The 109,826-nt window shown below is 40.6% G+C and overlaps 2 protein-coding genes across 5 annotated transcripts; one reads left to right on the forward strand and one right to left on the reverse strand.

Annotated features, from left to right (window-relative positions):
• Positions 1-29,915: 29,915 nt before the first annotated feature.
• LOC140274783 (solute carrier family 66 member 2) lies at positions 29,916-62,713 on the forward strand. 4 transcript variants are annotated; one of them, XM_072370146.1, is made up of 6 exons: positions 29,916-30,172; positions 30,358-30,647; positions 30,893-31,026; positions 35,534-35,584; positions 47,048-47,264; positions 59,465-62,713. In XM_072370146.1, the coding sequence occupies exons 2-6, from the start codon at positions 30,445-30,447 to the stop codon at positions 59,673-59,675; spliced, it is 816 nt and encodes a 271-aa protein (XP_072226247.1). In that variant the 5' UTR covers positions 29,916-30,172; positions 30,358-30,444; the 3' UTR covers positions 59,676-62,713. The 4 variants fall into 4 exon arrangements, with proteins under 4 accessions (XP_072226247.1, XP_072226248.1, XP_072226244.1 ...); XM_072370147.1 differs by having other exon boundaries at positions 29,916-30,114; XM_072370143.1 differs by having other exon boundaries at positions 29,916-30,647.
• A 4,019-nt stretch (positions 62,714-66,732) lies between these two features.
• Positions 66,733-101,850, reverse strand: kcng2 (potassium voltage-gated channel, subfamily G, member 2). The gene is made up of 3 exons (XM_072370980.1): positions 101,440-101,850; positions 92,203-93,094; positions 66,733-70,836 (listed from the first exon to the last, which is right to left on the reverse strand). Exons 2-3 carry the CDS (start codon positions 92,983-92,985, stop codon positions 70,006-70,008), a joined length of 1,614 nt encoding a protein of 537 aa, XP_072227081.1. The 5' UTR covers positions 92,986-93,094; positions 101,440-101,850; the 3' UTR covers positions 66,733-70,005.
• Positions 101,851-109,826: the final 7,976 nt, after the last annotated feature.

Genomic DNA, 109,826 nt, shown 5'->3' on the forward strand with positions numbered 1-109,826 from the left:
GATACGGGCTGGTGCCACTTCGTATGAATGCTGTATGTGGGACAAGATTATGGCTAATGAGAAGCCAGTGGAGGCTTTGAACTTTCCAAAGAAAGCTACTGTTTTATGCATTGAGAAGTTGCTGCTGATGACTGATAGGCTGGTGATGGGAAATAAGAAGCCGTCCGTTCATGTGTCAAACCCAACAATCCATTGGGACGGCTCATGGTAATTAAGGAACATTAGCAATCCAAGGTTGGAATCTGGGTACATCATATATGACCTGAAATACGGGGTAGCAACTTAACTGATCATAGCTTAGGTCCATATCTTGGTTCATATTAGAGTTTAAGAGTTATCATAATGGACAATAAGTGCACAACAATGGCCCATACAGGGGTCAGTTGGTCTTTACAGTGGGCTAGTATTCATTTCAGAAGTAGAAGGGCTTTTGTCCAAAAGATCCTGGTTCTAAAACATGCCATATATAGGCAGCTTCAGGTTTCTAAGCAGCTGTAAGAGGCTGCTGTAAGATGCTGCACTTCCAACCATCCATATATAAATTACATAAAATCATGACAACCCTGTCACCTCACACGAACACTAATATCGGACAACAATCTCGAGGTTTCACTGTCATGACAATGGTCAAAGAACAATTCTCACTTTCTACAATAAGTGTGAATGGCACGGCAATCTGTGGAATTGGGATTTGTCAAATAAAGTTTGAATGTTAGGCTAGATCATGGTTAATATTAATAATTATCAGTCGACATGTCAGTTCTGGTTCTTAATCCTGGCATTGAAACAAAACAAATATGTATGTGCGGCCATGAGGACTGGGTTCGTGTTTATTATTACTATCATTATTGTTTGATTAACTACCACAAAGCTTTTGTCTCCCAGTAAAGTGAGTTTCCCTACAATTTTGTCATCAAGCCTGTTTGTACTGTGGACTGTGTACTGTTGTTCCTGTGGCAGTAAAGGATAGTGTCTTGTTTGTTGTAATTAATTAAACCCCCTCTGAGGCTAATTTATCATTTCTTATATTGATCTTTATACATAACATCACACATGATTTCACTGACTGAATCCTCAGCTTTGAGGCCTGTAAACAGCCATGAACTTTGTCCAACTGGCTAATCCAGTCTTACTAAGAGGGACAGAGGGACCTTTTGTGATTAATGCTATTGTTCTGATTCTGCACTACCATGTCAGAAGTTATCATAACATAATAAAGAATTAATTAAATAAAGACAAGTACCAATTTCATTCACCCCCCCCCCTTTTTTTCCTGATAATTGTAACATTTCATTAAAGCACAATTGTATGTGCTGATTTGTATAATTTCAAACTGGTTTTATGCACTGCTGGCACTAGATTGTACATGATTTTGGGAGCTAATTTTACTAGAATTTAAATGAGCAAGTAAGCTTTTTCAACATAAGCATGACTTTTTCATGTACTGAGTATGTCTGCTGGAAAACTGACTTTAAAGAGAATGAGGGGGAAATGTATCCCATTCTAGTCATAGCCTAGGTTCACGGAGTTCTATTATTGGGAATTGAAATGACCTTCAGAACAAGGGTAACGTCCATCACATTTGAGGACCACCGTTACACTCCCCTAATAACTATATTCTGTGGTGTGTGTGTCCTTCAATCCAAGGTAGGCTTAATTCCCTCTGGTTAAGATAACCAGATAAAACAACCTGCATCCGTCTGAATGTATAGGCTTTCAGTAATATGAAAGATAAAAGGCAATGAATAGGAAAAAAAGAAAATATTAAAGGAATAGTTTGCGGAACTTGCTGAGAGTTACATTGAGAAGATAGGAGACTGTTCTCCAACCAAAAATCAACACCATAGGTCATTTGTGCCAGCTGCTGTCATGACCTGTAGTTCCATTTAAAAGTATGAGTAACCTCTTGAGGTTATGTAAAAATGTACTTAGTATTTTCTGGTGGATATGTCACCCTAAGCAACCAAGAAAACGAAGTATTCTAAGATGGCGCAAACATTGACTATGTCCAAAATCAGTCACTACTTACTTTATACTGGATGACGTGGAGTGTTCTCCATTATGTTGTGCTGTCCAAAAGTATTGTGAGATATTATGGACCCAATATAGATGTATTTCACAAGGCACCATGAAAAGTAGTGTAGAATCAATGGTCACCAATCGAGCAAATATGCACCATAATGTGTTGTACAAAAGGAAAGATGGTTTACAATCCAGTAGACCATCGAAATCCATCATACAAGTGCTAATGATATTCTAAGATATATTTAGGTTTGTTTTAGTAGTTTCATGGTGATATAAAATTATGTTAGTTTTTTTCCACGATTATAGCTTATGAGTAAGACGCATCTCTTATATATACATATATATATGTGTTTTTTGCATTTATTTATTGAGGAAAAGGTTCAAATTCACTCAGATCATGACTAAAATGTACACCAAATTGACCTGGAGCGTTGAATTGAGTTACAGTGGCGATGTTACTCTTGAAGCAGAAAAAAATTACCTGAATTCTGTCTGAAAGAAGATCTACTCTATTGTCCTCTACATACAACTTCCTAAGGAGTCAGTAGAGATGAATTAATACATTAAGGGATGTTGGACACAGCCGTTAAATGTAAAGTATGCATCTTAGCCCAAACCATGATCTTTTCTTAACCCAAAGAAGGTAGTTTTAGGTAAACCTTACAAAACTAGTTCAAATTCAATTACAGTCTAAAAATTCATGCACTAGAATTTTAATAGAATATAATTTTACATTTGAAAAAGCAATTCTTTGTAATCATTTTCTGTCCTGGTCAACTCACTTATCCATATCCGGTTATGTTTTAAAAAGAACAAAAAAAAGCCTTTTCTGGGTTTGTTCCTTGTCAGCGTTAACCCACAAATTGGCATCCCTGTTTATCTTTTCTTAAGTATGTGACAATTATCTAAATGTCTCTCATTTTCTCAAAGAAATTTTTAAAAACTGACCTCTTATCCTGGAATGACTAGCTTTGTAAAACACATACCAGTGAGATCATGACAGATGCTACAGATACACTGGTCCAGGCTCCAAAAACTTGCAGTTTTACAAAAAGAAAGATAGAGGCTCCATCACTGAATGATGACGTTTTCCAGACGTTTCAATATGTTTTCCACACACAACGTATATGTCCTACCCACAGTCAGCTACCTGCTGATGCTAAGCTACAACGTCTTGCTTCATGTCAATGTACACACCTTACACACTGATGATTTTCTTTCTTATAAGGAGAAGGAAGATTGCTGACTCTCGTGCATGAGATGGTTAGCTGGAGACACTAGTCCTTAACATTTTCTACTGACCTTGCCATTCCCTACTTTTCTATTTTACTTTCACCTGCAAATTAGCAGAGTTAGCACTGATGTACAAGGTTTAGATGTTTAAAAATGAAAGGTTAGGGTTAGAAAAATAGACACTTTTTTTTACAAATTACACATTTTAATACTCATAGGTTTCAGTTTCCATCATGTGACATTCACCTTGTCTTACACACACAAAAAAAACCAGCCGAGCAATACATCGCCAGTGCACCATTTTTAGCCATTGCTTGAAGCTACTTTATAGTGATTCCGACAAACTTACCTGTTACATGTTTTGTGATGAGACTGGGTTGTACCTTTTGCTTGTTGAAGATCTGGGAACACTTCTATAAATAACTCTTACCCGGACCCAGACTAATTATGTCTCTTTGTTTCCAGTTTGTATGCTATGCTAAGCTAACTGACTTCTAGCTGCAACTGAATATCAAAGTGATATCCATATTTTACATGGATATGTCCAAATTTACCCAAACATTTTTGCATTCAAGTCTCAAGTCAAACCAAACCTTATCCAGTCAGACAAGAAACTATTATCCAATTAGTATTATGACAAAATCCTCTCTCCTTCCTCCACTTTGTCTTTCTGTCACCTTTCCCTTATTCTCTCTTTAATTCAAATATCTATTATTGAAATTGCATTAATTGATTTAAAATTAATCTCTCTCCTTCTAATTGAAATATTCTTTATTGAAAATTGCATGAATAGAGTATGAACCTCTCTCCCTTTCCTTCTATGAATATTCATGAATATTGGGTAAGTGTGTGCGTCCATCAGCAACGGATGGTTACCATGGGAGACAACCCACCAAGCGTGTCCTCTTCCTCTCATCCCTCGATTCTCTCTTTCATCTCTGCTGTCCTGTGTCACCATCCCACCATTGATCTCCTCACTTTGGAACAGTTCAGCGTTGGTTTAAGTCTTCCTTTCCCTACTTATCGAATTGACACAACAGAAAAAAATTAAATTAGATTTTTTTGCATTAACAGTGAAGAATCTAATATTGCAATCTTTCACGATGTACTGTTATAATATAATCTAGAAGATGCATAAAGTATGAATATCAACATGTGCCTGTGAAGCAGACCTATTCCCTCAGCAAGAGCTGATAGCATCTTATTCATGCTAATTGATGGGCAACTTGGCAGCCGGATAATGAAATTCAAACCTCCATTCATGTCTCAGTGTGCATCTGAGGTTGTGTGCGCGTAATTCTATTCTATGGCGGCCTGTAAACTGTCTAATTGACCTTTCCACACTCCACAAAGGACGGCTATTCTACTCTCCTCCTTCCGCCCGCTATTGCCTCCTTTCTCCTCTTTCCTCCATCGTCCTTCTCCATTCTCCCCTCACACTTCCATGCTTATTCTCCCCTACTTCGCCTCACTATTTTTCCCCTCTCTTTATCATTCATATATTCCTTATTCTGTCAAAGTATCAGTCAGCTTTAGTCAGATCCATGTAATTTCTGACTTCAGCTAAAAGGTGTCTTGCTGTGACCAAAAGCTATACTAGACCAACCCTTCAGGTAGCTCAACAAGAAAGTGGAGGCAAGAGGAAAAAAATAAATGAATTATGCGTGAGAATCTTTTACGTTAAATCCAACAAGTCCTCCAGCTTAAACAATCATATTGCTCAGTTGTTCATACCCTTCAATACAGCTCATAATGGCATCCTGTAAAGTTGGGCCCCTACAGGCAGCAGAAAGGTAGTATGACTCATATAAGCGTTTTCACATCAGAACACATGTAATTATTTTGTCTTTAGTTTAAAAAGTAGTGGGGTGGATGGAGGAGTTAAGGGCTGCGCTTTCAACCATAGACCTTGAAGTGATTTGAGATCAACACCAATGTGCATTCAGTTAATAACACAACACTTTATATGTCACTTCTTGGTTGAGTTTAGGCAATAACATTACTTGGTTAGGGTTATCAAACAATCATGGTTATGTCTAACAGACATTCTCTTCACTAGCAGATCATTCACTAATGGTGAATATATATATATATATATAATAAATGCCAGACATTGATGGAAGTTTTTGCCTACATGCAACCATTAATAGCAGATGTGTCTATGAATTTACTTCATACAGTACGGATTATTTGAAAAAAATACATATGGATATGACAACCTTCAACACAAAGACGTGTTTCTCTTTGAACAATGATTAGCTTCCTTTTTCCAAAACAACTTTTTATCATTTAACTCGAGATGTCACAGTAAAGAAGCCATGTAGGGACTAATTCCAACAATGGACATGCACACTCGGTGTACATATTTACACTTTTATGACAACACTTTTTCACACAGTATACAAAATATTTCTAGTCCCGTTTTCTTACAAATTTGGTCAATTTGGTTTTTACTGATCCTCTCAGATCTGCTTCTCCCTTTTTATTTGCTACTTCTTACTCTTTTCATTACCTTTCTTATTTGCTGTCAGGAGTGACAAAGAGGGTGTGAGTAAGAGAGATGAGTGAGTGTCTAGGAAACAGGAATCTAACCTGGCAGCTAATTAGCAGCTCTGAACATCAAATCACAACTTGTGTGCTTCAGTGTGGTGGAATGATCAGTCAGTATATTTTACACAATGCATTTCAACTTTGATTCAAATTCAAACTTCCTGCTGCCTCTCATCTTTCCAATGTAATGATCTTCTTTTCTCTCCTTCTGTCTCCTCTCTCCCATTCAGTGCTGAGATAAGGTAAAATGTCTCAAGATGACCTCTCCATTGCAGATCAGCATCTGCCATTTCCTTTGATGCCGTCAATAGAAATAACAAAAAGAGTCAGGCTGCCTTAAAGCAATCCAACTGATGCAGGATCAGAATATCAGAGGCTTAACTACAGATCATATATACAGGAACGCTCAAAGGTAAAAGAATGTTAGAGCTGAGTGGATAATATTTGATTATTCAGATCTCATTATTCTCATTGAGTTTAACTTCCTTGTTCCAGAAGTACAGGAGTGGTGAAGGAGCCATTTTAAATTAGCTTATAGGACAAAAAAGCATGAATTGATCTTTTTTTCAGTATATTTTACTAGTGCAAGTCGCCCACCTTTTGCAAGGACGCCACATAGTGTTGCCAGTTGTTAAGCACCATATCCTGATCTCAAAAACATATAAAGGGTCTTATCCTGGTTATGAGAAACCTCAATATGCTACGGTGACAACTCTGATAGAAATCGGGACTTTGCCAACCTGGGTTTTCATGTAGACTACGCAACTTTCAAACTGAAACAGTAACAGATTTTGAAAAGTAAATACACCAAGACATAGCCACATTGTATAAAAGCCGTGTACGCACCTGATCCAGTGCATAAACGTGCATGTGCCACATACCCTGTCTCCGTTGCTCTCAGAAATGACTGCAGAGTAGAATAACACAACCCTTCTGTCACCTATTCTTCAGTCAACAATGGTAACTCCTGCTCAGATTTCTTAACATTTTCTACTGGTAAAGATCTTTGTTGGTGAAATTAGATTTAAATGCATAGAAATGATCACAAATCTGGATTAAAAAATGCCAACATGGTTTCTCATTTTCCATGTTAAAACCATCCAGTAGAAAGATAAAAATCTGGATATGACTTGACTTCTGTATAGTACTGTACACATGAACTTATTGTTTTATAGACTCTTTGATGTGGAAGTCTTCAGCTTCTACGAAAAAAATCAAGTCAACCTTTGCTCAATAAGCAGCTAGTCATTTGCTTTGCAACCGACAAGCGTGTTAAGCCAAAACGACCTCTGAAGGTGCCCTGTGGTATCTGGCGCCAAGATTTTGGCATCAGGTCATTAAGGTCTTGTATGTGGTGTCTTGGAGTCACATCAGACGTTTTCCTGTATATCCTCCAACTTCCCATGGTTGGATTTCTGTCGCCTTGTATCAGAGTCGGTGGATCCTGCTGTCACACCTGTTCCTCATCTGCCCTCGTCAAGACGCCATCTTAAGGATCTGCAGGAGCGACCAGTCTTTGCTAGATTGTCTCACTACTACAGGTGGTTCGGCCAACTTCTGTGTTTCATGTTTAAAATCTTCCTTTGTGTATTTACTCTGCTCTCCTGTGTTCCCAGTGCGCTTCCTTCGTTGCTCGCCTCCCTCTGGATATGCTAGCTAAGGCTCTAGCACTCTCCTGTGGACCCCTACCTGCTCACCAACCTACCTGGTCGCCCCACCCAGTACCACTACACCACAGCCAGCAGCCTCCCCTCCACTCTGGAACACAACCTGGATTCAGTAAGGAGAAATCCTGGATAAATCTCTCTCTGATCATCATTAACCATCTTCCTCTCCTCTCAGAGTTATCCATCCCTCTGGATCCTCCCTCTGATTCACCACATCTCCTGCCTTTTACCCAGTTCTCCCAGTGTCAGTGTCTGCTCTTGGGTCCTTTTTTGTGAGTCAGTTTGGCATTAGTCTTGACAGCAAGTCTCCTGCAAAGTGTCCTCTTAAATCAAATAATTTCTTCTGTGCTTTCCCATCTTTTTCAGGTATGTTTTAATCAGAATGGAGATTGACCCAGGCTCCAGTGGTGCCCTTGGTACAATTATTTTATTTATATAGAGGGCAGGAATTCAGCTATAATCTGTTTATGGGCAGTGCATAACCCCACCCTCCCAATATACAAAATAATGGTAAAAATATATATTTATAATTAGCTGTGCTTTAAAAAGCTAAATTACTGATTGGTCTTCAAGATCCCTAATAAAGTCAGTTTACACAATAACAAATTTTGCAAGCAATTAATTACAATGTCAAGAAGGGTAACACTCTTCAACATTTTGCACGCCATGCTCTTTAAATACTTAAAAATAGAGCTGTTCTCAATCATGTCCATCAATCTTGACGAAATAATATACAAACGGTAATAGACCAATAAGTGCCTAACATAACAGATCCATAATTCAGTTAATTTGAGGAGTGCTTTGCTTTTCCCAAGTCTTGTCTGTCTCCTAGCCTGGATGGGGCAGGATTTATAACCTATACTGAAACCAACAAGAAAGGGGAGTGCAAGATACTGCTGTGTAACTTCACTTCCTTCCAATGGTCTGGCCTTTACTGTAAGAAAGGAATAACTGAGCTTAGGCAACAGAACATAGAGATCCTCCTGAGAAAAAAAGATAACACGTTTGCAGTTTCTTTGCACCTGTTGACATACAGTAGGTATAGGTATAGGTATAATAGGTATAATTTTTTTTCTCCAGGAAAATCAAATTTATACAGAAAACCTGTATCAAGTTCTTGCTAAAGAATGTAAAGTTAGAAAAGAGACAAGCATCGAAACTTAAAAATCTCAAATTACCTTCTTTTGCTGTTTTTCTTTTTTTTTTTTCTCCAGCTAATGACCTTCACCTCTCTAAATGGAACCTGCTGGTGTTAATCACCCTGTCTGTAAGCAGACCAATGGCTCTACCACCTCAGGCACTCAACCGCTTTATCACAAGAGGACCAATAAGAGGCAGAATGAGAGAGATGAATTGAGGGGAGGCAGGCAACCATGACGATCACCTCAAATTGGACAATGATTCTACCCCAGTGACTTCTCATGTAAAGAGAAGATGAGCAAAGGGATAAAGAGAAAATGAGGGAGAGGACAAGAAGGTAGTCTGACAGATCTGTAATTAGTTGTGATAATGAGCAGGAGAGGAGGGTGGGAAGGATGGAGAAAGTAAGGTATCTACAACCCAGTTTAGACAATGTCGAAACTGTCTAGACTTTTTTTAAAAATATGTACCTGTTAGTTATATTTTTCTACAAAATGTCCATGTTTACAGCCGTGTTGCATCACCGCCGTAGGTTTTTGGGAATTTACTGCTACAGTACTTAAATTGTTGTATTTTTAGTTTCACAATGGGTTTTCTGTGGCTGACAGGTCTGGACCACGGGTAAGGCTGTGTTTTACATTCAGAGTGCGGTTTGGTATTGTCTTGGTAAAATTAGCATGTCTTCCCCCGAACTTCATGTCATCTGGATCCCAGCATTACTTTTCCTTAAACACATTTGCTCACAAATGTGCTGGTTACCCTGCAATGACGTACCCCCCCTCCCCTCACAGAAGCTGATTTTTGATGACTTCAGGTCACACTGATGACCTCTTGGGCTTGGAGATGCAGCAGCTATGCTTTTCAAGATTTATTTATGATATTGATTTGTTAGGCCACAAGATAGTTTTCCACATTTCTTCGATTTATCTTACTGGAGTGTCGACCTGGAGGAGGTGACATTTTTCATCCATGATTATTTTTCGGGGATTGTTTCCAAAAATGAGAAATATTCTTCTTGAACTGTTGAACAGCTTTATTTTAATGGAGTTGTTTCCATAATGCTTCATGTCTCCTGTTGTTTTATCATGAAAAACATTTTGCAGGAAAGAGTTGGGATGTCGATCTGAAATTCAAGAGTTCAAGTATTAACAACGTATAAGAAAGCACTTCGTAAAGCTAGAACTGCTTATTATTCATTATTGATAGAAGAGAATAAGAATAATCCCAAGTTTCTTTTCAGCACTGTTGTCAGGCTGACAAAGAGTCCGAGCTCTGTTGAGCCATGTATTCCTTTAACTCTCAGCAGTGATGATTTCATGAGATTCTTCATCAATAAAATTGTTTCTATCAGAGTGAAGATTAATGGAATCCTTCCCATTATTATCACTGATGTATCATCAAGTAGAGCAGCTTTAGAAGTATCTTTCGAACCTGAATTGTATTTAGACAGCTTCTGTCCTGTTGATCTTTCTGAGCTAACAACAGCAATAGTCTCTTCTAAACCATCAACTTGTATGTTAGACCCAATCCCAACCAGACTGTTCAAGGAGGTTTTCCCCTTAATTGACACTTCCATATTGGATTTGATCAATCGATCTTTGTTGATAGGATATGTACCTCAGACTTTTAAGGTTGCTGTAATTAAACCTTTACTTAAAAAACCTACTCTTGATTCAGAAGTGTTGGCTAATTATCGACCTATATCCAATCTCCCTTTTTTGTCTAAAGTTCTTGAAAAAATAGTTGCAGTTCAACTTTGTGATCATTTACATAGAAATAATCTGTTTGAAGAGTTTCAGTCAGGATTCAGAGTGCATCATAGCACAGAAACAGTACTGGTGAAAGTTACCAATGATCTCCTGTTAGCTTCTGATAGCGGACTTGTTTCTGTGCTTGTCCTGTTGGATCTCAGTGCTGCATTTGATACGATCACAGCATTCTGTTACAGAGACTTGAACATGTTATTGGGATTAAAGGAACTGCATTAGGCTGGTTTAAGTCATATTTATCTGATAGATTCCAGTTTGTTCTTGTAAATGAAGAATCTTCCTCACACGTTGGAGTAAGTCATGGAGTTCCTCAGGGTTCTGTGCTTGGACCGATTCTTTTTACTTTATACATGCTTCCATTAGGTAACATTATCAGACAGCATGGCATAAATTTCCATTGTTATGCTGATGATACTCAGCTGTACTTATCTATGAAACCAGATGAAACCAATAGGTTGGTCAGACTACAAGCCTGTCTTAAAGACATAAAGACCTGGATGACTCAGAACTGTCTGCTTTTAAATTCAGACAAAACTGAAGTTGTTCTCTTTGGACCTGAGCGCTTCAGGGAGAAATTGTCTAGTTATGTAGTTACTCTAGATGGTATTTCCTTGGCTTCTAGTTCTACAGTGAGGAATCTTGGAGTTATTTTTGACCAGAATTTATCATTTGACGCACATATAAAACTGGTTTCTAGGACTGCCTTCTTTCACCTTCGTAATATTGCTAAAATCAGGAACATCCTGTCTCAGGGTGATGCAGAGAAACTAGTTCATGCATTTGTTACTTCAAGATTGGACTACTGTAATTCCTTATTATTGGGCTGTCCCACATATTCTCTGAAAAGCCTCCAGCTGATCCAAAATGCTGCAGCCAGAGTTCTGATGAGAACTAACAGGAGAGATCATGTTTCTCCAGTTTTAGCTTCTCTTCATTGGCTCCCTGTTAAATTCAGAATAGAATTTAAGATTCTTCTTCTCACACATAAAGCTCTTTATGACCGAGCTCCATCATATCTTAAAGATCTCATTGTAAGATATTTTCCTAACAGAGCACTTCGCTCCCAAACTGCAGGTTTACTTGTTGTTCCCAGAGTTTCTAAAAGTAGAATGGGAGGTAGAGCCTTCAGTTATCAGGCCCCTCTCTTGTGGAATAAGCTGCCAGTAAATATCCGGGAAGCAGACACCCTTTCCACTTTTAAGATTAGGCTTAAAACTTTCCTTTTTGATAAAGCTTATAGTTAGGGATGGCCCAGGTAATCCTGAAACATCCCATAGTTAAGCTGCTATAGGCTTAGACTGCTGGGGGACCTCATCTGTCACACCTTTCCTCACTTTGCTCTCTTTTTCCCCCTGCTTAATTTCACAATTGATTTTATGTACATGTGACATTATTGTGGTTATTAACGTATGTTTCCCTGTTCCAACAGATATCCTTTGAATGGCGTTATGGTGTTTTTCCCCCCTCTTTTCCCTCTTTTCTGTCTTCTCAAACCCCAGCTGGTCGAGGCGGATGGCCACCCTTCCTGAGTCTGGTTCTGCCAGAAGTTTCTTCCTGTTAAAAGGGAGTCGTTCCTTTCCACAGGCACGCTCAGGATGGGAGATTAGACTGAAGACAAGTTTCGGTGCAATCTGTTGGTTTCCTTAGCTAGGATATTAATTTTTTGAATTGGCTCTATATGAATTAATTGAATTATGATTACAATGAATTGAATTCTAATTGGCTTGAATCGGACTATATTACTTAAGTGCCTTGAGATGACAATTGTTGTAATCTGGCGCTATATAAATAAAACTGAATTTAATTGAATTGAAAAGGCGCAGTGAACAATGTACTCAAAAACAAAGCTAGACTTTGAAAACAAACAGCTGAAAAACCTCCCCTCAGAGCTTCTTCCAGACACACTCAAATGTGTGTACACGCATGATCCCAGGCAGCTGGTAGAACAGCAAGTTAGCTTTGGGCTAACACCACAAACTGCGGTAAACAAAGTCATTGGCGACCACACTATTAACTCCACAGCTGCGCAAGCACTATAGTAATAAAAACATAAAATTATCCCCAAAGCAAAAGTACTACCCACCCAACAGAAAAACAGCAACCACGGTGTCAGTTCTTTGACTCTAGGATTCCCTGAGTTATAGTCATCGTGGAAAAGCAATCCAGTTTTTTTTATACAAATGTGTTTTCAGTTGGGCGGCTGTAGCTCAGGAGGAAGAGCAGTCGCCCACCAATTGGAAGGTCAGTGGTTCAACTCTGGCTTCCCCAGGATACATGTCAAAGCATCCTTGGGCAAGACACTGAACCCCACGTTGCTCCCCCAGTGTATCATTGGGGGTATGAATGTGTGTGAATTCTTAGAAAGCACGTAGTTATGAATCTTAAGACGTGCTGTATGAATGTGTGTGAGTGGGGTGAAGCGCTTTGAGTGGTCAGCTAGACTAGAAAAGCGCTATACAAGTCCATTTACCATTTAGTCCTTTCTGATACAGTCTTCCTTCTCTTACCATGCTTGGTGTGAAAGCTTAAGTTGATGTCTGATGGCTGTTAGCTGCTCTTCCTCTCTGTTCCTGTAGACTTTGGTGACTACTCAGATAGAGTGTGCCTTGTACTGTTAGCTGTCAGGATATGGAGAGAATGTCAACACATCTGACAAATAAAGGGCACTCAGAGGAACGCCTGACACTCTGATATCTGAAGACAGTGTCACTGAGTTTTAACTCACATAATAAAGATTTTGCCAAGACTTGAGACCTTGCAGTGTCACTATTTGCAAGACCGCAACTATATTCTCTGAGATTATTTCTGGCACCTGATGGAAACCCTTAACAACAGTGAAGTCAACCGACCAGCAGCTTATAGTCACAGCTGCAAGTGCAGTGTTCTGTGCTGAAAATACAGCAATAAAGGAAAAAAACGGCACAGTTGAATGCGAACACTGTCACGGCTGGGTACCCAGCCTTCTGAAAATATGGACTCAAGAGCAGATAGTGAGTCGGGGTAAAATAATTTATTAGGATATGAAGTGAGTGGAGAGTCGAAGACTGAATCCAGGTTTGGCAGGAACTCTGCAGGTGGAGGGAGAAGGTGAGGAGATATTTCCAGGATGCAGGCTGTGTTGCTTGGTTCCAAATCATTGGCGGGGCGAGCAGGCTGGTAGGTGACAAAAGGTGGAAGAGGGAGTCAAAGCATGAATGTCGAAACAGGCACAGGGAAAACAGAACACAGAGCGTGGATGAGGGAGACGAGCACTAGGAGAGACAGGTAATGTAAGACTTTAGCATGAAATAACTCTCAATGGAACTACTGGAGTTGGCCGAACTACCACAATGAATGTGAGACAATCTGGCGAAGACTGGTTGCTCTTGCAGCTCCTATAAGGCTGTCTTGATGAAGGCAGATGAGGAACAGGTGTGATGGCAGGAGCAATCCAGACTCTGTCCAAGGCTCCCAGGAAACCTGCTCAGAAACCTAAGACTCAGAAACCAAAAACAACAGCCAAGCAGATCATGGCTATGTCAAGTGCTGCAGGAATTTCTTCCCACCGTTTTCTCCATCTTCATTCTGTTTTAGTCCACATGAGATGATATGTCATAGAGTCATTTGTGCTTTTGTTGTAATGCAATTTGTTGCTCCTCCTTTTGTATGGTCCGATTGAACCATACGTTTTTTTTCGCCTCATTGCCTCATTTTGGGGTTAAGATTTTGTCTTAACCCCAAAATGTGTGAAAGACTGCCTTAAAACAGTCTGGATTGAGTTTTGTGACCACTTTACAGGAGCGCACCACAAATATCATGAGAGTCTTCCTGATTTTATTCTGACACTGGAAAACTGTGTACAACTTTGAAAATGGCTGGAAAAATCATTAGGTGTATGACCGGCTTAAGGTGCATTTCACTTCACCTCCAAAGGCTCTTAGTAGCTGCACTGGTTCATATTAAATTGAGTACTGTCTTGGGTTATGACTTGAATGAGGAAATTGTTTGTACAGGCATGGATTATTCAAACAAAACACACTTTTTTTCACATTGAATTTCCAAAATAACATGCATCAATTAGCATTATTCGATAAAAAGGTAATATGTTCACGCACTAATTTCTACATGAACAAATCCAAGCACATATACACACACGTGTGCCCACACCTGCTCACACACTTGTTTTTCATCTCCCTGGCGGGTTTATTTCCAGAATGCCTCCAACCTGCACACACATGTCAGTGAATTTCACTCAGGCACACCTATTTCAGATTCAGACTCGTAAACACACCTACAAACAGACACACACACTGGAGAGCGCACACATTTCACTGTCGTGAAGCTGACCCAGTTTCCATGGTGACAGGGACAGGGTTTGTTGCTGTCTGCCAATCCTGAGGATACACCCATGTCTCACTGAACAGAGGGATGGAGAAACTGGAAGTGAGGTGGAAAAATGGAGGTAAAGAGTTCAAGAAGGGCACATGAAGAGAGTGATGGGAGCGTGAGGGGAAGACACATCACAAGCTCATTTAGCTGTGAAATATATGATCAATCATTCAGCTGAATAATTAAATAATAGTTAAGCAACATATATATTTTAAAAATGAGAAGATAAGTTCAACTGATTCTTATTAAAGCTATGAACTGTGTACAGTCTGCAACCCTAATAGAATGAAAAATTCACTGCCCTTCAAAAAAAAAAAAAGTCACACTAATATTTCATTGGACCACCTTTAGCTGTGATTACGTCATGCGTTCGCTGTGGCATCGTTTCGATAAGCTTCAGCAATGCCACGACATCTATTTCCGTCCAGAGTCGCATTCCCTTCTCCAGCACATTCCAAAGATACTCAGTGAGGTTAAGGTCTGGACTCTGTGGGGGCCAATCCATGTGTGAAAACGATGTCTCATTCTTCCTGAATCACTTTTCACAATTTGAGCCTGATGAATCCGGGCATTGTCGTCTTGGAATATGTCTGTGCCATCAGTGAAGAAGAAAATCCACACTTTTCTCTGCTGTCTTTTTTCTTTTTTTGTGTGCCAATGTTAGATTTTGATTGACCCTTTTTGTTTGGATCTTTTTTTCACCAGCCTGCCATTATTTGTGTTGCTTTTTGTTTGATAACCACTGTTCCTCCTCCCATTATGTCCTGTATTTGTGCTCTTTCCAGAACTCCCACATGATTTTCATGTGTGGGGTATGTTTTCCTGCAGAGGATGCAGTCTCCTGGTGTTTTTCTAGTCTCTCGAAAAGAATTAAAAAAAAGAATAGATGGGAATAGCACTCAATAAATTACGCTTTCCATCCAAAAAGCGAGAAAAATTTAATTCCTTATTTTCTTTCTGTACAGCTCTTTATCCAACTGCCTTCTGTTCTTTCTTCCAGACATGAAAAGACTTTTGTGGCCAACCAAAGTTAGACATTCATTTCTATTTCTGTGGACATAAATGTATTACAGCAGACAGGGTGATATATGTTTCACAGACCCTAATATAACTGCTGGGATAAATTTAGGCACAGTTTGCCACTGGCAGAATAAAGTGTGTGAATGAGAGTTTGGCTCCTAGATGAGCTATGAGCCTGCGTTTACTACCACAAAGATTGCAGGTGGTCATTTGTCTTTTGTGTGTGTTTTGTAGAGAGTGAATGAGTGAGCTCGAGAGACGAAGGTGACAGTGATTTTCACTTCAAAGGCTGGCAAAGGCACAGCGCAGATTAAAGCACAGCAGGAATCAAAGAGCTCCAGGCAGCAGGCAGCACACAGGTGTCCCCCGTATGCACACGTGTGTTTCTGTGAGAGCGAGTGCTCGTGTTTGCTGTGTTGTAGAAGAGGGGCTTACATCTATTTTTACTCGCCATCTCTCATGAGTTCTTGCTCTCTTTGGTTTTCCTGGACTTGCAGCACGGGAGCACTGTTGTCACAGATGCAGAGGGGAACTCATCCGTGTGCAGTACTCAAACATCTTTACTCTGCAAAGCTGTTCTTTGTTCCACCAAAAGCATTGCTACTTCTGATACTCAGGAGAAGAAAGAAGCAATGAAACAATATACGAACACTTCTGAACCTAATGTACTGTATTTATTGAATGTCTCAGCAAAACATACAGTCATGTGAAAAACAAAGTACACCATCTTTCCATTTTAAAGGGGAACTCCGATATTTTTAAACCTAGACCTTATTTCTGACATGAAATACGTTCATCTACTCACTGACAGCAGCTTGGTGAAAGTCGGCGTCCTTCGGAAGATATTTAGATTCCTCGAGAGTGAACGTGGCTTAGAGGATGCAGCCTCTAAATAAGGCATTATCTGTCTTTATTTCACCGATACTTTAAGACGTATGAATGAATGAACGCGTACTATTGCACTGTTAGTTCATAGCTGCAATGTTGTTGTTATTGGCATCTATGGGGGACTTATAGAGGGCTTTCTACACACTTGTCTACTGCAGCACAGCTCATTCCCTCCGGTAAGAAAGTCCATCATACTCAAAGTTGTCGTCCACGTCATCAAAATCTGTTAATATATCCTGCCATGTTGCACAACACTATCAGTAGCAAACTACATGTGAAGTTAGCCAACAGTCACAGAGCACGGAGTAAATAAGCTGTGCTGCAGCAGCGCTCCTTCTCAAATTTTAAAGAAGGAGCCATTTATCTGGGGACACGTTTGTTGCGGGACACAACAAATGATTTTTTAAATGTAGGCAAACAGTTTTGTTAATTGTTGAAGGCACAGGTGAATTCTGGGTGGATTTGTGCATGCCCTAGACTCGTGGTGTGAGCGGTATCGGAGCGGCACTGGAATAGCAATCTGGCCATTTGATAAAAACTCGCTCCACGTTCCGACTATATTTTGCTCACTCCACTCCTCACTCACTTCCCACTCCGTTCACATTCTGATTTGAACTGACTTTGGCTTACCTTGCATTGTCTGTAAAGCTGTGGTTGATGCTCATGGAGATGGGCCAGTAGATTTGTGGTGTTACTGCCTTTCGCAGCAACTTTTTATAATTGTCCTCCACCAGTTGTCCTTCTGCATTCTTAAAAAAACCCAAAATATGCCCAGACCTCGGATTTCCTCCTTTTAGTGGGGTGGAAAAATGTCCTGCGTGCTGTCATTGCTTTCCGCCATGCTTTTATTGTCCATGCCTACGTTATAAGCTACGTATTCAAGTGAGACAAAGTTGTGAGTTGCTCGTGAGACTTGGATGAAGCTGTTATTACATATCCTGATAATCCACCAAGATAATGAGATTAATTCAAACATAAACAGTAATCTTTATCGTGTAAAATTTCACAGCGATTTACCGTAATACCGGTAACTGGTACATCCTTAGTCTAGGGACATTCTTTCTTCACAGATTTGTAATCCTTTTCTTTGTCAACCATTATGCTGTAGATTTGCCTTACATTTGACTCCAGAATACTTTGGTATACAGAGGAGTTAATGGTGGACTCAATGACTGCAAGGTGTTTAGGTCTTGTGGCTGCAGAACAAGCCCAAATCATCAGCCCTCCACCACTGTGCTTGACAGTTGGTATGAGGTGTTTCTGGTGATATGTTTGTTGTGCATAATGACCAAACATATCCACTTTGGTCTCATCTGTCCAAAGGACATTGTTCCAGGAGTCTTGTGGTTTGTTCAGATGTGACTTTGCAAACCAAAGTTGTGCTGCTGTTCTTTTTACAGAAAATATGCTTTCTGTCTGAGATGTAGCTCTTACTTCTTTTTTCTTTCTTTTTGCAGTTTCTCTGAGCATTGTAAATCTGACCTTGGGGTAAACTTGCCGCGACAGCCACTCCTGGGAAGACTGGCAACTGTGTTGAATATTTTCCACTTGTGAATAATCTTGCTCAGTGGGGAATGATGATAGTATGCATATGGATTTAAAGCCCATCCCAGCATGAAGTGTAGCAACAATTGCTTCTCTAAGATCTTTGCTGATCACCTGGCTGTTAATTCTTACATTTAAATAGCTTTTCACACACAGGTTCTGCCTTTTGGCTTCATTCTTGTGAAATAAATAATGACACGGTGTAAAATTTAATGTGCTGTTGTTCATCTGAGGTGGTATGAACCTAATTCTAATACCTAATAAGGACCAGATGATTGATTTTGCTATGATTTAATTAGAACAGATGATTTTACTTTTTTTTCTCAGAAGTGTACCATAGCAAATGGTCTACGTGTGATTTACATGAATAGTAAAATAGGTGAATGGATATGATTTATTCCCTGACATACATTGTGCTATGTAGCTGTGATGTTAGGTAAGGCTCCTTTTGCTCCAAGCCCCCAGAGTCTCATTCACTGGATGTGAGGTGTTGACACTGACGTCAGCTTGACGAATATCCTTCTCTCTGACCCATCCTCTTGATGGAATCCAGAGGACAGGAGAGGATAAAGCTTTTAGCCATGTTTCATCATTGATGGCTGTATGAGAGGTTTACACTGTTAAATCTTTAACTTGTTGCGCACATAGTGGCACCTACATAATCCAAGTTAGTCAGTACAGGAAACATTTCTCACGGTCACTCGTGGTACGTGCAACATTATCATTTCTAACATGGCAATAAATCCAACACAGTGTTCTTTAAAAGGCCTTTTAACAACTAACATTTTCCTGTATAACGTCAAGAATGTAGGTCCATGTGAAAGAAATGTCTTGGCTACTTTATAAAGTCCATAAATCTTTGAAAACGATTAAGAGAGACAACAATATTATGCACCTCATACACATGATCACAGAGAGCCAACCAAAGAGGAAGAGTGGGAACTTGAAGATAATGAAGGAGGGGTGCAGATTGTAGTGTCCTTCAACGGCACACATCTCAAATCTGGATCTTTTTTCCTCTAACCCCAAACAGAGCTGATACATTCTTCTCTGAAAGTACCTTTTTTTTTTAGGACTGAAGAAGGCAAACCTCTATCAGCCAGTGTCTCTCTCTCTCTCTCTCTCTCTCTCTCTCACACACACACACACACATATGTATAGGTGTTTATAACAGATAAACCTTGAGAGAACAGAGGAAGGCACTTTAGATTGTTGACATTTTACTTGTGCTTCACCTTGTAAGTGAAGTGTGTAAAAGTAGCATTATGGAGAGAGGGGGAAATGGGGCGGACAATTGTGACACACACTCTTTGAAGTGCTTCCACCTATACTGTGCGGAATTCTACCCCTGCAGACAGCCATTAGAGGCCCACCGTCCCCTGCCAGCGTGGGCCACAGGGCCAAACCTCTCAGCCTCCCCGCCAGCTCTCCACGCACCCACTCACCACTCCACTGGTGAGGAGAAGAGAGTGTGTGAACTCCATTTACCACCCCGACTGCTGAAGTAGTATCATGTAATGATGAAAGAGTCTCACTATGTTCACACTCACTGAGCAAAGAGTAGAATCCATCAGTTTAACACCCACCCTTCTCTCTCCGCTCTCTTGGCTGTCTTCCAAGTGCACATAGCCTCACACATTTGGTAAACGCACACATGCACCAACAAGTGTGTACTCAAACGCTGGTTGCCATAGCAACTTGGTCAGCAGTGTTCTTGCACTTTGGCTTTGCCGAGCATCACCGTGAGGCCAGTTGGTATTTAAAGTGCACTCATGCACACAACACTACACTCACACAGTGCACGTTCGCATCCACAAAAAAAACACCAAGTGTACATGAACTGCTCTCTTGCACATTTTGTTCCTGTAATTCCTGTAATTATAATCTCTTGTTGGTAACGTAGTGACTGTCAACAGGACAATATTGTGATACGAGAGCAGCAGAACAACAAATAAATTTTGTTATGAATAGGGCCATCTACAGCACAAACAGTGTAAGTGCAACAACCACAATCACCTCTTAAAAGCAGCAACATGTGGACACCTCAGCTAGCACCCATACGTGATTGTTATGCATCCATCCATCCATCCATTTTCTATACCCACTTAATACAACTGTCGGGTCGTGGGGGGGCTGTAGCCTATCCCAGCGGTCATTGGGCGAGAGGCGGGGTACATCCTGGACAGGTCACCAGTCCATCACAGGGCCACACAGAGACAAACGAGACAAACAATCACACACACACTCACATTCACTCTTAGTGACAATTTAGAGACACCACTTAACCTAACATGCCTGATTTTGGACAGTAGGAGGAAGCCGGAGTACCCGGAGAGAACCCACACATGCACGGGGAGAACATGCAAACTCCACACTGAAAGGCCCCAGCCAGGAATTGAGCTTGTTATGCATTTTGTTTAGAAAAAAACTCATGGTTGGCACTAATTTGCACCCTTTCAGTGGAATAATTTTTTTCACAAGATGCTTGAAAGGTTTAGTGAGGTCGAACATAGATGATCAGTGATATATATTGGCTCACCATCCAGCTCCAGTTTATCCAAAAGATTGTTCTTCAGCAGATTGAACTGTTTCCTCATGGACTTGGCTTTGTGTACAAGTTCAATGGCATGATGACACAGTGAAGAATCAAATGCAAAATTAGAAGTGCACCAACGTCTTTAAAGTTGTGACAAGAATTTTTTAGACTAGTTGCTGCTAAGTAGCTAAAAACAGGCAAATAGAGTACTGTGAAAAATTATAATCCGACCCTCATTTCTTTATGCATATTGTAAGAGAAACAGGAAATAGGTGCAGTAATTTATTGAAAGGTGCAAAGAACAGGCAAAATTTGTTTGTGCAGTTCTAACAAGCTTAAAAGACGATATTTGGTAAGACCATCAGTGATCCAGGTCTTACCAAATATATGTGTCTTTAAGACATGCATGGAGACTAGCCAACTGATTAGTTTAATGTGGTTTCATAGATAAGTATAGCTGAGTATCATCAACCTAACAGAAATAGAAGCATGTATAAAGTGTAAATAATCGGTCCAAGCGGAACTCTATAACCCACACTGCTGTGCGAGGGAGATTCTTTGTTTACATGAACAAATTAGAATCCAAAACCAGCCTAATGTAGTTCCTTTAATCCCAATAGCATGTTGACGTCTCTGTAACAGAATGCTGTGATTTGATAGAAACAATTTTATTGGTGAAGAAGCTCATTAAATCATTACTTCTGAGAGTTAAAGGATGATTCAACAGAGTTCAGACTCTTCGTCAACTTCACCTGGGATTGTTCTCATTCTCCTCTGTCAATAATGATCCACTTGTCCACTTTCTTTGAATTCTTTAAAGACACACTGCACATTATGTTGGGATAGTTTTCAGCTCATACTTCTTTGATAATTGATGCAAAAATCATTGGTGTAAAAATATAATATTATATCTGTCAAACTGTGTTTTCTTTGCTATTTTTGGTAAATGGAGCTAAAGAATTATGGACAAATTATGCGTTAAGCTGCTTATAACAAAGTGTCTAAAGATACTACTTAAAATTGGTTCTTTACTAAGTTATGTGTTGACACAACACTGGTTCATCCCTTGAGTTGGGTGACTTTCGATGCTCTGAAAATTAGTGTTAAAGCAGCCAATCTCCAGAGAAAAACCTTGAAAGACCTTTAGAAAGCCTGGAGAAATATAGCTCAAGACAACTTTATGTCAGGATCTGTGGGTTTTGTCGTCTTGATGATGAGTGGCTGCTGAATCCTAATTACCCCCTGAGTTCTTAAGTTCCAGTTTCTCCTGGATTCGATGTCAGATTGTTGCTCATTCCTAGTAGGGACTTCACTGGCCATTTCACATGTTTAATCAATATCGTCTTGTGGGAAATATGTTTTTTAAAGACTTCTTGTCTTTCATTTCACAGAGGAGCCCAGAGAAAGTTACTCCAGCTCACTGTTAGTCACAGCCTCAGCGTTCGGGAGCTTCGCTTCACTGTCACAGGTTTCACAGTCACGCTGCACCGCCTACAGTTTCACTAGGAGCCAGCCATGGAGAAAGTCAGTCCATGTTTTCATGTTTATCAACTACCGGTCAGTACATAAGAGCACAATCAAAGAAAATATTCTAACATCCCAAAGCCATCATATTAACCACCCTGTCCCCTCACAGAGGGGCTGCATAGTTCATGCCAGAGATCACAGGAAAACCTCACTGGACTGCTTCACGTTGAATATTCACTTATTGGAAATAAATCACTTACCTTTTTTTGTTGTCTCAGCTCCTCTTTGGATCCTGCCTGTCTATAAACCAGACACTTTAAAGGATTACAGGAAAGGGTGGCTGCTTGGAAGGACAGTACAAATAAATAATGTCATGTCTTAAGTGTTATGCACACTTCTATAGTTATGGACAAATTCTGCATCACATATATAAAATCCCTTGTTTCATTCTAGTCTAAGAAATCCACACAAATAAACATGCACACACAAGCTGAGGAAGGTATATTTCAGCACCATGGTCAGCAACAGGTTAACTCTGTAATGAGCGTATTTAGCCACTAGAGGGGGAGACTGCTCCATTTCAGAAGCATATGGCTAATTGAGACCTTTCTTTTTTGCTGACCTTGACCTCTGACCTCAGGCCACCCATGTAAGAGATTATACATGAATATGGAAATTCAGTTTGAGTCTCTAATTTATTAAACTGATGTGTCTGAGGGTACAATTATCAAAGGAAAGATTATGGTCCAGAGATTATGTCTCTAAATGAAAGACAGGAAAATTGTATTTGTGTAACTCGATGGTTCAATTTTGAACCCTCTTCATGCTTAACTCCTGGTACAACTTAGAATTCTGATGCAGTTTTTAAAGCTGTACGACAGATTGAGAAAATATAGCGTTTAGTATAAAAACAATATAAATTTTATATTATCATTATTGACTGACAAGGGAAATTTTTGAAAAAATAATTATATCAAATTAAGGTTCAAGGTTTCCTTGTTTGTCTCCATTGGAAAAAATTGTCTTGGATAAATTAGCAGTGCTGCAGTGCAATAGAAAAAAAAGAAAACACTAAAAACATGTATATACACACACTCAGAAAAACAAAACTCATAATAAATACACTTAAAACAATCTGACACAATGTGCAAAATAACATTCAGAAAAAATACACCCATTACCTCGGCCTCTTTGCCTCTTCCTTTCCTTTTCTTCCTCCCTAGCTGCTCATTTTTGAGCTTAATGGATGTGAGGATGTTAAATGAGGCGATTATGTTTACAGACTGGAACCCTGTACCTTCTTCCTGAGTTCAATAATGTGTATTCTGAACTGAGCACATGTCATGTGTCAGTGAGGATGTTTTTGGCCTGCTTGATAGCAGTCTGCTCAAAAACGTCTTGTGGAGAGGAAAGGGCAGGTGGGCCCATAATCTTAGAAGCTGTCTTCACCAGGGAGCTGATCTGAGATCTGTATTTAACTGTGAGGTTACCACAACAGCAGGTGATGCCATACCTGATTATGGCCTCTGTTGTTGCTCTGTAGAAAATAGCCGGAGTCGTCTCAGTAAATGGAGGCGCTGATGAACCCTTACCTGTACAGACCTTTTCCACCTGTGTGTGCCAGCTGAAGTCACTATCAGTGTGCACACCAAGATATTTCAATGACGTGCCCTGGTTGATGGAGTTGCCATGTACACTCACAGGACTCCGATCACCAACTGATTTGGGATCCAGCAACATCTCAACTGTTTTTGTTGTGCTATTAGGAAGTTTGTGGGCATCACACCAGTCAACAAAGGTTCCCACAGCAGCTTTGGGACTGCCTGGATTGTCTGTGAGCAAGCTGAGGATAACAGTGTCATCTGAAAACTGGACTAGATATTAGTTTGCTGGAGCGCTGACAGTCAGTAGTGTAGAGTGTGAAGAGAAATGGGGAACTGACGCAGTTCTGCTTACAGCTGTGTTGGAGATTACTGTATTGAATTTCACCTTTTGTGATCGGTTTGTGAGAAAAGAGTGATACCATCGGATTAAAAAGGAATTCACATCCAGCTCCACCAGCTTAAAGACACAAAGAAAACAGGAGACTACAAAAAGTTTGAAAAATCTTTATTTGGCTTTTTTAGTGTCACCTTTGGTAACAGAGGCAATAAAAAAAATGACATCTCAACAACATATGAGGAATAACAGTGGAGATGATATTCACAGAACCATGCTTACCTACGGTAACCAAGCAAAGGCATCTCTCTGATGACTTTAACTAACTGCGCCAGTGCTACGCTGCCTCTGTTTGGTCAGCATCAACAACACAAGAACAACAGCAGAGACTTTTTTTATGGCATTATAACAACTGCTGTGTGACAGAGACCACAAAGTGTGTGTACTACTCTGTGGCAACGTAATTAAAAAACATCCGATTTGCATCCGAAGTCATGAGTATTTCTCACCAACCGAACAGCCTTCTTCATCCTAAAGACAACTGACTGCTCACAGCGTGCACTTTCTTTGGTGAACACATTTCAATGAATCAATGAATTTCCAGTATGTGATAAGTGGAGGATCACCAGAGGTTGGCGTGTTGCTGTTTTCCACGTTTGGAGCGCACTTGTCCTCTTCTTTAGAAGAGTGAATATTGCTCCCTCGATGTATCCGTGTGTAACTTTTAAGTGTGATCACCTTGAGTGCTGCTCACATCTCTACAGGTGTGCACACATCCCATGCACACAAGAAATAGCAGTTTAGCAGGAAACCATAATGTATAAACAGATCTTAGGACATCAGCACACTCCGAGGTGAGTTAATCACCTGTAAGACCCATGAAAAGCATCTCAGCTGTGAATTCTACCCAAAGTAATAAGATTCATTCATGACTGGGGTTTTAAATGAGCTCTGCGTTAACCACACCACACGGATGAGACTGAGAAAGAGCAACAGTTGACTAAACACATCTTGGAAAGTTTGATGAAATATCGGTCATTACAAGCTGTTAGACTTTAGAACACGAGGCATAGATTTTGTAGTAGACTGCAGCATGTTGTACAGGTGGCCAGAAAATGAGGTAGGAGGGGCCAACAATGAGTTTGTTTTACCTTGAGGTGCAGACAAGATTTTACAGAAAGTAAAACAGTAAAACAGAAGAACTGTTTACAATTAATCCCCACAGGAGCCCTTTGGGTTTCAGGTCAGCCGTAACCAGACTGGATATGCTTTGGAAACAAAAGATAACAGTGTGGTAGCACCTGGGATTACATGGACACCTGGCTGAGCTTTAAAGAACCCAGATGTCCCGGTTCAGGATTTGCTCTTGACAGAAGTGAGAGCAACAGAGAGCTCTCCCCGTGTTTGGTCTCCATCACTTTGAACTGGGCTCCTCCTCCATTCCAGCTTGTGTCATGAGCTCAGACACATTCTTCTCAAGGTCATTGATGCGAGTTCCCATCTGATCAAGTGTGGAAGTTAAAGAAATCTGCACATCACAACACAATACAGGAAGCAAACTTCACTTCACATCAACATTCTGTTCACGTTACGTTGACGTGATCGAAGCCCAGATCAATCCAAAATAAAGACGAGGATCTGCTCTTCTTAAACCTTTTTTACAAGCCCTTTTCACTCTGATGTGGCTTTGTTGCTCATCGGTGTTCTTTTCATTAGGTATGGAACCTGATTTGGCGGCTGACTCCTTTCAATGAGGAGCAGCAGCGGTTCCAGTCTGAGCTCCCTACGAATGGTTGAGCTCCTCACCCGATCCCCAAGGCTGCGTCCAGCCGCCTTCCAAAAGAAACCCATGTCAGCTGCTTGCATCTGTGACTCATTCTTTTGGCCTCGACTCAGATATCCTGGCCTGGGCTGGAACAAAGACGGAGCAGTAAATTGAAAGCTTCACCCTCTGGCTCAGCCCCCTCTTTAGCACAACAGACCCTTATAAATGCAGACGAAGCCCCAGTCCGTCTGTCCATCTCTCGCTCCAACTTTCAATCATTCGTGAACAGGATAATCTATCTGAGGCAAAAAAGCAGCCTAAAAAAAGTCTCCTGTGCTGCAGATTCCATTGATGCATGTGATTACACAAAAGCCAGCACCCACTTTAAGTCCATGCAGGCCAGGGGGGGGGTTTAGGTTCAGGCAAGGTTAAGTAAGTTTTACTTTATTTCCCAGAAACTGTCTGTTTATGTTTCAATTGTAACTGTGCAATTATGTAAAACTTCACTATTCATATTTGCCTGGTTAGGCATAGACCGTATGGTCTCTGAACCCCCAATGTCTATTTATACAGGTTATAAATGATTAGGAATATAAAATAAAAATAAAATAAAATATTTTAAAGGCTCAATAGAAAATAGCTCTAAAACTAATAATAAAAATGTATCAATGTGTATACCTGCAGTACAATACAAACATGTTAAGCTGTTCTGACAGTTTAATCATTAAATGTGAAATTAATTTTTTAAAAATAAGTATAACTTTAAACGCCCCCTGGTGGTCATATCCTGTGGCTCTAAGAACACGTCTTTTGATTATTATTAGCAGCTCTCAGCTTTTAGCTGTAAGAAAGTTCGCTTTACACAACAAACAGCTTTCTGAGCAACACCAGAGACGCCTACAAGCAGGGAAATCTACAAAAAAAAGGATATTCTTTGACTCCAGTTGTTCAGAGATAGCCTGGAATCGTCCTTGAAGCCGCTGCATCCTTTTCTCCATCTAAAATGACAGTGAAAAACGCCTTTACGCAAATGTTTCGCCGGCCAGGTTACTTCAGCCCGCAGAGGACGCTGAGCCCACATCAGACAAACTCACCGCTTCGGTCATGTCGCGTGCAGCTGTGCAGTCTGTTTTTGACATCGTTTCCTTTTCCTTTTTCTTTTTTTTTTTCACAAACGCAAACAGGTTTCAGCTAAACTTACACGTATGCCACAAACTGACCGTGAATAGTTGTTTTTTTGTAAAACTGGGCTGGGACAATGACGTCAAAAATCACAACCGGATTGTCTTTAAATGACGTCCACTGTGACTCTCTTAACTTTGCGGAACAGTCAATGGATACAGTGAAAACAATCACTTCCGCTTGCAGTACTAGTTTCTTCAAAATAAAAGTCGTTGCCAAAATCATTGCAACGTTACCCTCGTTGAAGAAAGGGAATAAGAAACAGGTCAAACTAATAGTTGGTATGAATGATATACATTTAATATATGACAGCATTTCCTTCGGTGATTTTGAAATTAGTTGAACACATTATATCTCACATTTAATTTTTTATGATACTGTATGATATTGTTACTGTTACAGCAATCGCACCAACATATCAAGATGAAGAAAAGAAATCTAGAAAAAAACAGAAGCAAAAGTAAAACATAAATTAATAAATTAAAACCTTAATGAAATAGAATAAAACGTGTACCCTTTTATTGTGAAAGCAACTGTTGCCTCATTTCCGATGTCACGTTGGTTGGCCTTCATTGGTTTGACTTTGGCATCCGCAATGATTTGTATGCATGATTACGTGTGGGAAAAAGCATTTTATGAACTCTGTTTAAGCTGTTTATCCCCTCAGAAAGGTCAGGTGACAATGGGCTGTGAGCGCTGTAGGTGAATAGGAATGTCAGTGACTTTGGTTTTTATATAACAAGACAGTATCCCAGCTGGCTACATGGTTACATCATTTTCATTAAGCCTTTATAAATCTTTATAATCCGGATTTTATCTGTCAGTCTTCTTTCCCGTTGAATGTGATGAATTCATGATTTGTAAGATAAATAGAAAGCCCTGTTAAAATGCACTGCAGGGCTAAATCTAAGGCTGTGCTATGTTGTAAGAAGAAAATTAACCAAAATAACCAGGATACATGAAATATTATCATGTAGCAAGTATCCGGCTGAGAACTAGGATCTTTATTTAACAAATGTTCGTTGAATGCTCCCATTCTTAGATGTTATTAATAGAACTGGAAATGGCTCCAGCACAAGTCCAATGAGTTTTTTTTTCAATGAAATAAAGTTGAATCAAAACCTTGATCCGTATACCAGGACAACACACAGTTTCACAGTGACAGCTAACTACATGCACAATATACAAGTGGTGCCTCGTTCTCTCAATATTTTCAAAACCACCTCCAAACGCATCCATCTGATGTGTCAGATCCACTCAACTGCTAAGCAGAGCAATGTTCAAGCAGCTTTTCTGATAGCACTGACAGGTGATATCATCGCAGTGGTCTTTCACTCAGTGTGGGGGCATGAAGCAGCTCTATCACATGGAACAGAAAAGAAAAGATCTCTCCATTCTGCAAAGTCGTATTAGGTCTTATCCAAAACCAGCATTGCCTTCTCGGCCTCTCTCGTTGCTTTGTAAACAAGGAGAAGTGAAGAATTCTTAAATATCTTCACCCTGTTTTCAAAAGAGTTTTTTTTGTTGGTTTGTTTTTGTGGCAAAAAATGTGTTTGTATGTGGACCGTCAGCCAGTTCACTGTTACTGAAAACAGCTGTGTTCGTGTGGACTCCTCTACAGCTCTGCTGGTTGGTAACTCAAGGTATCCTGACCCAAAAAAGAAAAAAGGCCCGTGCCACCCAAAAATCAGACTTTCTTTTGGCCACCATTATAAGAGAGGTGTCTGGAGCTGTGAACTTGACACGTCTACCTCAAGTTCCTTTTCAACAACAACAAAGATCTGTGGGTGACCGAAGTACAGCCAGGGGGATGAGATCTTCATACACGGACCAGGGAGCTGCTGCATTTAGAGTTTCCATGAAATTAAATTCAGATGAAGTTTTACATTTTCTTTTTGTTTTAACTGAAATTGTTTAGCAACATCCGGTGGTTTTCAAAAGTTGTATGATGAACCTTTATTGGCCCTTCAGAGTTTCTAATCTGATGCAGATTTGTGGATTTTGTTGAGGCTAGCTGGACTGACCTATCAGAGCAGACTTTGCACTCAAGGAAGAGGCGCACCCCTCCTCAGATTTAGTTTTTACAGTAAACATGGAAATATGTGAAACTAAATAAGATGTCCGTAGCTGTTTCTTGGGAACTTTAACGTGAAATCATATCAATACTGTGTAAAATAGGGCTGTGATGTAACTCGCATACCGAGTTGGGTGGACCTGAAATTACCTCTACTTTCAATTTCATCCAATGCCTAACTTCGCATTTTATATTTAGTTTAAGTGAAGCCGTTCCAAAAGTCCCTTAAAGTGCAGTACCATCCGCGGCCACTAGGTCGCTAGCTACAAAATACAATTTACTACCATTGAAAGAGCGTTAACTTCTCTCACGAAATAAGACTATACTTTTTCATATATGACTCATCTTGTTTACTGATATAACTTCTCTCTGATCTGTGTACTAGATTTAAAATTCGATAAAAGCATTTATTTGTATGGGAAGTTAATATAAGTCCCAAGTTACAGAATTGGTCATCAATATTTTTGATGACCAACTCTGTAATTTAGTAAATGACCAATTTTGTAAATGAAAGAAGTAATGGTACTTCACTTTCAGTAATATCTACAAAACTACTTTTTTTTAATAGTCGGTCCAAATACCAGAGTACATGTGTCATATAGTGTAAAAAGTGTCATACAAAGAAGTCAAACATCATCAGATTTAACTTCGTGGAGAATTGAAGGGTGAACCATCTTGATAATGTCTAATATCTTTGTTTGGGCTCGTGACGTTTGAGGAAGTGTAGAAAAGACCACAAAACAAAAACGGACTGACCAGTTTAGCTGGTCTGTAAAGAAGCGGATGCAAGGGGGGACCGGTTCAAAAATGCCTTTTTATTTAATGGTTCTTGGGCTTTTTACATGGTTTTAGGAGCTTTTTTGAAATTTTGTGGAGAGTTGTGCGCTGCAGCTTAAACAACACTCGCTAGCATCAACTCAAGTGTTGAATCGAGGAAATAGGACGTGGTGAGCGGCTCAGCTGACTTGTCCCCTTCAAAGAGAGCACAACCTTCGTTTACGTACAGTAATTAACATATTCACGTGCTCTTTGTTTACCGTACTCGGCTGACACTGTAACTTTACCTTCCGGCTTGTCGTGTCGCGGCTCTGCTTGTGATGTCGTGGTTTTAGCTCCCGTTTTGAGCGGTCCGCGGAAGAACCAACAGTTATGCGTAGAAAATACGGATGTTACTCCTCTCACTCTCTCAGAGTCATCACAAGGAACACGAGGAGGATACACACCGAATAATAATCTCTGAAAAGGCCAGTGAACACCCGCTGACATCCCTTCTGAACATGGAAGATGAGGTGTTCGACCAGATCGTGTCCGTGTTTAACTCCCTGGTGGCGTGGGTCGCTGCTGGTGCCATTATGTTCGGTGGGGTGGTGCCCTACATCCCCCAGTACAGAGACATCCGCCGGACCCAGAATGCAGAGGGCTTCTCCACCTATGTGTGCCTGGTCCTGCTGGTGGCAAACATCCTGCGGATCCTCTTTAGGTAACACATCAATCCAGCTTCTCATATGTGTTGACAAAATTCCATTAAAAAGCCTTCCAATTTAATGCCTTCTCTTTTGCTGATCAACTAAAGTGTATATTGTACAGACTGAGGCTCAGGTTGGTCAAAGTGTGAACAGAATATTGGCCGAAGTTGTAACCTAGGATTTAGTCCCCTTATTGTCCACATTGTTTACTCAGATTTCAAGCCTAAGGTTTAGGCGTTCTTTCTCCTTTCTTGTTCAGATTTGGCCGCTACTTCGAGACGCCGCTGCTGTGGCAGAGCATCATCATGATTGGCACGATGCTCACCATGCTGAACCTGTGCACCAACGTCCGCATGGCCACGGAACTCAACACCAAGAGGCGCTCCTTCATAGGTAAGAAACGCTCAGATACTCCCAACACTGTGTGAGAGGCTGATCGCTGTTGCTTGTGGCCCGGTGCAAATTAGATCAGCCTTCTGAGCCTCAGGAAAAGAAAAGAGAGATTTCATGTCTCAACTTTGCTGTTCAGAAGTCTTGAGCCACCTCTTGTCGAGGAAAATAAGCACTGCCCAACAGTTTGTGTGTGTTTGATAAAGATGACTTCTTACTTCAGCACCCGCCTGTTGGCCACTGTACCAGAAGCTTCAGCTCTAAACAGTCTTTTTTACATACTGTCTGAAACCACTGATGTAGAGAAGAAGGGACAGATCCACAAAATAACTATTTACAGCAGATGAACAGTATCTGAAAGTAATGTCCTTATGTAAGATGAAAGGACCTGAGAGATGTTGATCCATCTGCTGTTCACTGAAGCCTCATCAGAAATGGTCTCCATGGGGTGGCTGTCAAGAAGCCATTCTTAAGGAAGGAAATGGGTAGAAAACGCTAAGGTATGCCAAATGACACAAGAAGTGGACTGAAAATCAGTGGCAACAGGTCTTATGGAGGGATGAATCCTCCCCAGAACCTCAACATTACTGAAGCAATAGTCATGTTTCCATCCAAAAGTGATTTGAATCATTGGGAAATTCGCATTAAAAGAAATTCTAATCATGTGTGTTTCCATCAAAAGTACGGACTTTGGTGAAAACTACTAACTCGTGGGAGTTTCCCGCAGATTAGCATAACAACCAGCCTGTAAATGTTTTACCGGTTTCTCGACTCGGAGTGTATCACCATGGAGAGAGGACTTAAACCTTTATTAAGAATCGGACACGTGGTATTGGAGCTGTCAGCCCAGTTAGTCCTGGTTAGTTAGAGGGGCTGTCATGAGGAGAAGGCAGCGAGAGGTGTTATTTAATGCCCTTAATTGCCCAAGCGGAGATCGGGTGAAAGTGTGCTACGTCAGACTTGATGCAAACACAGCTGTTTCCATCCCATTCGAATCAACCAAAACCGACGCCAGCGAGCGTATTTTCGATACTTTGATACAATGCGATACTTATCGATGCGCATCTAAACAGGCTAATGGAAACGCAACTAGTGTGGGATCATGTTGACAGAGAACAGAACAAAAGGCAGACAACATCCAAAGAAGAGCTTTGGGATGTCCTTCAATGAGCCTGGAGAACTATTCCTGAAGACGAAATAAAGAAATGACAGAAAGCTGGTCTCAGAGGGTTCAGGCTGTGTTGGAGATTAAAGGAGCTCAGACCAAATATTGACTTTCAAACCTGTTAGAATTGTTCTCTGTTCTTTGTTTCTGCCTCCTGTGCTCCTATTTCCATTTATAGTTTCACACATTTCTATAAACTGCTGCACCTGTTTGCTGTTTTCCTGGCAAAGTAGAAAGAAATAAAGGTTGGCTCAAGACTTTTGCACAGCACTGTCTGTTTAACCTTGATGCAAAGCACAAGTCATATCTGCTTCATTGTTGCTTTATGATAGATTTTACAAGGAAACGAACCAGTGAAGCTGTTTAACAAGATCATGTCAGTGTCAAGTTAAAGCTTGAGAGAACTTCAAAAGCCACTTTCTTTTTTTTATTGCTGTATCCTTTCATCATGTAGGCCTAATCTAATAATTTGACAGATGTCTGATTCACTGCTCCAGCCTTATTATGGATAATACCCCTTAATGCCAGATATTGTAATGTGATTAAGCCAAATCTAGATTTAGTGTTTTAGAAAGGTGCTTAACTGCTTTTCTGTTTAAACCAAGTTGGATAACAAAAATCAATGGGGCATCCATGAGCTTGCAGATTGTTTTGTGCCCTAAGAAATAACATGTTTAATAAAGCAAATCTGTCTTTATCAATGTAAACACACGGAAAGCCGTATTTCCTAACTGACTTGGGTTATGTTACTGAGTAACTCAAAGAGTTACTCAATAAACTTGAGTTGAAACATTACATTCTATATTTTACTCATGCGTTCTTCTGCACACTACAGTAAAACAAGAGGCAGCCCTTTGTTCTTTGATAAGTGTCTGCACCTCATGTACTTTTTATTCCTGCTTCGAGACTGGCTGTTCAGATTCGTTTCCTGTCCCTGTGGCGGTCTGAGGGGGGGAGAGAAAATAAATACTGAATGCTAATGTGCAGAAGCTGGATGTCAGATGACCGCACACGCTGTGTGCCTGAACGGAGACTCTGAAATAATGGGGATACTGTTAACTAAAGTCAGTGGAACGGAGCAAAATTCTCTCTGTCCAGAGAATAAAGCATTCATGCTGACAGCTGGTGTGAGTCAGTAAACAAACAAAAAGGTGTCCTTGACTCCTGTTCAGCTTTCTGTCGACTTAAAGTTCTGTCCTTTTCTGTACCGCGGGGGTCTGGAGCCCATCCCATCCCATCCCATTGGGCGAGTGGCGGGGGACACTCAGGGGGAAGATAACAATAACAAATAATCGAAAAATGATATAAAATAACAAAATACGAGCGGTTAGTGTCGATCATACAGCCATCTCGTGATATGAAAAGATGCTTTTCAGGGATTAGGTAGACTCTTATCTAGACCTATCCACTTACATAAAAAAATAATAATAAAATAAAACTAAGATAGGTCCTTTATTAGTCCCTCAGTGGGGCAATTAATAATGTTACAGCAGCAGTGACACTGTGATGGAAAAAATTTGGGATATGCATAATTTTATGTTTGTGAATGTGCAGAGATTGTGTTGTATTGGTTATATATATATTTTTTAAAAACTTCAATATGGAACGAATCACTTTAGCAGGCAGAATATAGACAAACGGCATAAGGAAGGATTGAAATTTACAATGTATTTACAGGCAATGCGTACATTTTTTTGCAGTCGTTATAATAACAACCTTAACAGATTCATCATTAAAAAGTGGAACATTGAAATATTTGTTTTCAAAGTTAACGCAACAAGATAAAGTCTGCGGAAAAAGATGATGCTACAATCCTGGTGTGCAAGGCTACTTAGCTTTTAGTAGGACCATTTTATTTGATTTACTTCTGCATATTTAGTTTCCTTCAAAATGGAAGCTAAGGAGGCTGTCAACTTTTTGGGGGCAGATACTGATGTATTGTCAAAAGACACAAGAAATGCCCTTTAAAAACTGTGAAAAATTAAATGTAACTTCATAGGTACATTAGATTTCAAGAAACAGGCAAAAGTGGCTATATTAGCTTTAGCTAAAGCTAACGACTACTAAGGCTAACACTAAATAACTGAGTGTAACCTAATCCTTCCTATTTCATATGATTATAATGTCCCACCTTCATTTTCTGAAGAAAACTAATTCTCTCTCAGCACTTTTAACATTTCGACAAACTATATCTTGCCAAAAGTTAGATAACTGGAAATGTAGCACAGCAACTTGTGGCTTGTTAGCTTAGGTTTTCTTAATGGGCAATACTGGTGGGGGTGAAAAAAATCATTCCGTAAGCATGTTTAAATTAACTATTAAACTGCTTTTATGTTGTGGATTTGAAAGATTAAACTAAAAAAAATTCTTCTGATCATAAATGTTAGTTTTCTAATTGAAAGTTTTATTTATTAGATATATGATAGACACAACTTTATAAGCAACAATTATCAAAGTTTTGTGGATTGGGGAAAAACAAAAGAAGCCTTTTGGGAAGTGTTACTTCATCACATGTGCACCAAAGATAAGATTAATTCCACTAAGGAGATTTCTGAAATCATCAGAAAGGCTGAAATCTTGTAGAAAATCATTGTTTATACTATAACTAATAAATAACGAAAACCTAACTTTATATGTTTATAGAGTAAGAATGTTGACTTAAGTTTCTTGGTTGTAAATGCAGGAAAACAACAACTTTCAGTGCTTACTTTAACCTTTGAATTAATGAAATCTTAACTTGTCAAAATAAGTTACTTAGAAACTTTCTTATCACATTTATATGTTGTTTACTGGCAATATAATAACCTTGAGGTTAAAGTTTTACAGAAATCCCATAATGTCACACAAGATTGAAAGCTTAAGAGTCAAAGCGGTCATTATGAGGAACGGAACTGTTATTATCTTATTGTGATTAACAGCAGTGCAGCATAAGCTATCATTAAGATTAAAGTTTAACCAGTCAAATAAAGTCAGTTAAAGGAGTCAAAAAAATGAATTGAACAAGTAGACATCAGCCTTTTCCCCCCTTAAATGGTAAGACCCTTTAAGACCTTAAATTGCATTGATGCCAAATATATATATATATATAAAAATAATTCTGCTGATGGAAAAGCTGCTCCCCTTCTAATTTTTTTTTTTTTTTGGACCAAATAACCATGTAACAAGTACTGCTCAGTAATAGAGCAGCACTGGGCGAGTAGTTACAGTCAGTTGCTATGACCTAAAATGTCAAGTTCCATAACCGAACACATCGCAGGTCATCTTTTAGTTTCAGTAAAAGAAATGAAGAGAACCAAGCTGTTTTTTGTTTCTTCCTCCCTTCCTTTATTTTTGTTTTGTCTTTAGCGACAGACAGTAAGGACGAGGAGGTGAGAATCCCTAAGAGGCTCTTTCTGGGTATGTACAGAACTTACTGTGTCTGTCATGAAACATCAGTCATAGTTTCATCTCCCTCTCCCTCCCGTGTGTCTCATGCATGGCGATGACCCGGCTTGGCTCTCTCTGCAGCCCAGCTAACACTAACCCATCACGACTAACACCGCCTCCAACATGCTTAAATCAAGCATGAGCCTCTTTCACTCGCATGTGTTTCTGTTGTTACATATTCACTGTTTTTTTTCTGGTGTAGCCACTACTTTCAGTGCATGTCAGTTAACACCCTCAGTGCAAGTCGAGGATAAGCTTTCCTCGAATAGCTGAGGATTTTTGCATGCTTTGTTTGTGTTTGAAATGAATCTGTTGACAGTGCAGTTCTAAGTCACAGTTCCAGTTGCGACTTCTATAATTTATGCTTACGTGCTGTGTCATGCTCTATGTGAATGTACAAAATCACCTTTTTTTTCAGTGACTGATTCTTGCTAAGTCAGTTGCTAATAACTTTGAAATAACATTGTCTTCTAACTGGCTTTTAAATTGGTTTTAAACTACACCTAGTGTTGGTGTAAGTTTATGAAACCCCTATTTTTAACTAGAGAAAATCATCCATTACCTGGAATCCAATCATTTTCCTCATAATGACTTAACTTTTTTTTTTTCTTTTATCGCTGATACGAGTGTAAAACAGATAATTCCACTCTCTGTGTGATGCTGCCAGCTTGAATTTGAGCAACTTTGCGGTTGTTAGCACTGTCAAATTAGCAGAGTGATGCTGTTTTAACAGTTGGGCTAAGTTTGTTTTGCTAAATGTGTCAGTGCTTGTTCCTCCACAGCTTATTTTCAACTTACAGACGTCACAAATGGCGAACGTCGGGTCCTCTTGACTTTCAGTGGAGAAACTTCCTGAATGAATAAAAGGCTTGAGTGTGTGATAGTTTTAGTACGTTTGTATTGTGTTATCAAAAAATGCCGTAATTATATTGTTAAAACACATTAGTCTAACTGAAACTATACAAAGCATATTTTTGAAAGAAACGTGGACTAACATGAAAAAGTTGAATTTCTCCTGCATATACATGTTCAATTGGACTCGAAATATTGTGAAAAGAGCTGAAGTTAATTTTGAGAAAACTCACCAACACACCAGGGTTAAAGCTGTTCTATTCAGACAACATTGTCTAAAATCCCTCCAAGCCAATCCGTGTTGCTCAACCATAAGTGTGGTTCTTTCTCATACAAGGTTATAAGTTTATGCTTGAAACCATAGCACTGATCAAAAGTTACCTGAAATGTTAGGCTGCCCTGGAGCACCCGGGGGCTGAGAAACCAGTTCACGACTTTTGTTTCCACCCCTGCACCTAACCGGTTTGCTTTATGCTCTCTTGACATTTTTGTGGACTTTTCATAGTGTCTTTGTGGCCTCTTTAATAGGACAACAACTTCTCGTATATAGATGTACATGTGCAGGATTCACAGGGAGATTAGTTTTTATGATAGTGGTATTACAAGACGGAACTGTAGGAAGAGCTAAAGAGAAAAAAAATAGCCAAATGATCTAGTGTTACTTTAAGTAACGTGCCACTTGTTCCATAATTACTATAAACGCATGCATTACAGTTACATGCACCATTATACCAAGTGTTGTTACAGCAGGACTCGCCTTTTTAATTCGACCACCATTCTCAGTATACATAGTATACACAGTATAAATGCGTAGGCACGAAATTAAGTTATTGATGAAATATGTCAGATTCCACAGCTCTGTGGACTCTGTGGAGTAAATATTGAAGGCATTCTGCAACTCCTAACTGACTCAGTGGGGAATCACAACAGTCATGGTCTCTAAGTCATGCTTAAAGACAATGACTGCACCACACCTGGGCGCTGAATTGGGAAATATGTAGATGCCTCTGGCATAAAATCACCAGTCAGGTAGCTGATTTTTATCAGATGAAGCTGCGGTTTTAAAATCCGGATGTTATTAGAGCAGAGCGACCGGGAGTTGGCATATAATCACAAATTCTGACAAATTTACTTGACTGACAGAAGAAAACAGAAAAACATCACTTTGTTTCATACAGATTTGTTTGGACTAACATGTTTCAGTGTATTTTAAAAGTACGGTTTTTTTTTGGTAGAAACTAACACAATAAGTTGTTTTTTTGTTGTTGTTTTGCTCAGTTCTAATGCTGGAAACATTTGCAAGAACACCATCTGTACTCATCCGCAGCTTGAAATAGTCCCCCCCCAAAAAAAAAAAAAATCAATTCTTATTCCTGTTTCAGTAACATTTTGTTAAAATGTTTGAGGATAAATGAATCCATTAGATTTAAAAACAAGGGACTTTATTTCTGCCTTCAGTCTTCACATTTCGTTCCCCAGTCACATGGGCAATTAGCACGAGTGTGCAGTCTGATGAGCTTCACTTCATAGCACTCAGGATGCGTGTGCACGGAAACTGAAATAGCCGAATCAAATGCACCTAAATGTTAACATGTACAGTCTACGTGTTTTTCAACTTTGGCACACAGAAATGTTTTCGGCCTCACTGAGCTGAGCCTTGAAGTGCAGCTCATTGTAAAGTTTGGCCATTTTAAAACACTTCTGCTCAGATCAAAAGTCTTTGTAATGACGGTAAAGCCCTGTCATAAAGTCTAAATGAAAACCCTGAGAAGACTACTCTCTGGTTCTTATGCATGTTACTGTCCCACAATGTAGAGCTCAAGAGGGCATATTGACACTAAAACTGCTGCAAACGCAAAAAAAAAAGAACTTGAACTGACTGTTACATTGGCAGTTTTTTCTGATGAGCAATGTGTTCTATTTTTGTTTTTTCCTGTTTTGAATAAAAAAAACTCTGTAACACCAAAAGCTCAGTGCGTAGTGAATGCTTTAAACGGTATGAATGTAGAGTCGAATTGAGAGGCAGCTGCCTCTGAGCTGTTGTCTTGGCTATGAACACTAGATGGCTGTAGGAAACAATGTATGCATGAAGCCAAAAACTGCATCATCTGGCTCACTGTCACATAACACAATGGAAATTCTTTTATGAAATTCTGTTGTGAACAGACGTCTTGGCATTAGTGCTGTTTTGTACCGTTTTGTTTAAAAAAAATAAAATAAAAAAAAAACCCTGACAGTTTTCATCAGTATTGTGGCCTCCCGCAGCTCAGGCTGGCTCTGGCATCTACATATTTCCATATTCAGCGCCCAGGTGTGGTGCTGCTGGCTCAGTCTGAGGCTTAAGCGTCAGTGAAGGGTCATCGATCAGTGAGCCCTGCCAGGCGTTATGAGAGCCAAGGGGAAGCCGTGTTCTTTACATGCAGCTTTGGGCCTGATCATTGATCTGTGGGTGGAAAGATCAAACAGCAGCATGTTGTGGTCTGCTATCAGTATTTGGTTGTAAGATCGAAGGTGCTGTAGAAAACACGACTGTGACCTGCAGTACTGTGTGAACCACTCCTCGTTTCTTTGTTTCGCTTCCAAGCAGCCAGTCTCCATTGTAATCTTTTACAGGAATCTTCAGCGATAGTTCTCCAGGCTTTCCGAAGGTCTTTCAAAGCTTTTGCTGCGGGCACCGGCTGCTTTTTCTCTCATTTTCAGCCCAGCCCTTGTAGTTGGTTTCCATGGACAGCTGGCTGTCAAGAAGCCATTCTTAAGGAGGGGAATCGAAGAAGAAAGGCTGAGATGCGCCCAATGGCACAAGAACCGGATTAAAAGTCAGCGGCAGCCTCAACAGTGTTGAAGCAGTGTGGGATTATTTTTGACAGAACTAAACAAAAAGCAGCCAACAAGAAGCTTTTTTTTTCTTCGAGAAGCCTGGAGAACGATTCCTGAAGAATACTCGGAGAAATAACAAGAACACTTGTCTAAGAGGGTTCAGGCTGTGCCGAAGAATGAAGGCGCTCGTACCAAATATTGACTTTCAAGCTTGAAGGAGTTGCTGTCTCTGTTTTTGACTGTTTGCACATATTCACAGATTAGAAAGAAAATCGCTACACTTTTGTCCATTTTGGTATAAAAAGGCACCGAGCTGGTTTGCAGCTGTCTGGAACTACATCTTAGAGCTACAGTGACTCATCAGCACTGTTGAGGCAGCAGGAATGCATCTCAACCGTACATTTCCCTGATTTTTTTTTAATTTTATTTTTTTTACCTGAAGCCTTAATGATAGCTCTTATTTATTCTCGTAAAAGCAGTGTCATTATCACACCGGGCGGCTTCATCTAACAGCTTTATATTTGTACCGAGACAGAAATTCATAGTATAGTTGACTTTTAATAAAAAAAACAACTTTCTATTTGGCCAAAGAAGGCTTTATTGCATCTCTAACTGGCTGTGAACGTTTTCTGGTGAGACGTTGCACTTAATGATGTCCAGTTGGTGGCTGAGGTCACGTCCTGTAACCGTGCGGTTCAAAGATCACCAGCGGTGCTTCGCTCTCAACCAAACTGCGAATGGCCACGTGTGCGTGGCACGGTTTGTGTCGTGGGTTTTTTAGAGAGGATGGATGGTGGAGAAGCGGCTCGGTGTGATTCATCTGGGGGACTGCCTGCTGCTGTGCTATAAGGAGATTAAAAGATCGGATCATTTGGCAGTGTCGGAATCAGAAATATTGGTGATCGCTCAGGTGGGGGTAAAGGGATTTCTAAGATGAAATGTCTGAAGAAGAACTTTTGCCAGTGACAGTGGGAGAAGTTTTCATTTGTTTAATGCCTGGTTGAGTCTAATATTTATTTTCAGGTCCTGAAGGCAAAAACTGATTGTTTTTTTTTTTCAGAATTTCCAGCCGTAGAAAAACAAATTAGTGTCAGCGAACAAACCATAAAGCAAGCCAGATGGAGACTTTTGTGCCACTTTACAGTTGCTCCAATGTTTCTCAGCCATTTTCTTATTCTTTCTCAGCTCCTTCAGGTTTCTGTCTTACAGCTGTAAGTCACAATTTGTCTCTGAAATATTAGCTTTTGTTCCAGTCAGTGCATCTGGAGAGGCCTATCGGGGGAGCAGGAGAGCCTGTTTTTGATAGAAAAGAAGAAAGGAGATTTGGAACGGAGTGCAATGGTATTGCAAAGAAACGCATGTTTTTCAGCGAGGAACAAGGTCTCCAGCCCATGGTGCATGTCAGTGATATGGTCTTTTCCTCTTGGACACCTTCAGTTTCTTTTCGGTTCTGTTGTGCAAGTTTCTGCACGTTCTCATCTCAAGTCATTGCTGATTGTAGCTTGGCCAAGAGCCCCTCATGTCAGCTTTCAAACCACAGAGTAGCATTTACTGTCACGTTCTGACTGGCAACATACCCTGATGCGGCGGTAAATGCAGGAATATTAAACGGTGACAGGAAGACATTGTGGACTTTTGAAACCCTTTAATATTCTCACAGGGGAAAAAAATAGAAAATTGTTTCTTTGCATTTTTCATTTTAACTTGTGCAATAATAATTAGAATCCCTGAAAGTTGATGCAGGTCCTACCTGCAATTATTTATCAGGTCCTACCTGCAATTATTTATCTTGTCTGGAAATCACGAGTTGATTATTCTGCTGCCTCGAAACAACAAAGCTGATTTTTGCACGATGACGAGTTAATTTCTGTTTGTTTTCTGGAGATTGTGAGCTGTAATAATTATCACGAGAAAAAACGAGCTTTGTCCTCTGAAGACTGCAGAGGTGAGCTCAAAACTGAATGCTTGTTGTTTTAACTCCTCTATTCATTAGAACTGCTGTGATGTCACAGGATCTATGACACTAAGCCAAGGCATGCGAGTGGAGTTGTGTTTGCTGAACTGAGTTTGGGAAACATCTGCAGGCGGTGGTGTCTGTGGGCGTAGACAAAGGTTTAACTGACTCTGTTACGCTTCTGCCAGGAGCCGCTCTTCAGGCAGAAAAAACAAACCTCACTCAGCTGAACTAACAAACCATATGAACCCTTGTCTTGAGACGTCAAGCGTCATTATCTCGGGATAACCTTGAAACTGCAGTTTTTTTTCTGGCCGTTTCCCATTTTTATTTTGATTTCTGCTTTATTTAGCTCTACAACTCAGCAACTTCATTGCACATCAAAATCATGCTTTGGGATTAAAACGCACTGTATCATTTGTACATTTTATCGAAGAGAGCTTCACAAACATTTTCCGTGTTGCCGTAGTGATGCGACCACTGGGTGTTCAGCTCCAGAAACCCAGAAAGGTCCACTTCAAAGGTGTCACCTGCGCTCAGAACCAACCTGGCGGAATCCTCACCGTGCACGAGTGTGTCTGTGTGTGACGAGTTGGGAGTGAGAAGATGGGCACTGAGCTCAAAAATTAAGTTTTACTCTGAGATTTCTATTCCGTGGTTGCACACAGCCAAAAGGTGAGATGCTGCCAGCCGCGGGTACTTGGATATGACCCTGTTTATACTGTCAGGCAAAATGCTGCAAATAAAAACGAAATGCAACCGTCTGAAAATCATTTCAGGCATTTAATTCCCTGCATGTTCACTGGCAGTTGTTCCGACTTTGCTGTAGAGGTTGATGATTTGAACACTGTGGAAGGTACTTATTTGTGAAGGAGGCTGCGCTCCCTCCTGCGTTGATCTTTTTGTGTTAGGCATAAATAAAGAAGGTTTGCAGAGTTCTGTGTTTTCATCTTATTTAATAACAAGGTTTCAAAGCTGTCGCTCACTGAGGTCTTTCGTCAGGAAATAGGAGTTCAGCTGAAGCACGGCCATGTTTTCAGAGGAAGAACAGCTTGCAGGGCTGCATGATACAATCCAGCCCTCTGTTCTTCCTTAAACGGCGTTGTTGGCAAATTCAAACTGAAATGGTGAGGAAAATTGAACTTTATTTTTTTGTACTGTTAGTAAAAATGGTGCCTATTTTTATGATACCAACTGCTTCTGCTGATGTGTCAAAATGGCCATGGGATCAAGGGGAGAAATGGGCTGTTTGTGATTCTTGTAAAATCTTCTGTGGTACAACAACAGGAATGGCCCAAAAAAAGTTTAAAGCAGGGGGTTTTGTTCTGTTTCCGAGAAGACTTTTTTTTAAGAGATCAGATTTATTTGTCATGCTTACATGCATACACATGAAATTTGTCCTCCGCTTGTAACCCATCCAGGTTGGCACCTGTTGACGTGCACATGCACAGGGTCACAGACTCATAGAGACAGATGCCATACACTGGAGCGGTGGGCAGCCATTCCCAGTGCCCGAGGAGCATGGGGGTACGAAGGGCACCTCAGCCGTGAACTGCCACCCCTCCAGCTGTCAGTTCAGTGGGGATCGAAACGCCAGCCTTCAGGTTGATGTACCGTACATTAGGGGGGTAGAAACAACTTTACGAATGGCCTTCCTTTCCCTCTTGCGATGTCCACTGTAGTTGCTGTTGTTTTATTTGTTGTTGCCTAAGGTAAGAGTTCTGGGGTCCAGTGGGATAATCTTTTTATTTTTTTTTTCTTTGCTTTGGATGGTTCCTGAGCGAGTCATGAGCCACGATCCGTTTAAAACATGAGCTTCAAACCTAACACAGAGGCAGCAGGCTGTTCTGCATGCCAAGATAAAGTGACAGTCAATATGACCTCATCATGGAAAGCCAATAGTTTTAAAACTGCTGATTTTTAATTTGAAATCATTTTGATTAGAACTGCAAAATGATAGCTGGAATGTCATTTTACTTGTTGAACTTAAGTTTTGTCCACGTTGTGTAATTCATACATGCACACATGTACGAGCGCAGAACACAAAGCCCATTTGCAATGGGCCTGCTCTTAGGATGCAGTACAATGTCATCCCTTCATGTTGCTTGGTAACAGGCTTGTCTCCTGGGAGTTAAATACATTGATATATATGAATGCATTGTAGCCTGTAGAGCACAGAGGGTAACCATGCTGCAACCAGCAATGTCCAATGTGAATGGGGTTTAATTAGCTTGTTTGACAGGTGTAACCTTCATTTTTAAAAAGAAAAAAAAAAAGCTACTTTAGGTGTGAAAACTGCATCAGTTGGAGTTAATTGCATTTATTTGTACGACATACAGAAGAATATATTATTCTACTTTATTTTTGAAGGCATTCTGTTAGCATGCTTTTCTAAATAAAGCTAGCTAATTGGATTTTCCAGTGTACCACAGCTGTGTGGGATATTTAAAGAAGTGTGGCCACCACAGGGAGTCCAGTGTAACTCCGGTCTGTTCCTACACATTGCCATCATTGCTGCTACACTGCGTGGGGATTAAAGAGGAAGAGGAGAACTCCCCTGGGAAAGAGAGGGTGTATGGATGGGAGTAGCTGAGGTGCACTGCTATGATGAACATCTCACTGGTCAGTGTGAAATGGAGTGAGACACTACACTTCTGACATGAGAGGGTTTTTTTTGTTTTTTTTTGTTTGTTTTTTATTTTTCGCTCGGTCAAAGCAGTAGATATGTCATCCCAAAGCAACGCATCTCATCTCGGCGTAAACGTTATTCAGAGCTAACAGAATTAAACTGGCATAAAAGAGTGCTATAACTATCAAGTTGAGACTGCACAAATAATTGAAAAGCCCTTTACAAGTCCAATGTTTGTTTTTTTTTTTGGCTACAGGCGACTGCGGTTGTATGAAAAGGTATTACAGTATCCCTGCCCATCAAAATGTATTACAAATGTTTAAAAAGTATCTTTACCACATGTAGGTGATGCTTCCCCAGCCCTTCCCCTTGTGTTCGTGCATATACAGTCTGCAGATACTTTTCCAATTAGAAATGGAAAATAGATCAAAAAACTAAATTTGAGTGTGTAACAAAAAATTTTTTTTTTAAAGAAGAAAAAGGAAAATTCAGTAAGATCACAAATTTTCCATACTGTAAGTCAATAGCTTATTGACGCTTATTGATGCTTGTATTTTGTAAGACAGGCATTTTCAAAATACTCTAATTATCTTGAGAGTTTTGTTGCAAAATATGACAAACATTTGTTGAAACAAGCCAACATTAGATGAAGAAGCATCATAAAAGTGAAACCATATTTGAACGTTAAGCTGTATTGCAAACTTTAGCGCCATTGTTTTAGATACTTTGAAAGACTGCTGTGGCTACTATGTTAGCTGCAATTTTTAAGCTGGTAATCTGCTTTCAGAAACTATTAAATTCAATGTCATAATTAAACATTTTTGCTATTCATCACGAGTTTAGCGTTGGACTTTATTTTAACTGTAACAGTTACAGTGCTGTTGTTAGCTAGTTTAATAGCATGAAAGCTAGCAAAGCAAAACGGCGTAAATGTTTTCTGTTTCTTGCCAATTGCCATTAATATATGTGTGTTTGCTACACTGTTCAGCTAATACTATCATGACTTGGAGCCGTACATAAGGCATATCATATGTTCTGCTTTGTGCTTCGTGTATTGTGCCTTTTGCAGCCATTTTGGCATTGAGTGCTGCTCTTGATAGTTTCCTGCTGTGTTTGACTGTTATCAGGCAGCGGCAGCATGGTGCTAAGCTGGCCCACATTTACTGTTCTCTGGCTCTGCTGCAAGCATGGCTCCACACCAGGCACCTACTATATAAATGCTGCTTTACAGTACATATCACAGCTCTAAGTGAATATTCTTAGTGTTCAGAACATATACATGTCCCAGTGTACATTTTTTAATGGAAAAGGAAGAAAAAAGAAAGTCCTGTTTGCTTATTCTCTGTGTTGCCATTTACAGATAGTTGAATGGTTTTGCATAGTAAATAGTGTGTGGCAGGTTGACAGAAGGCTGTTACCTGATTTGAATGGCTCTTTAAGATTTATTTGGTTCTGTTTATGGGATTCAGTTAACTCGTCTTTCATAAAGGAACAATTGAATTGGCTCAGTATTGGAAAGCCGCATTAGCTTGCACACGTACGTGGCTGACATGCATTTTTCATTTAGAAATGCCATCTTAATGTCAGGATCAGACACCATTCATGTTGTCAAATGTCATAAAAATTGGTGGTCTTTCATATTTGATTTTATCAACAAGAATAGGTTTGACCAAATTGTGCATTAAGCTCAGTGTGGAGGTTAAGCCATTCAACAGCTGGCATTCTGTATTGATAGTGTTTTTTGTTATCCATTTTAAAGGTACTTCTCTGGAGGCCTATACTGTCGGCCTCCTTGGAGTGCTCAGATGTCCCTTTTCGGTATGGTAAACCTCATCTAAACATGATTAAGCGAATGAGCTCTATTGCATTTGCAGCTTGAACAAGTGCCTTTAAAGATACAGGAGTACTCTTTTGCTCTAAGCCATGATTACATTTTCATATTGTAGCTGTTTCATTTTGCCTAAGTAAAGCCTGAAGCAAATGACACATTGCAGCCTTGAGATATTGTTAGGAGGGTATTATGAATATTGGCTGTGCTTATTACACGAGGCTGGTGTTGTTGTGCTCATAATCTTTATCGAATGATTTCCATGGACAAAGAATGCACACAAGAGGTGCTGGGACTGATAACGGGGTTTAAATCATTCATCAATAACCAGATTCCCGTCCAGATACCCACAACCTTAGCTAACTGTCACACACCCTCTGGGCTTTGCACACCCTTCATAGAACCTCCTCCATCTAAGACCTTGAAGTGATATGTTTTAAAAGAGCAAGTCCAGAAGGAGCGCAGAACAGATATTTGTAGCAGCAACATATTGTGTTGTTTTTTTCTGAATACATGAAGGGGATTGTGGGAGTGGTGTGAAAATTCTCTGCTCACGTGTGAAGGAAATATTTCACAGTAATAGAGCTATTGTTTCTTTTGGTAAGCCAACACAGTTATAATTCTGGAAATTGAGAAGTGATGATGAGTTTAGCCACGGGTGTTTTTGATGGGCTGCTACCCTGTAGCTACAACAGGTTATGTGTTCTGTTTTTAACCTGCCACTCTTACACGTACCGCCAACATCTGAAGTGTGTCATGTGTAAAAAATAGGAAAAAATTGAAATATTACTTAAAAAGAGCCAAATATTCCAAATGACTTTCCTACTTAAAATCAAGTTTCAAGATTGAGATTCCACATTTTACAGTTATGCTTACCTTCCATATTTTGTAAATTCTCAAGTCTCCTTACCCTCTTATTTGTACTGTTGTGATGCACAGAAATCATACATCAAAAAGCTAAATTATTGCAGTTTTCTTTGCTTTTTGAGGTCACTACATTTTGCTGTTTGGGGGAGCAACATGAAGCCTCAGTCCCAGTTCTTCCCCTTGGCCCTACCCTTCCATTTGAAAGGGTAAGGTGCCCCTTTTTCTTTTAAGCAACACGTTGTAGCCATCTATCATCTGCAGAGGGGTGTTGGGTACAATGTGAAAATTGTCTAGATGACCACTACAACTTGATCCCCTAAAGAATAGGGACACCTTGCCCTTGCAAACAGAGCGGTTGGGCCACTCTATTTTTTTCGAAATAGTGTCCCTGTTACTCTGCTAGTTGTCTCCACTTTGCCTTGTTAAAAATATTTATTTCCTTGGTCTAATTTGTGTTTTTTTTTTTTAAATATTATTTCTATTCAGACTTTGACTGGAGCTACTTCTGGTCGTGGAGTCACTTCGTGGACTACGTGCAGTGCGTGCTGTCCTTCACTGCGGTGGCGGCCTACATCACCTACCTCCTCCTGGACTCTGCGCTGTTTGTGGAGACCCTGGGCTTCCTAGCTGTCTTCACTGAAGCAATGCTGGGCACGCCACAGCTCTACTGCAATTACCAGAATAAATCCACTGAAGGCATGAGGTACAGATTTAATACATGTCACATGTTAGTTTTTTTTGCTATTACAGCAGCATAGACGAGCGTTTTTGCAAGGGTGTGGATGTAAAGAGTGGAATAAATAATAATAAAATCATTTAAATGATAAAAAAATATTTAAAAACAACAGGATTCCCAAATTATTACAAGGGAAAAAATGGAATTTGGGAGAAAATAAAACGGAATTTGGGAAAAAATAGTAAACGATTACACAGTGTAATATGTTCTGCGTTGTTGTTCATCAGAAGTTTATCTACCTCATTATGAGACATGATAAGGTCCAGCAGATTATTTGTTTGTGTCCTGAAATGTAAAACATTAGGGATAGAAAGGGGATGTACTTTCCTTTACACATGACCACGTGTTATAGGGTTTTAGCAACGGAATCAAAAACTCTTAATTTTGGGGGAAAAATTTACTTATTATCGATTAATAAGGTTAGATTTAGACATTCATGAGACAGACTTCATATAGATAAGCAGCTCCATCAATGCTGTATATAAGCTGCAGGCTGGGAAAAAGCCAGCATTCAGAGGACCTGGGGCCTCATGTACAAAGGGTGAAAAAAGTGGCATACGCACTTTTTCACGTCAACGATCAGATCGTGGAAATGATCGCGGTGCCTCATGCCAACTTCAGGGCTGGCGTACGCACTTTTCTACAGCTGTTGATTCTTTTGCGGCACACCCATGTGTCTCTAATTACACGAGTGGATCTAAAAGCATGCACAAAGTGGTGCAATGTATACTAATAAAAACAATGGCTGCTTTAGCTGTATTAGAAGACATTGTAAATGGTGCAATTCAAAGAAAGCGTGTGTTCAGAGACAGAGAGGATGTGCTGACACATGATGTCAACTGGCTCATCAGCCGTTTTTAGGGCAATTCTCCTGGAACTGTGTGCAGAGCTGCGGCCGGCTTTGGAGCGCAACACGGCGAGGAGCCATGCGCTGCTTGTGCCACAGGTGATGTGCACACTGGGGTTTAAGCAACCGGGGCATTCCAGAGGGAGCTGGCCAACCGATTGGGACTGTGCCAGTCGACCCTTAGCCGAGCCATACCAGCCGTGTGGAACAGAATTATTATTATGTGGAACAGTTTAATAATTATCTGCATCTCAGCAGGTATATCAAATTCCCACAATACAGTTGAACAGGCCAACATTAAAGCGCAATTTGAAGCAAGAGTTGTTTTTTGTAATGTAATCAGAGCTATCGACTGCACACACATTGCTATAAAAGCGCCATCACATGATGAATTTGTATGTATGTTAACAGGAAATATTTTCATTCGATCAATGCACAGATCATATGTGACGCACAAATGCTATTAACGAACATTGTGGCAAGGTGGCCTGGTTCAACGCACGATTCATACATTCTGAGTAACTTTATTGCCAGTTCATATTACTGTAATCAGTCACCCACATGTGCTCCCACCACCCTTGAGAGAGCAGTGTCACCCATAGTTGCGCCAACTCTCTGTTCAACCAGGATGGGCCCCTCTTCTCCTGTCCCCCGCCTGTTTTGGCCACACTTGATAGTGATGGGCTGCCAGTCTCCGCTTCACATCCACCTTAATATCGGACCACTTCTTCTTCACCTCTGCTTGTGTGCACTTCTCAGACCCCACAGCACTGACAGCCTCGCACACGCTCTCCCACCCACTCCTCTTATGTTTGCTGCTTATGCAGGAGGTTAACGTGCCAAAGAGCACATTTTTGCGCGCCTCCACTTCAGAAATTAGCACCTCTAACTTGCTTTCCGTGAAGTTCTTCTTTTTTCCGTCTTACTCATTCTTTTTCTTTATTTTCTGATCGTGCAGAGAGAGGAATTGCAGGTGCAAGGCTCGTTTGAATACGATTTGCATATTTAAGTAGGAGTGTGGACAGGGAGGAGTCGGATTCTCCGACATGTGCGCTCAATTCCACGTTGATTGGGATGTACAAAGGAAATGTGCTTGGATTCATGCGTGCGCACAGATTCATACATCCGGATATTTTTGTGCGTAGGAGAGCATTTGAGTTTGAGCGTACGCCAAGTTTCAGTAGGAAATCCACGCAAGTCTTTGTACATGAGGCCCCTGATGAGGACCAAATGTTTAGAGTAATGAGCTATTTTTACTCCCAAGTTTCCGAAACAAATAAACAGACTTTGCAGAGTGGTTATTGACCATCGGTCTCTCTTTCCTCAACTCTCAAGGCCTGAGATCCGGTCTGATGGAAATCTAAACAGCCTTTACCGTCTCCTTGATTAATGATAAAGCCTTGCCGCAGATGAATAATGTTTTGTGTATGAGTGCCACTTCCATCACTGGCAGCTCTGAAGGTGTTGCACTGTCACACGCACTCAGCAGTGCTTTTGTAATGATTATATTGTCTCATGTATGATCATTAACACTGATGCTTGCCTATTAAGCTTTCTGGCACCTGTCTGGCACGCAGAAAGGTAGGGGCTCCTGACAGCTATTTTATTAAGTTTACATGACAATAGGCCCACTCAAGTTCCACCTGAAAAGTCAATATGTTAATGATATTCTGCCTGGATCCATCTTTCGCTAATGTGTCATTTTGGCTCATTATTGCATCAACTTTCCAGGCTGTAATTAGAGGCTCTGATGTTTTATAGATTTTTTTCTTTTTTTTTTTTTTTAAATACGTAGTTTTAACATCCATTCCAATAGCTCTCTGAGGTACATACACTTTTGTTTGAAAACTAATGAAGCATCAGTGGAATGCAGCAATATCATTAAAGCAGATACAATAAAGTCATTAAAGTTGGTACAAATAAGTGGAGTGATTAAAGCGATAATGTCTGTAATAAAGGAACATGTGAGATTTTCCACAAAAAGCACACGTGCCTGATGAAAAGCCTTCTGGCTGTGTGTGTTCTGTCTCTTAGCTGTGTGTGTGTGTGTCCCGCCTCTCTGCTGGTTGACTTTCTGCTGCAGACGGATAACAGAGCTCCAGCAGGGCGGCCTGTCCACTTAACCGGCCATGACAGCTCCCACGCTGGGCCTCTCCATACCCTCTCCGTCTCATCTGTAATTTCTTCTAAAACTCCCTGAACTTCTTTCACTCTCGACACTTTATCTTCCATCGACATTGTCCATCAGAGCTGTCTGTAGTTTATAGTTGAGGACGAAGGTCAGTTTTGGTTTCTCTGACATTCCTAATTATGGTGCGTGTGTGTCCTGATCTATTTTATCACCTTTTGTTGAGGCTTGCTCTCCATGACGTCTCCAGCTAGATGTTTTATACAGTACTTCGACAGGCTGAGTTGGGCAGAGGCAGAGTTGGAAACGTTCACCCTGTCAGGGTGGATATGTTTGAATACATAGCTGGCAGCATTGAAGAATGCCTTTGATCACATATGTACCCTTTAAAACGAGTTTCAGCTGCTGCAGAGGGATAAATTGGTGTGTGTTCTTCTTCCATTATGGACTATTTCCCTGTATTATTGTTGAAGCCTGTAAAGGAAGCATTTTTCCCACTTACGTTTGCCCTTGATGTCTTTTTAAAGAGAAGCTATTTATTTTCTGTTGTTGAACCAAGCAGCAACAGGAAGTGTTGGTGGTGTCTCATTGTTTTTCCCTATGAAGAAAAACTAATCAATGACTACAAACAGCTATTAAATGACAGGTATTTTAAAGTCCTGGCCAGATGATGAATTTTCTCATAATGTGGTCACCTTGGTAACAGAACATTTGGGCGGTATAACAGCCTCCGCTCCACTTCCACATGGCAACATGACATTGCAGGGGATGGATGATGGAATGGATGGATGGAGTTGGAACCTTCCAGCCGTTCTCTGAGGACTGAACTCTGTCCCCTTCACTCCTCCATATGATGCAGCATCACCTCGGAGCACATTTCCATGTCTATAACAGACCCTTATATCAGGGTTACACATTCTTTCTGGCTTTAACCACGTCTGTTGCCCAGCGTCGCAACATAATTGCAGGATCACTCCATGGTGACCACCATATATTTCAAATGTCTGGAAGGGCTTGAACAGAAAAGGTGAAATGGGAGTTAAATTTGCTCCCTTCTTAAGAATTCATCTGAAGAGTCTGTTTTTGTGTTTTCCAGCCCCAAAATGAGCCATAGTTTTGTCTTGTGTATATGTAGGAATTCAATCTAATGGAAGTTTCTTCTCAACAGTACATCTTTTATACATTATAATCAGTTAAGTTATTCTTGCTCTTGAACATTTAAGCACTGTCATTTTTTTTCTTTAAATGATATGCAGCAGTAATGTGCTTTGTTTAATGTACTGTATCAACATTTTAAATGTTAAATTGTGCAGGTGCAGCAGCAGCAGAAGGCTTACGTGTGGACTGCCACTTCCAGTTCGGTTTGTTGTTTGTGTCCCCTCCTCTCTGTGTGCGTAACCTGTTGAGGCTGACAGGCTGTTGCTAGGTTACTTTACCTTAGCACTCCGTTCAAGGTGTCTGGGTCTGTGTGTGTGTGATCACACATGTGTATGTGTGTGTGTGTGTGTGTGCGCGTGCAGTGATATGAAGCAGCTGCCTACAAAATGAGGCGGGCAGTTTGGAGGGTTAGTGCTTGAGTGCAGGGTTCAGATTAGGTGTGTTTGTGTTCTAGCTATGCAGAAGTGTGAGATGAGTGTCAGGAAATGAAGATCTGTTTGGATGAGTAAGTGTGCAGATGCATCTCGCAGAGGTAAAAGTAAACCGGAGACGTTATGCGGTGTCTAAATGCCTAAAATTTATTTTTCAAAAAAGACAAAGGAAACAAAGCAAAGTGCAGCGCATCCAAGTGGAAAAAACATCAAGCTGACTTCCTCCCAATTAATGTCCCCACCAGCATAACCCCGCTCTGCCTGGAGGAACATCGTAAGTGTTTGACAACTTTCCAGTGCTCACTGGGAAAGAGAAGCCAATTTCCATCCTCCAAAGTAGGAAGGGGGTGGTTTCCAGCCAGGGTAAAAGTTAGGATTAATCATGTTGGATGTCCTCAGTTTAAACACACTCCAGAGCTGAAGCATAACGCACTGTCAGAAAGGCAGTAGAAGAGTAGTTTTTAATCATGAAATATGAGCGCAGTTCAGGGGGAGGTTGAAGAGTCTGACTTTGTCCCATGAGGACGGAGCTGAAGGCATTTGGTATTTATCTGAAGTTAATTCATCCCCAGGATCTCTGTTACCCTCCCTGATAACTGCTTCCTTACATAGTGGGTGCTCAAGAGCTTTGCAACACTGCCGCTCATACATCGTGTATGTGATGATAGCACTGTTCTTCGGCCCAACCAGTGGTCTAGACCTTAACCCCAACTGTTATTTCCCCACTTTTCTTTCCCAGCACACAGTGACCGCAGCAGCAGATTGAATCAAACTGCGTATGTATGCCTCATGAAGGGTTGTTGTGTGTAAGACAACATGAGGATTGACTTAAACACTCAGATGGTGTTCAGGATTGTCATTCCTTTGTTGAGCAAAATGTAAAAAATATATATCTCAATTTAAAACTGAGATATTGAATTCAGATATTCTGAGAACCGTTAATGATCCATTAATTAAGTTAATTTCTGATTGAAATCCTGACTTCCTCACAGATGGTGGTAATTTGTGCAGCCTTTGTTTACCAACCAAAATACAAATTACGAAGACAAAGTCTCTTAACGCTCTTTTAGGCACAGTCCAGAAGAACAAAAATGACTTCTTATCTCTTTAGCTAAACGCATATCTGTGACCTCAGTAGAAGACATGAGGTCGAGGGCCACTGCAAGCTAGACCCATCTTCTGACTGCTTTTAGTGCATTCCCCAGCCTGAAACTACCCTGAATGTCACACATCCTGCTGTGGAACACTCCCAAAAAGTTGTGCACAGTTTACTCACGACACACACACACAGCAGCACATCCAGTACCAGTCGGGGCAGAAAAACATGTGTGTAATGGTTCATTACAGCAAATAAAAGGTGTGCAACTATTTACATAAAGTCCCAACCACAGAAAGGAAACGAAAAGAAAAAACAAATATGAACAGGTAATTGTCCATCACACAGAACAAAGGTGTGCTCGGTCGTGTGCAGGTGGCACACACAATGTAGGTCACCTGGGAGGTATTGATGGGAAAGTTGGAGCTGTTTAGGTGTAGATGTTGTTAGTTGTGCTGCTGAATAAAAGACAATGCATTCATCAGAACCGACGTCAGAATCGTGTAACTCTACCTAAAACTAGTCAGCATACACAAAACTGTCCAGTTAACGCACATAGATGTCCATCTAAGATATCCTTATTTAAAGCTTGGTTAGAATAAACAACATTAAAATAAGAAACTCGGACTGCAGTGGCAGAGCTCATCGAGCGGTCTTGGTCTGCTCACTGGCCTTCTGCTTATCCTGAGACGGCAGGTGCAGCGTGCACTACTGAACACTGTAACCACAAGCTGAGCCCAGCGGTCTTGTTTTTAACCACAAAGTTTCTCATATATAAACCCAACCTTTCACCCTGCCACAGTCTCCTAATAAACCTAACCCTGTCTGACCCAAGGTTAATTATAAGGGTAAAATCCTGTCCCCTGGTCCCAGGGGAGCCCGATCAAGCCTGGCTCAAGCACCGGAGGTGACAGTGGAAACTCTACTGGCCCTGGCACTCACCCTTTTTAACAGCTCTGTGCCTCATGTTATAAACGTAGCCATAGAGCGGAGTTGTTCTCACACATCCTCCTGGAATCATATCTGTCAGCATGGATCTTAGTATGTCTGTATGGAAACTAATTGGGCTTCCCCTTATTTAATCCCTGGTCCAGTGTCACTAAAGGCAACGATAGGGACGCCACTGAAATCCCTCTCCTTAGCGTTTGAGATTTAGAGCAGCTCTACCACTCAGATACTTCTTTTTCACTCAGTTAGAAGCCTTCTTAAGAAAGAAGTTAGCCTGTTTATAGTAAGGCACGGGGCTGTCACAATATCACATTTTCACAGTTCCAAATGTTTTTCTTTTTTTGGTAATTGGTCTCAAAATACGAGCTAAAGAGCTGTAAAAGTTGTACAAAAGGTCCCATTACTGCTCTGATTTTACGAGTTCCAATCAAATAACGACATTTTCAAGTATCCTATCAAAAAGATATAAATATTTAATTCTCCTGATGTCAGCATCATCATTAGCATCTGTATATTGCAACTTAAGAGAAAAAATCTTTAAATTATAGTATGAAACGATACAAATGCAGCTAATGAGAACAAAGTGGGGCCATTAAATCACAAGTCTGACAAACCTAGAACTGAATTACATAAATAAACCGCATCCTCACAAATACCCGATTATGCCTTATGAGTCAGCTTTTAGACGTATTCCAGTGACGCGTTCCAGTAAAACTGAAGATACTTCAAAAATATAATAGTTTAATCAAATTTATCATTGTTCACCTTCAACCAAAACATAAGATTTCACCTTTTATTTGGACTTCAGAAACGACAGCATTATTGTATGGCTGCTTTACAGCTCATTCAACCCTAAGCAAATAGAGGAGAAGTCACTGTGGAGCTCTTTAAAAAAGGCAAGGGTGATGAACCGAAGACGGATCCGATGATTGCAAGTTATGTAATGATATGAACGGCTGTGTTCAAGCTCAGAGGTGCCGCTGGTGTTTTTTAGGATAGGCTTATTTGCCTACCGTAATTAGGAAAAGTGTAATTAGCATTTACTCTTACTTCTAAATAAGTTAAGTCCATAAATGGAGACCCGCCTAATAATGGGACCCCCCCCCCCCCCTCATAGTAGATCAGTAACATGTTGAAATTCTCTTCAGCCTTTGAAGCTAGTTGGAACTGGATTTTGAACCAGGTGAGGCAACCTCAGCCAGTGTTACTGTAAATATTTGTGACGGCAGATACTTTATGGAGGACTGGTTGGAAGGTGTATGTGCATTAGGGGATAAGATGGTGTTTTTGTGTAAACAGTTTTCAGGCTGCTGCTATAATTAGACAGTCCTGAGCCTGCAGAACCAGCGGTACATACTGATACTGACCAGCCCGCCATAAATAAAACAACAACACAAACACAAAACAGAGAGACGGGACATCCAGACAGCCAACTGCAGCCTTATAAGGACTGTGGTCTTGAGCAGCATCCCAGTATGCTAGATAACGGTGCCAGAGCCTTATTTAGCCTGCAGGCTGCTGTCCACACACTCAGCCACGTGCTGCGATGGATCTCAGTTGACTACTGATCCTGCCGGCTGGTCAGCCCTGTGACCCGGAGCATGGTGCTGCTGTGTGCAGCAGAACTTCGGCTCCCTGCTGCTGATCACTACAGAAGGACAACCGTCTGATCATCTGTGCAGCCCATCATCCCTCCATCTGCTCCGGTCACTCAGGGGCCGGCTTTCTCCTTCCAAAGAATGAAGATTAGATTTAACTCTGTTCTTTCAGGGTTAATGTCCTGGTGCGGTTGAGCGTAGAGTAGAGATGTTATTTAGTGAGAGAATGTCTTGGCTTGCGGTATGGCATGAATTTCACCCTCGAAACAAATCGAATGTGGTTTTGAGGAAAAAAATAAATGGTAAGGACATGAAAGGGGGCTAAACTGAATGCCAGAAAAGTGGAACCTGCTCTTTAATGCAGGCCAAACAGAGCAAAATCTGCAAACATTCATCACTTGGCTCTTCTAAAGGTTAACTTTACCGTTTTTAAAAGTCTGCCTCAAAACAGCAGATATTCACCTGCTCAGTGCGCAGTTTAATGGTTTCTCCCATCAAAACAACACAAATCAGTCCTGCTCCCACTTCCTGAGTCTACATGAATGTGTGTTTGTAAAAATAAAAAAATAATAGCAAAACGCATGAAGAGTTGAACCGACCGCACAGACCAGACACGCTCTGCTTCTGCTGTAAAAGCCCAACGGTAGGAGTAAAAGTTCAGCGGAAAGTGATGCGTTTAATGCACTCTGGGTCCAGACACATACGGTCTCAGTATTAATTAATTATCCTGGCTGAAACTGTCTTCTCTAATTTCCATTCTTAATACCCTGAAACGGGCCATACTGCCTTTTTGTCATACATCAGAAGTCATATGATAATAAGAAATTAAATGCAGGAGTAATCCATCAACCTTTGGATGTTAGTTGACGGCGCAAAGCGCTGCAGTTTTATAGTCGAGGCTAATAAATAGTTTTTGTTCCTCATTTTCTTTTCTTAAACATGCCTGGGTGGAGCTTACCTCATCCTTGCGTTATTTCCACAATGCTCCTGCTACCAGGTGTAGAAACACTGTGGTTCTTCTCCCTCTCCTTTACTTCAGCCCAGAGCTCAGCATGTTCTCCTCCACCACATCCCCCTTCTGAAGGTGACAAATAAGTAGCCAGACATGTTTGCACCCCGTTTGCCCAACCTTCTCTGAGTTAAGGAAGCGGCAGAGGAATTGATCAAACTCAAATCCTGTCTCTCTCGTCATCACCCGCAGGCACACATCATCATAACTGAGACAGCAGACACAGAGGATCGGAGGGTGGGAGGACAGAGGTGGAGGGTTTCTTTCCACAGAGCTAACAAGCTACTTACTGAGAGGGAAGAGTGGGAGGGAGGGAGGTGGAAGGAAAAAGCTAACAGGTGTAAAGGTATTGAAAGGACGGAGGGGGCAGAAGGATGAAGAATGGATGTGGAAAAAGGCAGACTTGCTGTAAAGAGTGGGCTTTGATGAAAGGCGAACGGAAGGGTCTCTCCAGCAGCAAGGAGCTGGAAAGAAGTATGAAGGGCGTACATGGAGAATAGCTAGAGTCTCAAAAATTGGTCTTCCGAATGAAAAGGTTTAAGGTCATGTTGGGGGGACATGAATAATGGAAGAGGAGATTTGACTGCAAATCTTTGTTCCAGCGGGGCTAAAACACAGACAGACAGCTGGGGTTACAGACACCAGATTACCTTTCATCCATCCTTTCCATCTGTTAACATGCTTATAGAAAAGCTTTCTATAATATTTTTTTTTAGAATTTCAAACCCCTCGACGTGTTTATTTGACCTTGTTTGCTTAGAAGGTGGGCGAGTGTCGCATCAAAAATCAGTTACGAGTTCAAAAGCACCAAAATGCCTTGAAAAAGTGTTCACCCCGAATGAATGTTATGAAAATTAACAGTTTTTTGCGCTGTTCGTATCATTTTAGCAACACAACTTGTCACCCACTTTGAAGCTGCCAAATATTTTTAGCTGTGACGCAAAGAAATAAGACCCCCAAAAAGTTTTTTTTTTTTTCTGTTGCTGTACAGTGATATTTAACTGCAGCATGATTCTGCCACCACCGTGCTTCACTGTGAGGATGGTGTTTTTGGGATGTTTAGGTTGCTACCGTACGCTGTGTTTTCCTTGAGGGACAATATGTTCAGTTAGGGCTGGATAAAACACAGACACGCCCATCTATTACCACGGAACACAGTTTGAGCCCCCATCATAGAGTAGAACTGCACGTGGTGGACAACAGTGGACCTGACAGGAGGCACAGAAGCAAAGGGGAGACTGAGACTCAGAGTGTTATCCTCCAACCTTTTGAGGTAGTTATTTATTTTTCCATTTTTTTCCATGACCCAAATGGTTTATTTTGCTAGTGAACGGTGAATCTTTGATGATGAGAACTCTAAAGCATCGAAGTAGCAGTTATGTTCCATCAAAATAAGATTAACCCTAATATTTAAAGAAAACTCTTTCGAGTGTCTGTTTTGATAAAGATAAATAAGGAAATCCCTCTAAACTGTCTAGTTTAGACTAGTTTTTTTTTTTTTAGACCAGCTGAGCCAGTATGAAATGATGAGTAACTGCAGGTCTTTCCAGAACAATTCATGAAGCTGTTATTTGGTGGAAAGTACCCTCAGTTATGTTTCGCTTTTTTCTTTTTTCATTCTTTCTGTTGTTTTTTTTTAAATTCTAAGTAAGGTAAGGTTTTTACTGCAATGGGAAGCAACACTGGCCTGGAATTTGGGGGGGGGGTCAGGCAGTTGTTTCAACCTTCAGTCAGGATGAGCATTAATAGGGAGATTGGAGGTGTCGGGCCCTGTCTGAATCAACTCTGCAGGTGACATCGATTCAAGAATCACACTGTGCACCTGCTCCACAGTAATCACCTTGCAAGCACATTGCAATTTAAGGCAAGTCTGAGTTCTTACAAGCAGGTGAGAATCAAGACAAAGAGCCTAATCGGCCTCAATCAGGAGCTGCACTTCAGGCCAGACGGCAGGCTGGAGTTACTGAGTGGACACAATTTGGCCAATCAAGTACACATCAAGTTGAAGTTAGTTGAAAGGCGGTTTCTGCCACTGCTAACCAGGTTTCCTACAGACTCGCACAGATCTCTTTATACCTGAACAAAAAAAATCTCTAAGTTTGGGGATAAACTAAGCCTTTAAATTCAGAGCAGCACTCTGCTCAGTTTTAGAAAAAATCTCCTGCAAAGCTCCTTTCAAAAAGCACCGACCCGCCACACCGACACGCTCGAGTGAAAGAGTTTTAGATGCCCCTGCGTGTGCTCGTTGAGAGCAGGTCGCTTTAAGAACCAAGTCTGAGGAGTCCTGTGTGTACGACGGGCTTCTGGCTCAGTCCTTTTCTTTTGTCAGCAAAGATTAAGTTTTTGAGCTACAATAATGAATTTTAATTTCAGTTTAGTAGCTTCTGTCATGAACAACTGTAGAAAGTACCTATAACCCAAAAGAAGTCTTAAATGACTTGGGATGATGTCCTCACAACTACGCCCAGTTCTCCTTCTTCTTTTCCTATTTGTGGAGCAAGTAAAAAGTTTTTCATTTTAACCCCAGGGCTTGGTTCTTCTTCTACACTTCTCCTCAACTTCCTCTCTGGTTAGACTTTGTTTTCCAGCCCATTAGTTGAGTTCATTGTGGTGCCAAAAGCCAGTGAGCGAAGATGAAGACTATGCTTGAAGAGATTCTGTCCTTTCGAATCACACGAGGCACTTATATTTTACTGTGAGAATCACACACTTCGTATGGACAGCTTGGTGTGTACAGGAAGCGTCCTTGTGAGTTTAATAGTTAGAAATGTCCCACAGTCGCACAAGATGCCAGGCTGGGAGCAAGCCAGCCCTCTGAGAGAAATCATTATTTCATGGTTTTACGGTGTCTAATTTGCTACTTTCCTGAGCTAGAATAACGTAATTCTCACATATGTTCTGAACGGCGTGCATTCTCTTTACACTCTACCTTTCCCTGTTCTTTCCCTCCAGTATCAAGATGGTGTTGATGTGGACCAGTGGCGACACCTTTAAAACGGGCTACTTCCTGCTCACGCAGGCGCCCGTGCAGTTTTGGACATGCGGCCTGCTGCAGGTCTTTGTGGACATCGCCATCCTGTTCCAGGTTTACTACTACAGCCGCTACCCACAGAAGCCGGTGTCCCACACAGTCTCCCACACCACCAGTGCCAAAGCCCTCTGAGAGTGTACGGAGAGTCTCTGATAACACTCCAGAGGGAATGTATAAACATACATGAGTGCCAGAGCAACTCGAGATGATGCAGGCTGTACACACTCGCCCATTACTACACATTCAACACATTGGTGTCGGCAGCCATACTGGAGGGACACTTGTTACACACAAAATCGACTTTTTGGTTTTATTTATTATCCTACTTACTTGTTCTCAATGCGGTGAAATGCATGCATCTTGGAATGCAGACTGCTCGAGAAACATACCCTTCAATCAGCCTGCGCATGTGTATATTATGCACATACATTAGATAAACTGTACGTGTACACGCTGACATCTGTGCTCAAGAGTGTGGACCAGTTTTTGTCATCCACACATGCTGATGAATGTTGCATGGGCCCTCTGCCTTAAATCACACACATCTAAACATGGGTTGTTGCGTTATCAGCAATATCTATTTATACACACACACATATACACATGTTATGCATACATGTGTGTGTGTGTGTGTGTGTGTTTAAAATAACAAATTAGTCACACAATCTTTATATGAAACACTTCTGAATGTAGAGAATGGCATTTCTTGTAATGTTAACTCAACAAAATGGAGTTATGCTGGTCAGTGTTTAGACAGTTGGTCATGTGCTAGGACTCAAACCAATAAAAACCAAGAGGAAATCGAAAGGAAAAAACAAAACCGGTCAAAAACAGATATGGTCTTAAAACATGCAGACATAAGAAAATCAAGCTTTGCTAGACGATGCTATAGTTTTTGTACTAAAGCTATTGATGACTTTTATTTGTGTAACTGTTGTTTTCATGCCACCTGTGAAGAAAGGAAAAGCCACAAGCCTTGCTTCACCTGAGGGTCTCCGTATGCTCCATGACGGCGTAGGAGTGGTCCCTGCTGAGTTGTGCAGTCACTGAGTTCTTGTTAAAGCACAACACATGCTAGTTGCGTAGGTTTCTAGTTAGAGCTATTCTCTGCACAGCCGATTTCATCATTTAGGTGTGGGGCAAGCTTTCGAATATGAGCTGCTAACTCCAAAAGGAAATTGGGTTTGCATTCATTCTTAACAACTTTTTTTAGGATGGAGACAGCATTTATACCCCAGCAGCCTGAGGGAATTGATTTAGCAGGTTACACAGCCTGTCATTGATTAGAGCTTCATGCTGCATTCAGCAGAAATGGCAGGATATTGTTAGTCTTACCTGAGCGGGTTCATGAATTATTCTATAGGTTATGGCCCCATATTATACATCATTCCTGAAAAACCAGCTTACATGATAAATACAGGTTCTCTGATTTGTTGTGCTTGCACATATAAAGTTAATTTAACTACTTAACTGTCCAAATGTTAATGTTAATAACTAAAAAAAAGGCCTACAGACAACAAGTTATTTTTTTTTCTTAGTTTGCAAAATTAAAAATAAGGTTTTGAGTTTTGAGATCCATCAATGTCGTAAGAATGATCAGAGACTGATGTGAATTCTTCGCATTCAAGCGCTTTACGCTGGTAAAGAAAAAAGCCACTGACACCTACAAACAGCTTGCTGTTAAGTACAATGGGAAAGTGTTTAATTGGCATTCAGTCCTATGTCATTGGACTGCAGTAGTCGTGGTGATTGATCAGCCTCAGCTCCCACGGGCATCGGTGGGAACACAACACCTGGGTGCACACGCTAATTTCCACTGAAGGTGCTATTGTCTTTACAGAAACACTTGTTGTTGCTGTCAAACTGACAGCAACAACCCGAAGGCAAAAAAAGACGAGACTGATTGATTTTTGTCCGACTAGCCGGCAGCTCATTCTCAGTCGTGCTGTGTTGGGCTTACATCCACCGTTAAGTCAAAAAATTATAAGCGAGTGATTATCTCAGTCATGCCGATCAGAAACTGTGGTCTAACGTACCCCATAGGAAACACTGTTATGCCTTCCCTTCATCATGTCGTGGTCATGGGCTTGTCCCCTATGACTAAGTAGTAGTTACTGGACCGATTTAAACGTAAACATGTTACAACATGCAATGGGAAAGAATTCAATTGGCTTGTTTTTAGCAGGTGTGTCCCCATTTAGGAAATGTTTCAAAATATTACATTTAGTGTAAAAATGGCATCAGTTACTCATAAATAGCACAATATGTATATAAAGATGGATGACACATTTCCATTCTTCCCCTGTATCACAGAGACTATAATATGATAACATATGCACTGCCGTCTTGCATAGCGCAGTAGTGACCAAGGTAGGAGACGAGATACCTGACCACTCCTTCCTGACTAAAATATAAGCTAGCGCCCTTTTGAATTGTAGCTAGCTCAGAGACAACCTTTGTGGCTTTATGGAGCTGGTGTTGGCACTCGCTGTACCCTGCTGGTTAAAAGAGTTTCTATATAAATAACCACAATAAATGTTATGTAGTAGCTGCTTGTTGTCTAGCTAGCTCGCTAGCTAAATATTAGCTTATTTCTCCCCCTGGATATGTTATTAGCATGCAAACTATATAATTAACCTTGGTAATTAAGTTAGCTTAAAGTTCCCAAGCTCTAGTGCAGTATAATACAATTTTGTGGTTTGGAACAACCAGAAATCAAACAACAATGCATACTGGCACATTAGGACTATTCAGAGCAGACTTTTTCTGAATTAAAAATTATTAGAATAATCAGAAAAGCTATCAGAAAATAAAGTTTTTTTTCTTTCTCCACAAGTGTGGCTCATGTTTCGTCCGCTAACACTGAAGGGAGTGGGATCTATTGGCATATTGTCGATGTCATTTGAAGGATTGTGTTGTCCATCTTTATATTTACATATTACACGGCGAATGAACATGCTTCAGTCAGGTTGTAGATCTGTGGTTTCATGCTGTCATTCCTCTCAGCAATATTAACATTATGCACAGAATGTGCATAGTAATTGCTAAAATCCAGCACCGCGGCAACATTTCTGAGAATGAAGTGGTTGATATAATATAGAGAAATGAGGACAAAAGGTCAAAATGTAATGAACTGGAATTTTTAAATAAAAGAGATGAACATCGTTGACCATCACTTCTCAAAATGCTCAGTAAAAATATATGTTTACTTGTGTCATATTGACAGTGGATGGCACGGAGTGACCAGTGTTTATATTTATTTCAAATCCAATGACACCCTTTAATACCCGCATACATGACTCCACATCTCTTTGTCTTGTTCTGGGCAGGTAGTACTTTTGTATTTTTTTTCTTAGTTTTTTAAAACAGTTTGCTGTTTAGAGGAAGATGAAGCTGAATAACACAGTGTAGATTCTTCTTTGTTGTTCTTTTATAATTTTTCTCTGGGGTGAGGAGGAATGCCAAACCAGGACGTGTACAACTGTCAGGCATTCAGTGAACTGTGCACCAGAGCCGAGCTGATTCTGTCCTCCTCTTGGAAGACTCAAGAAACGGAAACTTCCTTTTTTGTTCCACAGGGACAGTGCAGATAGTTTACTAGGAACATTTCTGGAAGCTCTTAAACATTTTTTTGGAGGCTCAAAAAGACATGGGGTGCATGTCTAGTGTTTACATCCATTAGCCACTGTGTATATTTTATTATCCTTTTTTTTGTATTCTCTTAAAATAGCAATGAAAATAAGTGTACACCTTTAATCAGATGGTCAGAAACATTTACCAGGATATTATTCAGAATCAAATTGACCTAGGAGTCCTGTTCTTTAGACTGTTTAACTCAACAAATCTTATTTATCTTGTTATTACTTCATTTTCTATGTATTGTTTTGTTCATTTATTTTATCTTGTGAAGGTGTGTTTCTATTGAAAGCTTTTTATTTCCTCTTCTGTGGAACCTTTACCTACTTATGCACCAAAAATCAGTACTTGTGTTGTTTCTTCTTTTTTTTCCCCCCATACTATGTTAAATTCATTGCTTGACTGTCAGTCAGCTTCTTTAACTCATCATCGCTCCAGGCTGTAAAAATCTCACATGGTATTTTTGCCAAATAAAGAGGACACTGGAGACTCAGGCGTCTTTTTTTTTTTTTTTTTTTTTCCTTCTTTTGATGGAGATGTTCATGTCAGACATCCACCGTTGCTCCCGTCAGCAGTGCAGTTCTGGCAGTCATCAATTGTCAGAGGAAGAATCAGCCCACCGGCTGTGGTCCTTCTTTGGGCTTATGCCATCGGCAGCAATGATAAGCACATAAATTGTAATGTGCTGGTCTTTTACATGAAGCCCTCCACTGGTGCAGAGAGGAGGCAGTAAGCAGATCACCAAACAACAAGGGCTAAGAAGATAGATTTACTAAAATGCTGTATCAGATTCAAAATTTTAAATGTTTAAACTTAATATATGATTTGAACTCGCGATTTCATATACAGCACCCTGAAAATAAAACTTACTGTGCTCTGGGATTGTATATGTGCATAAGTAAGTGTGTAATAAATACTGAAAAATGTCGAGGCCTGACTTTTACAACTCCTGTAGCGCTTTGTGTTGTATCATTAAAAATTTCTTTACACAAACGCAAGAGTCTGTTAGGTTGCATATGCTGCAAATATTGCAGAAGATGAAGATGCAAGATTGAAGAAGATGCATGCAGGCTTTGTGTGGATATCTGTGAAACTTATTTTTGTGAACCTTTTCCACTTTATTTGAGGTGTGCATGTACTTTCTGTACATTCTGTTATTGCCCATGTTGGTACTTGTCTTCCGGAACTATAATAACTATGCAATCGTGGTGCTCGCAGTTGTCTGTGTTTATATCCAGAAGTCCGTATAGTCCATATAGGGTTATGCAGAAATGTGAAAAAGAAACTATACCATCTTTCACTTACAAGGTTTTAGACGTCAAGACATAGTAAGGAAAATCATCTGGTCTTCTACAGGTCTTAAAGTTAAGTAAATACAACCTAAAATGAACAACAACACATGGCATTTTTTTGTTTTGTCATTTATCCAACATAAACTGAACCCAAATGCAGCCACAGGACACCTCGCAGTCATTGAGTCCACCATGAACTCCTCTGTATGCCAAAGTATTCTAGAGTCAAATGTGAGTCCATCTGACAGCTAAAGCTTGGCTGAAACTGGGTCATCAGCAGGACAATGATCCCAAACACAGCAGCAAATCTACAACAGAATGTCTGAAGAAGAAAAGAATCAAGGTGTTGTGTAATTAAGGTAGTCTTCATTACTTACTTTGGTCATTTAATGTCACAACCAGGACTGGACCAGGCCTGCAAAGGAAACATTTAGTTGGTTGCCTAAACAATGCTTTTTAACTGTAGCTAATGGTGCTTGATAAATTTGATGCGACTATGCCAGATGATAACTGAAATATGTGTGTGCATGTTGAAGTCACTCACCTGTGTCTCCTCTGTTCGGGCGAAAAGAATCCCTGTGCTCACTGTGCTATATTTAAAGTTTCCGGGTCGTACCATGAACTGATTGGTGTAGGGGGGAGCGCACCAGAATCAGTGCATGGGAGGTATTTTATAGATTTGGGAATATTGTTTAGAACCAGTAGAAGATGTAGCTGATTGAGTGTATAGTAGAGGGTAAATGTATTTTTAAAGTTTTGTCTGTTGTTATTAAGTGGATATGTAATGGGAGGGGCAGAATTCCCTAGGATCTTGGTTGGTAGCGGCAGAATAGTACTTAAGGCTGCCAGTTGCGCGGCTGTTGCCACTCTGCTCCTAGTCCCTCGTGTGTGTCTGTATGTTTACTTATTGTTGGTGAAAAAACACCTGGTTGGTTTCACACAAGCCTCTTACATTTCGAGTTCAGCCGCTACATGGCTATGCTACATGGTCCAGTGCAGACCTCAATCTGATAGAAATCATGTGGAGAGATCTTAAGAGAGCTGCACATAAATAAATGTAAATAAAACCTCAGATGTTTATCATTAGAGTTGAAAGATGGTGTACTTTATTTTTCAGCAAACTGCGATTGTGTGAAATTAAACTACTGTCCGCAAGAGGTTATATTAAAACTATTTAGCCACAAAAGTAAAACTACCAGTCTGAAAGTGTGGTGTTCCTGGTCTGGTGTCCTGAGGCATCCAGTTCTTGATCAGATTAAGATCTGTAATCATCACACTTTCATCTGCATGAATACCAGCTTCAGCTGCTTTGAATATAGAAGTACAGCACATACTCTTCTGACAGTTTGAGAGCACAGTTTGTATAATAATTCTTTAAATCAAAGCTCTCTCTACACTAAGCCATGTTCATTATGATCTCTATTTCATTTTTCCCAAATCACCTCAAATCCATTTTAATTGGGTTTCTTTTCAAACAGCTCATGGAAACAGTATTTTCATTAAAACCTGAAAAAGAGCTTTTCAAGCTCTTTTTGAAGATTTAGTTGATCCAGTACCTGCGATTCAGTCAGCAGGCTAAACATGTTATTAGAACCTTTATGGCAAATTAAATGTGTCTAAACCTACTTTGCACTCTTTAGCACACTTTGATGGTCCCAATATCATGACAACGATTTGGGGAAGTGTTTTTTTGTGTTACTTTAAAGTTGAAAGAAATAAAGTCAGAGAAAATAAAGTGCCGCATTTGGAATTATTTGAGGAAATTCTGTAAAACTGTGCGAACTATTTGCAATACTTAAAGATAGTCTTAGAGCAAGGCACTTTCCCCCAATTCTTTTTTTTTTTTTAATGATTGTTCCCCCAATCATAAAAAGTTTTTGAAGCTTTTATACTAAAGAGTGTTTATTAAAATATCTAGTTTGTGTCACGTTTAAATAGTCACATATATAGTGATTTGAAACCTTTATCAATGAAAATGTTTTATGTGTAAATTGAGTGCCTTCTTAGCATAAACTAGTTAATTCATTATTATCCATATAAATTGCTAATAATAGCTAAACCGGTCAGTGAGCACAACAATCAGCAAATCCTGGTCTGACTTCCAACTGCAGCACGATCAACTCGTATATAATGTCATTTTCAGCTCTGAGTTCTGATTTCGTTGCAAATGGAACGCAGCATGAGCCTTCACTGTAGTTTCTCTTATTCAAATTGACACGGCCGCTCTTGTTAAAATAAAAAAAGGTAATTAATGCCATCCAGAGAGTAAAAAAAAAGTTTTACTGTCAGTCATGTTACAATATAGCACAGATGTAATACAAACCTTGTACTAATCATGGGCAGAGAAACAACCCTTTTGGGAACAGGAATATTTTCACAAAGCCATTGAAAAATGTTAAAGTGGACAACAAGTGTGAAAGGTTCAGATTTTCTGAGTTTACTCTTCAAATTTGAACGACATCTTCTGTTCAGGAACAATACTAACAAAGTACAACTAACATGTTTTAATTATTCCTGATGGTGATGCGTAGCTAACTTCTCCTCAATTCTCTAAGCACAAAGCTAGCTAGCTGCTCTGGAATTTTAAACCAATGTGAATTTGTTTTTTTTTGTTTTTTTAAAGACTTTATTGTTTAGTTAACAGATATGTTTTAAGCATAATAATTTTGCACATAAAACAATACTGTGGCATTCAGATATGGCTTTTTAGCTAGTAACATAGATAATGGATATTAGCTTTGTTGAAGATCCCATTGTTAGCTAAGTGTGATATTATAAGATGTGAAAGTTAGATTTCATGCTTGGTGATCTCAATAAAGAGCTGATTATCATTTGCTACAATGTAAGATTTTTTTAAGCCTGCAAGTGGTGTGAATTTGGCAACTCTTGACCACTATGGTAAAACAGCTCCTTTTAAAAAGGAACTCACAGCAGAGGAAAGGAAATGGGACGGGATGTCACACTGCAGCGTATTCTGTGAAATGCATCGTGTAGTGTTTATTTCTGCCTATTCTTCATCCATGGTAGAAGTGAGGTGTACATGGCTGATTTGCCCTGTACTAGGTCAATATTCATATTTTGTTTTATTTAGATACATAATTATGTTATGATGTTGTGTGAAAAGGTGAGGCAGCACTTTACATGCTCATCATGAAAAACAAACAGGACATTTACTATGGTCCTCCCATGTGGAGAAAACACAAAAGAATTGCTCACTTGTGAAACCATGTGGAAAGAGTGGTTGGCATTAGTCTTGAATTGCATTTAATACAAAGTTAAAACATTATTTCCTCTGTTTATCTTTCAATAACCTACAGGATTTTACTAAATCTGTGATCCATCACAGCTTTCATTTGGAGCTCTCCTCCATGTAGCCTCACAGAGATGCTGATCTGAGAGCTGCATCGATCTATATATCTGTAGATATAGATAGTTTCTGTGCAACGTCACTACAGAAGTGTGAATGCAATTATAGGGTAGAAAAAAGCAGTGAACTTGGTTTGTTTGGCAGGAATCAAGCTTCTAAATAGAGCTGACAAGCAACAAACTTTACCGGTTGCCTATGAAGATGAATGCTCAAAATTCCAAGAGGATTATAGCTCGTTGCCAAAAAGCAGTAGAAGATTGTGGATTCAGGCCAGAAAAAGAGCAGAATGAGGTCCCACTAGTCCCGAAGGCAGAAAAGTGTCTGCAGTGCTCACTTCATGTCTCAAACTGCAAAACTCTGATCCAGTTTCAGAGGACTCCTCTATCAAAACTACACGGAGAATATAAACATGAGGATTTGTCTGCATGCAGATTTTTTTTGTAAAAACAAGAATCTACAAACGATGGAAATGTGTCCATTGTAGTTTCCGTAGCTGAGCTCGGCCAGACTGGAAAACCAATGCTAAAGACACTGAGACTGTTTTGACAGGTTTGACTCTACATACATATGTGTGAACGTCTGTGTGAGCACAGTTTGTCAGCACAGAGATTGGTAACTCCTGTAGCCATCCATCTGAACAATGTGAATAAACAGATTTGTATCATCTGAACCAATTGACTGAATAGGCAACAACACCAAAGTCTTGTGTAGATCTATGCTGCAACTTGTAAGTTCCATCCTCTCCAAATATCAGAGTCCAGCTTCCCTTTACAAGTTTTTTCTTTTTCAAATTGATATTTTTTGCATTAGATTTAAATTCCCTCTCTCTAGCTACCTTTGCCTCCAAGATGGCGACCACAACCCAGAATACAATGCACATTAATGTTGGTGCCCTTTCTATAGTATAAACTGTGTCACCAAAAAGGATTGAATGCTATTTAAACTCTGAATTTGAGTACGGTGGGGGTATTGAGTGGTTATGCATGTACATTTAGTCTGAGCTGATATTTTAATGAGTTTATCTAAAGGCTAGAATTTTCTGTGGAGGAAGTCAAGAAAAGCAGAAGCAACTCGGGACAGCTAGAATGATTATAATTGTCTTTTGGATAATGTTCACTACCTGTATTTCATGTGGTGTAAGACAGAAATGGAAGTAGCCAACTTAACCACCTGCAAATGTTTTTGTTCAATTTTTTAAAGAGGGTAAAAAACACCCTCCAGCACTTCTAAAGCTCACTAATTAGCACATAATAATCTCATTTGTTTAATCTGTACACAGCCTGAAATTTAAAAATACCAAATTGTGGTTTGTGCGCTTGATGATTTGGTTGAAGTGACCTCATTAAGTCCTGACCTCAGCATGAGTGTGTAACCAGTGGGGAGTGATTTATGTACAGATTAAACAAGACTGAAAGTGTTAATTAGTAAGTTTTAAATGTCATCTTAAGCTGACTACCTCACTTTCCCATCTTTATTTCAAGCTGTAGCTTCATTTTAGCACAGTGTGAAACGAGTACATCTCAGCACAAAAAAGGGAGATTTCTTTGTATGAAACAAAACTCCCAAAAGTCTGTAAAGCCCTTTGACACTTGAATTCGTTTGATGTCCCTATTATGAGGGTGAAATAAATGCACAGAGATCATCATGTGCATGCATGACACTTGTGTACCGTTGGCCTCGACTGCAATAAGTGGTTTAGCATGGAAAAGAAAAAGAACGTGAATGAGATTCTGTTCCTTTTCAGTGATATAAGGTGACAACTTAGCAAACACCTTTATTTAAGACTTGAACCGAGCACATGATGAGCAGTAACTATTAGGTCAGGGTTAAGGTATTAAAGTTTGTTTTCACAAGCTTATCTGTGACTCAGTCAGTGAGAGTAAGGTGACAGTTGGCTTTCTACCTCTCTTTACTTAAGGTGTTTAATCATGAATATTACACTGTTACACGGTTCAAAGTAAAAATTGTGTCTGTGTGTGTGGAGAGGAGGGGGGGGGTGAACTCAGATGCACTCTGATGCACAGACGCTTTGCTTGATCAAAGCAAAGACGCCAAACATCCAGAGAAGAAAATCTCCTCTCTGTTCACAGTCCCGCGGCTTGTCATCTTTGAAGTCATCTTTGGACTCCCAGCCTGCCACATGAACACAGACAGACAGACAGAGCAGCTAAGTCTGCATGGACGCTCTAATCTCAGCAGCCCTTTGTGCAGCCATAGACTTTCGCCGCTGCACTGCTGCCGCCGCCGCCGCCTCAGTGATGCCATGGTAACTGTCCGTCTCCTGAGAGTCCTCGCTGTTCTGTGACTTGGTGCTGTCCTGTGAGTCTGGCTTCTGCCTCAGTGCCCGGCTCTGCTCCTCCTTTAGCTCCACATAGGAGCGAGAGAAGGTGTGAAAGATGGATGTAACGGGGAAGGCCATGAGGAGGATGCCACTCAGGATGCTGCTAAGCGCCACCACCTGGCCGGGGATGCTTCTGGGAACCATGTCACCGTAGCCGACTGTGGTCATGGAGATGACCGCCCACCAGTAGCTACCAGGGATGCTGGTGAATTCCTGCTTGGCACCCATTTCGCTCTCAGCGAGGAACACCAGTGGTGAGAAAAGTGCCATGGCCACACACAGGAACAGCAGCAACAGTCCGAACTCACGTGTACACCTCCTCACTGTCAGGCCGAGTGTCTGCAAGCCTAAGGAGTGGCGAGCCAGCCTCATGACGTAAAAGATCCGTAAAGCCCGGAGAACTCTGAGGACTAACCCCACCTTCTCCAGGTAGTTGTTCCCCGATCCCGTGGGTTTCTCTCCCACTGACAGAGAGTCCACGATGAGGGTGATGTAGTAGGGCAGAATGGCCACCACGTCGATGACGTTCAGAGGCGTACGCAGGAACATACACTTGCTCTGAGTCTGAATGAAGCGCAGCAGGAACTCCAGGGAGAACCAGGCGACGCAGACCGTCTCCAGAACAAAGATGTTAAAGCACCTCTGGGAGCACTCACCCTGCAGAGAGAGAAAAAAGAGCAGATGAAGAGAGATATGGAGGTTCAAGTGAGATACGTGAGATAAAAAGAGAACAATGCATGAAGTTTATAATCCCTGACAAAAAAAGATGGAATTATCACTGTTAAAGGGTGTTCATTTGGTTTTAATTGCAGCAGTCATTGTCTTATAAAACTATTGTAATTATTGGTATTTTTCACATGATTGGGCCATGATTTGGGCTTGTCCCGCAGCCACAGGACCTGGACACCTTGCAGTCCACCATGAACTCCTCTGGATACCAAAGTATTCTAGAGTCAAATGTGAGTCCATCTGTCTGACAGCTGAAGCTCGGCTGAAACTGGCTCATCAACAGGGCAATGATCCCAAAACACAGCAGCGAATATACAACAGAATGTCTGGAAAAGGAAACGAAAACGGAATCAACAATTATCCAGTCCAAGGTTTAATGCAGATGGATCAGAGTTTGTGACCAAACTGTAAGAAACTGACAGAATGAAATGGGATTAAGAAAAGTCAAACAAAAGTATGGTTCCAGTGGGCAAAAGAGATACAGACGTGGACTGTGGATGATTAAATAAAAGTCATATTCATTAGAGAATATGCTGGAGCTTTTGTTTGCAGAAAAAACATTTCCGCAATCATTGAAAATATGGTGTTGATGTCAGGTGAAGGACCAGAGGAGATGACACCTCTATGCTAAATGTACACCTGGACTTTATAAGAATTTTCAACTCTTTTCTCCTTCCATCAGTCAAAAGGAAGTTTCTCAGGTCATTTTCTCTGGATGATAATGCATCTTGCTACAGAACAAGAAGCATTCAAACTTTTTTGAATGCTCCTTGTTCTTTGTTTTTTGAGGAAAGACATTTGAACACAATGACAGAACCAGCAAACAGTCAAGAAATCAATCCGATTGGACATTTCTGCTGGAAGTTTAGAAAAAAGTCCATGACTAGGCTTCAACCTGCAAAGCTGATCTGCCAACTGCTACACAAGAAAGTTGGAAATTGATTGATGATGACTTTTTTTTATTAGTGAAGTCCACAAAATCCACGTGCAACAATGTACCAACAGTGAGTTTTTGTGGTTCATGATTCGGTACTTTTCTGTCTACTTGATTTAAAAAATAATCACAATTCTGAATCCTTGACAATTACCAACTTTTTTATTTATAGTTTTTGAGGGTTTTGAAAGTTTCACAAAGCCAGAAGCTGTTAAATAAAATAGTTTTGTCTCATATTTACGACTTGTGAAACAAAATGAAGAAGGGGGGGGGGTGTTAGAAGGTTTTTTCCAAGCCTGTTGTTTTATTCTCAATTTCATTCAGTGACGGAAAAAGATCATGGTGTTAGATCTCACAACAAAGGCGATTCTGTTCTCTCACAGAACAAAACACAATGGAGACGACACTGAAAGATTCATGAGATGTAAAGCAAAGACTTTGATTCCCTGGTCTGATAAAACCCCACGGAGTCATACATCAAACCTTGAGGGGTCGAGAGGTAGGAGCTGCAAGAGGCACAACATGTGCAGATGTTCAAAATTAACTGAGAAACGAGGCTCGGCAGTGGATTGTCATGCTTTTATATCCTCTTTATTTTCAGACGCCTGAAACCGAGTCCATCAATATTTGAAAATATAAGAGATGATTTGGTTATTAAGTCAAAGTTTTCCCCAGTAATTCACTTAAAAAAAAAAGTAAAGTGTTGAGAATGGCCAAAAATGTTCTTTGCGTCGCAGTATTTTCAGGAGGTAATTATATGTGGATTGATTGAAAATCTGCAGAACCAATTAAAACCTTTAAACTCTCTGTCCCTGCAGACTGTCCGGCGGCTCAGATGAAGTCCTGTGAAAACACGTGATGATGTGTGAACGTGCACAAGTGCAAATATGTGAGCAAACCACTTTTTCTTTGTATTTGCTCAGTCAGCCTCATGCATTTCAAAGAGCTTATGCTCAGTTTTGCATATTGCATGTTCTTTGCCCCGGGAGACTTCGAACTTGCTAAACCCATTAAGGAAAACAGAAATGACTGACTGGCAAAGCTGGGGCTGCAGGTTCTCAAAACTGCTCGAGTGAGAGCTCGCAGACAGAATCAGAGTAAACAGTAATCACGGTGAATTTGCACCGGCCATTCTGTCAGACTGTGTGTAGCTTGTGGTTCCTGTGCTGGCAGTGTCGGCTCAACACGTCTTTACTAACAGGGGAAGCTCGTATGTTTGGACAGATTGCAATCGGAAATCATTCCATCTGACAGATGAAGGTCGTTATTTAGAAGTTATTTAGACGTTGGGTCATGTCGTGTCTCTCACCAGCTTTTGGAAAAAAATAACAGAAGTATGTAGCACTATTGCGTGAATGTTCATACATTCAAATTATAGTGCCCCTTATCAACTAAACACAAACCAACTGATCTAGTTTGTAATCTTGAATCATACGAATTGATAACAGAATTGAAATCTGAATTGCTTTCAGTTATAAAAGAGGAACTGCAACTAACTGTGGAATTCAGCTTTAATATTAAATAATATAAGAATTTTCATATTGAATACATGAATAGAGTTTAGTTCTTTTCTGGAGTGTTATTTGGTCTAATGCTAATATTCTATCTATTTATTCAGCAGCAACAGAAACAGCGTTCCACAGATCTCCAGCTGGCCACAGCTCAGCAGCACATTTTGCTTTTTATTCTGTTTCCTGTTTAATATTGATGGAGTTTTTGTCCAAATGTTTACATCCTCCATCTGTGCAGCCCTGGCAGGTTTCACCTCTTACCCTTTTTCCACCTGTAGTAGTGTCATCATGTATTGCATCAATCTTGTGTTCATATACTGAATTTAATGTACTCCAGAAGACCTCAAAGATACTCCATTTTTTTTACCCCTGACTGCCTTTACATTTGTTCCGCTGCTTCACAGCAAACAACTGACGCTTACTAACAGGTAGTTCACTCAACTAAAGAAACAACAAAAATGTACAAAGGGTACATTATCGATTGTTTTATCATATTAGCAAGAGAAAGATCTTGTGTTTCCTCTGTGAAATAGTAGATAGAGGTTGGTTCACTGGGAAGGCTACACATATGTAGAAATGAATCTTTATATAAGTTCAATAAAGAAGATCTGTTCCCTCGTGTCTGCCCTCATTCCCTGGTGTTTTGGCTTTTCATCATGCAAGGCTTTGTCACTTCTGTTTTCCCACGCTGTCAAACTCTGCGACTGTGGTTCAGTCGCCTTCAGTGCTCCTTTTTGAGCATATCATTCTGATCCCTGTTATTTAAAACTTTCACCCTGACATCTGCAGAGTTTCATCAGGAGTATCTGCTGCCTCCCGTCTCTGCTAATCGACCAACAGTGTTTAGACTCCAGGGGGTACCCTATCTCAATCATATCACTAGTGCACAGAGATGATACATTGGAGTCTAATTGCCGAACAAAAAGGTTTTAAATTAATCTTTTGTTCTATCTTTCCATTTGATCTGCCCTTATTTTGTGCTCTGCTCTTGGCACTTGATCACCACTGTAGGTAAAGGCCGTTAGGGAAGAATGTACTACCAACTGCACCCAAACAGGGGGTAAATTACATCAGAAATCCCCACTGATGTTCCACTGCAGGTGTCACCCCTTCAGGACACCCGAGAATTTCTGTATACAACAGTCCATGGCTTGCTGTAGATAATCATAGAGAACGATCTGTGCTCAGAGTGGCTGAGTGAAAAATTTAAACAGGGATCCGAAGTATTGGCCACTAACTTGATCGGGTACGAAAAAGTTCTCTTAAGCTGCTTTCACAGCTGGCGTCAGGGGTTGCAGACTTGGATGCAGGATGTATCTGTCAGAGTAAAGCCCTGCCGTTACTGTTACTGATGATGAGGAGCAGACGCAGCTAAGAAGGTGTGGGTTCATAATATCCTCAGAGCAAGACAGGAGTTCTGAGACGTTAGCCTCATACAGGAGCTGCACCTGTGCAGTGACCGCTTCCTGGTGTAGTACAAACTGAGTTGGGAGATATCTGACACCCTATTGGGTTGCACTGAGACTCAAACATGAGATCCAACTTTAGGCAGCCGGTCACTTTAACATCTGGCAGTTTATCTGGGATAGGAGATTTTTTGGGGGGATCTGCTTGGTTCCATCCAATTGGAAGCATCAGCCAGGCTGAACTTATTTTAGCTTCAGTGGAGAGCACCAGACAGCGCGTTCACCGAGCTGGGTGCAGGGAAGATCTGTTTTCCCTTCTTGCAACGCATAAACACGAATGAGTTGGGAAGCAGAGCAGAGCTGGCGTGGAGCCTCCATGTGCAAATCAACAGTGAAGCGAAGGTGGAGCACATACAATAAACAGTGTTTTTGGAGACTAATGATATTTACACCCTGAAGTTGTAAAACCGTTCCCAACTGTTAGAGAGAAGGGGCTAGTATTGGCCTTTTCTTTGATTTTCACACTCATGATGTAGCATCAGTCTGCGGGCCCCTCTAACTATCTGTCAACTGGCGATTCTTGCCGGTTTATTTCTCCAGAATTCCTGTCAATTGTACATTGCCTTTACTTAGTTTCCTGAGTTGTTGTTTTTCCCTGGATTTTGCCCAAAGGCTTTGCTGAGTTTCTGTTACTTTCCTATTTTTGTATCTGCAGTTCTCTTTCTGCTGTTTTCGTGTTGGTGAGAGCGCAGAGGAGTGAAATACTCGTGCAGAGATGCACAGAAATATCCCTGAAATCCTTCACAGATGCGTGTTATGGGTAACCACGGGCTGCAGAGACGGAGCAGCTGAGGCAGAGGCTTTTAAATGTCTGACCTGATGATGAAAAGTGACCAGAATGACTGTAAGTGAGTCTGACAGCAGAATAAATGCTTGGCACTTCCAGCACTTACATAGTGATATTTCTTTTTAAAGCATGCACCAAATTTCATGGCAAACCATCAAGTAGATATTGATGCAGAGATCCCCAAAGTAATTGAAATCTCATCATTCCACTGAGAACATATGCGTCATATATGAGAGCAGTTCATCCAATAGTTATGAAGAGCTTGATTTGAAACAAAAAAAAGCAACTTAATGGTGGCACATTAGAAATCATCTGAGAATGTTCCTCCTCTGAGTATCATGACACAAAGGAGGCTTGTGCTCATCCCCGGACCATGATACCAAAACATGCAGCTCATTGTGTTATCCTCTGTTAGTCAGAGTCACCCCAGGAAGTAACCACTGGCTTAAGGCCACAGCTGATTCAAAAGGAACAGTAGGGAGCCGGAAAAGGGCCTCAGCACAGCTCCATGTTCTCTGGCCAGCTGGCCAGCCCAGGGTTTGGCTAAAAACTCTAAATCTTAAATGTGAAATAATCTTGGAATTCTGGGGTTAGGAGCAGATTATCAGCTTTCTGAGGGGACATCCTGCCAAAGTGAAGCCTAAATTCCAAAACAGAAACCATCTTTGTTCATATTCTGTCTATTCAGAGACATCTGGATGCGTTACAAAAGCAAAAACCCTTTTACAAAGTCTTTATTATAACAGTAATACAGTCAGTACATTACATGCTTCTCTTCTACACGGTGATAGACTTGAGCACCATCAGGAGTGGGAGCTTTTTGACTAACTTGTTAAAAAAAACATCATCCACTGCGACTCAAACTCATTCTTCATCTCTGTTAAGAGCCCATTTTTAAGTCGCCGTCTTCCTGTGGCAAAGCTCGATGTGCTGTTCCAGGAAGATGATTCAAATTTGAGATCCACCCTCTAACCACATGCTGCCATTTCACATCCAAAGTAAAAAGGAGTCTGACGCCAAAACAAATACATGTGCTGCTGTCCAAGGAACTCACTCATTCTCACATGCTCCCCAGTATGTTTCACACATCCTCCGTCATTCCGTGTCCACGAGGGAATCTGTCTGTTTATGACACGAATGCAGCTGATACCATGCCTTCCCTTTGAATTCGACCAGCGTATTTGTGTTGTTCTCTGTCAGAAGCTTTCTGGCTGAGTGCATCCCCCCATCCCCACCCATCCACCGCCATGCTGAGCAGCCTCTGAAGTACGCAGATGCACCGCAGAGGATCAAATTAAAGGCACGCAATTATCTGTCTCAGCGATCAAGGACTCTGACCCTGTCACAGCTGAAGACAAGCATGTAAAGCAAACAATGAAGGGAGCGGCGACTCATCTCTGGTCTGTACAGATAAGTTGGAGGGGGTCTGACTTCAGGCTGGCTCTGGTTGCGTCACACTCAGGTTTTTTTAACGGATCTTTTCACCGATCTCATTTGTTCTCCCCACTGATCTTTGCTGTTTTCTGTGTGTTTGTTCTCCCACTCTGACTCAGTTTCCACTTTTTCCTGTCTTGATAAGATTCTTCAACAAACACAAGACTATCATTTGGTGTAACACCATTAATGAATGTGAGCCTCATTTAGACCACTTCTTTCGTTCACTACAATAAGCTCATGACCACAGTAGAGGGTTAGAATGTAGACTGACTGGCAAAAGTAACAAAGTAACGCTTCACCCTCGGGTTAACCCCCCCCCCTCTCCACACAGTCCAGTAAAACACCTACGCCGCTACACACCAATCTGGCTCTTTGTTTCACACTCTGTTTTACCCTCACTCATGAGCAAAATCCCGAGATACTCTGTAAGAAAACTTGCATAGCCTGGTTGGATGTGAAAAGCATTTGTAGTTGTTCCAAACTGCCACAAAGGAGACAGGAGTAAAAATCTAACCATCTTTGAGAGGAATGCAATATAATCCCAAGAATAAAAAAAGGGAGCTTGGGAGTTCACATGCCTCCTGTTACAAGTTCAACTCCTAGATATCTGTTCTGCCCGTGTCTCGCAGTCCACAGAAAGAAACTTATACCCACACAGAAGCAATAAGTCTATTTCACTCTGCCACAAAGGGGAGATTTTAGCCTTGTAACAAGCGTGTTTGAGCTGAGAGACTTCTGTTCAGTGCAAATAGTCCAAGGCTTTTCAGCAGCAAGAAGACAGAACTGTATCCCACCTGCTGAAGTGAAATAAAACCAGTAAAGTCATAATAACTCACTTAAGGCAGATGATATATATTTTTTTTCCTATCAGAAAAATAACCTCACTAAGCACCAACTGTTCCTTGGTTGGCGGGAAACAAGGCAAAGAAGAATGTCTTCACCGCATACTTTTGGCAAATCGTTGCTTCCATCCAGCCACAGATCTTATGCTTTCAGACCAAAAAACAAAGTAACCTGTGTGGACCCAAGTAAGAGCTAATTCTACATTTTGTTTCAGGGAATGTGAAATGTAGGCATGCGCAAGTTTTAGTGCCTGGAATGTTCAATAATCACAGATTTGGAGCCTGCTACGTTCTGTGCTGTGTACCACTGGTGCTGTAACGCTTTCCGGTGAGAGCTCACCTTAGTCTTGCTGTCTAAAGAGGGAAACCAAAACCAGAAAACAAAAGTAACACAGAATTAAAAGAAACTGGATACAGGGATGTGAGAAAAAAAACTTAACAGTCAAAAGCTGATTTCAAGCTCAGATCTCATGATTCAAAGGCCTGTCCAAAGGCCTTAAAGTCACCTCCCCGCCAACCTTTTCATGGCGACCTCATGGTGACCAGTTTCCATGGACATTTAGGTCGAGCTAGACTTACAACTCAGCTCGGTCATTTAACTGGAATGCTGTCCTTGTCCCTGTATAGAAGCACTGGAGTGACTGACTGAGGTATGTCCGGCTCTGCTAAGATAGACTGCGATATGCTCACTTTAAGCTTGTCAGTACTACTGGGTGTGCTAGTCCAACTTGATTAAGTGCAAGTTCAGTCAAACTAACATGTTTACATAAGTCCAGCTTTAGTCAGACAAATATAATTAGCTGATATATTTCTGATGCCATGTAAACATACTAAGACTGTCAGGACATGAATGCTGTATGTTTATATCGTTGCACACATAATTCTGTTTTCTATGGACCACTTGCAGTTTAGTTGAACTAGAATGAATGTATTGATTTGCCTATTGTTAGCCCCACCTGACAGCCTGATTATGGCGTAACTACACTGTCAGTGCATGCTGGGATTGGCCCTGAGTGCAATCATTATCAGTGCTTATTTAACCTGCCACATCTCACCTGCAACATTAGCCTCTTGCCTGTCTTCAGCATGATATGACTCTGCCGGCTGTGAATATTTTTTTGTCCTCGCCTCCCACAATCTTAGAACAACTTTCATTCAGCATGAAATGAGTGACACTGAGCAACGGGGGTTGAGATTATTGCCAGTAAGCAAGGAGCCTAAGAAAGTAGAGACAGAATCTGAGGAGCAAGACTGTACAGAGACAACAGCCTGAGGGAGAAAAGGGAGCAGACAGAAGTCATTTTATGCAAACTATTACAAATTGATAAATGTTCCCCTGAGCTAATAGCCCTCTAACCTGCTGTGTGTCACACAATTTCATGCAATGACCAAATAATAACACCTTATCAGTCATTACTCTCCTCATCCCTACAAGCCAGGCTGTCATATTCCACAGTGTGCATCGTTTCCTCAGTACGTAACGCTGGAGATTCATTTCTTTTTCAGTAGCCTGAAAACACTGCTGTAACTCACACACGACCGGTTTTTATGTTCTTTCCTTGGCAAAAATACTTTTACATTTATTCTGATATTCAAATGATTTCAGCTCACTCTTCCAGCTGCAGAAATTATACACATACTCATGTTATTAGAGTATATACACACAATCTAATAGCCAATAATACACATTTAAACACCCAAATGCAGCTATAATACTGTCAGCTACAGCTAATAGCTTGTAGTGAGTTCTTGCACTTCTGGACACATGAACGCTATGTTCCACCAATGAAAGGACTGTGTCTTTGCACTCTATATGCACTTACACTGTTATTTATAACTGGTTCTCTGGTGCTTTGACAAGCCAGGTTCTTCACTGGGGGCTCATTACATTTTCATCTCATCTAGCCAAACCTTACGTACTGATGACGATCAAATGTGTGCTTTCACTCTCTTTCCCCTTGCTTAAGATACGCCACCATAACTGTAGGACAGAAAGTGCAGGAAAAGAAGACAGTCTGAGTAAATCAGTATAAGCGGGCCTGGTTTTAGTTCTTTGTTTTTTACAAATTTGAAGGGATTTAATTCAAATGTGATTTAGCTGCTTTTTGTTCCAAATGTATCTAATACAACTGCCTTTTTTTGTATTCATTAACTTTCATGACCAGGGCTAAAAATTAAATTAAGACTGGCTTCAAAAACATATTTCATGAAATTTTTTACTTGAGCAGAACATTTGAACATGTGATGAAAGCTGTGGCCAGGGACTCATAATCATCAGCCTTTCAGTCAAGACCCTTGATCTTCTCCAGACAACAAAGTGCTTTATTTGTGGATGAAATGCCAAATGGCACATAAGACCACTTCAACTGAAAATGCGCATCAGTGCAAGTGCTTCTATGGTAACGAGAGAAGCATTTTGACAATACTTAGCAAAGTCAATGGCATTCCCTGCTCGTGAGCTGAGAGGCTGTTCAGCTGAGTGTGCTTGTACCTCCGCAGGGACTAGTAATTAGAACATGCACAGCTGGAGCCTTCCTGTAGCAGTAACTAACCAAAGGGCAGGACAACTATATTATTCAATTTCTTTTTCTTGGTTTTTATCGGTTTCCGAGTTATCCTGAATTCAAATAACAACGGCTGTCAGCAGCCTGTTGAGGCATTAATTTAAATTTCCATTGGTGTTTCTTTTATTGATGGAAACTTGATATTTCCAACAGGTTGCACTCTCATAGTTACAGTTCATCTGCGACTTTCTCCTCTCCAGTCAGGTTGCATTAAAGTAGCAGTGCATTACTGGTGTAAAGGCCATAAACTCATGGAAATATTCTAACGCATCGTTTTTCTCACCAGATTTTAGCATCTAAGGAAAATTCTCGGACTTTTAAGTCCGAGCCTTATTCTGGGTGGAATACTGGATGGGCAAAATAGGCAGGTACTGAGTGAGAACGCCTTTACAGGCAACATCTGCAATGTCGCATACTGGAGCTATTAAATATATCATATTTGCTCAAAAAAGACTGGGATTCAATTATTAATATATGATAAGAGACGTGGGATTTCTAAATCTGCATTCTTTGAGAGCCACCGGGCCCACAGAGAGGAGGAAGTGGAGCAGATGAGACTTTCTGCCACTTCTAACTTTCTCATAGAGGGATGATTGCGCATGAAATCAGCACAGATGTTTTCTTAAAGTGAGTGGTGGTTTGATCAGATGACACCGTGCTTAAAACATTCATGACCTCTAGGACTGCACACACTCTTAATAGGCTGCTATTCATTCTCAATTTTAGAGTTGTTTTGCAACCATTTATCAGTTGAAGGATGCCTGTGTTGTTGTACATGGTGGCTGACGATTACCCTGCTGCTTATCAGCTGAGTCTGGCAGGGGTTGGGTCAGACTTGTTGGATGTTTCTTCTTCTTTTGTGGAGCACCAGGACAGTTCTCCTGACAGCCTTTAAATCGGAATACTACTGGTTGAAGCCTGCCTTGTTTTCATTTTTGTCATAGCTTATGAACCAGTTTGTGACACTACCTTACTGCTCAAAATAATCAAGCGTCTAAGACACACTCATTTTTACAGTCTGGTAGTTAATATTTTGAACTTAAACTGGCTGATCAGCTGCAGGACCAGACACCGTGCATGCAATCACACAGATCAGCATGGACGTTCTTCAGTTGAGAAAGTAATGACAAAGTAAACAACCGTCTGATGAGAAGGTGATGCAGGGTAAAAATCACTGTATGTCTTCGCTTGAACTGCTCAGAATTTTGTAAGATTGGAGTTGAGAAGCTGTCGACTTCCTCCCCGATTCTTTAAACTCTGAGCATTATGATTGCTGTCTGCTGCAGGTATGACTCTGACAGTCTGACTGCTCTTATAAGCCTCACATAACCCCACTTAAAAAATTAAAAAGAAAAGAATCACTTTAATTGTACATCTAAGAAGGCTATGGATTAGAGGAGGCATGTCCTCTCTCTAAAGTTTAGAAATGAAGCACCGAAATGGGGAAAATTCATATGAGACAAGTTGGCAACTTGTATTCCTTGTATTTCATTATGTAAATATAAGTTTATATTAAACCAAACCAAAACCTAACCAAATTATTCCACTGAAAATAATGATGATGATAATAAATCAGCAAAAATAAGAGGGTTGAATCTTGTCTCTCTCGTTTCATATTGGATTGAAATCTGTAATTTGTAAGACTTCCGATCTTTACAAGGATGTGTGCCTTTAACAATGCTTCAACACCTGGGAGAAAAGGTCATTTGACAAATCTCAAAAACGGATAACATCCGTTTCAATCAATCTACCCAGAAAACATCAGACTTTGCACATCACTGACGTGACTGCATAACAACCCAAGCAAGCAAGCAATCATTAAATGTAACAGACATACAGTCTGAATCCATGTGTCGTATTTTGTTTTTGTTCATTCTTTATTCTGCACTACATCGTCCTTTTACATGTGGGAGCTATCCCTGCTGTAATTCTAGCTAATTTCACTTTGGAGAGTGCACCGTTGATTTCCCAATCAAACAGTTTTAAATAACTTTCTCATTTTTGCCACCAGAATAATCCTTAATTCAACTCTTTCTGGAGGACAACATTGTGATTTTTGCTGGCTTCACAGAGAAATCCAACTACAGCCCTCTACTTTGTCTCCACTATTTTGAACATGCCAAATTGTGCACTCAACGTCTCAGCCTGCTTATTAGAAATGGCTGCTTACTGATAATAGCTGTTAGGCTCAATCACGCAGTAGATGTATGGATATAAAATGAAAACATCGTGCTAAAGGCTGCCAAAGGCTGTAGAGTTCGGGATAGAGCCTTGCTTCACAGTAATTACTGTCAGTTTGAATCGTCGTTAATAAAGATGCATGTTAAAAACCAAATCCCTGTTTGCAGCATTATGTGAGCTTGGTTGTTGTGCTATACTATGTGTCTTGCATCAGCCACACTGCAGCAGTGTGTGATTTTACTTTGCACAGATTTTAGAACCAGCACTGATCCACACATTACATCCTGAAATTGGCTGGAGAAATTTTCTAAAGAGAAAAAAAAGTCACGCCACATTTCAACTGGAATCATTCACCAGACGCTGAGTAAGAAGCACAAATCATCATCACTGAGATGGATTGCACTTTTCCTGAGCATGAACAGCAGTATGTCTAACTCACGGGCAGCAGGAGTGACTGATGCACACCTCCTATTTTCAGCATTGACAAAATGATGTGTTCTCTTGCAGCAGTTGCACACATTTCTCTTCCTCACATTCACACTCTGAGCTCTGGTTCCATGTTCCACAGTGATGATGTATGGCTTTGCAGTGTACTTTGGAGTGGCTGGGATTTACTTCACAATGGAATGTACAAGGCTACGAGGCATAAGCAGAGTCACTGGAAGGTTAGATCTACAGCTGGGACCCACGGACGAGATAAATGGGACAAGTACGCCGTTTTCAAAGATGTTTATGAGAACAGAGTAAGCAGTTCTGGGGGAAGAAATCGACAGAATACTTGAGATGTTTAATCCCCTATTCATCCACAGAGCGTGCACAAAGGACCATAAAATGTAAAATGCTATATAGATTTTTTTCTGCCTGTGGTCTCTTAAAATTAGAGTGAGAGGAGGAAGAAAAGTCTTTGAACCACAGAATGTTTTTGCTGCATTAGACTGGGCAGATAAACTACAATGTTTAAGCCATCGTAAATGACCACTTAAAAAACTTGCGGTTTCTGCCGAGCTCCTGCAGATGCAGCAGAACCTGGCCAGAGATGCAGCTACCACAGCAGTCTTGTTGAGCTAAACTGTGCTTTGCTCCATGGCTTGAATGCTGAGAAGAAGATACGCCTTCATGAAGAATAAAGCAGAGATGATCACAAGCAATGTTTTGGGAGCAAAGACAGTGCGGGATATTTGTGACGCTCCGATGAGCCTGTGTACTTCCAAGTTACAAATTATACCTCAAACAAGGGAAATGGAAATGTTTTCACTGTGCTACAGATATATTTCTCGACATCTGATGGAGTGCTTTGAAAGTTAAAAACCTAATTTCCAACAGCAGGGTTGTTTTTTTTTTCAAACCTATTTTACTTTGTTAACCTTTATTTAACAGACGTTCGTCCAAATAAATGATTTACCCAGATTCCCTTAATTTTTCCACTAAATGATGCACTGTCAATGTTAAAATGACCAACTTTCTGTGTAATTTTGCTTTGAGAATTGTTTTGGAGTTTGGCACAAAGTGATGAACATCGGTACGTCACATTGAAACAGAAATTTATGTAATTATCTAAAGATAACAAGGCTTGTTTTCTTGAGATAGTGTGTTCGTACATTTTGTTAGTTTGGCCCAAAAAAGTTGAGTGTTGAACTTTTTTTCTCACCACAAATGGTGGGATCACCTGAGAAGGGCCACCGGCTGCAGCGGAGTTAGTTTAAACTCTTTATTCTATGTCTGTGCTCAAGAATCAGAAGCAGAGATGCAGATGCGTGCCCTGACTTAATGTCGTAGATCCTCAGCTGTCAGGAGAGTGATAATGAACAATGAAACCAGGCTTTAACACACTAACCACTCACTTCCGGCTCACCATAGTCACCCCGTGATCTTAAGGAACACAAAGCTTTTTATTTTTCCATGTCAACAGATAAGCTGTGATCTTGAGAACACAAAAGGCAGATTTCTCACGAAAACTAGATAAATCCGCTTGTGAATGAGCTGTAAAATTAGATTTGTTATCTCGAGATGACAGAAAATCAGTTTCTGATCTTGAGATAACGGCAGCTACATAATTAATTGAGGCAGGGTTGCTCTCAGCCTCCATATACTGCCACAATGTTATTTGTAGATTTGATACATTAGAGTCTCTCAAAACTTTTTGAGTGTTGTTAAAATTTTAGTGTGTCGTTGGCATCAAATTCTTGATTTGTTCTTAATTTCTAAACACAATCAAACTGGTTGATGAGGGCTCAGAAATGACTAATTTAAGTTTTTGTTGCATTTTAGAAAACTGAATGTTTCAAAAAGGAAACTTTTTTTAAGTCTTTTATGAATTGCAAATGGAATACGTCAAAATGTGCAGGAGAAATGTGTGTCCAAACTATTATTTAGACAACTTATCAGCCCGTTTACCATTTATTCAGAACTTCTCAATAAGAGGTGTCAACAGCCTAGCTAACATGTGTCATAACACCTGAATACATGCCTGGATTACAGTTTCATATTCCTAATGCTAAGGCTCTGACAAGTTCGGAAAACAGTCACTAATAACACTATGTTATATATTTCTATCTGGAAAAAAGGTGTTTCTTACAAAATCATTAGTTCACCAGTGTAGGGAGGATATGTGCTGAAGTAAATGGTTGGCTAGCAAAGATAATGGATACTGGGATGCTCTGTAATGGAGAAGGATGAGTGGGAGGACATGACTGAAAGACATCTGGTAATTAGCAAAAGCAATTCAGTCTCACAGTGCGTGCTGCAGCTTCAGACAAGAAATGTCCCATACACAGAAAAATAAGAAGACAAATATCTGCAGAGGGCTGCATCTCTGCAGGGAAAGACAATTGTACTCACTTCAACAGGTCTTAATTTTCCTTTTTTTTTGGGGGGGGGGGGGGGGGGGGGGTGCTTGACTGTAGGCCTTCAAGTTTTATTGAAAGACTTCAGATGCATAGATGCTTTGCTGGTTAGAACATGTGTTGTGGTTACACCAGCGCGTGTGCTCTAGACCAAAGACAAAAAGGACCATTCAGACTGTTATGAGATCTGTTCTGTATCTGTGATTGGATGGTGTTGAATCAGGGCTGTTGGCAAAGCACCTCTGTGATGGCGTCATAACAGAGATTTTAGAGCAACTCTGGACAACAAGAAAATGCAAAAGTACATTCTGCACACATAATAAAGGCATGTCTGAGGAAGAAGAGGCTACAGGTGTTAAGCTGCCCTGCCTGCAGTCTTCACCTGTGCTCAACAGAGAATGTGTGGAGATTGGTGCATTTGCATAGTGTCTCAATTATTCCAAGTTGAGAGACGTAATATGTGCGTAAGCTAAACTATTACATCCTCGGGAGAAGGAAGAAAAGTTGAGTGAATGTTGCCTGAAGATGCTGTAGTTTTCAGAACGTTTTGCTTCACATTGAGCGACTTGTTGATCCTCGGTTCGAATTTTTGGGTCCAGGGCTTCTTGCAAATGCACAGAGGAGACTTCTTTTTGAGATGGCAAGTTTTACCAAAAATGACACAACCCCCTCATTATTTCTATCAACTCTTGTGTTATAGAGTTGCCCCCCATAGCTGGTTAAAATTAGGTGGTCACTTCTAATGAACCACTGCCACAGTTCTCATAGTGGAGGATCGACAACTTTCAGGAGTCTCTGGGTGGTTAATTGGTTTTCAGCTGTCCGGAGATTGAAATGTAGAGTCTCCTTAATTGTACCTTTTTCTCTTTTGAATTCAATTAAATCTGTGGATTAATGCAAGTGTGTGAAGATAAGAATATGTTTAAGGCAGTCCAGGTTAGGCTTTTACTGGCTTTGTTTTCCTGATCTTTTTCTGAAGCTTCCATCTTCTATACAAAAGCCACACATCCCTCCACAGCTGATGAAGGCATAACTTTGACAGAGGGTAAAGCTGCGAGGCTCATCTATTATCACACTCTGATCTGTTGATGCCACTCAAGAGATGAAATAATGTGATACAACGTTGCTCCGCAGCCCGACTCTGAGGACATGAAAAGGCTCAGCAGGAAGACATCAGCAGATTTAATATGCATGTATATCCACTTGTCAGGGTGTAGTTAGTCAGAACAAAAGTCTGAGGTGGCAACATTTCTCCTCCTGCAGGATGAAAACAGCAACAAGTGGATGTTCTCTGCTTTCACTCTTAGACCTAATTAGAGACAACAGACTGCAAGTTGTGAGTATCAACATAATGTTCAGAAATTTCAGCCCAGCGGGTTCAGGCGTCGGTACACTCTCAGCCGTGCTTTACTTTGAATTCATCCTGATCTACATGTTCAGTGCAGCCCGTACACTGTTAAAAACACACAGCAGTAAACGGCCTTCACAGAGAGGAGACAGCAGACAGACCACAGCATCACACTCTGCCGGGAGCTGATTCGCACACCACCGGATTTTTTTCAAGCCGTTTCACTGTTCAATTGCTAGCTCCACTGAGTAAGAATTATGCTTTAGTTGTATCCCGCAAACATTATAAGAGGAAATTGCAATAGAATAGTAGAGCTGATAATGATACATGTGAACAGGTTTGACCTGAACTTGGGTCATTTTGGAGGTAAAGAAAGGCTTTCTTTACCAGTGGTTATTATCAGCTACGAATCCAGATAATTGCACTACGATGACTCAAACAGGCAACTCGCAGATCTGAATAACACAGACTGAGATGAAAAAAAAGATGCAAATCAGTCTCTGGCTAAACAAAACTAAAAAGAAAATGGATGGCGTCACTAATTCTTGATGAATGACTTGTACAATTTGTCCAGTAGGCAGTGCTTGTACTTGCTGATAACAGAACTGATGACAGACACACACATAAAGAGAGCCAAAGAGATGGCAGAACTTCCCGGTCTCTTTGAAAATTCCATTCACTTGTTAATAGACAGGCAACCTTGGAATAGAGCCTACAAGCTCAACTCAAATTCAAGCGAAATGTTTGAGCCTTACCAATCTTCAGTTAATAAGGCGGGACATGCCTTTAATGACAGCTGGAAAGACGCAAGCAAATAAGTTAGATAGATATGGATGTTGCCCAGAAACAGTTACTGTGTTCACATGTGCACCAATATGCAAGTTATGATTTGAGGTCTCATCGTAGTTTTGTACCTGAGGTACTCTGTTAGAAACCACGATTCTGGGGCACATCAGCATCTTATCCAGGTTTCAGCACATTGCACAAAATCTGGGTGAAATTGGAATGCAGCATGCTAGTGTGCACAGACAAGCCCTAACAACAGTGGGTGTTTGTGAACGCTCTTTGCAATGATGACCAGTTTCCAAATGCTAATATTATTGAACAGCAATGCACTTTTATGTGCTATTCTGAGCAGGACGTATTAACACCATCTGTTTGAAAATTCAGTTGCAAACAGGGATCGTTTATGCAACTCATTTAGCAGCATTCACAGACGCGACTGACGATATAAATCATTAAACAGCAGGAAAATGAGAGGAACACTGAGATCCAGTTGTTTCACTGCGGCTTCCACTTCACATTCATGCTGCAGTTTTTTTATCCTCTCTTCAGTTAACATTACACTTAAACATGGCGTTCTCAACATTTAAGCTGGTCTGGTTGGTCTCTGTGACCTCCACCCTTAGTCCCAGATGTAGGTCCCAGCTTTTTTGGTGCTGGATGTAGTTTTCTGGTAGTCCAAACAGAAATAAGTGGTTCAAACTTAGAAACTCCCTCTGAACTAGCACCTGAACTTAATGTGGCTTCTTCCAGTGAAATGGAGTTTTTCAAGCTGAAATACAAGTGACAGCAGAGAAATATGAGCGAGCTGTAAAGGATTTAAAACAATCACATCTCTCCTATATGTGATGGAGAAATCCCTCTTTAGTTTCACTCACAGTTCATAAAGGTTCATTCATCATTTGTTTAGTAGCCCACAAGTTAAAGTGGATGGCATGGAAATAAAAGTCATGTTTTTACAGATAAGTTGGCATCATTTTGTGCAGCTCTTAGAAGGAAAGTATTCTGAATTTCTCTCAAAGGAGTAAAAATGTCTCGATTCTTCGACCCTATCTTCTTAGCATTTATGAACAAAGCAGACTTTACTATCAAAGTGTCAGTACACCACCCAGCTAACATGTAGATGCAATTAAATGTCAGAGGGAACATGATGCACCAACTATGTAAAATAATTTCTATTTACAGCTCCAACTACAATTACTGGTCATCTGGTCCAGGTAAGGTTTGAGTAGACAGGCTTTCTTATACGGATTAAGACATCATAGCTGCAATTTGCATAATCATACAGTTATATAACAATAATGAGCTTATTTCACATTCATTTTTGGAAGCAGGTCAAGTGAAATCTGCTGCATGGGATGAATAGCTATAGGATTTTGCAAATACACGGAAGCTCAAATCCATTTAGTCATTTAAAGACGTGTGAATACATAGCTGTGTTATCACCTTAGAGCTCTGTTTGTTGTTATTTTTTTGCATGTGTGGGGAAACGTTAACTTCAAGTCTTCACAGTGGAGAGTGTGCAGAAACAGTGACAAGAACCACACAATTATTTGGTATTCAAGTGAGGAAAAAGAAGCCTTGTTGTCCCTGAGCCTTCTCCTGCCTTCATGTCACAATGATTTGCAATAAAGCGCCGAAAATTGTCTCACTATGTGGGCTGCTTCATCAACATACATCTGAATTCTACTGTAGCTGCTGCACAGCTCAAACAACCCTGAGGCTGTATGAAGAAGAACGGGAAAAAAAGCGATCCCAAGAATGAGTTTTCTTTGTGCTTATGTGTTGAATATCTGCTTAGATTGATCAATACTGACGAGTTGATTCAGAAATCTCTGTGTATCTGTGTGTGTGTGCCTTGTTATTCTCATCACCCTTTCGGCTCAGCTTCTGTGAAAGTGCAGTGGCCCTTTGGTTGCACTCTGCAGTTCCCCGCCCCTGTTTTAATTACACCTTAGACATTACTACTTATCAAACACACACACACACACACATTAGGTCTTGGGGGGTGGTTACACTGAGTGGCATCTGGTGGGCGGGGCTCTTTGGGTATGTAGGCTGCCCAGAGTGCCGCGCTCCCAGTCCTACAAGTTTGGCTGCCCCTCAATTTTAATCGCTCACTATTAGAAAATATTGAGTGGGGGGGGAGGGGTCTTCTTCCCACACCCCTGCTTCTTGGTTGCTGCTCGGGGCGGGAGGGGCCAAGAGGATTAATTAATTGTTCTGCTGGTTCGGGGTCTGTGGTGGCTGGGGGGCTGCTGGCCCCCTGGTGTGCCCGCTGCGCTACACCCCAGCAGAGTTGAGGGAGGGAGGACGTGTGGATGTATGGGACGTGAAAGTGTGTGTGGTGATGATTGGGCCTGGATCTGGGACTTGCTGTCGCCTGGCCTGCCTGTGCTTCTCCCGATGGGGGGGCGGCGTTGCCTCTCCCCGCTGCTCGCGACTTCACCCACCTGTGGGCACGTCTTGACTCCCAGGGCACTTGGCCAGGGGCGCTGGGGCAGGCGCTGACCCACTGTGTGGCTGTCTGGGGCACTTGGCCCTCCTGGGTATTGGGTGGGGCCTCTGCTGGGGCGCTCGGGCTCCTGGGGCCCGGGTCCAGTGCACAGCCCATGTCTGGGCGGCTGGGACCTGGCGGGGTCGGTGGGCTGTTGCCCCTGGCTCTCGGAGGGCCTCTGCCCTATGCTTATGGGGGCTCTGTCCGGGGGCTTCCTCTGCAGTCTTCTGGGTGGATGCGTGGTTGTCCCTGCGGTGGGCTTCCTGGGTTCTGTGCTCCGTGGGGGCTGCTGGTGGCCTGGGTCTTGTGGCCCTCTCTGCCTGCTTCTGATTGCTGGGGGGGGCTGTGGATTGTGGCCCTGTACACTTATACACTCATAACTAACCACGGTTATCATGTAGGTCCTGTGCCATGGGTGTTGCATGTTCTCACACACACACACACACATTCATTAGCCCAATAGCATGCTCGCTAAGCAGTTGATGTATTATCATGTCGTCTCAGGTCATCTATATTCACAGCTGTGTTGTATGAGATTGCCGCTTCTTGTGCTTGTTTTTGTTTGTTTGTGTGTTTGTTTTTTCTCTGCTTGTCTGCTTTCAGGTGCTCCTGGTGGCGCTAAGGCTGGATTCCCCTCAGAGGCCATGGATTGTTGTCTGTTTTGTTTTTTACAGGTGTAGCAGCTGGTTGTCTGGTTTTTGTTTCTATTTTTGTTCTGTTTCCTCTTCTTTCCTCTTCTTCTTTCCTTGTCCCCCGGTCCGGTTCAGTTCTATTACATGTCATATATTGTAAACAGAAATAAATAAATGGGCATCAAGGGGAGCTTTACATTTATAAAACTTCCCTTGGCAAAGCAAATCTGTTTGGCATCAAAGGTATTCAGACTACAATTCTGCTGCCATAATGCTGAACAGGTCAAGGGGAAAAAAAGAAAAAAAAAAAAAGAAAGTGCAGTGGTCAGTTGGAAGACATCTGAACAAATGTTTTTTTTCTGTCCCACATTCACATCTGACAACTGGCTTCATGTGAACAGTAGATAGCCATAGCATCCGCAATCACAAGTAAATTCTCAGCCTGTGGGAAACACTGAAGCGACATGTGTACAAACGTTGAAAAAGAAGCTTCTCACCACATGCGGCTTGGTTGCAAAGCGCCTTATGTCACAGCGAGGCTAACACAAGGCAAGTTGCCAAGTGATTACTGCATTTCCTCAAATAAAACTTTGGATTAAATGAAAAGCCTGGCCTCTTCAAATGGATGGGGGTGGAGTTGACACCAACAAATAGTTGCCGGCTCCCAATACAGGCGGGGGGGGGGGACTGTATTGATATGGATAATACACAAGAAAAGTTCATACCAACTTTATCTGATCAGTTCTATGAAATACTGCTGTTTTAAATATTTCGCTTCAGATCACTCAACCGGTAACCTGTTGCATAAGGTATGTTTGCACATCTTTCACAAATAATACATTCCAAGAACAGGATCATTCCGACCCAGTCAAATTTAGGAGTGATTTCAATTTGATAATGTGCAGTAAGTGTTACATTTTTTTAACCTGTTTGTAACTTTGTTTATTCAACTTTCTGGCCTGGTCTCTCTCCATAATCCACAGTAAAAAAAAAAAAAAGTAAAGTTTTGCAATAAAGACCTACAGGATACCCTAAGCCCTAACTAAATAAAGGCCTCAGCCTCTATTGGAGAAAGCAACTACCAAGGCTGGCATTAGCTCTGCTCCTCTGGGTCACTCTCTCTGTTCATTGAGTGTATCCTTGAAGCTGATCTTCCCTAAAAGAATGATCTCACATGTTAGGTGATGTTTATCAAATATAACATGAATGTGAAACATTCATGTTATATTTGTGAATTGTGCTGTCAACCTAAAGACGATATGTGTGAAGTTGAGCAACAGAAAAGAGCTATAGATCCCGAGATTTGAACTTTTGTTTAAGCATAGTTTTTAACTGGTTTTGCTGCCAAATAATTATGATTTTGCATAAAAGGCAAAGAGATCTAAAAGCTTAATTCCAGAGATCTGATAGAAGGTAGCTTTTTGGACAAAGATAAAGACAGAGAGGACCAGAAGAAAAGGTAAACTCACCCTCTCCTCTTCCGCTCTGAGGTCAGGCATTGTGCTGATACACAGTGTCACAGCAGTGATGGCTACAAATAGCACTGATAGACAGGCAAAGATTTTTCCGGGCAGGCCAGAATGCGGGTTCTCCACCATGTCCCTCAGCCTCCGCATGCAGCTCCCTGTGAGGTTCTCCTCCGGTCCTCCCGGAGGCTGTTGGCTCTCCTCGCAGGACTGAGGTGAGGTGAGCTCAGCATCGTCCTCTTCTAGCCTCTGCTGCTCTTTGTACTCCTCCTGCCTGAGGCGCAGCTTCCTGAGGCAGCACCATTCCAGGTTGTTCTCCTCCACCCCCCAGTACAGAAGCTCCTCCTGGAAGGACAAGGCGCACATCTCCCTCAGAAGCCTAAGCTTCCCTGCTGCCAGGAAAGTCACAATGATGCGAAAGGCAGATGGACTACGGTCAAAAAAATACTCATTGCGGCTCCCATCATAGTCATCGCACACGTCCATTATCTCAGCTTCGTTGCTGCAGCTGCGCAGCTTGCCCAGTCGTGTCATGGGGAACTCGTCCAGCGTGGACCATGGGATATGGTATTTAATGCCCCCCACATTTATAATGGCTGCCCTGTCAGCAAGGCCAATGTCATCTCCAGACTGCTGGTTGGGCTGAGGCTGCAGCAGGAGCTGTGCTCTTTTGTAGAACAAACCCTTCTTAGATGTGACCTCTTGTGGATTCTCCACAGGATTGAAGTGGAAGGTGGTGAACTGGTGCTCGGTGCTACCTGCTAGAAAGGCCACCTCCTGATACATCTCTGCAACTCTACTGGGGGACTCTGTCCTGCACAGTGGGATGAGAGGGGGGCTTCACAAGGTATGTGAAGTGACCGGGAGCTTGTCCATTCAGCAACACATCATGTCCCTGTGGAGAAGACAAGACTAATTATTTTTTCATTATTACATTACATACTTCTTACTTTCGGTTGGTTCTCTCACAGCATGCAACAACAATCTGCACCACAGTCTGCCATAGGTCTGTTGATCTCTGAATGAATAAAGAGTCAAAGGCTTTCTTACTAATGTTTCACAACTTTGTTGTCATTCAGGGTTCTCCATATCTAATGCATGCTGCTCAATAGTAAGAAAGAGAAAAAAACTAAGGTCATACTGTGGATTTAGTTGAAGCTTTGTTGCAAATATTTTGGCAGCTTGTTTTCCACCAAAAGTGGTTCTACTCACAGTAAACACATTCCTGTCATAGGAACCAGGATATTAAGAATATTTACTCTTAGACAAGGAGCAATCTTGTAGTTACAAAGTATAGTCTTAGTCAGTCAACACTTTTACTCTAGAAGCACTGGCTCTGTAGGTCCAAGGGGACATTTTTGGGTGAGAAAACTAAAAAGTACTCACCTAAAAATGTCCCCTACTGCAGGAAGCGGCCCTAGAAACTCCTTGTTATGTATCAGTGCTGAGTGGTTAATCCTGGAACAAGCTGCATTTTCTAATAAACCAGCAACGCATGAAGCGACCACAAAGGTTCTCTCCACTGCTGTCATTTTTCTGGTGGAAAGTCATATCCAGCTAACAAGCATGGTTATCATTACTAAACTAAACCGTGCTGAATGTCCTGCTCTATGATCAGACACACGAGCAGACGTTTCAGCTTCCTCTTGTTCTTTTAGTAAAGAAGATTTGACAAAGCAACTGGTGCTGCAGCTAATCAACACAGCAGAACTGTGGAGTAAGAAAGTCTGAACAGGGATGATGCTGATTTATTTATGAAATCTGTTGGATTTCTCTGAACAGCTGATCAGAAGCCAAACCCCCCCCCCCCCCCCCCCCCCCCCCCCCCCTGTTGTGCATAGCATACCAGTTAATGTCACTGCAGCAGGCCAGACGTGTTCTGTATTGACACGTAAATCCCAGATTCAACCTAAATATTATGTAAAAGCACCATCCATTCATGTTTACATGTCTTCCACTTATTTGAACCAAAAGTTGCAGATTCCTTTCCCTTTTTTTTTGACCACACCATTAAACCAGAGTTAAGCTTTGGATGGCTTTATTACCAATACATTTACTTGTTACCTATACTTTTTAGGTATATTTATCTAATTCAAGGAATTACATGTGGCAAACATCTCTACTGTTACCATGCATTATTTCCTCAGAGTACTGAGGAGATGGACTGGAAACTAAACTTAATAGAACGACAATAAACAGTCTTCGAAAGAAGACATACGAGTAGTCTGGATTTACATAACAATTACAGTTTCTCTGTAGTACAATTATAAATCAAATCAATAATGTTGTTTTTCTATTTACTGCATCAGCAGGCTGCTGATCAAAGTTCTGTTTAATAAACTGCAGGAAATGTGGCCCACCATGTAGACCTAATGACAGCACATGGGGACAAATGAGCAAAAAGACTGTATCAGCTGCTCTGTACATCAAATAAGACACTGACATATGGTCAGTGTTTACTCTTCTTGCCAATGGTTTATTCGTTTTTCATTTCATGGAGACACAATCTATTATTCAAAACAGACTTTGTCCCAAGACGAACCGAAACCTATATTCTGAGGCTGCTGTAAATATTACAGACTGCGTATTACAGGCGTCGTAAACTGACATAAAACAAATCCACATGGTTGTGTTTCTTTTACATGTTCAGCCCGTTTCAAGTCTGTGTGGCACAAAGAGCACAAAGTTTGTTTTTAGTCGGGAAAATACTTCAGGTGCAACAACAAAAATAAATCAAATGGAAGACTTAATGGCACAAAATGACAAAGTAACTACACAAAAGGAAATGAAACCTCTTCATAAAGTGATCATCCCTCATACATATGTAACAGCAGCATCACAGCCACTTTATTCACGGATGAAACATGCACACTGTGGGCTTCTGTAAAAAGAACATTCCTTTTAGTAGAACCTTTGTAAACAAAGCTGGAAAGAACTTTCATTCCACAAATGTGCGACTCCTTGCTGTTTTTGCTGAATTAGAGGGGTGTCATCAGCGTGTCAGTCAACGTGCACATCTTTTCTCGTCTTCAGAGAGAAGCTCTTCAGTTCCAATTACATGTTACAAAAGCCACTTTCTCCTCAAAAGCCGAGACGCCTCTTGTTCCATTCTACAGGGACATGTGCATACGCAGCCCAGATAAATGCAGCAAAGGACCACTGACGACAGTACTGGACCCGAGGTAGTGGAGAGGACGAAAGGAGGCTCAGCACATCATCACAACAAATTAAGATTAGGACCCCCTCAAGCTATCCTCAGCGTTCGCTCTTCTATTGTGAGGCCAATCATTTGGAAACAGGTCTTTCTCTCCCAGGGAGAGGTTCAGAGAGCGACACCTCTACAGCAAAATGCTTCTGACAGGAGCAGTTTATTGAGCATGACACTGAACCCTGAGGTGACTGCAAAGCACAGGGAGAATAAAATAAACCTATATAGGAAGCATTCAAACCACAGTAGTATGAAATGTCATATGGAGCTTAGAAGGTTATGGGAATCATACACGCATGACCAAATAAATGAAATAATAAAGTATTTGAAGCAATACTGTGTCTTAAACAATATTTTTAGTATGATAATTTAAGTAAATATGAAAAAGTTTTGCCTAAAAGGGGACATATGGAAAATCCCTTTTTTTTCTGTGCCTGTCACTGGCAACCCAAAAACACAAGCCTGGCACTTTCTTTTGGGCCCCCTGGGTTTGAAAGTGTCTCACTTAACAAGCCATTCAGATTTTTAGTGTAAACTTACATCACTTCTCAAGTTCCCCCCGCCTCCTCTACTAAGGCTCCACCCCTGAGCCCCATCTGATTGCATCCAACCTGCTGGAAATGTGCTGTCGCCGTATGCATGAGCCCAGTGGATAAAATATATTTGTGGGTAATGTTCCATAAAGAGTTAGCTAAAGACGTGCGTGTGCGACCCCTTTTCAGCTGTTGTTTTAAAAACTCGGGCCAAGAAACTGAGAGGAATCAGTTCCATCTCTCTGTGCTTGAACATCAAACAAGGGAAATGTAAAGATCTGAGAAATAATCCATCAGGGTTTATGCACAGTAGGTGCTAACAGCTTACATAATGAGGACGACGCATGCCAACTTCTTAGGATTTATTGCTGTTACTCTTTGAAAGATTAACATTATTGTGATGACATTACTTTGTTAACTGGATGCTTCCTATGAACGGTTACGTTCCATAATTCGGACAACCCGTCGGTCCTCTCATCACTCACGCTGCTACACTGACAGCCCAGTTTCACCCTTCAGTATCAGCATGTTTCTAAATCAGATGTAGATCTTCAAGTACAATATCTAATGACGTTAATGAATACGAAATAAATACGAGAGTCGTTTTCACACATTTCAGTTCCACCGTGTAATTTCACCATGCGGATTTACTTCCATGTTGGTAAAACCTAAATCAAGCAACTATCGCATAAGATTTCAAGTGTAAAAATGGCTTCTGTTGAAGTACTCCACATCTTCACCTCATTAGCTGAGGGGAGTAGAGAATATGTCACAGGCTCTGATCTTTCTTCTAATTGTCAGTCCAGAGGGTCTTTTTTTTCCCCCCAACATATCACACCTTTACAATATCTGTGTGATCATATTTCAAATGATGGATCTGGAACTGTGTGAAAAGAGCTGATTAAAAAAAAATGAGTACAATTTTTTTCTCTTTCCTGCATTAGAAACAGTACCTAAAGCAGAAACAGAGCACTTTCAAACCTGCATTGTTCTTTTGCCACCAGTTGCACAGGCAAACAGAATTTACATGACTCTTTGCATAAATCAGCAACCCATGCATCAATGATACATCCGCATCCATTTCATCTTCATATCTGTGAGAGGCCTGAGGCATGCGTCTGTATGGTACAATGAGATTTTGCATGACTCTCAAACCATTACCTGTTTGGCTGCTAAATCCAATTGATTTTCACTGACAGACAGTACTCAAAAGATGACGACAATTAAGTTCTTTGCCTGCAAGAATAAGCAGAGAGAAAATGATTTCATAATCTAGAATGACGCAAAATATCGCTCTTCAGCCGCAATAATTACTGAAAGAGTACTTCTCACGAATGAATCACATATGTACAGTTGTGAAGGGAGGAGATGGTGAGTGCCTATTAGATTATGAGTCACAATGAGGGACTGACGCTTTTGTGAGGTTTTATATCCCTACATAGAGAACCTTTATTATTGATTCAATATCTAATGTTCATGACTGAAAATGGAAAGGCAGCATAGCCTGCTTTTCGTTGTCTGAATTATAAATGTACTAAATAGGTAGACTGTCTTTAACCCACAGCCTTTTAAATATGCTGGCGCTGATGTTCTGATGCTCACTGAGGACATTTGCTTTGGCTGAATAGGCTGGGGACATGGAGCAAAGCCAGTGATGTGTCTGAGTGACACTGTTCATAGTCAAGTATGAAGGTGTTTCTTTACAGACTCAAAGTGGCGCTGACAGCTTTTGGAACAGAGCTAACGAAGCGTATGGATTTTTAATAAAACTGTGCATACACTTCCACAGAGGAGCTACTAGGCCTGTATTCCATTTAGGTTTTAGGTTTCGAGCGACGGTGTCAGGCAGCAAAATTATATTTCATGGAGAGGAGGAAGATATGCACTTTCTCCTCAAATAACCCTTTTAAAGCCTCCTATTTGTACCCAAATTGCATTTTGAGCAATAAACTGGTTCATTATAGGCCGTTTTCCATAGAAAAAAGAAGTTTGAACTCCACCAGATACTGAGCCTCAAGCCCTGACTATTACAGCCAGATGTGATTGGAATTGAAGCACTTCTCCGTGTATATGTTCAACTGGACTCAAATGGGCATAGGCGCTTCACACATGCTCCAAAGTTCCAACTTTTTGGCTTTTTTCTTTTCTGTCTTTTGTAGAAACAGTACAAGTGTATATCAACATAGCTGAATTCCCAATAAAGCTGCTCTGATTTACTCACATTTTCTCTTATCAGACAAAAACTGAGACTGAAAATCATCCCAATCAGACTTTGTGTCAAGTCGCAGTCAGTTAAAGCATTTCCAGACTGTCGCTCTGCTCCAATAAAAAGCTGATTTTAGTAACTGCTGAAAAAAAATTACCATTCAAGGAACTTAAAGACCACGTGTGTTCGGTGAACTCAGCCATAAATACATTGATCTCCCACCGAGTGGCGGGTTTGAGGCAGCAGAACACTTTCTCACACAGTCCCTACTGTTGTGGTTATGGACACGATTCAGTTAATAACTAATTTCCGCTCCTCTGCATGTGTACACGGTTGTCCAGTTAAAGCGTCCAGTCGTGTGAGATCATAGCTGCCTCACTCTTCTTTCAGCGTAATTCAGAAATCATCTCAACATTCAACATGGGGGGGGGGGGGGGAGTAAATGTCTCACATCTGTGAGTATTTATGTATTGTTTCACTTCCTGACACAACGCATCGTGCTTCACTGCTGTGTACTGGATTGGTTAACTTATATAATAACACAGCATCTGTGTTACTTGCAGCTAATTTCACACCGCAGCAAAGAGTACACATGTCTGTCTGAAGCACCTGTTTTTGCATCGTCTCCTGCTAAGTTGTTACATCATGTGCGACTCTGAACCACTTATTCTGCTGAAGGCCAAGGCTGTTTGCTGGGAGTCTCTGATAGGTGGGACCAGCAGCCTGATTGCTCTGGGAAGTCACAACTCAAAATGGTTGAGAACCACTCCTCTTTATATTGCTATGTAAACTAGGGATGTCTGTGTCAAGACTTTTTGTTCCTTCCACCAGTCCGAATCATCAAGTTTGGAGTATCTGCAGACGCTGAGGGTGCGTACTTTATATGACTGACATCGCAGTAGCTCTGCAATGCAGTAAGGAAAACAACCTTTGCTCATGGTGTTCCTTTAGTTCATTATCATTAACATGGCAAAAAAAGATTTCCTCTTTTTCCTCTGAATCCCATGCATTTAGCTTCCCCTCGACACGTTGGATCAAACGAGGAACCATTCTGGCGTGCGGCGACATCTGGCACGGATCAGAACTCCAAAAGTCTGGGGTAGGGGGTGGCAAACTTTCCCTTTAAAGCTCGGATTGTTCTGAGCTGGATAAGTAGCAAAGAACGGATTGTCTGCATAAGAAAATGAAAACTCATTCTTGTGAGTACTTGTGTGAAGTTGTTGCATCCACTCAAATGTTTAAACTTCTGTGTTATGATAAGTGGCAGTTGGACTGCTCTCTTTTACAAGATTTATTGGGCACTAGTGGCCTTTATTTGACAGTAGGAGAGTGGCAAGAAAACAGGCAGAGAGAGGGAGGATGACATGCAGCAAAGCATTACACGGGTTGGGACTCGATGTGGGCCAGCTGGGACAAGGACTTCAGCTGCTGGATTGGCTGAGCTTCGATGCACCAAAGACTTCACTCTTTTTCTCTTTATCCACAGTCAAATATTTCCACAAACCAGACTTGTTAGTAAGCTCTTGTTACAACTTTTAAGGGCAGTAGAATCAAGACACAGCTGACGTGACACTATGGATATCACAGCTGAGGTGTACTCAGTGACTGATCAGTGCCTTGATCAGGACCCCAATCAGATACTTGAGATCCAAGCCCTGAAATTAAGCTTCACTTAATACGCAGTCTCTCACACTTCACATCATTGGAGCTCCTCAGAAGTTTTGCGAGTACAGTGACAATCTCTAATTGAAAATTAAACCTGCAAGTGGAGCGTGACACCAAGTGTCAATCAGCTGATTTAAAGGGTTGGAGACAGGCTTATAGAGATAATGGGGTGAATAAATTGCTGCCAGGAAAGGATCTATTTGGTGGTCAGCCTGAAAGCAGAGATGTTTGCGTGAAAGGGCCATTATTAGGATGGAGATGGAGTTTAGAGATCCCAGCAGAGCACAAAGTAGAAAGAGGAACAATAACCACCTACTTACTAACATGTGATGAGTATTCTCACTGCACTCCTTTGCAAAAACAAAGACAGAGCAGCGCTTCTCGATCATCTGTGCTGCTTGTGAAAGAGTCTGCAGGATTCTCTGCCGTTTGCTCACCTTCAGCTTCAGAGTTCTGCTAAAGGTTTTAAATTAGCTTTGGAAGGTGCAAAAGATGAATGAAGCCATGCTTGAAAGTTTCTTTAAATATTATTATCTTGTGATAACAAGGACTGTTTTTCTCAAGATAACAGATTCATATATTTTGTAAGTTTGGTTTAGTAAATGTTGTTTTCCTGTCACCACAAACAGTGATTGCCTGAGGGGCAGCTGCTGGTTGAAGCATAGCAGTGCTGGTTAAACTTTTATGCACGCCCAGAATTACACATACACGCCTTGACTTAATGTTGTATATCCTTCTATAAAGAGGCGATGATAAACAACTAAATGAGTTGTTAACACAGGAACCACTCATTTTCAAGCTCACCATAATTATCTTGTGATCTGACAAACCAAAACTTGTTTTTTCATGATAACAGGTTACTACAAGTTGTGATATTAAGAAAACAAGAGTCAGATCTCTCAAGAAAACTGGATAAATTGACTTGTTATCCCTCAAAAATCAGATTTGTTATCTTGAGATAACAGAACAACCAACTTGTGATCTCAAGATAACAGCATCAAAGTAAAGAATAGGTGTTGACGGAAGGTGTCCTCAGGACAATACATACCAAAAAAGAGTGTGGTGCCATTGGAAAGCATCATGTTTATTCAAAGTCTTTCACCAATACAAGATGTACCCCCTTTACTCAAATACTGGCAGAAAAATGCTAAATAAGTAATCCCTCTAAAGGGTCGAATCTGTAAGGGTGGAGGAGGGCTGCATATTATAACTGCGCTCACTCAAATCTGATCAGATTAGAAGTGGAGAGCTACTGAAAACAGTCAAGCAGCAAGTGATGATTTAATGTGCCTAAATGAAAGAGAACAGGGTGCAGCACCCCCAGTAGGAATGTAGAAATAGATGAATACTAAAGCAGGACTACCATGGGGACACTTGTGAAGGTCCCCAAAGAATAAAGAAATAATGGGAAGACATTATGACAGTATTAATTGGAACCATTATCCAACTTTAGTACCCCCATAGGAAAACCGCGTTTGTTATATTCAAAGAGGGATAAAAGACTTGGATCCTCTGTGCGTTCCGTTTCACTGTGACTCCAAACTCTTTTGACAATTTTGGAAACATTACAGCAAAAGCAATTTCAAATAGATGTCTTTGAATCTTTCATTTCTAGTTCCCAGACTTACCAGGTGTGTTGTTGATCTATTGTCCATCTGTTCAGCTCGCTCTCATCATCGCGCTCCTTAACGTGAAGCACGTCTTCAAGTTTTCCTCGGAGATGCTGTGGGACATTGTGGCGCATATATATCTGAGCTCTCACCCGCGCACGGACTTTCAAACCTTCTGAAAGTCTTGTAGAGAAAACGCACGCCCGGAAAGGCTCGGCAGCGGATCAATCATCGGTCCGCTGGAGACGCCAAAGAGGAAGAGATGTCACTCCACACCAACGACTCTCCGTCTCTCTCCGTCAGAGACGACGTGGCAGATGTTGCAGAGGAGTGTGTGTGAGTCTCGGGGCAAGTTGAGGGCTGCTGGCAGCTCTGAGACGGTCGCAGCAGAGCTCGGGCTGCTCAGGTGCGTCCGGAGCTGCGCGCTCCGCGGTGCGCTGCGCTCTGACAAACCAACACTGCTTCAGTGCAATTTCACAGCGTCAGGGGGAGTGCCCGCCATCCATTTCTTCTCCGTGTTATGTGATAAGCTTGAGCTCCAGTTTGTTTTATGCATTTGTTTATCATTTCGCCTTGGGCTGAATTAAAGCTAATCAAAGCACACATGACAGATGCTCTTCTCAGATGTTTTTCGATCATTTTGCCTATAACATCTAGGAGACTTTGCTTGTTATCTTTGCTTTGTAACATGATTTCAGGACAGACTGTTTCCTTCCCAACCTAGCTAAATGAAATGGTCAGAAAAGTGGGACATTCCCAGTATTTGCATTGTGGTCTAAACCTGCCCAATAAGAGGCGACACACCCAGCTCACACAGGTGCGGCTTTTTGCCGGACAACAGTCCTCCACCAGCTAACAGCCAGCCTTAACTGGCTGGAGTTTATCTGTAATATCTGTCTGGTCTGTCAACAGTCTGAATGTACGCAAGATGACAGACAGCAGAGAGATGATAACTGGAGGACTCTGATGCAAAAGTAAATAGCGGTGATGGCAGTGGAAGCAACCATTTGCTGCTTGTCTGCTCCACTAAACGCCTGCAAACAGCTCAAAAGATAAAGCTGAAGGGAGCTGACACGACAGTGACTCTGATTTTAATTAGGAGCAATTATCTCTGTGAAAAATACACACACACACAAGCACAACATTTGAAAGGTGTTGTGTTAGTGGGAGAAACTGCTCTTTGGCACATGGTGGTGACCCCTGACCTCTTTGAAAGAGCAAAAACAAATTAGCTTTTCCCTGGGGGGAAGAAAAATCAAACTCCTATTGACTGAAGTTTTAAAATCCTTAAAGAAACGTACATTTACTCAGCTATGTCATGTCCTATTAGCATGGCAGCATTTTGCACAACATTGCTCCTAGTTTAAGGTGTAACACTCTCAGTCAGTCCAAAGTGAAAATCAAATCTGTATGTTACACAAGGGAAGAAACGGGTTTTTTTTCTTTTAAAAGAGAAAAATGAAAAAATCCTATGTTTCTGGATTATTTTAATCTTTTAGAGTAGGCACAACAAAAAAGTGACACAAAATGACAAGAACTGATTTCAGATGCTGAAAAATATTCTGTGAGAGATATAGTAATGTGAAAAAGAAAGTAAAGTCTATAAGATTTAATGTATTGGTATATATATATATATATATATATATATATATATATATATATATATGTGTATGTATATAATATATGATGTGTTACACAGGATCATATTAGCCTCTGTAGAAGGAGTGCCAACTTGTCGAGCTATACAGCACCCACCAAACTGATATTTTGCTTTCAATTATAGTTGATTAATTAGTATACTATAGTATAGTAATTATAGTATTAAGTTTAGAAAAAAACATGAAATAGCACTGGTAGTTCATTATTAGCGTTATTATTATTATTTGAATAATATTAGGCTTATTATTAGGTGCCCTGAGTTCTTTAACAATCCATCTATCCATCTGCTGCATGCGCTAAGGTTAATCTGCGCCTGAAACCTTAGCTAAATCTATCCTCAGGTACTTTTAGATTAAATCTTAAAGGTTCAGCTCTTGAAGTAGTGGTGGTTTTGTTTCCGCCCTCTTTACCTTCACATCTCTGGCACCTTTCACTTTCGGACACTGCAGGTATGTTGCAGCTCTGGAATATTGAGGCACCAGAGGATAATGGAATCCAGATGGCTTTGTGTTTCATTTTGCGTCTCATTTTCACTTTTTATTCTCTGTGGGTTTTTGTGACCCAGCTGAATAAACCTGTTTGATTGTCTGGTCACACTTTAGTAGTTTAGCTATTATCAGAGTATTGCATATGAAGGTGTTAATGACTGTGGGCCGTATGCTCACTCATTACACAAACAGATATCACCAGATTTTCCAGATTTAACAGCTTTGAGGGGTTATTACAGACTAATCCTGGAAAATATTGTAACGGCAACAAGAGCAAAAACAAGTCATAAAGTAAACTAATTGATAGGATGACTTTGCAGAGAAAAGACAAAAAAGATTTACTGGCTGATCTTTTGAATTTGTAAAAAAGTGAACTGGATATTTTTATTGGGGTGAGTAAACTCACAATCAGGTCCAAAAATCTGGAAAGATGCTCCTAATGTTCCCTGTAGAGGTTCTAAACTCCACAAGTCCTTTCTTCTCCATGTGCTTCTAACATCTCTTGTCCTCCTTTTGTATGGAGACATTTTGGCTTTAATCCTTTATGTGGCAAACATATTTACTAAGGCTGTTAAAATGTTAATGTTTGGGGTTTTTTTGGACATGGGATGAACATAGGTGCATTCTGTGAGTGAGGTGTAGCGTGATCTTTTTCTGTTTCTATAGTTTTCTTCAGGTTTAGACCACGTAATTCCAATGTTTGATATGAAATTCAGGTTAGAATATTTTTTTTCTTTCTTTTTAAGTGGGGTTGTATGAATGAGGTTGCTTGTGATTCATGCTCTTGGTTTGGAGAAGCAGAGAGAAACATTACTGACAGAGAGCTAAGCCAAAACTAAAGAATAGGGCTTCAGAAGAGAAAATTTGTTTTTTATATAGGTGTGCTCTTTAAACATATAGTTTCCAAATTCTTTAATCTTTTTAAGATATTCTGTACTGTACCTGATCAAATATTCAAACTATTAGCCTATCTATGGGGGCTGTTTTTATATCAAATCATGTTTTTGACCTGTTGTCAATTAACCTAAAAAGTTGCAACATGTTCTTTCAGAAGTCAGTAGGAGACTTAAATTCAAACTGATGAATTCAACGTGATCTGATGTTAAATACAAGACTTGCATAGCCTGCATTTTCCTTGCCGTCACTATGTGCTGACAAACACATCGAGTTCCTTTGGTTGAGAAATATAGCCCTCATGTGATACGTCGTTATGCTTTGCAGAAATGGCAATATGCTGTCTGTATTTTTCTAGTGAATAGATTGTATGAAATGGTTGCAGTTGTCACAAGTGAATACAATCAATGCCAGCAGCAAATGGTTTGACATACAGTAGATGAGTGTATGTGGGTATGTAGAATATTCTAAATTCAATACAAATGGTAATGTAGTTGCAGCTGCACCAGGCTGTGTAAAGAACCTTCCTGTTCACAGACTACCATACTGTAATGAAATATCGATGTAATGGAGTAAGAAGCGTGTATAGAAAAGGAAAAAAATACAAATTCTACTGTATATCAATTACATAAAACTATATTTTTGATGCAATATTGTTATACAGCACTAATGACTGTAAATGCAAGGCAGTTCAGTTCATCACTTTTAGTTTCCCTTCTAAATATTAATCCATTACCTTCATTAATTACTTAATCTGTTGTATCTTTTTCTCATTTCAACTGATAAATTAAGTGGATTTGAATCATTCTGACATTCCATGATCAAACCAAAAAGGAACAGACCAAAACAGAGGTTCAAAATTCATGAGAAAACAGAAGCATTAACGCATTAGTATAAATGTGTACATCCGGTGTCCTGTGTGTCATAATTGCAGAACTGAAAAACACATGGCAAGGCCTCCACTACAGAAAGTACAGGGACAATTTAGCAAGTGGGAGGACATCAGCACAGCATTTATATACTGTGATGAGGTGAGTTATTGGCTGACTGAGAACATGCTGTGCACACTGCAGCAGATTCCATATGCCTATATCATAATTCAGTCAGCATGTTGGTTTGTAATCATTGGCCCATGTGACCCAGTATATCAGCCCTTCTCGAAGTGGGTGCCGCAGCACACTGGGGTGCTCCCCTGACTGTGTCAGGTGTGCCTCCAAAAAATGACCTATTCTGACATTTAATTTCTACAAAATTAATAAATAAATACAAATATGACATTTCATATATAAATATATTTGAATATATAAATACATTCTTTTTACATATGAATGGATTAATACAATTGTAAATTCATTTAAAAATATATATATATATAAAATGACCTATAAAAATCTGTCTCACCCATTGTCAATAACGTGCCACAACGCCAACAGCCCACCGGGGTCAACGTTTTATCATTTAACCACGAAAACTACATTTGATTTCACAAAGAGCAAGGAACAAGCAACAGCATCGTGGATGGTTTTCTAAACAGAAAAGCCCCACAAGAACCAGACATGATCGACTGTGAAATGGAGCCTCTGCCTACCTCATGCGAGCCTTCGTCCACCAGCTCTGAGCCTGCACCAAAGGTCGCAAAGGTAGATGCTAACAGTAAGGCTAAAAAGAGAACATACAATGACAATTACCTCAAATTTAACTTCATCAGTTCATTACTGTCCCGTCTAAATAAACAGGACATTTGCATTTACATTTAGGCTATGCAGTGTCGCTTTTAATCATATTTTACACTGGGGTGCCTTGAGATTTTATGCACTTTTGAAAGGTGCCCTGACTGAAAAAAGCTTGAGAAAGGCTGGCAGCTCTGTAATCAAATATCTATATCAGTAATCAGAGCTGATGAAATCTTTTTTTCTTCCAATTTATAGACTCTTTCAGTTGAGTTTTCTAAGGTAAAGTTTGATGTTTATTAATATTAATGCTTTCCTCGTAGGACTGATTAAATGTCTTCGTCTGCAAAGTTTAGGGTTGGGCTGGTGGGCTGTGCTGGAGGTATTGATTACATTTTTCTGTGCTGTAGGCTCTTTTAGCAGGGCACAACAGCAAACATATGCAGCCTCCTTGAACAGAGTAAATTATGAATCAGTTAATGCCACGTTTGGCCTTGAGATTACGTCTTGCTGCTTTAATGAGATGCTCGCCTTATGCAAGATGTCATGATGCAAGAGGGCTTCGATATTAATGACACAAGGTGATGTTTTTCATCCCTGCAGTTCATGGGGGCTCAGTTTGGTGCTTCATAAGGTCAAAGTTAAAGAGCAATCTGAGAGTCTCATTGTGTCTTTTCTTGAACTGTGTGCAATATTGTTTATATTAATTGTAGTTTGGGATCTTTTAGATCAGGAAAAATGTCAAAGATCGGAGAAAAAATGTCAAAGATCGGAGGAAAAATGTCAAAGATCGGAGGATGTACTGCTCACTAATACTTTCACAGTAACATACATAAAAAAATAACTAGCTACAGTAAATGCACAATATCATTATCACCAAGGCAACTCGCACATTGAGGCATGTGAAACAGTACTTATTAAAAAACAATGTAAAGAAATCAAAAGAGCAAAAAACAATAAATTATTGAAATTTTGGCTGATTAACTGGCTAACTGGTTCTTGCAACAGCACCAACTTTCCAAAAACTGAATGATCTTCTTAACTCAAGGTCTTACGTTTTGAAGCTTTGAAACTGCTTGGCTGTGATGAATCAATTATAGGTGTCCTTGCAGCTCGTGTGATATTGACTGAAAGACTGTTCGGTGATGCAGCTCAAAACTTTCTGCTGTTTCCTTAGCTTCAAACATTTGCTAGCTAACTCTGCTATTTGAAACAAGAGAGACAACAGTGAAAAAAGGCAGATTTTTTACTTTTTTCTGTGTACTGTACCTGGAGTCTGTGGCATCGTCAGTCAGCAGATGGTGTAAGTTGCAGCGCCTCTGCAGCATCTATCAGCACCATCAGTAATGATTTCAAATCTGAAGAAGCATTCAGTATTTACTTCAGTATAATATGCATCTTGTATCATAGCTGATACAAGTGGAGTTCAACATGTTAGGCTGTGACTTATTACTCACATTAATTAGATTATTTTCCAAGTTAATTTATTCAAAATGTCCAGACACCCATCACAGTCAGCCCGGTTACTCATACTGTTGAGTTGAGCTATGGTTACAGCTCAACTGTGCAGATACATGGATCATCGTGTCTTTAACAGATTACATGCACTGGAGCCAAACTGAGTTATTGACTGAAGTATGTTCAAGATGTTCCATCCCTTCGAACATTCTCATACACAGAGGTATAGCTGAATCCACTGCACAGACATTGTCTTTGGGTGACTTTAATGGGGATTTGGTCAGATGGCGTTGCAGTTAAAAAAATGTGTTAAGAGCAGAAGTCTGGGGGTGCTTTAAGCCACCGTGAGCTGACATGTAGTCGTAATTGACTGTTTTTAAATCACAACTTCTGACAAAAGAAGCAGAAAAATATGTATATGAGAGCAGCTTTATTAGGAATTTGGCGGTATTGATATATGCTTATGCTTTACTTTTTACCAATATCTAAAAAATTGTCATTTCAGAATATTTGGGGAGCACTGAGGTCCACTTGAGTCTTGCTGATCGTTGAGTGATACAAACCTAAATCACATTTTTAAGGGTGTGTTAGGCTTTATTTGAGAAGCTTGGCAATTTCAGTCAGATTAACACAGTAATTTAGTTTTTCTCTAGTGTCACGTTAACATTCTTATAGTGTTTGTTTGGTCTAATCAAAAGTACTGACCAAAAGTGTTAAAACAATCTGCAGGATGTTCACACATTTGAATAGGTGGAAATTTAAAATTTTTTGCATTTTACACATGAAAAATTATATTTTGATGGGGCCTAAAACCAAGCTGAACTGGATGAAGTGGAAACTAAGATTTTTATTATACTATTATATTATTATACTATTATATTATTATACTATTAAGATGATCAGCAATTTGTTGAGCAGCAAGTTTTTCAAATACCTTTGATACTCTAAGCAGACCTGACTAATTGGCCTGTGGTTGAAGGTCAAAAGTGGTTTCACTGCTGGTTAATATGGGGGTCACAACAACAGGCCTCAGTGAGCTGGAGAACCTCCCTTGACACAGTGAGGTGTTAATAATGTATCTGTAGGACGAATAATTAAATGATTGCTCTCTTGTGTGTCCATGCAACAGCCACCCTGAGTACTGTTGGTTTAAGAAATATAACTACTTCTGACACCTGTTTTAGACACTGATCTTAATATAAGTGCTGGCTCATTATTGCCATCAGTGCAAACCTTAAGTGTGATTAAAAGTTAAATCTTGAGCTATAGTACCAGCTGACTCAACAGAATTTGCATTAAAGTAACGTCAGAGAAATAAGCAGTTGTTTTGCTCTTTGGCTCCCCCCACAGATATGGGATATAACACCACTGCCACAAAAATGAATCTCCATGTGAACCCTGCACATGTGCAGCCTTACACCTGAATCTGTATACATAGCTGATGTTTATTATGTAATTTATTTCTGTGCAAAGAAAATTAATGAAGCAAAGCCCTAAAGCATCTAAAAGTGTGGATGCCTGGACGTATTTAAAAGAGGGAAAGCTAAGGTGGCAAAGACCACAATAAACATCCTGGTTGTATACATCTTTTATTCTATTCAAACCTTTGTGGTGAAAACTGTGAGTATGAATGACTTTATACTATAGAATCCACCATCCAGTGAGTGAGTGCAGTTGTGAGACAGTTCAAATGTTTTGTGGGCAAGCTTTTTACCACTTCCTCATGGTCGCTAATAAGCTGTTACTCCAGGGGGGCTTGGGATTACAAAGGCAGCTTAGAAGTGTGACTTTACCATCCATCAGAACATAAGAAATAAACTTAATTGTAACATATTTCAAACAAAATTCCAAACCTGAAGGCACATTCCGTGCAAATTTCACAATAGACCTGTTATTGTTGCTCCAAGGTTGTGTCAACTGGCAACTGTCTCGCTTTTATTCAAACTGGAGACATTAGGTTCATTGTTACACATTTTTACCATCAAATGCAAAACATTGCAGATACACAGACCATAAACTGGCGATCACCTTCATTGTTTGTTGGATTAATGTAAAATAATGATTTCTACTCAGAATTGAACATACACTAATTGTCACTGCAAATCCAGCCAGGGGTACAGTTGTCTCAGAATGACAGAAATCCATTTGGTGCTCTTCTCTTTATTTGTCAGAATTGTGTAAAAAGAAACCCAGATTTCTTTCTGAATCTGTTTGGACAGTTTATTGCACTTTATTC

Source organism: Leuresthes tenuis, unplaced genomic scaffold, assembly GCF_036924035.1.
Source record: "Leuresthes tenuis unplaced genomic scaffold, fLeuTen1.0.hap1 SCAF_18, whole genome shotgun sequence".
Classification (NCBI taxonomy): domain Eukaryota; kingdom Metazoa; phylum Chordata; class Actinopteri; order Atheriniformes; family Atherinopsidae; genus Leuresthes; species Leuresthes tenuis.

Excerpts from the sequence above, each read along its gene's own strand:
- kcng2 (XM_072370980.1), bottom strand. The coding sequence starts at position 92,985 with ATGTATCAGGAGGTGGCCTTTCTAGCAGGTAGCACCGAGCACCAGTTC. Across the intron at positions 70,837-92,202 it reads TCAGAGCGGAAGAGGAGAGG|GGTGAGTGCTCCCAGAGGTG; the intron begins GTGAGTTTACCT and ends CTCTCTCTGCAG.
- LOC140274783 (XM_072370143.1), top strand. The coding sequence starts at position 30,334 with ATGTTACTCCTCTCACTCTCTCAGAGTCATCACAAGGAACACGAGGAG. Across the intron at positions 31,027-35,533 it reads CAAGAGGCGCTCCTTCATAG|CGACAGACAGTAAGGACGAG; the intron begins GTAAGAAACGCT and ends TTTTGTCTTTAG. Across the intron at positions 47,265-59,464 it reads AAATCCACTGAAGGCATGAG|TATCAAGATGGTGTTGATGT; the intron begins GTACAGATTTAA and ends CTTTCCCTCCAG.